The 141766-nt window shown below is 47.9% G+C and overlaps 2 protein-coding genes and 1 long non-coding RNA gene across 7 annotated transcripts; 1 reads left to right on the plus strand and 2 right to left on the minus strand.

Annotated features, from left to right (window-relative positions):
- Window positions 1–586: 586 nt before the first annotated feature.
- On the minus strand, window positions 587–26611 carry MLPH (melanophilin). Of its 4 annotated transcripts, XM_068196649.1 has the most exons (17): window positions 26068–26602; window positions 21943–22164; window positions 20710–20846; window positions 19244–19282; window positions 18567–18661; window positions 17744–17872; window positions 15987–16173; window positions 14170–14321; window positions 10705–10788; window positions 8750–8941; window positions 6131–6316; window positions 4143–4298; window positions 3943–4035; window positions 3679–3744; window positions 3487–3544; window positions 1821–1918; window positions 588–1475 (listed from the first exon to the last, which is right to left on the minus strand). In XM_068196649.1, exons 1-17 carry the CDS (start codon window positions 26298–26300, stop codon window positions 1449–1451), a joined length of 2154 nt encoding a protein of 717 aa, XP_068052750.1. In that variant the 5' UTR covers window positions 26301–26602; the 3' UTR covers window positions 588–1448. The 4 variants fall into 4 exon arrangements, with proteins under 4 accessions (XP_068052751.1, XP_068052750.1, XP_068052752.1 ...); XM_068196650.1 differs by lacking the exon at window positions 10705–10788 and having other exon boundaries at window positions 587–1475; window positions 26068–26611; XM_068196651.1 differs by lacking the exon at window positions 6131–6316 and having other exon boundaries at window positions 26068–26588.
- A 13644-nt stretch (window positions 26612–40255) lies between these two features.
- On the plus strand, window positions 40256–98234 carry COL6A3 (collagen type VI alpha 3 chain). Its single transcript, XM_068196653.1, has 46 exons — window positions 40256–40617; window positions 49102–49249; window positions 50116–50733; window positions 54526–55128; window positions 59161–59763; window positions 61982–62581; window positions 63846–64412; window positions 67140–67760; window positions 68885–69484; window positions 70059–70661; window positions 71065–71667; window positions 73342–73688; window positions 74179–74257; window positions 74608–74753; window positions 75966–76058; window positions 76445–76498; window positions 77426–77497; window positions 78418–78444; window positions 78562–78606; window positions 78715–78768; window positions 78934–78996; window positions 79402–79467; window positions 80149–80202; window positions 80939–80974; window positions 81494–81556; window positions 81838–81900; window positions 82587–82649; window positions 83106–83168; window positions 83355–83405; window positions 83528–83563; window positions 83660–83722; window positions 83858–83920; window positions 84556–84588; window positions 84681–84717; window positions 84829–84840; window positions 84997–85490; window positions 86071–86170; window positions 86663–87361; window positions 88444–88552; window positions 89252–89526; window positions 90815–91069; window positions 92654–92728; window positions 94297–94476; window positions 94592–94645; window positions 97485–97655; window positions 97786–98234. Exons 2-46 carry the CDS (start codon window positions 49162–49164, stop codon window positions 97824–97826), a joined length of 9642 nt encoding a protein of 3213 aa, XP_068052754.1. The 5' UTR covers window positions 40256–40617; window positions 49102–49161; the 3' UTR covers window positions 97827–98234.
- A 32446-nt stretch (window positions 98235–130680) lies between these two features.
- On the minus strand, window positions 130681–131525 carry LOC137477480 (uncharacterized). Of its 2 annotated transcripts, none has more exons than XR_011001020.1 (2): window positions 131409–131525; window positions 130681–131210 (listed from the first exon to the last, which is right to left on the minus strand). It is a non-coding gene; the product is annotated as an uncharacterized lncRNA (long non-coding RNA). The 2 variants fall into 2 exon arrangements; XR_011001021.1 differs by having other exon boundaries at window positions 130681–131205; window positions 131409–131524.
- Window positions 131526–141766: the final 10241 nt, after the last annotated feature.

Here is a 141766-nt window from a genome sequence, read left to right on the forward strand (position 1 = left end):
TCCTAGGCAGTTAGCAGCCTCTACTCCTAGCAAAGCCAAATGAGTGTTACTTGCATGAGAACTCGCCCTACTGCTCGTAATTAAAGTGGTTTTAGCTCAGATGCACAGGAATTGCCTAAAATGATCCAGCCTGGGTGGCCATGCAGGGAAGCTCAGCACTGGTCTGACGTCCCTGCTCCAGCTGCCAGCGATCCTCCCCCCTTTGCCCACCAGGGAGGGAAGGAGGGAGGGAGGAGAGTGGGGGCTGTACAGGACAGGAACTGACCAAAAACCCTCTTCCAAAGTGACCTGCAAGGGAAAGCAACTCTCTGCCCATCCTGATGGGTATGGAGCCAGTACTGATCACTGGGATCAGTGGAGGGTTGAATGTTGGAGGAAAACAAACGTCCTGGGGGAGCTGGGGGAGGCTGACACCAGGGGCCCAGGGCTGCTGCAACCCCCGAAGGTCATCACAGCCCTGCCAAAGGATGGGGTGGCCCTAAGAGGTTCCACAATGCCATCACCAGGGACAGGGTGCACTTGGGTGGGTCATGCTCATCCACCCAAGTGCATCTTGGCAGGGGCTGACCACTCTTGTGGAGCACAGGAGCACCTACACTCTGTGTGCTGGGGTTCTGTATCTTGCTGATACAGCCTCACATGCAGTGGAGATGTCTTCAAGAGCTGAAAAAGCAAACCAATATCCCCAACAAGCCCTCCAGCCTTTCCTCCCACTTCTCTTGCCACCGCTCCCCTCAGGCCTCGCCTCACTCCCATCCCCTGATGGCCACAGCTGCTTCAGGCTGGTGGCAGAAGCCTCAGTGGGTGTTTGCACGGCATGGGGCAAAGAGCAAGGGCTCACTGGGAGGGGACCCGCACTGATCTCATCCTCCTTTGCTGCTCAGGGCAGGGAAGCAAAGCTCCACGGGACGTGGCGGGGAATTGGGATCAGCATCGGGATGTGAATCCCTGCACTGGGATGCCTGGGTCCCTCTTCTACCTGGGGTACCCCAAGGGCATTCCACACTCACTGTCAGCTTCTGTCCCTGCTCACAGCAGCCTGCGAGAGAGCAGGGACAGGCACTGACAGCTTCCGCCAAGCGAGGGCTGTCCCTGCCCCGTCCCTGTGCTGAATGTCACACTGACACCCAGCTCCCCCCGAGGTCGCTCCTGCTCTGCACCTCTCTGGTCCCCTTGGCTGACCCAGTACCAAAGAGCTGCCCCAACCCAAGGTCTCATTCCAGCATCCTCCCTTGAGAACCCCTGGCCATGTGCTTTGCTCCTCTTCCCATCAGCTCCCAGCAAAGCCTCCTGCCCATGGCCTCTGGCTTCCTTTCTGTCCAGGGTTTTAGGGAGAGAGGGGCTCAGGAGAAGGAGAAGAAAGTGTTGCAGGGAAGGCTGTGAGAGGCTTCGCTTTGCTGAGGTCTTGTATCTTCACTGAAATGCGGTAGCAGGAAGGTCCCCTCTCCTCAGGACAGGTGGGTCATCACAGGCTTCTGCAGGGCACAAGAAGGAGAAACCTCAGCCCACCACCATGTCCATGCCACCCTAAGCCAACCCAGCATCTCCTTATCCCTTCCTAGCTGCCACTGCATGGAGTGAGTCCCTGCCCCATCCCACGGACCACGCAGGCAGCGGGAATTCAGAGATGTTCATCTTCTCTGGGGCTCGTGGCATCCCCGACCTCGGGGGGTGGTGCCCGGGCGTTCCTGCCCTCACCAGACAGCATGGGGGGACCAACACTGAGAGCTGAGGGCTCCACCAGCTTGAGGAGAAAGTGGGAGAGGACAGGTCCCAGAGGAAGCCAGGCCAGCAGCCCTCCCGTGGGGCTGGGTCCGTACCGCAAAGAGCCGCTCCACCCTCCTGTTCTTGCCGTTGGGGTTCCTCTGCGTCAGCGAGCCGCGGTACACGGAGTTGCGGTCAAAGGAGTCATCAAAACCTGCAGGGAGGGAGGAGAGGTGGGCAGCAGCTCCTCACCCACCTCACCAGAGGGTTCAGCGGCCCACCAAGTCTCTTGGGATTGACTAATCCCCCTCTGGCTGCAGGTTTGGATGCATCCCAGCACTCCCCTCTCCGGGAGGGTGATGGGGAGCGCTTTGGTAACGAGGAGACGAGAGCTGCTGCTGCTCAGCTTTCCAGAGCCCTGCGTGGGCTGGGTCAGCCTGGGTCACCTTTCCACACTCTACTCTGGAAAGCTCTGTGGTACAACAAAACCCCAGCCTGGGAGAAGGTCTCGGCTCTCACTGCCCCAGCCTTGAGACTCTCTTGACCTGTTAATTCATCTCCTCTCCTCTGCCACCAACTTCCACCAGCTGCACCTTTTCAGGCCCAACTTTCCAAGTCACTGCCCGGCCAGGCAGGCAGTCAGGAGACCAAATCACCCCCTGGCCCAGCCCAGGCACGGGGGATTAGGTTTGCCTGGTGACGTCTGTCCCCATTGCACTTCCCTCTATCTCCTCCCAGGGCTGCCTTTATCTGCCTGCCCTGTGCAGGAAGGAGAGCAGATGACTCCTCCTCAGGATGAGGACAAGGGACCTTTCCACCTACCAGCCCCAGCCTGGGGAACAGCACTGTTAATTGTCTGTGTGAATGGGGAAACGCCGCTCTACCTCTGTAATAAATTATCTTTCCCCGCTTCCCTCCCTTCATCTTCCATTATATGGAAGGAGAGCCACTCTTTCTGCCTTTAAGCTTGTGAGGACAGATAAGAGAGAAATAGAAAAGTAATTTCCTAATAGGTCTTGCTGATATTGGTCAGAATGAAGCATTTCCAGTGATTGTCCCCCCACCACACCAGCTGCTGGGCCAAGTTTCAGGTCACCATCTACTTTGAAGCTCTCCCAAGCTGCTGTTTGTCCATAGCTGGGCCCTGGAGGGCTTCTTGCCTCCCAGCAAAGACCAGTGGCTGAGTCAGGTGGGCAGCAGGGTCAAGATTCACAGAGCCATGGAATAGTTTGGGTTGAAAGGAACTTGGAATCCCCTCTTGTTCCACCCCCTGCCATGGGCAGGGACACCTTCCACTAGACCAGGTTGCTCCAAGCCCCATCCAGCCTGGCCTGGCACACTTCCCGGGGTGGGGCATGCCATCCAGGGAAGAATACCTTCCCCAAGATGGCCAAGCAAGGGAGAAATTGCTGTCAGAATAGAGGATGGGCTTAGGCGAGGCTTTGAGACCTAACAGGCCACGGGATGAAGGCACACAGGTGTCTCCCTGGACTGTGGGGTGGCTGCAGAGAAGTCCTGGTTTTGGGAGGACTCAGCCACCTCAGCCTGATCTCTGCTCTCCCATCACTGCCCCAGCCCTGCCAGCTGCTGCCTCCTTTCCCAGTTACCCACCACAGGTGTCCCCTGTGGCTGTCCTAGAGCAGGCTGTGAGCACAGGGAAGGGGAGTCCCCTGCAGACACACAGCTGGATGCAGAGGGGGAGAGAGAGGAGCAGCATCCCCCAAAGCCCAGCCCAGCCACCCACAGGTGCCCATCTCCCACGGGCAGGGCCGTGGTCCTTACTGGTGATTTCCAGGGGACTGTTGAACTTCCTCCTGAACCTCTGCAGTCCGGGCATTGCCTGCAAGAGAAGGGCAGCAGCCTGCTGTGGGGAAGGGATGGGAGGGCAGAGGTCTCCACTGAGGCCACTGCTTTGATGGCAGCCCCCCTTAATGCTGTGCCACAGGCACAGCCTGTGATTAGACACACACTCACTTTAATGTCATCCAAAGACTCCCCAGGACTGCTGCTGGCAGGACCAGGAGAATGGAGGCAGGCAGCCTGTGGACAGAGGAAGGCAGAGGTGTCTCTGGGGGTGCAAGAGGAGGCAGACACCTCAGTCTGCCATGGCAGAGCACCAGGCAGCACGGGGAGAGCTGGGAATGGCTCAGCAAGCCAGGCAACCCTTCCCAGCACCCAGGGGCAGCAGCTACAGCTCAGGGGAGCAGGTACCTCACAGCCACCACCCTCCATGCTCACCTGCACACTCGACTTCTTCTTTGCCTTTTCCACAGACTTCACTGTCAGCCCTGCAGCAGACAGAGCTGCAATTCGGGATTCGATATCTGATATCTTTAGAAGGAGGAGAAAAGACACACAGATGGTGGTTGGAGAATCCATCAGTGGCTTTGTTTGCCATCAGTGGCCAGGCAAAGCATCTGTCAGGGTCAGGCCCTCACCTCACTCTCTGCCTGCTGCACCTGAGCAGCTGCTGAGGCCACTTTGTCTTCCAGCTCTGACAGCTCCGAGTCAGTAGTGCCACTGTGCTGAGCCCCTTCCTCAAGCTCCTTCAGGGACTTCTCAAGCTGGTAGGTCTTTCCAGCAGTCAGGTACACCTGAAATACGGCAAAAGGAAAAATTGCATTGAGGAATTAATCTTCTTGGAGTTCTCCTCTCCTGCTGTGACTGCAGCCCCAGATGCAGCAGCTCCTGCCACTCTGTTTTGACTGCCTTCTTGCCTTGCAGCACAGACAGTACCAGTCAGCTCTGACACAGCTTTTCTTCTCATTTTCTCCCTTCCCTGGGCTTTTTGAGAGCAATTACCAACAGTGTGAAGTGGTAAGAGGCTCGGTGGGAACACAAGGAAGGACCAAAACTCAGTGACCTGCTCGGGAAGGAGCAGCGCTTTGTGCCTGTGCTCAGAGGGAGAGCAGGTACCTGCAAACCAGCTCAGGCTGCTGTGTCCTGTGAGGGCAGAGCTGGGAAGGAGACTCTCCAAACCTGCTCAGTCTGTTTTAAGGGTGTCTGTGTTGCTGGGAGCAGGGTCAGAGTAGGGCAGCCTTTGCTGCCTGGAGAAGAAGGGTAAAAGGATCTATCCCAATAAAACCTCTGGTTTTACTGCCACTTGTGTCCTCCCAGGTAACTACAAGGACGCATGTCCAAGCAAGGCAGCTCAGGAAACATTAACACATCAGTGTTCAGTCCCATCAGATGATCAGATGTGGCCACTGTTCTGCTGAGTGATCCCAAGATCTCCGTACTGCTATGGCAGCTGCTGCTCCTCCAGCCCTCTCAGCTTTCCCTGGGCTGGGCATTGTGCAGAGCTGCCTGGCAGGAGCCCTCTGCGTGCACTGAACTACAGCCCCTCCACCCAAACCACAGCACCACGCTCCCAGGGGTCCCACCCATCCCAGGGCAAATCCGAAGGCCAGGCACCACCCAACCTGAGTCACAGGGATTTGTTGTTGGCCCATCAGACTCTCCCAGTGCCCTCCAAGGTGGGTGACATGCCTTGCAGAGAACAGAGTGGCCAGCCAGCTGTGACTCAGCCAGGATCCCCGAGGGAGTGGCAGGATGACACACACCTCCCAGGGCCATTGTCTACCCACCCCTGACCAGAGCTGACAGCAGCAGCAGCAGCACTAAGCCCCACGTTCACATCCTTCCCAGCTCTAGGCCCTCTCCTGGGAGAGAGGGAACCCCAAAACCTTCATGCATCCAGCCCTCTTCCCCTGGGATACTGCATTTGGCCAGAAAGCATCCAGGTGTTGCAGCTCCCTGCTTTGACTTATAAGCTTTCCCCAGTGAGAGATGAGCCACAGAGTGTGTCCTAAAACCCTGCTCCCAATTGCAGGACATTCCCTACAGCAAAACCCGACCACCCAGATGGAGATCCAACTCGTCTTTGAACTGTTTCTTTGGAGCTTGGTACAGGGCACTGTGGATGCACAACGTTTCCACAGGGAATCAATTCCTATGGGTTTATGGTGGCTAAAAAAGCTGTCAGTGCTCCGGGGTCACACAAACCTTGCAGGGGGATTGAGCTCTGGCTGTGAACTTGTCACCTGCATGAGCCCATCAGCCCCAGGCACAAGCAGCCTTAGTGAAGAGGGGGGTGATGCTCATAAACCCCTTGATGAAACACACAGTGCTGGGGAGGAACTGAAGGGAATGGGACACAAGTTTTGCTGGAGCAGGGACTGCTGAAGTCCAGCAAAGCCATGCTACAGCAAGGTGGGGACCACATTCATCACCCAGGAACCAAGGGAAGGAAAGCCACAAGACACAGCATCTTCTTTTGCTGTTGTACCATCCTCTAAGACCAGACTTTTTAATCCCTCTGCTGACCATCCTTTCAGTGCTGACCTACCCCCTTAACAAGCAAAAATTTGGGGGGATTCCTTTGTGTTCCCACCCCACTCTGCCCAAAAGCTCTGGGGAGCCTTACATTTTCCTCAAGCTCCCGGTACACTTCGGCCACATCTTTCCCATCTGGCAGGCCTGGAAGCTGCCCCGCAGGGAGGGCACAGCCCTGGCTCTGTCCATGCACCGACTCCCACACTGCTGCCTCCGTGGCGTTTATGGCTCTCAGCACTTTGGCCGTGATCTCACTCAAAGCCTGAGCCGACGACCTCTGCGAGAGCCAAAGCACAGGGAGGGAGGGAGGGGAGGGAAAAAATATGGATGTTATTTGAATGTGGTGTATAAAACAGCACAAGCCAGCGGGGAGAGGGGCACCAGACCTCCAGGAGCTGTGGGAAGAGGAAGGAGTGGTAATTAAGGGGCTTACACTGCTCATGAAGGGCTCTCCATCAGATGGATACGGCAGAGCTTTGATCTCAGCCCGTGCTTTCTGCAGGATGGCTGTGACAAAAGAGGTCACCTCCAAAGGCTTGGAAAAGAGGTTATGGAGGGATGCTTCACTCACTGGAAGCACCTGGCCACCTGAGGGCCACTCGGTTATGCAGCAGTTAAGATCTAATTGCAGCATATTGCTTTACACCTCAGCGGGCCTGAACGGGGATGCAAACAACTCCTTGAGTTTGTGGCAAAAGAACAAAAACAACCTGACCCCATAAAATGATTGTATTGCCACACCGCCAGAACTTGGGGCTAATTATGTCCTCTCTTCCCACCCCAAGGAGCACTGATGGCAATCATGTCCCTAAGTGCTGCCCTGGGCTTGATGAGGTGCTAAACACGGGTAAAAATGGGCCCAAGAAACTCAGCACATCTCTCCCAGCTGATAATTCCCTAGAAACCAAGGAGAGGGGGGTGACATATGTGCTGGTTGTGTTTACAGCTGCACATATTTCCGGGCAAGCTGTCCTGCAGAAAACCAGCTAACTCAGTCCAGATGACATTTTTATCATTTTATGGTGCCTTCATGGTACAGCAGAGTTTTTTCACATTTTCCATTAGGTTTGTGTGCTTCCATCACAGTGCTCCCCCAGTCAGAAGGTTTCCCCTTGACTGGAGGAACCTCATATCCAAAATCCCTCATAATCAGGTCCAAAACCTGGACCTGTTGCAAGTATAAGGAAAGTTGCTGTTAAACATCATCCATGCTGACAGCCTTTAACCAAGGCTGGTCCAGCTACTGCAGACATTTCTATCTCAATACACCTGGGGCAAAGAAAGGGCCTGGGGGCAAAGAAAGTGGCAAATCTGGGGGATCCAGGCTTCATTTCATAAGAAACCAGAATCTTACACTGATACCACACCAACAGTCCAGGGTTTGAGCCTCTGTCTGCTGCAGATCAGCAGCTCACACAGAAACTAAGTCACCTTGGCTTGGTGAGTTACCACTAATCTGCACTTACTTAGAAATAGTCATGAAGATGATGCAGATTGTTAATCCAGGAGAAGTTAAGTCTGGCTGCAGCAACCATCTGAAAGCAGCTTTCAGGAAAAAGGAGGCAGCAAAGGATGCTGTGGGTAAGGATGCACTGCTGCTCCAGTGGCAGTGAGAGCACAGCAAATGGGGCCCAAACCCACCAGGTTTTGTGTTGTGAGGAACAAATGCTCATTAAAGGGAGACTTCATGGCACCATGAAAGTCACCACAGCCTCGGATGAATGGAGCTTTGGAGGAGAGGAGAGGAGAGGAGAGGAGAGGAGAGGAGAGGAGAGGAGAGGAGAGGAGAGGAGAGGAGAGGAGAGGAGAGGAGAGGAGAGGAGAGGAGAGGAGAGGAGAGGAGAGGAGAGGAGAGGAGAGGAGAGGAGAGGAGAGGAGAGGAGAGGAGAGGAGAGGAGAGGAGAGGAGAGGAGAGGAGAGGAGAGGAGAGGAGAGGAGAGGAGCAGTGTGCTGCCTGCTTCCTTTCTTTGCCAGCATTTTGGAGCAAATGCACACATCCCCCTTCCACAGCCAAGGCAGGAGGGAGGGGATGAGCAAACCAGCCCACGGAGACCCAACAGGGAGTGCTGACCTCTTCATCTGTACTAATGGATTGTCTTGGAACCTCTGCACAACTGGAGACATGCTGCTGTGATCTGTCCTCCTCTCCCTGACCCCTGTCCCCACGGGTCACCCACCATGGAGTAGGGACAGGAGTTAGCAGAGAGGTGGAAATGCAAGAGATGCTGACCTAGCAGAGTGGAAGTGGGATCAGGGATTTAGGGACTCAGGAGCACTGACAGGTGTGGAAAAGACATTTCAGGCTGTAGCAGGTGCCTGACAAAGCTGCTGGTACTAAATCATCACTGAGCTTTTCTCCCACCCCAGGACTCTTCTCCATAGTGACTTCCAGATGCTGGGACAACTCCTTTAAGTAGATGTGGAGGCTGTGTACCTCTCCATGACAGGCAGTAGCCTGCAAGAACTCTCAGAGGCTTTACTTTTGACTCTTGGCTGAGACTGGGAGAGCCTACAAGGAGAAATGTTCAGATCTAACCCCCTGGCACTTCCCTGTCCCTTGACATTGTTAAAGCAGACACAGACACAGCCCTGGTGGAGTTGTGGGACAGAAGAAGAGTCACATTTTCATGGTGTAAAACCACAAACCACTGAGAGCAGGAGGAATCATGGATGCAGCCTGGAATGATGTGGGTGGTAGGGCACAGATTACCTTTCGAACATCCCTGGCCATGGCATCGCTGGAGGAATTCATCTCTGGTTTCTTTGCTCTCTTCTCTTCTTCATGCTCCTCCTCGTCAGAAGAGACTTCTTTATCACTGATGTTGCTGGCTAACTCCTCCAGCTTCCTCTTCAACTCCTCCTCCTCAGCATCGGGATCAGTGTGGGACTCTGGTGCCAGAGACTGGAAGAGCAGAAGAAGGGAAAGGTGTGAGAACCTCCTGTGGTAGACACGGGGCCTGCCCAGGTCCAGACAGGCTCACCAGGCAGAGGAGCTCAAGGAGTGTGACCACAGAGGGGCTTTCAAACCACCCAGGGAACAGCAGAGTGCAGCGAGCTGCGCTCCAGCTCCTCCCTGAGGAACACAAACCCTTGACCTAAAGAACCTGCACTCCCATTTTCCCCACGCACAGAACCTGCTCGGTTTTCTCCGTGGAAAATTGCCTTCCCCCCATCCTTAAAAAGGTGGGCATGAGGGATTTGGGACCAAAAATCACCACATTTTATTTAGGAACCATGGCATGGCTGGTGGTTCTGAGGGCAGAGATCACAGCAACCTAGAAACAAGGTCCACCAGGGAGAGGGAAGCAGCCATGGGAATTGCCACTCCCTGAGGTAACTTTTGGAACCTCTGGATAATCTCATTTGGGATGAGAACCTGCACATCAAATTTCCCTGTAGGATTGAGGGCAAATTGCCACCCACCCCCGTTGTTAGGTGCAATTCATGGTAGCTGGAGAAGAATCCTGTTAAACTCTCAGGCACCGAAAGAGATCTCCAGAAGTGCCTGAACTTGCTGACCCCTGCATTAAGATGGGAATACAATTACCTGCGTCATACCTGGTGGGGTTTTTTCTGAGCTGTTTTTTAACAGCCTCCAACAGCAGCATCTGCAGCAGGCAATCTTTTCCCCAGGCAACCTATTCTGGGGCTCTGCTATCCTTTCTGCTGGAAAGCTTTGCTTTGTAGTTAACCTTAGCTGAGGTTAACTACACAGCTGTTTAGACCCACTGCCTGTGCTCTGATTAGCCCTGGATATGGGAATAAAGTGTGGGAACCTGCCACTGTGAAAACCTCTTACTCCCTTGGTTGGGTTTACTGATGGAAATCCTGAATGATTAAAATTGTGGCCATCTTCCTCTGAGAATTTTAGAAAAAAATGGAGAAATTGCATTGTTTCATCCATGCTTGGGGGCTTTGCCCATAATTATCATCATCCAGTCTACTGAGCCAGAGTGGTGATGGGTTCACATGAAGGAAAAGAGTGCATAGTCTAAAATTAGAAACCCAAAAATCAATGTTAAGCGGTCTAAGTATTCACAGATTCTACACTGTTGCTCAGCTTTAACTTAATTTAGCTGCTTTCTTCCAAGTTTGATGGCTTGGTAAGATCAGGGCAGCTCAGAAGAGATATAGAAATGCTCCTTGACTCAGCTCTCACAGTCACAATAACCTAGTTGAGTGTCCCATGATTTCAAATGAGCTGTCACAGCTCTGCAGATACAGACACCACCTAACAAAACTCCTCAAATTAGCACTTCATGAAGTATCAGCCTGAAACCAAATTTTCTTTGTGCAGAGGGGGCAAGGAAGGCACTTGTTTGCACAGGGTCTAAATGAGTTGAATTTCCTGCAGTTTCTGCCCTGCCATGCAATGTTTTCTAAGGCACTCCATCACCTGGAACTGGAGAACAGCCTCCAAGGCCAACACAGAGGAGTGAACTCAAACAGCCCAGGTCATTGTGGCACTTAGGGACAGGGTTCAGTGAAGGACTTGGCAGTGGGAGGGAAATGCTTGGGCTCAGTGATCTTAGAGGTCTCTTCCAACCTAAATATTTCCATGATTTTGTCTATCCCTGCAGTGCTGGCTGCTTCAGAGAAGCCTCTGCAGTGGCCAGGGAGCAGCAGAGCCCACACTCCATCCCTGCAGGATTCCTGCCCAGTTACCTCGTCAGGGCGCGTCAGGATTTTTTCCTCCAAGCGGTTCAGCACGCGCTCGATTGCGGACATGCGAGTGTTGAGTTCATGGATCTACAGGAAAGGGGAGAGACAGAGAGAGAGGGAAAAGGAGGAGAGAACAGACCAGCCACCACTGCCAGGACAGTGAGGAAACAGTGCAACCAGCAGAGGAAAGCAAGCAGCAGGACACTGCCACTGTGGGCAGAGTTGAAAGACATTAAAAAATAAAATCTTCTAAGCAATGTCTTAAAAATCCCAGTAAGCTCCAGGAGGTGCAGAGCAACCCCAAATCTGGAAAACTCCAAGCAATGCCGAGCTCCCAGCACAAGGCAATTCCCACCAGCTTCCTGGAGCTTTGATGCAGTGAATGTAAAACCCCATCACCAATAAAAGCACCAGCCTGTAATAAAGCCACTCATCTCACCATCATTCCCATGCTGCCCCAAATTGAAGCCAACATCCATTTTCACTTCCTACTAACATGTTTTTCAAGCTGTAACCACCCCATCACACGCCTGCCAACACAGTGGTGGAGAGGAAGGGGGAAGAGGGCATGAAAAAATCCAAGTAGAAAAACCGAACCTGAAAGTTTTCCCCACCGCTTTGAAATTTTCTGACTTCTCTGTGCATTGATTTACCCAGATACTCTCCCCTCTCCTGTCCCTCACTCTTCTGACTAAAATGGGACATGGAGAGAAGGGCAGAGAAATCAAAGTCAGAGAGAATCCTGAAAATCAAAGAGAAGTTACTTCCTGTGCTCAAGAGCCCAGACAAACCTTTGTGGTGGGGGTGGATTTGGTTAGGCATTAGGAAGGAATTCTACCCTGTGAGGGTGGGCAGGCCCTGGCACAGGGTGCCCAGAGCAGCTGTGGCTGCCCCTGGATCCCTGGAAGTGTCCAAGGCCAGGCTGGACAGGGTTTGGAGCAGCCTGGGACAGTGGAATGTATCTCTGCCCATGGCAGGGGGTGGGATGAGATACTTTTCAGATCCATTTAAACCAAAACATCTCTATGATCTATGATCACTGAAAACATTAAAGGAAGTTATTTTTTCCCCTTTAGAAATTGAAGTTTTTCTTTCTTTGAAAAAAACCTAAGTCTCTTTCCTTTGATCCAGACAAATAAAACATAAATGATGATAAATATTGCCTGTTTTATGACACCACCAGTGCATCACTGCTGTTCTGAGTGGCTTCTGCCCATTCAAAGGGGAGCAAGCAGCAAAAGCAGTAAGCAGAAGTGGTAACAAAGAGATGTGAGGGGCAGGCTTTGTTTTTGTAACAATTTCCATCCTCTCACTTAGTCTTTGTGCTTGTCAGCCTTTGATTAATTAGACCCTCACAACAGCTAGGGATGATTGCATCTGCTTAAGGGAAGATGAATATAAAAACCTGGCACCGTGGAGAGCAGAGCTGTCATTACCACCCCGAACTGAAAGCATCTCCAAGCAGCATTAAACCCCCTGGCAGGAAGCACTTCAGTCCATTGCTAAGTGGTTTTTCAGTCCTGTCTAAGGCCTGAGTCTTGCATGGCTCCCAGTGACAATGAGAAGCCTCTGATGAGCCATCAGCCTCAGAGATGGTGACAAACCAGGAGTCACCACTGCCCTACCTCCATAAGGAAGAGGCTGGGAGAGATCAGAGCCTGAAGCACGGGCTGCTGTTGATATTGATGGCTATCTACCAGGACAGGAGCTGAAAAGCTTCATTCTCCTTCCCAGTCAAGGCTGGCTTTAATGCAGGGTGGTCACCCCATTAGGGCACATCTCCATCAGGGACTGGGTCACCCTGCACTTCTCCCAGTGTGACAAAGGCTGGCAAACTGTGCTCTGCATTAAAACATTCAAGGGGAATAAGCTTAAAGCACAGCCCACAACATCAGGTAGGGGAAACTACGCCTTGCTGCTGAGGAGGGAGGACAGGTTACTCTACCCAAGCCCCTGACAGAAGCTTTATGTAAAGAAGAGGAGCCAGAGAGCATCAAAGCTTTGGGAATCCAGAACCACTGAGCTCCCTTGAGGTACAGCAGAATGGCTTCTGGGGAGAAACTTGGTAAATTGGAGCTATTCCTTGTGGCTTGGTCCTGTTGCTACCTGACTTTTAAAAACCTAAAGGCAAAGACCCACACAGGTACCATTTCAGGGCTTCTTTTCGTGTCTAATCAAGTTTAAGTGCTTTTTTAAACAGAGTTTTTCTTTTTTTTAAGTTTTGTTCTTGAACCTTCAGCTCCTGGAGTGACAGGACTAGGGAACAGCCCCTGATTAGTTAGAGTTGGGTGAGGATCAAGCTGGGTGGAAGGATGGTTGCTGGCTGTAAACACATCAGCAGCACAAAGGGCAGGGAGGATGGGGAGCTATTTAAGCTAATTAGCAACGCTGCCACAAGAGCAAATGGGGGTAAAGTGGGAGTGAGAAGATGCCTCGTAACCATTAGGGTGACAAGGGTCCCCACCAGCCTTCCTCCAGGTGTCAGGGAACAAACCACAGCCCGATGTGGGAGCTTTTCCAGCTCCTGGAGGAAGTCGTGGGAGGCGTTGGTAGGAATTTGGGCCCATTTCCCCACTGTAAAGCATGGTGCACATTTCATGCCTAACACAGCGTGGCCTCATTAAGGACACCCAGTCCAGGGTTCTCCCATTTACTGCTGGCTGAGGAAGGAAAAGCATTTGCTAATTAAAACATGTGCCCACAGAAGTAAATGACAAAGAGAAGCTTTGCCTGCCCAGGCACAAGAAGTGTGGTGCCGAGGGATGGTTGTGGTCACAGATCTCACACTGATTACCCAAAGAGGGGTCCAGGACATGCCAAATTACCACCTGTGAGACTGGAAAGTGATTCTGCCCCTGAATCTGTAGCCAAACACCACCCTGCATTTTGCTGCTCATGAGATCTGAGGAACCAGATCAGCTTTACCATCCTCACTGCCCACCACTGGCAAAGGGAGCACCAGGAACAGCAGGTCCTTGCCTGACAATTAAAACACAAGCTTAGATCCTGTTTGACACCTTTCTTTAGACTGTTCCCCCCGTTACCATCACTCAGGAGAGGTATGTGACAGGTCATCCTGACCCAGTCCTACCGAGGCAGGAACACACTGCAGAGGAAGAGAAGGATCTTGGTGCTTATTAAATATCCATCTCCAGACCTCCATCTAGTTATTAAGCACTGGCACATTCAATTTAAGCAAGCCTTTCTGGAGACACAAGAACCCACAAGTAACTCAGATTAATAAGGACAAGCTGGAAAATTAGCAGCAACAAAGGCAGGTTTGTTATTGTGATGGCAGCATGGGCCATAGAAGCACCAAGCAGTGCCTGGTTTTCTTTTTGCTGTGACTGGAAAAGCACACCCCAGCTGGCCATTGCTGCTTCCCTTCTCCTCTGAACCACCCTGCACCTTGGAGGCAACAAGAGGGACGTGGCCACGGGCTGGGTGTCAGCAGAGGCTGTTTGGTACCTGGTTGGAGGAGTGGCTGATGTTCTCCTGGGAGGAGGCTCTGTTCCGGCGTTTGGTGTGGTGGGCTGGGAGCTGGGCTCCCCTCACGTCCTCGTCGGAGGTGTCCATGTCGGCCGAGTACCGGGCCCGGGGCGGCTCGTTCCAGGGGATGCCTTGGGGAGAGAAAGGTACAAGGCATTCACAATGGTGCCTCAGCTTTTAGCTTTTCTATTTTTCAGGTTCTGTGCTGCTTTAGCGTGCACTTCTGAGCTTCATATCAGGGGATGGTGAGCTCTCTTCACAGAGCAGGGAGACAAAACAATTCCTTCTCTGGCTGGGGACCAAGGACAAATGATCCAGATCTCAGGCCCAAGAGCACAAACAATGGCAGAATGAAGAGAGAAAAACAAGCAGGATGGGACTTCATAACCTAAGCTGTAACTGGACAATGAACTCCAATATGCAAATGGAGCAGAACTTACAAAAGTGAGAGCCCTCGTGACCAGTTGTCCATTTTGTGACCATTTTTGGGTTCACATGGGGTGTAGCCCTGGCTGGGCTCTTGTGCTGCCCAAGGTGGATCCATTGAGGCCTTCTAAAAAATCCCTATTTTATTCTTTAACTCTGTCTGGCCTCTGTTCTAGGTCAGCCTTCACAGGGCATCAACAGCCCTGAGCTCCTTCCTGGACATCCATCCTTAAGACAAGCAAATAACGAGGCATTTCCCCAGATCAGACTTCCTACCCTTTGGCAGGAGGTGCTTCTGGAAGCCAGACCAAGTTTCAGGATGGACCAGGCTGCAGCTCCACATGCTGTGCCCACACAGCACCAAACACAGCAGGAGCCCACACAAGGCATGAGGAGCACCATCTTTGCTCTCATGCCCTGAACAGCCTCACCAAAAAACACCACTGCCTTTCCAATTTTGTAGGAGCCCAGGTTTGGACGCTGCCCTTTGCACACTGCCCAGGTGCTGGAAGATGTTTAGGCTCAGGCTAGAGAGGTACCAGCCTAGGATGGAGCATTTAAAAAGAGTGCAAAGTCTCCTGTGTAAAGGATAATTTAAAATGAGACAAAAAAAATGAGAGAAAATAGAATTAACATGCCGGGGGACCTTGCTGCTTTGATGCTCCAGCAGGACTTGGAATGGGAATTTAAACAGCCATGTTAAGGTCTACCCAGCATTCCCAAATGTCCTGAAAATACAATCAGGCCGCTGGAGACACAGAGGACATATTCTACATTTGCATATGCACAAGCCAATATCTATCCCTCCTGGCTCTGCCATCCCTGCAGGGAAAACAGAGGTTGTAAAAGGCAAATTCTGCCTCTTAGAGTATATTTATAGACTCACAAATCCACAGATCATTTAGCCTACCCATGCACCCTGCCCAGCTAAAAGGATGCCACTTAGGAACCTCCAGTTCTTGTCCAAGTCCCCTAAAAAGTCAAAGCTTTCTGTAGTCACAACACCCTTTACTAAGGAATTTAACTCTGCCCACAGCAGGAAACACATCCCATTTTTTCTAGAAGTGTCCATTGGATTGTATCTAGTTTCTGCCCTGGAAATCACCAGAAGGTATGAAAGGGATGGACACCTTAGGAACAACCCCTTTGGCCTTGTTGGGAACAAGATCAGCCCTTTTACAACTAAATAACATCAGCCAGATTATTTCCTAAGAAAAATCCCTTTTGCAGACGGATAACTTGTGTTGACCCTCTTGGTGGCTTTGAGGTTGCTCAGAAAAAAATACCCCAAAGATGTTTTCACTTTGGTCCAACACCTGCAGCCACTTGTCCCAAGAGGATACAAGAGGAACCTGGACAAGAACACTTACCAGGCTTTGGGTTTCTTTCCAGGCTCCTCCTCCGTGCGTTGACGGTGAGCCGAACCTCGGTGCTGAAGTGCTGCTCCGGAGCGCTCACCCCCGGCTCCTGCAGGACATGGTGGAACACCAGGTCTGCATCCGTGATCCTGGAATCCTGGGAGCCATCTTCAGCTGAGTTGGGGAAATCTGGGAAAGACTGACAGTTGAGGATGCTGCTGAGCAGCTGCCCACAGAGATTCCACTTGTGTGACCCCACCTGTAGTGCTGCCTCCAGCTCAGGGGCCCCCAGAGTAGAGAACAATGTGGAGCTGTGGCTGCCCCTGGATCCCTGGAAGTATCCAAGGCCAGGCTGGGCAGGGCTTGGAGCAACCTGGGATAGTGGAAGGAGTTGGAATGAGATGGTCTTTACAGTCCCTCCAACCCAACTTGTTCTAAGATTCTACAACTCCTTGTCTCTCCCGACCTTCACTAAGAGATCCTCTCTTCATTCTCCAATATATGCATGAATTGACCTTTTATAATGCCAATTATATTTATATAAAATATAAAAGTTCCTAATAATCCCATTTAAAGGCTTTGCCTGGCTGCTGAACCCTGAGCAATACTTCCCATCACTGCCAGGGGGCACTGGTAATTTTTACAAGCACAGAGTTCCTTCAGCCAGACTGCAAAACTCTCTGATATTTTAAAATACCATCCCCTTCTACTTATTCAAACAGCCACCTCCTCAAATAATTTGCAATCCATAAATCCAGTTTGACAGAGACCAACCCTCACACTGAATTCTGCTACAAAAAGAGGGGAAAAAGACAAACAAAAAGAGGGATCTAATTCTCTCCCCAACATTCTAATAATTTTGTGTGGAATTGTGCAGATTTATTTATTTAAGTTGTTGTTATGGATCTCAGCACATCCTATTTCTACCCGAGAATAGAGTTTAATTACAGCATTCTTAAAAAGAAGGAGCTGTTTAATGCTTTAAAAGTGCAGTTTCACCAGGAAAGGCAAACAAGAGGGCCCAAAAAGCTGGACCTGAAGCCTCTCAGGCTGGAAGACCGTTTGCCACACCCAGGGTCACCCCATCTTTGTTCCTCCCCAGAGCAGGAAGGTGGGGTTGGTCAACCCCTGGCCCTAGGTGGCATCACAGGGCACAGCTCATGGATCTGCCTGAGTCTTGCTCCTGGCCAGAAGCTCTGGATACTAAGGCACATCTAGTCTCCTATTTAGAAGCAACCAGCATTCCTGCAGTTTTTGTCCTGCCAGCGTTCATCCCTCTGGCTGGCCCTCACTCACCCTGGCTCTGTGGGATTCATCTCAACCTCACAAGGTGTACCTCATGGAGCTGCTGGCCAGCTGTACCCCAGTGCCACCACATGGCAAACCCAGCCCCAAACTGGATGGGAACATGGGAGAAGAACCTGATTTCATTTAACCCCTTGAGCACTGAACCCGCTGGAAACCAGGGTGTGTCCCCTAGCCTTGGGACAGCACAAGAAAATGATTGTCTGCTGAGAGCAAGGAAATCTGCAGGGAGACAGCCAGAGAACCTCTTGCTGTCTCGTCTCAGCACTCATCCTCACTTGGATCAGATGTCCTGCTCCTGACTTGGCCTGAAGCAAAGGACTTCAACTGGAAGAAGAGATTGCAAGCAGCGATGGGAATGGGGATTGGCACTATTGCCTCCCAACACCGGCTGAAGGAGCAGTGATAGCAAGCAAGGAGAAGGAGGAAGAGAGGAAAGGAACCCCCCAGGAGTCTCCCAGTACCTGGAAAGCATCTGGGCTGCTGGCTGCTGGAGAGAGCTGCACAGACTGGCGGCGAGACTGAGCAGAGTAATCCGAGTCCAGTTCGAAATCAAAGGGGTGCACAGACAGCAGCCGCTTTGTCTTGCACATCTTTAGCACAGAAAGTGCAAGAAAGGCAAATTCAGTGTAAGACACAGTTGACCTTGAGGAAAGGGGGAGGGAGGACCTTTCTCTCCTTAGTTTGCTCTGCTTTTTGCAGAGAGAATTTGGGCCTGACGCTGTCCTGCTTGAAGGGAGCCAGGTACAGTGTGTGCTTGTGCTAAAGGCAAGGAAAAGTGAGTTCCTAATTTCCACAGCCTCTGGCTCAAGCAGAGCTGCCTTAAGCAGAGTGAGAATCTCTGTCCTGGTTTATAAAGGCACTGTGGGAAAGCTGAGCCAGGTCACAGCTCAGAGAGAGATCCAGGTGACTCTTTTGAGCCCTGAAGCATGTCCCCATCCTCAGAGGAAGGATGTTGCACACAGATCTCTCTGAATATTTGGAAGGTCATTAGCAAAAAAGCCCAAAGCAGGTGGGTTCTTATTATACAGGTAGCAGCTGGGATGTTTATATTAATTGGTGATGTCCATAGTGTTAGGAGTGGGTCTTTTTTCCAGACCACAAGTATTTATGATGTTTCTGACATGGTTGTTTTTACACAAACTGGGAGAGGAGCTTTTCTCAGAGAAGAAAATCAGAGGGAAAGGTCCAGTTTTGAAAGTGGCACAGAAAGCCACCACCAGCATCACCTAGAGCAGGCTAGGGGCACAGAGTGAGTCAGTGGCAGCTCCAGAACCCAATACTTACTCTGCTGTAGCGCTCTGCTTCAGCCCCACGAAGGGCGTTGTTTTCCTCATCGCTGTCATCCCCGGCGTCACAGCTGCTGAGCAGCTGGCACTCTCCTGGAGGGGACACAGGCAGCAGGTCAGTCCCCACCCTGGTGGTCACACCAGTGTTCCTGCAGGCGAGGCCATGCTTCTTACATGGGGTGGAAAAGCCCAGATTAGAAATAACTTCTGAATTTTTTTTTTTTTTTTCTGCTGGCCTCTCATTGCTTCCCCTGCCAGATGTGCACCATCACAGATGTGGAAGTGAAGGGGCACCTGCACCAGAAAGCACCCCGAGGTCCACCTGGGTGACTCCAGTGCTTGAAGGTCAGGAGCTATTCCTGATTCCCATCAGCCAGCTCTTCTGTTTGTCAACGACCCATTGCTCTGAGATAACGAGTGCTCGCAAACTTCAAGTTTGGCATGTAACTAAAAGTCCTGTTGTATCCAAATCTACCCTTAGAGACCTCAGATGTACCACAATGCAGGGGTTGAGCACTAGAGTCCATCTCCATTGCAGTGTAGGAATGTCTTCCCCGGTCTGACCACTCCAAATCATCCCAGAAGTGCCCACAGCTGGGGGGTGTGAAGACATAAAGATTTTGGAAACCTTGCTTGAACTGCAAGCCCCCTACTGTAATCCCCTTTTTTACTTACTGTTAATGTCTGGCAGGCTATAAACTCTGTCATGAAGACCTAAACAAAAAGAAAAAATGGTGGGAAAAATGAATAATCACATTTTCTTCCTGTTCCTTGAGCAGAGAGCAAGCCTCAGAGCCATGGCTAACTGGAATTCTCATTCTCTAGCCCTCACAAGACAAAATGGTTAAAAAGGCTCTTTGGAGAGAACAAAACAGGCGCTTGGAGACAGGACTTGACTTTTAAAAGTCAAAGAGCTGCTCACCACTGCTTCCCCAGGCTGATGCAACATGCCTGGGAGCTGCAGGGGGAGGCACAGCAAACTGCAGATGGCTGGAGATACATCCCAGGAGAAGATTTTTGCTTGCTTGAGGGTCAAACCAATTCACTGGTGTTAATGAAGTAATAAACAACAAAAACATTTCCCTTTGAAAAAGGCATCAGAATCTCAATTTAAAGCAGCCCAAGGCGCTGTTACCCTCATGCTTGGTTGGGTTTTGTGTGCTCTGATGCATTTTTGGTCCAAACAATGCATGGATTGTCTCTCAGTCCATTAATTCTTTTTGCTGCTATTTCTGCCATGAGTGACCTGGCTAAAAGAGTGATTGGAGCAGTTGAATCAGGTCATGTCAATGGTATGCGTGCAAACTTTTCTGTGGCTCCTCAAGATGGGAATAAACTCCACCTTGGCTTCCAAAGGAAACAGGCCAAGGAGTAGGAGCTCTGTAACAACGAGGAGCTGGTTAGTAATAATGCTATATTAATATAAACACATATTTAGGCACTCTTGGACCAAAATCAGAAATATGGAGGGTCCATGAAGCTCTGAAGAAAACAGTTATGGTGACAGGTAGCTTACCAATTTTGGCACAGTTTTGTCAGTGCCGGGGATAATCAGGTTGGCTGTAAAAATCATCGGGTCTTGGATAAAAAAATGAGGGCTGGCTTTATCCTGCAGGTTAAACTAGGGTTAATTCCACAAGCTCTGTGATGAAAAGACCAAAAATAAAGGAAAAAAACAAAAAGAGCTGCAAATATATGTACTTACAAACTGCAGGACGTGGGACTTTGAAAATTAAACATAAGGCATAAGGGAATTTTTTTTTTCATTGAAAGGGTGGTCAAGGAAGTGGTGGAACCACTATCCTTGGAAGTGTTAAAAAAAAACACATGGATCTGGCACCTGGGGATGTAGTTAATGGTGGTCTTGGTAGTGCTGGGTTGGACTGGATGATCTAGAGGTGTTTTCCAACTATAATTATCTTACATTCTCCAGTCTGTGGTAAAAACTTAAGACTTAACAGTAGAAAAGCCATCAAAAACACCCGCTCTGTGATTGAACGAAGAACCCTGAACCTCTGCTTCCTCCCTGAGATGTTTTGAGCAGTTTTGGTTCCCCACGACACTCAGAGCAGCATCAACACTGCTGCACCCCGAGGTGGTGCAGCACAGATTCCCCACGAGCTGCAGTGGCCATTCCTCACCCAGAAAGGCAGAGTTGAGCCCCTGGCCTGGCTGCAGCCTGCCATAGAGGGACTGCAGCACTTTGGCACTTCCAAACCTCTTGAAGCGGGACCGCACGTGCTCGTAGTACCACTCCAGGGAGCCGATCTTCACGATCCTGCCCAAAGAGAGGAGGCACACCCAGGTGAGCAGACCCACACCCAAAAAGCTGTACCTTAACAAAAACACAGCATGCTTTCATCTAAAAGGATGCAGAGTTTGGGCAAGTCTTGTTGAGCCTCATCACCTTGTGCCTCAGAGCAGAGGAGTGAGGAGTGGTGTTCCCAGGGGCTGATATGGGAACTGGAATTCTTTAACATATATGCTGGTGACATGGGCAATGGGATTGAGTGTTCCCTCAGTTCACTGGCACACCAAGCTGTGTGGTGCTGTCACATGCAGGGAAGGAATGACACTCAGAGGGACTGTGACAGCCTTGAGAGGTGGGGCCCTGAGAAACTCATGTGGTTCGACAAGGCCAAGTGCAAGGTCCTGCCCCTGGGTTGGAGCAATCCCAAGTGAATACACAGGCTGGGTGGGGAATGGATTGGGAACAGCTCTGGGGAGGAGGACTTGGGGGTGCTGGAGGGTGAGAATGTTGTCAAGAGTCAGAAATGTGCACTGGCACCCAGAAACCCCCTCGTGTGCTGGGCTGATCCCCCAGCATGGGCAGCAGGAGAGAGGGGAATTCTGCCCCTCTGCCCCAGTCAGTTAAGACCCCACCTGCAGAGCTGCCTCCAGCTCTGGGGCCCCCAAAAAAAGGACATGGAGGTGGTGGAACAAGACCAGAGGAGGCCACAAAGGTGCTCTGAGGACTGGAGCCCCTCTGCTCTGGATACAGGCTGGGAGAGCTGGAGGTGTTCACCTGGAGAAGAGAAAGCCTTGGGGAGACCTCAGAGCCCCTTCCTGTGCCTAAAAGGGCTCCAGGAGAGCTGGAGAGGGACTTGAGGCAAGGGCTTGGAGTGACAGGACAAGAGGAATGGCTTCCCACTGCCAGAGGGCAGAGTTAGATGGGATATAGGGAAGGAATTCTTCCCTGTGAGGATGGGGAGACCCTGGCACAGGGTGCCCAGAGCAGCTGTGGCTGCCCCATCCCTGGAAGTGTTCCAGGCCAGGTTAGACTGAGCTCTTCTGGAAGGGCAGGGGGTGGAAGGAGATGGACTTTAAGGTGCCTTCCAGCCCAAACCATCCTGTGATTCCCTGAGGAGCAGCACCTGGAGAGGCGGCAGGGATCACAGACCCAGCCCTGCTCCTTCTTGTTGTAGCGGCTGCAGTTCTTGCAGGTGTAGAAGTGGCAGTCCAGGCACTGCCGCTTGCTGTTCAGCAGGAACTTGAAGGGCTGCAGGCAGTGCACACAGTGAGTTTCGTTGAGGTGGGACTGATTGGTCAGGAACTCTCTCTTGCTGCTCTCCTGGTCGATCTTGCATTTCAGCTCCCTGTAGAAAACACCCCCAAAAACTTGAGTTTGTTATCATCTCACTGCAAACACTCACATGGCAAAGCCCATCATGCCGCAATCATTTCAGGAACGATTTTCCAGGGAACATTGCAAGTCTGCAGCTTGTGGAAACAGCTGTAGGGCAAATCTAATAAATAACATATCACGAGTTAAATAAGCTAACAACAAAGTGGGCTCCAGTTTCAGGATGGGTAACTGGAGTTTAATATTAGATTTAATTTAATATTAGAATCACAGAATATTCTGAGTTGGACAGGACCCACAAGGATCATTTAAAAAAAAGTGATTGTGGCAAAACCTGTCCCGTTTGTTTCACAGGGTGTTTATCATTAATGCCAGGAACATCGGGAGAGCAGCTCTTCTCAAACCCTGTGGCTGTATCCCAACATGACATAATCTTCAAGCCTGGAGTCCTGCAGGGAATTTAAATCTTTCTGGAATTCTTAGTTTTAAAAAGGGGAAAAAAAAGAAAAAAAAATCTGGGATTATAAAGGATTAAAAGGGGTTTTAATATAGTCCTACAGTACTAAAAATTCAGCAGAAAACTTAATAAAGTTATGTGCAACAAGGTTCTGGCTGTTCAGAGGATGCAGCAGGAGGAGGTGCTTGTGACAATCCCATGAAAGGGAAGCGCTTTCCAAGAGCACCTTCACCTGGCAGTGCTTCCCTGCAGGCTTCCTTCACTATCCAGAGCTGGCTGCCAGAGCAGGTCCCCACTGGAAAGACTGTCTGCATGAGGCTGAGGCCCCAGCACCAGCTGGGGACAGCCGAGATACCTGCCAGGCTGGTGGGGCACCCTGCACTGCCCAAAAGCTCTCTGTTTGCTGCCCGTGCCACGCACCACCTCAGGCATGTTTGCCTTTGGGGCCATGGCTGAGAGGAAGATGTTTGACTTGTAGGGAAGGTCCTAGAAAGTTGTTTTCTGTCTCTAGATAGGGTTAGGAAGCTGTGTTTTCCAGAGCAGAAGTCAGCTTGGGTTAAAACCCTCAAGCAATCAGGTCTGGAGGCTGCTTCAGGATCACAGTGTGGACCACGAGGCACTGGTGATGCTCCCCGTCCCGCACTGACGCCGGTGTGACCACAACAGGAGCCTGGCTGGCCCTGGGAGCAGTGGTGTGGCTGGCAGTGGGAAGGGCAGGCATGTCAAGCAAGCCAATCTCTGTTTAATCAGTTTGCACATTAGGGCTCAGCTTTTGATTTTTTTTTTTTTCCAAGGAAGAATTTTCTGGCCAGCTGGCAGCCAGCACACCGCAAGACACATTTTTTGGTGTCACTCCTCTCTTTGTGGTCACGCAGGAGCGACACAAACTTGCATTTGCATCTGGGAAATGTAAAAACCAGCATAAAGACAGAAAACTGGGCACCTGGTTTGTATAATCCACCCTTCACTATCCTAGCAGTGATTTGGACAAACTGGTGCAAATGTCCCAGCAGTAAATTTAAGTGACTTCTGAAAAGAAACCCTCAAATAGAAAACCCTTGGGTTGGACTCTGTACTCCTTTTCCACTCCCGTGCTAAGGCTGTTGCCAGCAGGATCCAATCTTTTTTACTAGAACTGCTTTTTCTGGTTCCCAGAGACCGGTTGGATCTCTTCACCTCTCCGCCCTCACCCACCAGACCTGCCAAAGGAAGGAAGAGTCTCAGCCAAACCAGTTTAAAACCCGCAGGAACCGCATGCCTCTTGTCTCCTCTTGCTAGCAGGAGCACCAGCCAGCCCCTTCCCTGCTCTGCTCACGGCAGGATGAACAAATCTGTGGTGTCAGGATGCCAGCTGCAGCAGGACTGGACCTACAGAGCTCCAGGAGAGATGCAGGGAGCCATCCCCCAAAAATGGGGTTGTGGGCATGGATGTTTCAGGAAAGAATCAGGAAGAGGCCCCTCAAAATGGCCATTATTTAATTTTTTGGGCAAAGCATTGCCTTCACATGCCTGTGCAGTCTGTGGCCAGCTGGAGCCTTTGTCCCTTGTTGGTGAATAGCTTCTGCCAAAAACAAAATACAGAGAAGCAGCAAAAAGGGAAGAAAAGGGCCAAGATGAGGAGGGGGTGGACAGGATATTTCTTCAAGGCTGGCAGGTTGAGACAAGCCCGGTGAATAGAAAAGTAAATGAATAGAAAAGTAAATGAATAGAAAAGTAAATGGGACTGGTCAGAGCACAGAGTGAATGGCTGCAAGGTCTCCCGTAATGTCACATCATGTCCCAGCTTGTTACAGGCAGAAAATTCTCGTGTAGCTCCATGTCCAGCACTCAGGAATGTGGCATACTTTCCCAGGCTGGTGGTCTGGTCTGTTGCAGAAATTATTCAGAAAGTACAGAAACTTCTGTAGTTCAGAATGCTTAATGCCAGCACTCTGTAGGGCATTAAAGAAGATTAAAGAAGAAAATATAAATGAGAAACCAGGGAAAATGGTCCTTAGGAGGAGAGATAGCAGCTGGGAAGGAGCATCCCAAGACCTTCCCTCATCCTGCATCTCCCAGAACATGGTATTCAATTTGGAAGCTTCCTAGGCATCAGAGAGGACCCAGATAAGCCAGTCTGGCGCCAAGGTCGAGTAAGGAAGGAATTCACCTCGCCCAATTCTTTGCTTCAGGGCACAGCAAAGTAGGTCTCCACCTCCTCCCTCCAGGCTGAGCTTAGATGCATCACAAGGGAGACATTCACTCTTTGCAGGGTGATAATTTTTTAAATACCCCTGTCTGATCTCCTTCCTGCTCTTCAGAGCTACCAGCAGAGGAAGGCAGTAGATGATGATATTGAATTATCTCTGCCTCCCACTCAGGCTGGTTTTTCTTAGGCAAAAAAAAAAAAGTAATCAGGGCGATGAAAAATACACAACTGAGAGTTTCTTGGAGCCATTGGTGTAAATGGAGAGGGTCCCATGATTGAAAGGTTTTGGGGGATGCAGATATACCAAACTGAGGATGGCTATCACTCCTGACCCCTCCTTTTGAATATGATAGAGGAACTAATGAGCTCCTGGTCTCCAGGCATTGGTATCAACACCAGCTCTGGTGCATAAAATTCAGACCTGGGAGGGTCTGAGGGCACAGAGGGAGTGCAGCACAGCCCAAATCCAGTCTGAGGGCATGGACCATCCCTCTGGGATAATGATAACTTGGACAGACCCTGAAGACGGTCACTGCAGCTTCTTGAAATATGTTAAGGCATTATTAAGTTCAGCATCTGATGAAGTTCATGAACAAAACCTGAACCCCTGTGATTAATCAAGCTCAAAATTTTATCTGATCTGACAGAACATTTTTTAAACAGCACTTTCATCCAACACCCTGTTTATAAGGATTTAGTAGTTCATAGAATTTGCTGCTCCAGTGACTTTTCAGTCTTTTCCCAATCTGTGGGCCCCTAAAATCTTTCCAGGACAGCACAGCCCCTGGTATTGCGTATTTAAGGCTACTAAAATAGGTTTACTAGTAGGTTTACTACTCCTCTCAGCTATTTTTTCAGGATTCCCAGGACCCACTGAACAACTCCTGCCGAAAAAAAACACGAGACCCATCACATGAAGCAAAACCAAGGGAGCCAAATCCCATCCTCTGCTCCCGGGTGAAGCCTGCCCTTGAGAGCCACACCAGCCTCAAGCCTGGTATTTCCTGGTACTCGTCCCCATAAAGTGCGGCGGTGTCACCGATCCGCATCGCTGCCGGTGGCACGGCGCCAGTTTGCACCTTTGCTGCCCAAATGCGTCACCTTGCCGCTGATAACGTAATCTATTAACCGTGTTTGACTTCCACAGCCCGGTCTCCTGCCGCCCCTCCTCGCCCACAGCCTCAGCAGGTTGTTTTATCCCTACAGCCCACGGGGACCCCAGGTTCTGGCTGGCTTGCCCCCACCTCAGGGACCGGAGAGCAGATACTCACTCCAGCCGCTCCTCCTCTTTTTTCCGCAGATCAAAGTCCCGTTGAACGACTTCCCAAACATGCTTGGCTTCTTCGTCGGTGAGCTTGGAGAGGTCCAGCTTCCTGCCCATCTCGTCGCGGCGAGACTTCAAGCCGATCCCGTTACTCGCTCCCCACGAGCGCTCGCTGTCCCGTACCCTGGGATGCTGCTGACGAAGGGGGAAGAGCTCAGCCCCACCTCCGCGGCTGCCCATATAACCGGGCAGGGGCAGAGCTGCGGGCAGGCCAGCCGGCTCCTGCCAGCACCGCAGCCGCTCTGCCGGGCGAGCCTGCCCGCGGAGCCGGCCGCCGAGCAGGGCTGGCACGGTGCCTATCGGCTGCGGGGACTCCTCGCCACCCGGGAGGGCGGCCCTGCCTTCCCCCGGGGTCCTGCCCGCAGCTGCAGCCGCTCCAGACCTCGCCCGCCTGGCTGGGGCTACGGGAGATGTTTACTCTGCCTGCCTGATGCAGGGTGTGCGAATGAAAGGGAGCCTTCAAACGCCTCCCCGGGGAAGGCCCGCCACGGGCTTTGGGAGGGAGCGGAGCATCCCCGGGAGGAGCTGTGCCTGCACGCCCGGGAGGACAGGCTCCATCGCGGTGGCTCCTGCCCCACCAGGATGCTCTGCTCCCCAGCCCGCTCTTCTGTGTCTCATCTCATTACACAGATTTTGCCCCTAGCAGCAGTTTGTGAGGAAAACTTCAGCGCATCTGGCTTTCCCCGCCTCTCCCCCCGACCAGAGACTAGCGTCCTGCATTGCTCTCACAGCAATTTGGGCAGCTGAGCTTTGCTGGTGGCAAACAGCTTAATTAGGACGCAGCACTTCCCTCGTTTGCCGTGAGCAAGAAAAGACGGTTTGACAGGATTTAAGAAAAGTGCTAAATACACCACATAAGCAAAGAGATATAAATTGTAATATATATCCGACTGCCGAGGCTATTGTCTTGCTCAGTAAAACACTCCCTCTGTGTCTAGGGATATTAAAGTAAACCCATTTCTCACCTTCTCCAGAGCAAATACTGATGGTACTCTGTCTTTTTAATTTTTTTTCCTCCTCCCTGACAGGAATGTAAACAGGGAGCAAGACCAAAGAGGAAAACTTCTGCCTGGTGGGACTAAAATCCCTGTTGCCCACCCAGGGGTACAGGGAATTGTCCACCCTGGTAACTCACTTGAAGCAGAGATTAGATTAAACTCCATGAACAGAGCCAGAAAAGCATTTTGAACCCGAATTAGGATGGATTTTGTGCAGGAAAGGTGATGACTACAGATGCGGGGTTTGAGCTTGGATATCGGGAATGCATGATCTTCTCTGGAAGCCAGAAATTGATTTCCAGCTCCTCGTCCAGCAGAGGTCCCGACAAAAGCAATCAGTTTATTGGCAGGAGCCAGATATCAGTCGGGCAGGTCCTTATGTAAGCGTGTTTGAGAGCCCTTGCGCCCCACTGCATCCGAACAGGGAGCGGTCAATAGCTACTAATTAACATCACAACGAGCCCCTGTTCCAGGGCCTCCCGCTCCAAGCACGCCAGCAGCTCTGACCGCCCTAGATCCCAATACATTCTCCTCCAAAAGGAAAAAGGGGTTGCGTTAAATCAGGAAGATGTGGCCTGCTATGCAATGAACACGGGGGGAAAAATGCAGGTGTTCAGCAGTGCCAATACCCCTTAAAAGGGCCGGCTTAGCCAGAAAACCACCTCAAGGGAAATGTCTCGGATGCAGGAATAAATTCAAAGTATTCAATTGGCAAACTATTGCCTGGGAACAGAATCTCTTTAGGAAAACTCTTCTCCCTCAGCTCACTGGTGTGCATAACAGCAAAGATATAATTGTTTTCTTTTTTTTTTTTTTTTTGCCCTTTTCCCTCTTTCAAAGCAGTTTGTTGGATTTTTAGCAGTTCAGACCCAGCAATCACCAGCTTCCAGCAATCCTCTGCCTTAAGGAGGATAATTAAACCTGCCCACCCAGAGCTCCCTCTCCCATCACAGAACCGTGAATAAAGGCTCCCAGATCTCACAAACTCATGCAAAAGAAAAAAAAAAACCAAAAACCAACCAAACAAAAAAACCAACCACCAAACCACACACCCAGAACCACTCAGGCAGACACTGTCACATGGAAGCCTTCAAAAAATATGTGGATGTGGCACTTGGGGACATGGTTAGTGGTGGAACTGGCAGTGTTAGGTTAATGGTTGGAGTCAGTCTTAGAAGTCTTTTCCACCCTTTATGATTCCAAGCTGCAGGGCCAGATGATGTTATATATCTGCCCAAGTGTCCACCAGCCCCTGCAGTGACCACACATGTGTGGGGTGGCAATCAGGAGCAGGGATGTAAAGGAAAAGTTTCGTGTTTCCTGTTAGCTGGAGGCTCAAATGGACCTTGATTCCAGTTGAATTGGGGACCTGGTGGCAAAATGGGAGAGGGAAGTGTCATAAGCTAAGCCTCTCCTGGGAAACCAGGCATAGCTGGATCCCAGGCTCAATTTCTGACTTTAATTATTGCCACATGAGGAAAATAATGGATTTCTGGGGTATCTTTAAGAGAAATGCACTTCTAGCTGCAAGGCCACTCTTAAAAATAAGTCACATGAACTGTTATCTCTGCAGTTCTTGATAATTATTTGTAAGACAACTGTGAACTGATATATGGGACATGTGGCCTGGCCCTCCTCCAGCCATTCATTTCACAATGTTTTAACTGATAACTGGAAATAAATCCATAATCAGAGTTCAACAAAACTGATGAGCGAAGATAATATCCAGTTGCTTCTAAAGACAGCAAACACCACCTCAGTGAAGCCATCCAACACTCCCACATCCTCATTTTCTTCCTGCTGAAGGGGACCCCGTTTGGCCAAACCAAGGGGCAAAACCCCAATAATTTCCAGTACTCAATTTTCCAAACAGCTGCCTTAAGCGCTGCAGAGGGCAGATGTGCATACACAAGGTGCTAAATGGTGATTTACAGTGGAGTCAGCTCCAGCTTTGCTCCTCACTCCATCAACACTGACGGGTGTTTTGGCTCTCCTCAACACAGGGTCATCCCAAACACCTGGCCAAGCTAGAGGAGTTTCCAGAAGCCAGATGGAGTCGAACCAGGAGCAACCACCAGCAGCTCCAGCCCATTTCAAAGCCACAGGCAGAGGTCACAGGACCCTTATTCACAGGAGCATAACAAAAACAGGAGCTCCAACAAGCATGTTGCTGGAGTTTCCTGGGTGCCGCTGCCTCTCCCCCCATCCTTCTACAATCATCTCCAAGTCATGAGATCTCGCTGGGATGGCATTCCTTCTCCCTTCAGTTTCTTGGCAGCTTTACAAAGACACCTTATCAACACCATCATAGTGGAGAAGAGCAAGCAGGACAGGGAAGGAGCACACAATGCCACTGCTATTTCTGTATGTGACTCACGAGGGATTGCCATGGGTTTCATCCATTAATACAGCAATTAAATTATGCTATGGCATGACCACATCTCATTTGGAATGACCCCAACAGCCTCACTTAGAGAAAATAACCATTCAGCTTTAATTATCACGAATAACGCTGCTCTGACATCTGTAGCAATTAGGAAACGATCACTGAGAACATGAAAACAAAGTTTGTGGAGTATCATTTATGGGGTTGAAGATATAAGGACATTTTTCCCAACCAACGTGACCATTAGGGAGCCCTCTCAGTCCCCACAGCCTTCACAGACCTCACAGATCCCATAACCCTCAAAGATCCTCAAAACCCCCATGAGCCTCACAGCACTGTCAGCCCCCCAAAGCCCCCATACCCCACACAGATCTCAGAGCCCACATACCCCAAACAGACCTCAAAGCCCCCACAGCCCTCACATCCCTAACAGACCCTTAACAAACCCCATAGCTGTCACATCCCTCATATAACAGATAGCCCTTACAGACCCTATAGCCTACACTGACCCTACAGACCTTAGAGCTCCCAAAGCCCTTACAGCCCCATAGGACCCCTACCCAAATGATGGGAAAATGGGGGTAATATCCCTCAATTTTAACCTTAAGAATGTGAGGGACGACAGGGATTCCCTCTCAGTTTAAACCTTAAGATGATTAAAATGAGGGGTGGGGTGTTGCCGTCAATTCAAATCCAACACATGACATAAAAATGATCTTTCTTTTCCACTTAAACTGGAAAATGGGGATTCATGGTCAATTAATTGATAACCCCAAAAACACAGAAAAGGCAGGTTTTCGGTCAGTTGATAACCTTTAAATCACAGGTGAAGGGGTCTTAGTTTAAATACAAAAAATAATGGAAAAGGATGGTTTTCCCTCAATTTAAATCCCCTTTCCCCTCAACTCCCTGCCTTTGTTCTGAGGTCAAAAGGATGCACTGGGGAGAAACTGGAGGCACTGAGATGCACTGGTGAGGGATGGAGAAGATGAAATAGAAGGCAGAAAGGAAAAAGATCTTCCCAGGGTCCCCAAATGCTGTCCCACTCATCACCCTCACCAGCCACACCTGGGGCTGCCCCACCCCTCAGCACAAGGGGTGATGGTTTTAAACCGAAAGACAGAGGTCAATATAGATATAAACACTAGGAAAAGTTTTTTACAGTAAGGGTGGGCAGGCCCTGGCACAGGTTTCCCAGAGCAGCTGTGGCTGCCCCTGGGTCCCTGGCAGTGCCCAAGGCCAGGCTAGCTGGAGCTTGGAGCAGCCTGGGACAGTGGAAGGTGTCCCTGCTCATAGCAGGAGTGGAATGAGATGAGCTTTGAAGCCCCTTCCAACGCAATACATTATATAAAAACTCCAGCCTCCCATTGGCGAGGTCTCCGAGAGGAAGAACTGACTCTAAATCTGTTTTTGATCCCTCCCCCGCGGCTGGGCGTGCTCTGGGACCCGGCCGGGATCTGACACCATTGATCCCTTCCCCTTCCAGACCGACGAGTGTCTCCAGCGGCGCGGCCGGGACGAGCGGAGCGGCGGCGGGTGGCAGCCGGCCGGGTGTCCCAGCTCCAGCCCTGCGTGTCCCAGCTCCAGCCCTGCGTGTCCCAGCTCCAGCCCTGCGTGTCCCAGCTCCAGCCCTGCGTGTCCCACCTCCTTCCGCGCCCTCCTGGGAACGCAGGCGGGCACGGCTCCTTCCAGCCGCCCTGGCTTGCTGCATTCCCAAGGTCTGGAGCGACACCAAGCTTCCCTGGAAGGTTCTGCACGGCGGCTCGCCTTTGGGAGCGTTCGTCCTCACCGTGCTGGGGCTGCCGGCTGTTGTTCTTTCCCTTTTCTCCTCATCTTTCTCGCCCTTTTTTCTTTCATTTCCCCACCCTTTTTTTCTTTTCCTTTCCCCCTCAGCGTTTCCGCCATTATTCTCCCCTTTTCCCGCCCTTTCTTCTCTCACATTTCCTGCCCTTTTCCACCTCACATTTCCAGCCCTTTCCCCCTCATTTTAGCTATCTTTTCCTGCCCCTTCCCCATCATTTTCCTCACCCCTTTTTTTTGTCTCCCTTTTCCCCTGACATTTCCCACTCTTTTTCGCTCCCCTTTCCCCTCAGTTTGTATCCTGCCGCCCTGCCCCTCACTGCCTGTCATCACCCTGAGGGGCTGACCCCCTTCTCAATCACTCCTAGTCCCACCTGTCAATCAGCCTGGTAGCCTGTCAATCACCTAGTCCCACCTGTCAATCACTCCTTCTCCTACCTGTAAAGGACCTTGCTGTCGCCATGGCTACCTCAGCCCTCACAGGCCCCATAGCCCTAGCTGGCCTCAAAGGCCCTATAACATTCACGGCCACCATGGATCCCATAGCCCCAAGAGTCCTCACAGCCCCCGTAACCTTCCGAGTCCCTCTGGTCCTCACAGCCCCCAAAACCTCTACAGCCCTTGCAGCTCTAGCCTTCACAGCCCCTGTAGCCCCAACAGCCCCCACAGAGCTCAGAGCACTTATAGCCCCATGCAGCCCCTTCTGGAAGGCTTAAAATCGACATTTCCTCCTCCCTGTTCCTTCTGCTGATAGAGAAGGAAAATCACAGCTGCTATCCCGTGACTGGTGGAGCCTGGCCAGGGCTGGCCTCTAACAGAGGAAAAAAACCCAAATCTCCTCTCTCTCTTTCTCTGGTATTTCTCATCCTAGCTGAATACTAATTTGGCTTTCCCAAAAGTGATGAGTTTCAGGTCATTTGTGTAAAAATAGCTCCTGTTGTTGAATCCCAAAGAAGATTTGATCCCCTTTTGCCATGTATCTGCTCCTGGGCTCCACCAAAGCACAGCTGGGGGAAACCACTGCCTTCAAGGCGTTCCCCAATACAGAACCTCATCTCTCTGTAGCCACACGAATCAGTTTAAAGCCACATAATGTACCCCAGCCCCCTCAAAACATCACAAGAAGTCAGCAGGCCTTGAGAGGTGCTGGACACAGTGATGGTCCTTGAACATCCCTGAGCTTGTTGCCTTCCATGAGGGATTTATCCAGCTGCCAGGATGATGCCATAGGGAAAGCCGCTCCCAGGTACCCTGTTCCACTGTTAAAGCATCAGAGAGTTTAAGTGCCCTGCCAGAGCTCACCTTCTGGTGTGTGCACCCAAACTGGGGAGGAAATGGCAATATGGAAAAGCTGAGGGATTGCCTAGAGCCTCAGTGCTGCAGCCTAGGCTGTACCTTTGCAGGATACAGCCTTTTCCATGATGCACTGAGGTGGATAAAGCTTCCCTAAGAATCAAAAAAAGGATCACATTTACTCATTTACAAATTTACAAATTGCACAAGTGTTTTCTGGCTAGTGATAACCTCACCAGTGGCCGGGCTGGATGCAGGTCCTCCTAATTAAAGGACAATAAACCTGATGGATTGATGAATCAGAGCTGCCATGTCAGATGACAAAACCCCGTATTTCCAAAGAATTAGGTTGCTCTGAAGGCAGAGAGGGAGCCTAATGCAGATTAACTGTGAAAGAAATGCTGGTGTTTGTGAATGACAACTTGCCATCCCTCTTCTTGCTGCTTGGATGACCAGAGACCCCGAGTGTTAGATAAAACAGGAAAAAGCACACACAGATTAAAGCAAGACAATGCAAGCTTTGGGACCAATCCCTACAGAGGAGGAGCAGCTGGTGAGTACACTGCCTCTGTTTTCATGCATCCCACGGAGGTAAAGCTGGGCTTTGAGCTTGAGCATCAGTTATCTTGGATACAGAGCCTTGTCCTGGCCCATGGCTGGGCAGCAGCAGTTTGCCAAAGGGACAGGATGGTGGAGGTTCCATATATTTGGAAGGGGTTGGACTAGGCAGGCTGCAGCTGGACTTGCTCTCAAGAGGATAAAACATTCCCTGTGGAAGTGGATCAGGTTCCATACTCCAAAAACCTGAGCTTCGCAGAACAGGTTCAGATGGAAGGGACACCCTTGGGGGTGACAGTGCGGAGTGCCTCGTCACAGTTTGGGAGCAAGGGATTAGGACAGGCCATCACCCACTGTGAACTCATCCTCTCCATGCACCTCCTCCCTAGGCATGGTGATGTGCCAACCCAGAGGGAAGGGGACAGCATTCCTGGCCATGTTATTTTTGTTCCTCAGGGAGCCAGAAATCTCCGTCAGGCTTTGCTGGCACTCAGGCTCATTCTGCCCGAGCTTTACTCCCATAGATGCTCCGTCCCATAAAGATCATCCCTGTTCCAGCTTGCTTGTAGGTGACAGGTGACCTGCTGCCACACTGGGATTTTTTAGGGACGAGCGCGCTGCTGTTCCACCTTGGGGAAATGATGTGATTTTCACGTGTCCCTGCTGCAGCATGAATGAATGAGCCATTTGACAGAGGATACTTTGTAAGGCTGGCAAGGCCGCTGGCCCCAGGTTTTATATGGAGCACTGAAGGCTGTTTTTCCACTCCTTCTGCCACGAGTGGTTGGAAAGGGTGATAAACAGCAACCGTAACCATGCAAAGCCATCTCCACCTCTTCCTGTCCCAGCACAGGTTGATTTTTCACATCCAGGGACATCCCCAGCCCAGGGGCTGTAGCAGGATCCTGGCACTGTGAGTGCTGCAGGTGCTGGTTGCCCAAAGAGACACCTAAATATGGGGAAAAGTTCATTAGAGGTTTCCCATTAATTTGGAGATGCTTCCCAATAACAATCTCCTCCCCAAAACTGAAGTACAGGACAAAAAGACTCAAATTCTTCTTTGGCTCTGTAAAACCAGGCTGGCCTCCTTAGCAAAAAACAAAACAAAACAAAACAAAACAAAACAAAAAAAACCCAACAAATCCATTTGCCAAGCAAATTAGCAAAACAGCATTATTTTCCCCAGGAAAGTATTTGCTAATGCTTTTCCTTTTTACCCTTTTTACCCCAATTTTAAGCCATCTGATCACTTGTGCCGCTGTACCAGATTAATTTGGTTTGTTTTTCACGATTTGAAAATTACTTCAATACCGAATTAAGGTCTCCCACTTTCTTACTAGTTTGTATTTGACTGCGTGGGAATAACCTGGCAGTGCTGAGGAACTGATGTTTGCTTTAAGAAAAATTCTCCAACAGAGCTGTCATGCAGCAAAATCCATCTCTCTGAAAATTGCCTAGACCACCTTCAAGTGAGCTTCTAAAGGCAAAACCTGTGGCTTTTTAGCTTCCAAAGATTTCCCTCCTTGTTAGAAACTCGGCGTCTCCAGATGTATCAAACATCTCAAGGCAAACAACTCAAGCACAAGTTGTTCCATATGCTCCGTATAAATTGTGGACAAGCCCCTCAGGAATAAATACATACCGACCACATACGTGCTGTTTCCTGGGATGTTTTGGACATGAGCTCCAAACAAAACAGCCACGACATGGAGATGATGTTTATGTAAGCTCCCCCATCAACTGATGGGAAGTTTACAAGGAAGAGAGTGAGATGATGCAGCCTGGATCCCTGTGCCCACCCAAGGGAACTCCCATGGTTTCAGGGAGACCTTAGAGCACCTTCCAGTGTCTACAGTTGCTCCAAGAGAGCTGGAGAAGGACTTTTAAGAGAGGCATGGAATCACAGGGTGGGGGGAAACAGTTTCCCACTGCCAGAGGGCAGGGTTAGATGGGATATTGGGAAGAAATGCTTCCCTGTGGTGGTGAGGGTGGTGAGGCCTTGGCACAGGTTGCCCAGAGTGGTTGCCCCTGGATCCCTGGAAGTGTTCAAGACCAGGTTGGATGGGACTTGGAGCAACTTGGGATAGTGGAAGGTGTCCCTGCCCATGGCAGGGGGTGGAATTGGATGAGCTTTAAGGTCCCTTCCAACACAAACCCTCCTCCTGTGATTCTATGGAAAGAGATGCAGAGTGGATTCAACCCTCCTCAAACCCCTGTGCTCATCTTGAGCAGAATGTAGGTATTTTCCCGCCCCTTAATTCAAGCCAGGAGAGTGGCCCAATTTTCACAGCTGAATTAAGCCCCAGCTTAGCCCCAAAGATTAAAAAGCAGCAGCATTTTGGACAGACCTCCTATCAGAAAATCACTGCCAGGGTTGACTCAGGACCTGGTGCCCCAGGGGAGAAGCAGAAACCCTGGAAGGTTGGGGTATGGGCCATGATCCCCACAGGTCATTTCAGACTCCAGCATTGCTGGTCCTCAACTTCTGTCTCACCCTACTCACAGGCAAGAAAAGCCATAGAATATTCTATCATGTAAAAAAACAGGTAGGCAAGATAAAAAAATGTATTTTCTTATTTCTCTAGTAAGTAACCCTAACAAGAACATCCCCCTGGGGCCTGGGATGTGTGGCACACCAACACAGAGCTCTGCATTTCCTGGGCTCTCCTCTCCCTTTTGCCATAACACATGATTTTTTTTCTCTTCAGCACTGGGGCACAATGACTACAGGTTTCCAAGGAACAGCCTACAGCAAATCCCCAGGTCTATTTTTCCCCTCTGCATCTTCCCAAATAACACAACACTCATTCATGGGTATGAATAATTCTTTACAATTCCTCTTTGAGTACAAATAATTCCCTATAATTCCTCTTCGGCTCGTCTGCCGTTACATCATCCTGTCCGTGTGGGCAGTGAGTATTTCTAGCCTCGCCGTTTTTCTGACTCCAGCTTTTTGCAAGCCACCTCACCTCTCTCTGTAATTAGTAACAGGCTTTTCCATCACAAAAGTTGGAAGTTTCGTTGAACTGTTGAAATCCAGCCCATTTCAAACAGTTTTTTGGGCAGCACAAGTTGCCACAGGACATTGAGGCCAAGACTTGGAAAGATTTTTTCATCCTCTTGTGCAAGGCATCACCTGGAAGGCTCTAAAACAAGAAAACAGGAATAACCCAAAGCAAAGGCTGGCAAGGTCTGTGTTGGCCAAAATGCATTTCATGCTCCCTGAGTTATCTTTTATTTTGAAAAAGAGCTGAGCTATCTTTCCTTGAAGCCAAGCATCACAGTTCACATGAGAGTTTACTGACCTACAGGCTGTGCATTGTGTTAGAGGGGAAAATATCCACATTATTTACATACTTGTTCCCTGTAATGACAGAAGCTGAAAATCCCTTCTAGCAGCAGGGCTTTTTGCAGGATGTGGTTGGTTAGAGCTCCAATTTTCACCTTTTGAATTATGACCTCTTTTGCAGGCTGTGGATTAAGTGTGTGTATACACACTCAGATAATGCACACAGCCTGGTGTGGGCTTGTTTTTGTTGCTGAGATTTTTTATGAGAGGGAGAAAAAAAATATCATAGAATCATAAAATCACAGAATGGTTTGGATTTGGAAAGACTTTAAAATTAATCTTGTTCCAACTACCTGCAATGGACAGGGGCACTTTCCACTGGACCAGGTTGCCCCAAGGCCCATTTAATCCAGCCTTGAACACTTCCAGGGATGGAAGATGGGAGATTTTGCAGAGATGTTTTAAATTCTTGGCCAGTGCTGCAGGATAAGAAGGGCAGATCCAAGTGGCTCTTATCTTTTCTTAATTCCCACTCTGACCTGCCCATCTAGACATGCTCTTGCCCCTTTCCCTGACTGTTCCAAAGTCATTAGATGAGACAAAAATGCATCAAGAAATATTTGCAAGAAGGCAGGCAGACCAACAGAAAGCACAGGAGAAAAGCAGAACCAAGAGAACTTCAGGAAAATATTTCCTGGACCACTTCCTAACCAGGGTGCTGGGGAGGTATTTGGATAAAAGCAATAGCAAATCCTTTGGAACTAATGAAAACCATCTATTGCAAGCAAAATTAAAATGCAATCTGCAGCCCTGCCCTCTGTCCCAGCAGAACTGCTCTTTGCCTTGATTTCCAAGCAGGACAAAGAGTTTGTTCTTCAAAATAGGGCTGTGAGAGGTGGGACCCTGCACCCCTGGACCACTGTGCAGATGCTCAGCTGATGATGGGAAAGTAATGGAGCAAGCCTTGGTTTTGCTAGTACTCCCTAATTTCAGAGCAGGAAGCTTCTCTCTCTTGCAGGAGCAGCTTTTATTTGAGGGAGAAGAGATGACTTTGGGTTTGGCAGAGGCCTGAGGAGTCCCTGGAGGAAAAGCCAGCAGATGGAGCTCAAGGATGGAGCCAAGGTGGGATGTTCCTGGGTGTCACCATGTGGCACCAGGGACCCGCAGCCAGCCACCCTGTGCTTTGCCTGAATCACACACGGGCAAAATCCACAGAGGTTTCCTAAGTCAGGGTAGAAATTGCCCAGGTGAGGCACATCAGAAAAGAACTGCAAAATTTAACCACTCTCTGCCAGTTTCACTGGATTTTTTTTTAAGCTGGGACCCTCATTCCGGCGGTGGGAGAACGTCAAAGTCACCTTTGCATCCTAGAAATGATGTAGCACACAGAGCTTTTAATTTTTTTCATGGGTAGAAAGAGAATTCCTCAAAACCCTCTTCCTGACTCATAGCATTAATCACGTCTAGTTATTAATGCACCAGGGAGGAAATATTGCTAAACTTAGTCCCAGCTGCCTCTAGAAATTACCAGTGTGATGTGATCCAGTCTTTTACTAATTATCAAAGGGTTTGTTTGGTGTCTGGGGGTGGAAAGTAGTCTGTCCCTGCAGATGTCACCCTCTCCCCAGGGGGATCATCCACCCCCAGAATGCCATAGCAGCCACAGCCTGGGTTCCCATGATGGATGGGGATGGCTTTGCTGGGAGTCACCAACACAAATGGAGAGGGAACTGCTTAAAGGAAGGATTGTAAAGGGTCGTGAGTGAAAGGGGGGGAAAAATAACCCCACCCCAAAATGCCCTGAGCATCCTGTCTGGCTGCTCCCCCATTATGTGTCAGTAATAAAACCTCTTTTTGGAAAGGAAAATATTCCAACTTGGTTATTACAGCCACAGAGGCAGTCAGATGGGAATTGAAGAGCTCTTGCAACCTCATTTAATTACTGGAGCACTTGATAAAAGTCACTCCAATATTAAAACCATGTTAAGATAAAGGAAAAGAAAAAAAAAAAAGAAGAAGAAATGCTAACAGCACGAAAAGGAATCAATCTAAGTCCTGAGTTAATCGTGTTCTCAACTGAGCTGTGATAGGCACACAGCACGGCTCACACACATTTCACCAGTGTTGTTACATTATTTATCTGGAATTCTCTGACTTGGCTGTTTTTCACTACTGTTCTGGGGGGTGCGTGGAGCTTTCCTGTGGTTTGTTCTTTTGGTTTTTTTTCAGTCAATTAAAGTGTTTCCCTGCACTCCCTCATTGCCACACAGAAAACTCTGGTTTTCTAGGCAGATCTGAAGAAAAGGCAACACAGATTCCAGCTGCATACTGGTTACTGATGGCAAACTAGAACCACTGGTGGATATAATTCTTTATTACAATAGCAACTGTAGCCTCAAGTTCTTGCTTTATTGAATCTCAGAATAGCCTGGGTTGGGACCCCTGGAAGGGACATTGAAGACCACCTTGTTCTATCCCCCTGCAATGGGCAGGGACATTTTCCACTAGACCTGGTTGCTCCAAGCCCTGTCCAACCTGGCTAGGACTACTTCTAGGGATGGGGCATCCCAGCTGAGCTCTGCCCAACAGCTGAAATCACCTGGAAAGGCCTTTTGTTTGGATGCTTCTGCCCACATAATGCTCCTCCATCACATGTATTTTATCTTTTAGCAGCTGTCCCTCACCCTGGGTGAAAAAAAAAAAAGTAAAATAAAATAAGCTCATTGTCATGGCTTTCCAGCAGTTCCTGTTTCCACCACCCTCCATTCAGTGCCCACTGACACCCAGAGAGGAGCTGCAGCTCCTTTTTGCCAGGCTTATTTATTATTTGGGAACTCCCTGCCTGTAAGCTCCAGCTTGACAGATTTTGGAGGGGTGGCATAACGCCCTGCTTGCCTTTGGGCATGAGGCTGGGGAGTTTCTCCACTGTGTCTTCAGTCTCTGCCAGCACCACGCCAAGCACAATTTCTAAAAGGAGTTATTGCCTCAGTCCAAGGGCTCAGCACTTCCCTGAAGCATTCCAGCTATTTCTTTATGTGGCTGGTCTTTCAAACAGCACAAACTCAAGAGCAAACATCATAAATCCCCCTTTGAAAAGAAAAGAACTTGACTATTTGATTCCAGGGACGCCATCTCCACTGCAGCCTTGTATGGAATCAAGCAAGAGCAAGAGATAGGAGTTAAAGTTTCCATACCAGCGTTTATTGCAAAACACAACCCAGGCCAGCCTGAAATGTTTAACTTTGGCCAGTGGTCTGCTGTCACTCAAGACACAGGAATAAAATTAGCCCCAAATTTATTAGGCTCTGCCTAATGAAAAGTTAAAGTATTCTTTCACTTCACATATGTTTAAAAAAATTTTAGAACTGCCAGTCGGGAACTTGCAGACTGGATTTGCTGCCTTTAAAACTTTTCCTTTTAAACCTATATATCTTTTAAAATAGTTATCCTTATGCTAAGGTGTTAACTTTTAAGTTATGTATAACATAAACCCCTCACTTCTGCCTCCCCTATAAAAACCTGCTGTTGCATTTCAGTGGGAAGGTGCCCAGAGAAGAGACTCTCTCCCCTTGTGCTGGTGTTATACTCCTGCAAACATCCAGGACCAGCCCTTCCCGACCAAAAGACATGGTTTAATCAGCTTCCTCCGATCCCACAGGGCTTTTTTTTTTTTTATCTTTCCTCTCTCTTTTTTTTTTTTTTTTTTTTTAATTTTAATATCTCTTTCTCACCCACAAGGGAGCAGCGCTTTGGACGCGGCGGGGCCAGCGCGGAGAGGGGGAAGCCACAGGGCGCGGAGGCGTCCCCCGAAGCGGAGGGGGGGACTTGGTGTGATGAGCAGCTCTGACCTCAGCCCCAGGAGCGCCAGCACCAACCATCTGGATCCCATTTGCGACGCCGGCTCGCCCGGCCCCCCGGCATTGCCGAGCCAGCTGCCTCCTCCGGCCTCGCTCAGACCCACGGCAGCCGTCGCGCAGGGACCAGCGTCCCACCAGTCCCCTCGTCCCGCTGGTGCCCCGCCATTCCCTCGCCCCAGCAGTGCCTGCACCCCACCGAGCACGGCCGGAGGGGACTGGGAAGGCTGAGCAGACCGCACGCCATGAAGCAAGGGTGAGAGGCGCTTCGGAGCGGAAAATCCTGGAGTAAGCAACTCTTCTGGAGGTTCACTCAGGGGTAAGTGCTGCTTTCCGCGTGGGAGCCCTCAGCCTAAGCCCAGCAGCTGCTAAGGCATGGTTCTTCTCCTTGGAGGGGTGGTAGTATTTGGGTTTTTTTCAGCCATTCCCAGGTTTGCATCACTCTTAGAAAAGTGGAGCGATGCTGCCGGCTTGCTCAGCCCGTTAGCTCCTCCTGGAGATGATGCACCACAGGTGTGTGGGAACACTCCTGTCCCCACCACTGCAGGGGAACCAAACCCATTCAAAAGCACAGACCAGTGTATTTCCCCTGCTGCCTCAGCGTGGATTTTGGACTAGATGCCTCAGAATCACTGCAGAAGCAGTGTGATGAGATGGGAGCAGGATGACACGGGAAGCAGTGCCCCAAGGAGGGCATGTGGTGGTTTGGGAAGACGTATCAGCACAAGGAGGTGGGGACATCAATGAGACCTTGCAAGGAACTTGCTGAGGGGGTATCTCAGTTTCCCTTTCCTGCTCCCAGGGCTGGGGGTTGTTGGATAGCTGCCCTCACCCCTCCTGCCCCAAGGTGAGGTAGGATGACCCCAGCAGAGGTGCTCAGCTGTGCTAATTCAGGTCCTGCTGCCAGACATGTTCCCACTGCTCCGGGGTGGGCCAGCATGTGGCTCCAAGGATAATCCTTATCCTCTTGTGGTCATCCACAGAGAGGGAAATTAGCCAAACAGCAGCTTTTCCCCTAAGGGAAAGGGCTCTCCAGCCATGCATGGAGCCACCGTCCCTCTGCACAGCTCCCTTCTGCTCTCCCTCCTGCCTTCCCCAGCCCTTTTCCCCCACAGCCCCAGTTGCCCTCAGCCTCCTGGGACCTGCTGAGGGGGTGGCTATGACTAATCTGGAGACACCCTGCCATCATCCCGCTGGGCTCAGCAAAGCCCTCCCTTCCCAAGTAGAGCTGGGGCGAGAAATGCTTGTGGCCAAACTGGTTTCCTGACCAAGCAAAAGGGCCAAAACTAGCTGGAATGGGGGTAGCCAAAGCCCCTCTGGTTCCAGTGAGTGCAATGGGAAACTCTCAGCTCGTTTCTGGTTGCTGTGATGATTCATATGTGTGCTCTTGGGGGAGGAATCCTTCCTGCGTTTTTCAAAATTCTGGCTGTGCCCCATTTCTTGCTGCTTTAGGGAAAAAAGAATCAGTATTTGTGGTTGGGTAATTACGGTGCTTATGTAGTGATGCTTCTGGGGCACAAATACCCAGTTTAGGAGGTTTGTAGAGAGATGCTTCCAGACAAAGGCTTTTACAGGGAGCTGGAGAATTCCTCCAAGGTCATGTAAGAATGCAGTGGCAGAGGAGAGACTCAGCTCCACATCTCCCTGGCACCATCCTTTCAGTCAGTGCTCAGGGAAACATGCTTTTAATCCCCAAACTTTCTCTGTCTTTGCAGAGAGGTTGAAACCATGACCAGGGCTGTGACAGTGTTTAAGACAGGAGTGCAGGGCTGCGTGCTTGCTGCCACCACACCATCGTTCATTCATTCCCTCTCCAGTTTCCAGCACCCTCCCCAGTCCCCTTTCTGGTTTTTCAAACATCTCTACGATTTTCCATTCAAACTCAGTAACTTTCCCTGATTCCAGGGTGAGCTAAACCAGCCCCTGCTTTATTCCCACATGTCAAGGAGGGGGAAAAGAATTAAAAAAAAAAAATGTTCCTGTTCTACTTTTGCTACGTGCCTGTCCAGGAACAGGAGGGAACATCTTATTCCTTCCATCAGTACAAGCTGTGGTAACTGCACAGCCTTGCCAGCCTTGGATTGTGTTCCCCACTGGATTTCCAGCAAAGGGGTGAGCCTGGCCTGTGCTGGGCGTGCACGGCGCCGGGTGGCATTGCGTGCCTGCTCCCCGCCGTGAATCACAGCCAGCCTTACCCCTCCACATGCCCATCACTTTTTCCACCTTTTTAAGTGATCTGTGTTCCACATTAAGGAGCCGATTTGTTTGGGTGGAGGGGCTCCGGGAGGCTCTGGTTACTATACATAAAGACTCATTGATCTTTGAGGGAGTTTCCCTTTTTTTTTTTAGCAAATACTCCCTTTCCTCTTATTAATGACTCTATTTTGGTCTCAGTCTTTGGATGGAGAAAACAACTAGATTTGAAGCCAATGGTATGCTTAGAAGGACAGCAATGAATATGTGATTCATATTAAGTTCTAGCACCCAGGGAACTTGCCTGGGTAGGATATGGAAGCACCGTAACTGTTGCTTTGCTGAACACTGGTTTTCAAAAATCAGAGCTCCAGTGGCTTGCAAAAGCGGGGAGATTTTTTCCACCCTTTCAGGCTGCTTCTTTTTTTCTTTTTTTTAATGTTCAAGTCTGCCTTTGTAGTAATAAATTTTTTCAGGGGCAACCCTCAACTCCACAAGCCTCACCTTCCCAGTAACACTTGGCAGCAACATTTACACTTCAAAAGAGCTGAGACAAATCTTAATGTTTCCACCTGGAGCCATGAATAAATCCAGGATCTGTCCTGTTCAGCTCATCCTGAGTTTCTAGAACTAGCTTTGCTTCTCCGAAGGGCTGTGGAACCAAGTGGAATAGTGTACCGTGATGAAGGGGTGGCCAGGCATGGGACACTTCTGTCCCTTGGAAAAGGTGACCAAGTGGGTTTTTTTTTTTTTTTTTTTTGTTTTTTTTCATGGAAAAAATCATGGCATTCAGCCTCAAATTCATGCTGGGAGTGGCTTTTGGCTGTCGTTTTCCCCAGCTCAGGGAAATTTAAGGCGGAATTCATCCAGGCAAGTGAGGAGCATGCCTCACCTCCAGAGGGCAATCTGCAGCTCCCTAGCTCCACATCAGGATTTTGGGAGCTGGTTCTCCCAGCTGCTCACTCCACAGCCGTGACTGCAATCGTATCCCACTGCTGGGGATGCAAGTAGTTGTTCTGGGTGCCTGGTGTCCACTTCCAAGCCGCTGGCAGAGCTTACAACTGCTGTCCCCCACGGCTGTGGATACAGCAGAGAGCAGCCAAGCCAAGGGAATTTGAGGCTGAGCACTTCGGTTGGGAAACAGGGTGATGATGGACAAGGGAAAATCCCCACAAAGCAAATGCAGGTGAAGGCTGTTTGTTTCTTTGTTTTGGCTCTGACATCCCCATGAGAGGCTTCTGGAGGGGCCTAGAGGATGCTCACAGCACCCTGCACCACCTATGGGTTGATGCTTTGCTATCCCTGTTCCCCTTTTCAGAAAAGCTGTTGGGAGCCAGCTGCAAATGCACCTCTTTTTCCTATGAGAAAAGCATGATCCACCCCACATGCACAAGGGCATTTAAGGGCTGCAATTGCTTCTCAGGTTTTTAGTCAATATATTTTTTTGGGATGCTGCATGGCTGGGCAGGAAAACTGGACCAGATATCCTGTGATTAGGGGCAGTGAGGCATCCCAAAGGTCCCTGGGCATGCCAGCTGGGAAAGCTGCACAAGGCCAAACCCAAATCCAAGCTATTTGTCCCCAGAAAATGTTCCATTCGTGGCTCTGCCTACCATGCTTGCCATGCTCTGCTCCTTCCCAGAGGCTGCTCAGCTTTCCAGCAGGAATGTGTCACAGGAACAGGGAGATTATGGGAACAAATGTCATAAATACAATCACAAAATGGTTTCGGTTGGAAGGGACATTAAAAATAATTTTGTTCCAGCCCTCTTGAACACTTCCAGGGATGGTGCAGCCACAGCTTCTCTGGGCACTCTGTATGAGGGCCTCCCCACCCTCACAGGGAAGAATTTCTTCCCATTATGCCATCTCTTCTATTTTAACTACACTTTAGTGAAAAAACCCCACCCCAACACACACAAGCAAACAACTGTTTAGAAAGTGAATTTAAAACATCTACTCAAAGGAAAAAAAAAAAAGTAAAATGCCAAATTTTATGTGCAGAGAAGTATGCAATATATGCAAGAAATAGCTGCTGGGGAAAATATTTAAGGAAATCACTTCATTGTGTTGGAGGTAGAAATGATTGCTTTTTGAGAACAGTATTAGGAACAGATGTATTTCTTCTGATGAAATACTGTAATATTAAGAAGTCGGCACACACTATATAAACTCTAGACAGACATAAAACTTTCAGATTATTGAAGGCTACAGGAGTTAATCTTTTAGCACATGAATCATGAAGAAATTGCCTCCCCAGTCTTTGGTGCTAACTTAATTCAGGAAAACTCTTTCCTTTTCTAAAGGAAAGGAGTCAGGTTTTTCAGCATATTTTTCCAGATTGAAATGGATATAGTAAAAGATTCACCAGAGTTTTCATCCCACAGGCCTGCAAGGAACATTTCATTTAAAAAATGAAATAAATCCACAATTAAATTGCCTTGTTGAAAATACATTATTGAAAACCCAACAATGCCAGAGAATAAAGTTGCGAAACAAATACTTACCATAACCAAGTATTAAAATGATTTCACATCTCTGGTTTTATCATCCATTCCCTGCAAGCTGGTGCCACCTCCAGCTTCTGTGACTGATGGTAATTTGGGACACAAAGCAAGAACATATTGAGCAACGGAAATTACTTCTTGTGCCTCACTGAGGCAAGCCAAGCAATAAAAATCACATTATTCATTGTCTTAAACCCACTTTTCTCACTGAGCCAGAGACTTTGCTCAGTCAAAACAGAGCTGAGCAGAGTTTTGGGTGAACTCCACCATCCAAGGAAAGAAAAAATAAATTACCCCCACCCACCTAACCCCCACTACATTACCTTTACAAAAAAAGTTGCTGTCCTTGCTGCATCTTCTTCTCAAGGGCCATCTCCTACAGGAAAATCATCTCCTTGTCTGTCCATTTCTGCAAGCACTGAACTCTTCCTCATTAGCTAATGAGTGCCATGGAGAGGGGGCTATAAGAGAAAATCCTGCTCAGAAGCAGCTCTTAAAGGCTCTTCTTTTCCTTAAGCTGTCAACCTCCAGGAGACATCCATCACCTCTTCCTGCAAGACTTTGCTGCCTTTTTCCTTCTGATGACTAATCCTGGCTCCTATGAGTTTAGGATGGTTTTGTATGATGCTAAAACTCATCTCTTGTTGATGGACAAGTCCCTCTGCTTGCACAGAACTATAAATACCATGATGGAGGTCACAGAGAAAGCTGGAGATAGATCTGGAGGCCTCCTAAAAGAGAAAATGGGGAATGAGGTGAAATGGGCTGCCCAGGGAGTGGTGGAGTCTCCATCCCTGGAGGTGTCCAAGGAACACCTGGATGTGGCACTCAGTGCTCTGGGCTGGATGATCAAGGTGGACTTGGTCTTGGAGGTCTTTTCCAACCTAAGAAATTCTGTGGAAAATCTCAGCTTCCCACTGCTACGGGAGTTCGTGGGTGATCCTGTGGGCAGGGGAGATTCTAAGCCCCAGGGAGTTTCACTTTTCCCTTCGGCTACATCTTGTGGCTCTAAACAGGCTCTGAGCAGCTGCTCGAAGTTAAAACCAAAAAAGCCCCCAAATATTTGCTTCAGTCCTGTCACTTTTTAGCCAGCAAGACATCAATTTTCTCTGGTTTATCTTGATGCTCTGCTCATCCCCAGCTGTTGTGTCTGAAGAGGGATTGGCTGCCAATAAACAGGATAACATAACTTCCTGCATTTTGGGAAAGAAATATGAGCAGTTTTACAGCACACATTACTTTAGTGGGCTGTTTTCCTTAGCATGCATTTTATTTCCTATTTTTCATTCAGTGCTAGTAGCCTTTTCACTCTGTAGCATCCCAACCTTAAGGGGAAGGGGGCTCCTAAGGTTTGTAGATGCTCATGGTTGAAAGAAAAGACAAAACTGAGAGGGCCTGCGAAAGCTTACAAACTTTATTGACAAATTACACACTTGGCATAGAATTTGGTGTGTTAGAAGCTGATCTCCCTGATCTCTGTATAAGCACGTGGCAGCAGCTTTTGGATAAAGGACAGAGTGAAAGGGAAGAGGGAGAGGATGATGGATTAAAGAGGGAGAGACAGAAAGGAAGGGAGAGAGATCACCATTCCTGACTCCAGCATTGATCCAGCTGATGGGGTATCTAGGGGCACAGATGCACGTGGGCTTCATGGCTGTACCTTTAATAGCAACATTTTCCCCTCCCTGGAGAAAAATTTCTCACATTCTATGCAAATTAGCTAACAAGTGTTTCCTAGACCTTTCTTGAAATGGGTCAAGGGGCTCCAGAGGTCTTCCTGCTTCTCAACATTATCCCTGTGCTGTGCTTATCTCTCCTAGCCAGAATAAGGACATTTGTCCCATAAAATGCTGCCCTACCTCCGTGTGGGCTTTTCCAGAATAAGGACATTTGTCCCATAAAATGTTGCCCTACCTCCGTGTGGGCTTTTCTCCAGCCACATCCTGTTCTTTCCCAGAGTGGGTTACTGCCAACAATCCTTGGTTGTTATCACCAGCGATCCTTGGTTGGCTGCACAGCTACGAGGATTTGAGACATTCACATCTTGAATCAGAGAACCATGGAATATCCTGAGTCGGAAGGAAGCCACAAGGATCATCAAAATCCAACTCCTGGCCCTGCACAGGACACCCCAACAATCCCATCCAATGCCTGAGAGCATTGTCCAGCACTATTGGCTCTTCTAGACTTCTGTACAAGGGACGCTGCAAGCGAATCCCACTCAAAAACTTGCAGCTCTTCCATAAATTTCTTCCCAGAGGGAAGACTCTCCCAGGGGTTGGGTGGGTGGTTGTCATGAGCTTGGTGCTTTTTGCAGAACTCAGCTCTGGGACCTACAGACCTTTCTGTATTTGCGTGCTCAGGGGATAAACCCTCTCCATGCATCCTTTGGGTGAAACTATTTTTTCTGGGAACAAGTTGCCCATCTGAGCAGATGTGCTCCTGCTGGAGGCACTGGAAGGTTTAGCTTGCACTGGAACAGCCAGGGGGATGGATGGATGCCAGCTCACAAAGGTGATGGTTTAGTTTCTTCAGGAATGACGATGATACCTCTGGGGTGGAGCAGCTGCCTCTATAAATTGAGGGGTTGCCAATAAAAGGGAAGACTTTGCCATGTCTTGATTAACATTGTGCTAACTTCTGGCTCTGGCAGCCTGTTCAATGTATCTCCATCTGATACTATTATACTATTATCATCATCATCATCATCATCATCATCATTATTAGTTGGGGGAAAGGCAGAGGAGAGCTTTTCCCAGACTCATGCTATAGGAGATTAATAAATTCAATCTGGAACACAAGAAAAACCAAAAGAGCAAATCTCTTCTCCCAAGAAAGACCAGACCCCAGCCCAGCTTTGACACACAGGGAGCCAGAGGAAGTGTCAGGGACACAGTGGATTTCAGGAAGCCAGGTGGAAGTTGTCCCCTCCTTTCCACAGAACTGCCCTCTGATATCCCTGAGGATTGTCTCTACATCAGAGGTGGAATTAGCTCCTTATGTCCAGATTTTCCTATATTCCTGACTCTTGGTTCTGTTTTCAGCCATGCCAGCAATAACCATCAGTATAATTACTACAGTTTTTCACGAAAATAAGTGTTATTAGCCCTCTTAGGCTCTTGTATTGGTTGTAACTGTGTGGATTGATGGAATTGGCAAGGATGGTAATAAGAAAATTGAATCACCTTTTTTTTTTTTCTTTTATGATGACCTGGTTAACAGTTTGATGTATTGGAGTCACTTCTGGCTGATTTGAGTAATTGATCCCCTTTGGGGAATGAAAGGTATTAAATCACTGTGTCCCGTTTTGGGAGGATATTTTCCCAGTTAAGCAAGCCTTGCTGGTTTCTGCTCTGTAGGCTTGGAAATGAAGATTAAATAATAAATTGGTCGTCTCTATGACAACAGAAACACAGCCTTCGTGGCGGAGACGTTGTTTCAGAAGGCTTGCCAGGTGGATCACAGATAAGAAACTTACTTAAATTATATTTTTGGCTCCAGCAGATAAAATATTATTCTTGGTGCCTTTCCAAAATATGATCAGCTAGCGCAGGCTATTCCACAACCGGGGCTCTGAGCCTGGGGGAGTCCGAGGGCGTTTTGCTGTGCAGCCAGATCATGTGGCTCACTTGGGTCTAGAGTGGCTTAAATTTCCATTTGTATCTTTGGGACAGCTGAAAAGGTGAGCTGAGGCAAGGGGGGATGTTCAGGGCAATTATTGTGGTGTTTGGAAGAAATAAAGTGAGAAAAGGCTGCAACAAGAGGAAGTATGTTGGCAAAGATGTATCAGCTGGTCATCCATGGGTGGGGAGGGCAGGTGGGAGGCCACTGTGTGTTCTGGTAGGGAAACCTAAGCATTTTCCTATATATTACACATTGCCTGGGACAGCACAGGCAAAAAAAAAAAAAATCTAATTCCACAGAGGTGATTAAAGGTTAATTATGTGAATTGTCACTCTGTCCACCAGCAAAGAATTTTTTTTCCTGCCAAAGTGCCACAAAAGCCTTGTAAACCCACATGGTTTGGCTTTTCTACCTTGTGCCTCATCTGTGCCTGGCTAGCACTGCTGCTATTTCTAGCTCTCCCTGTTTTCCTCCCTTAGGTCTCACGTCAGGTGCTTTGAAAAAAAAGAGAATAAAAGGAAAACTCATAGAAGAGCAAAATGAGGAAACATCGACATTTGCCCCTTGTGGCAATGTTTTGCCTCCTGCTCTCAAGCTTTGGCTCGGTTGGTGCTCAGCAGCAAGCAGGTAAGCCCGGGCTGCTTCACCTGACTGTGGCCCTGTACAAGCACTCATTGGCACTGTTTGGTGTTTGACATGCATGTCCATGGGATGTTGTGGATGGATCACCTTCTGCTCCTCAGCTCCCATCTTGCTGAGGGTCCTTGGGACACGGGCCTTGGCCAACACTCACGGTGCCTCCCCAAGCATGACACTCTCAGTGCCATGGTGGATGCTCTGCAGGGCACAGGGTGTGGGACCTGCACTCAGGGTGCTCCTGAGAGGGTCTTCTCCTGGGCAGAGCTGTTCTGCCCTCCCTGCATGTGTGGGAGGGCTTTTAGTAGTGAGAAGAGCACTGCCACTAACATGCAGAAAGGCTGTTTAAAGAGGTGGTGCTGGCACCTTTAGGACTGGAGCTGGTGTCCCCAAGCTGGTGTTAACAGCAGGAAAAATACAGAAAACTCATGCCAGCACCCAGGCTGCTTAAACCAAGCTGTCCTTCCTTCCTTGAGTACTACCATGGAGCCAGCAAAAACCGTGCAAGAGACACAGGCAGCTAGGAGCTGAATGAGCCTGAACTAACAGGTGAAGCTGCTGTCTCTGTCTGGCTCAGGGCTGGTGTCCAAACCCATGGGCGAGGGTGTAGGAGGGCAGGAGCACCTCGGCTCCCCCTCTCCGGGCAGGGCAGGTGGCATGCTGTCCCCCAGCACCTGCGGGGCCAGGGCTCTGGTGGCTGCGTGGTTGTTCTCCATTTTGCTGTGGGCGATAAGGGGAAGCTGAGCTTCACTTTCACCATGCCAAGGAGGTTGTTGGTTGTTTTGGGTGAGGAGGAGGAGGAGGCATGCTTGTGCTGACCGATAAAAAATCCTAAACCCCCATCTGTTTTTTTAAAGCTGTCAAAACCATTGCCGTGGCTGATATAATATTTCTAGTGGATTCCTCCTGGAGCGTTGGGAAGGAACACTTCCAACTCGTTCGAGAGTTTCTGTATGATGTTGTAAAAGCTTTAGATGTGGGAGGAAATGATTTTCGCTTTGCCCTGGTCCAGTTCAGCGGAAACCCCCACACAGAGTTCCAGTTAAATACCTACCCCTCCACCCAGGACGTCCTGTCCCATATTGCCAACATGACTTACGTGGGGGGAGGCGCCGAGCCTGGAAAAGGATTAGAGTACCTAATCGAGAAGCACCTCATTAAAGCTGCTGGAAGCAGAGCCAGTGAAGGCGTGCCCCAGGTTATTGTAGTGCTAACAGACGGACAGCCCCGGGATGATGTGGCTCTGCCCTCATCTCTCCTTAACTCGGCCCGTGTAAACCTGTTTGCGGTCGGCGTTCAGGACGCAGTGGAAGGGGAGTTGCAGGAAGTAGCAAGCGGACCCCTCGATATGCACCGCTTCAACCTAGAGAATTTTACCACTCTCCATGCCATAGTTGGGGACTTAGTGGCAAGTGTCCGCTCCTCCATGACTCCAGAAAAGGCTGGAGCCAAAGGACTGGTTAAAGACATCACAGGTAATGGCTGACTGGTGGTATCTGCTGGCGCTGTGCTGTTTGGCATTGCCACTCTGTAGGGGCAAGACTGAGATGGACGTTCAGAGGTTTAAAAATAAAGGTTTGAAGTGTGTGGCCCTGTGTTTGCAGCTGCCGAGGTGCTGTTTGCAGACTGAGACACGGCTGCCAGGAGTCAGGGCAGGAATCCTTGAATGAGCAGTGGCACCTTGTGGCCATCCTTTGGCACATATGGCATGGAAATTCAAGCGTTGGGAGCTCTGCAGAGTTAGTAAATTGCCCTGTCCTGTTTACTCCCAAGGTGGGGAAACAGGGCATGAGCACACCAGACCTGGTGGTGACCCTGACTGAAAATCCTCTAGAGACGGAGAAGGTCGCTGCTGGTTGCAGGGACACCATGATGGATGTCCCCTTAGAACCAGGTGGGGGGACAGGGAGATGTGCAGTGTGCCATTCCAGAAAGTCACATTCTTGGGCAGTGTGCCATTCCAGAAAGTCACATTCTTGGGCAGTGTGCCATTCCAGAAAGTCAAATTCTTGGCTGAAGACAGCAAAAGAAGCTGGGTGGGGAATTTCTCTGCTGAAAGCCCACCCCTGAGCTGTCCCTGAACCTCTCTCCTCATGCACCTGGAGAAGGTGTGTGGTTGTAAAGTCTTCTCTACAAGCCCATGGCTTCCACCTGCTGGAGCACTGGACCCTTCCCATAACTGAAACCTCCCTGCAAACCACGTTGGCTTCAACAGATCTGCACTGACTGCAACACAGGGCCCAATTTCCCTGAAAAAAAAACCCCCAAACCAGTCTTCCTCCATCCCTTCTCTGTTTTTGAAATTCCAGCATGGCAAGAGCCTTCTGAGCAGCTTTGTTGTTTTTCAAAACAGAAGTCCTGGGGATCAAACCTTTCTTTTTATTCCTGAGACTCCATCTGAAGGTCGAGAGCTTGTGGGGCGACGTAAGGCCACAGCAGTGTGATGAGGCAGTGTGACATTAATCCCCCTGTGTTGTCTTGCCTGATTAACCCTCACGCCAGTCCCACTGGGTGCTCTCCATCACTGCATGACACCGAGCAACACCAAAAGGCCGTGCTCATGTGTGTTTTTTGTCGTACAAAGCGCTTGACAGGGCAAATATCCAGGTCACAGGAAAGCCACAGGGGAGTAGCTGCCCCACAAATACAACAAAAGGCTTGCCAAAGCTAAGGAAATGACACCAATATATGTGGGAAATGAACATTTTGCTGCTGACAGCACTCCCGTGGCTGTTGGGCATCTTAGCCCTGAAGAACCCAGTGCTTCCCTGTTGAAATCAATTGGGAAATTGCTCTCTGGAAGCTGGCTGTCCTCCTCTGGGCCATGCCAGCAGGTAACCCCATTGAATGGAAACATCTGGATTCACAGACATTCCCTTAAAAGCGTTAAAGCCAAAATTCTACTTTGTGTATATCGTGCATCCATTCCCAAGTGTGTTTTCTGTTTAAAGGTATTTTTTGCAAGCATTTCCTTCCCATCCTATAACACGAATTTAAATTAATCCTACTGTTGCAGTGTTGTCCCTGTGTGACTTGCATGGGTGATATACAGCATATTGTAAAACATGGTAAAAGATGTTACAGGTCCGAAACCTTGGGCAATAACAGTGTGCAAAACATGGTACAAATAAGAGTTTAAGAAGTAATTTATTCAGCTGATTACTACATGTGGCATTAAAATGTCTAAAATTGCCACTGATGCTATGTTAGAAATGAGCCCTAATATGGAATGGGAGTGTAAAAAAGCCCCAGTCCTGTAGTGGTTCTAGTAAAGAGAACCAAAACTGTTGGTCTGTGGCAGTCCCTGGAGCTGACTCACGTAAGTATAACAGTCAGCCCCGAGTTTGCCCTGAAGTATTTATTAAATCTGAGCTGTCTGTCTCATCTGACCCTCCTTGCTTAGTTGTGTAACCAGCATGCTTTTATTTGTTCTCCACACCAGCTTGTTCCATAAATGTGCACTGAAGTACAAGGTTTATTTACAGTGATGACAAATTATCCAACGCATCTGTTTCATATCTATTTTGTCTTCCGTGGGAGCAACCCATTAGTGCCTGAAATCTTGTTCCTCCAAAAAGATATCCAGGATATCTAAAGCATCCCTGGGTAAAACCACTGTGAGGTTTCCCTTTCATTTTTACAATGAAGTGAAACGTGTAAGCCCCAACTGAAACTGGCTCAGTAAAACCAACCCTAAGCACCTCTAAATTTTGCCTCGATGGAAAAATAAATCCTGGAGCACCTTGAAATTCTGAACCTTGTTGGCTTCCTCTGACACCAACACTGGCCAATAAGTTGGTCCAGGGGAGCAACAGTGACTTCTCCTTTGTCGCTGGAATTGCAGCATTATTTGAATCTCCTGGTTTATTGAAAACTTGTACTAGAAAAACAACTAAATCAGCAATAAATAAATAATTTACTGGCAGTGCTGGTTAATAGCAAAGATCTCGGGTTTATTCCTGGCCTTGCTAAGCCACATGCCAGCTTTGCTGCTGGTTTCTTCACCTTTGGCTTTCAAAAGTTGAGAGCTGAGAGAGGGATTTCCAAATGTTGCTTATTGTTCATTTGCAAATAGTCTGAAATTTGAGTTGTTAATGTGAGTGGAGAGTAACAGCATGGAAACATCTGAGCATGCTTTGGGGTTTTCCCCCCCCTCCCCCTTCTTTTTTGCATGCATACAGCTCTTGGTGATGTCAATGGTAAAACTAGTTGAGCAAAAGGAGTAAGAGCAGACACCATGGAATTTTGGGTCTGCTTTGGTAAGTCTCACAGCAAAAATACTCCCCCTCAACATCACATTCATGCCATGTACAAGCTTTGTTTGGTGTGTGTATATGCTCAGCAAATGCTTGTGATCATCTGGGTATAGTCATAACAACTAGAGTTGGATAATTGTGTCATGACTGATTTCATCACCCTTTTTTAACCTGATTCTGCATTCCTTGATTGAATATCCAGAATCCATATGAAAAGTACAGACCAGACCCGTCTGACAGTAATCAACCCATCTTTGTGCAAAATATTTAAAGTGACACAATTTTTATGTGGCCTGGGTTGAGAACTGGGTGGGTCAGCCTGCTAGAGACATAACTTCAGGTGGATGCTAGCAGCTGGTCAAAGAGTTACCATCAAAGAAAAATAGCTAAAACCTTTTCAATTGTTTCTTACAAGTGTGTTTTAAATAATACTTATTCATGGTGGGAGAAGCCCATATATTCAGCCTCTGTGTTTAACCAGCAAAAGAGCAGAATTGTGACAGAGAGGCTGAAACTTTCCCTGCATCCAGTAAATGTTGGCTTTTTTCCTCCCAAAAAATGGAAGGCGGCAATGATAAAAACTCCTCACCCTTTACCTTCACCATGAATTGCCAGCAAAGTTCACCTTTTTCTTTTGGCTCTGTCTGAATGTTTGGACAGTACTGCCCACTGACAGAATGTACTAGATTTCCAAAAACTGTACTTTGCTGAAGTTTGTCTTTGCATGCCAATAATGCTGACCCCATGTTACTACAGCCACTGGCTCGTGTTGTGTCCACTCAAGCCCTCCTTTGATGGTTTGTGGATGCTCCTGGGAAGGGCCTGAGAGCTCATATTCAATCAGAATGCAGAACTAAGAGGCAAAAGTCACCTCCTCAGTGATCACGTTGTATTGTTTTCTCATTTTCGTGTTTCTCACTGGTTTTCCAGGAAACATGTCAGAACACTGTTACAACTGCATGTAATCACCCATTTTAATGCTTTCACCTTTTGCATTTCTTTTTTTTAAAGCTCAAGAGTCCGCTGACCTAATTTTCCTTATTGACGGATCAAACAACATCGGAGGTGTCAATTTTCCAGCCATACGCGATTTCCTTGTAAATTTGATTGAAATCCTCAGAGTTGGAGCTCAGCAGATACACATTGGGGTGGTGCAGTATAGTGATCAACCCAGAACCGAGTTCGCTTTGAACAGCTACTCCACAAAAGCGGATGTCCTGGATGCCGTGAAGGCACTCAGATTCCGCGGGGGCGAGGAAGCGAACACCGGTGCGGCACTGGAGTTTGTGGTGGAGAACCTCTTCACCCAGGCGGGAGGCAGCAGGATAGAGGAAGCGGTGCCTCAGATTTTAGTGCTGATAAGTGGTGGAGAGTCTAGTGATGATATCCGAGAGGGCTTGTTAGCGGTGAAGCAAGCTGGTATATTTTCGTTTAGCATTGGGGTCCTGAATGCTGACAGTGCAGAGCTGCAGCAGATTGCTACTGATGGAAGTTTCGCCTATACTGCCCTGGATATCCGTAACCTTGATGCTCTTCAAGAATTATTACTGCCCAACATTGTTGGAGTGGCCCAAAGACTCATTTTGTTAGCGGCCCCAACCATTGTGACTGAAGGTATGTATGCCTTTCTAGACCCTTGCATTTTGGTGAATCGATGAATGATTGAACTTTTGCACGCTTTACGAGCATATTTAAAGCTTTAAGTATTTATTTTATTTTTATTTATTTTTTTTTAAATTTTAAAACTTTTTTTCAGTTAATCTCTCTGGTCTCGTCATGGAGAAGTGATGTTTCTGTGCAGAAACTCATTGGCCCAGTAGGTTATCTCTCAAAAACCATGAGGTCTTGTTGCAGTAACTGGCATGACATATGAGGTGTTTTAAAAGACAGGAGCAGAATATAAAATAAAAAGGGGTATAATAAAAAAACCTCATATAATCCTAATTGAGATATCTAAGCACCCTGGGAGTAAATGTTGCAGCACTGCCAATTGTAAAAGTATTTATGCCATGTAAGCTTACATTATATGTCAGTTGGAAGTGTCATGACCATAAAATGTGGCTGAGGAAGGTAACAGGAATGCTAAATGGATCCCTATGTACCAGAGTTGAAATGATCTGCTTGCTAAAACAGTAAAATTATGCAACTCACTGAAGCTCTGGGCTGCTCTTGGTAAAAGGGTGACATTCCTGTGTTGTTGAACTTAAAAACTGAACAGTCCTTAGCCCTTCTGAAGTGAAATCCCTACTTTTGATCCATCGCTGAGAAAGTTTGTGGCTATCCACGGGGCCATGGGAATTAAAAATGCAGGTGTTAATATTCCACTTCGGTTACTTTGTCACCCATAAGTCCCATTGACATTATTTCTGGACTAGCATCAGTTCAGGCCTGGTAGGATAATGAATATCTGGATTTATGGGGCAAATAGGTGATTTATGAAAGACACAATATGACGTATTGCAGAGGTCCCTGGAAGGGGCCAGCCTGGAGCTGCTGCACTTAATTAACAGGATGCTTAATGCAAACAGCACTTTTGGGATCCTGTGGTCAGTCTGGAGTTCTGTACACACTGTTCCTCATGGTGTATGTTGACTTATAAAACTGCATTCCAGATGTCTTCGCTGATCCATGCCTAAACATGATTGCTATCCTGTGGCTCAAATCAAAGGGAGGAATTTGCCTTAAAGATCATTTTATGACCTTGCCTTGATTATTCAGGAAAGAACATTAAGAACTTTTTCTTGTAGCACCCTACAAGAACCATATTTAGCCAAATAATATGAAGTCATCATGTGTAGCTAAAATGTGTATGCTGGGATCTGTGCAACTCAGTGGAAATTCTCTCTTTCCTTCTGTCTGATTACTAACAGTTTGAATGGCAAGATTAAAAAAAAATTGGTACATTTTGTTTCATCTGCACTTGCGTATTTCTCACTTAAAGTGCCAGCTCATTTGTGGAAGGTGCTATGTCATCCTGTACAGTTACATACAGACAGATGTGCTAACTGGGGAAACAGATTATTTTCAAAGGCTCTTTAGGGAACTTCCTTCCCCTGGAACCCATGGAAATCAATTTTGACTGGTTTGCTCGATTGACATCAACAGCTTGGAAGGCTGAAGTGTAAAGCAGTTTGGGAGACGCTGCAGCTCAAAAGGGATGCCAAACCCTCTGTGGTGCCAAGTGCTCCTATGAAATGCTGAAGTCATCTTGCTTCACTTTAGCTTGCCAGCTGTTCATCCTGGGCTGATGGGGAGCTCTAAAGTGGCTTTCTGCTCCTTCACCCACTGAGGGAGCCCGGATGATGAAGTTAGATGAGGTGCTTCACCAGAGAGCTGACATGGCAATGAGGATGAAACTATGCAGGGCTGGGTTCAGTGCTGACACCCTCCAACATTCCCAAATTTGAGAGTCAAAGATATAATGCTTTGATCCCAAATCCTTTGAAATTCTTGGGAGACTTGCCATCAACTTTACAGCGCTTTGGATTAAACCCTATGAGATGTGCACAGCCCTGCTTAAAGGCTTTTGCATTAATTGTGTCCATGCAAACCATAACCATGGGTTGTTTCTTCCTGTGTGTTTTGGGTTTGGTTCTTGCATTCCTCTGACGAAAAATACTGCAGGATTTGAGAGCTGCAAAAGGAATGAGAAGTGGAGGGAACTCTTCCTTCCTAGCCTCTCTCATGTTTCCAAAGCCCCTTTGATGTTTTCCCCAAAAGTCAAAATTTTCCAGGCTCTCCACTTTTGGGTTTCTAGCTGCTGACAAGCTCAGGATGTGCTTTGGACATTTCTCCTGGGTCATACGAAGCAGCGATGTCAGCCCTTGCTATCCATTTGGAAAGTTTCCCGTTTTCAGCCCTCTCTTCCTTGGAGTAACTGAGGAGGAAGAAAAGCCTGGCTGGAGGGATGAATGCTGAAAATCATGGCTCTGGGAAAGGGATCATTTACATAAACCCTTGTTGTTTTTTGTGTAGCTCTGTTCTGACAGCATGGGCAGCCAATTGCAGACCACTGTCAGCTCACTTGAGGTTGTGGCTTGAGGAGGGCACCACCACGTTTGCTTTGTGCATGTCCTCATCTTTTTACGCCTGACAGCACCGTGGCAGGAAATTTTAAACTTCCATTTTTTTACGATTGGTCCTTAGTGACACTATTTCTAGCACAACTCCATGGAGAGGCGTTTGTAAAGGTTCTGCAAGGCAAGCAGGTCTTTCAGGATCTTTTGGCAGAGGGGCAGCTGAGTCACAAATGTCACCCCCAGCTCCAAGTCACCCCTTGGGGCAGCCCAGTCTCATGACACTCACCCATAGTGAGAAACCTGACGGCACCCAGCCTTTGGGAGCACTGCTATCCTTGGCCAGCTGGTGTCTGGCCAAGGAGGACTGCAGCCAAAGTTTTGTTCTTTGTTGAAATCCAAAGTAAACAGCCTCCACGCAGAGGAGCCCTGATGGGCTGGGGGCTGCTCTTCTCCATCCAGGCAGGGCAAGGCAGCGTTTGCTACCTCTTGCCCTGGGGAATGTGAGATCCCCGCGGGAGCAGGCTGTGCACTGGGGGTGACAGTAAGCCTGGGAGGTGATGGACCTGCCTCCTTGAACCCATCTCAGGAGCTCTTAGATGGGTGGGTGATTTAAGGATACCCCAAGTCCAGCATAATACATTGATTCATAGTACTCCAGCATAACTTGGAAGCAACACAAAGTTTCCTTTCTCAGGTCAATGGCATGAAATCAGGGAGGTGATGATGTGAGAGGATTTGTCTAAAAGATGGTATTAAGGTTAGGCATCATGATAATAATGTGTAATGCTGTTATCACAATCATATTGGTCTTGTTAATATCTGCCTTTAAAAATATATATATTTGCTGTATTAAATATCATGATGATGGAACCATCATGCTTTGGTTCCAATGCCACAAAACAGGGTTTTTTTCCTCCATGACTATCTTTCTTCAAACTTAGCCAGGGCGCTGGAAAGCTAATTGTGCTTTTTATGTGCCCTGTGCCATCATCAATAATAAAGTTTCAGAAGTTAAAAGGCAGGGAACCTGTTTGTTAAAGACATGGCCACCAGAACATAATCCAGCTCATCCATGACTGGGCCAGCTGTGCCAAGAGAAACCATAACTTGTTTTTGTTAGATGAGGAATAAGATTTAGGATGCAAAGACCCAAAAGCCAGGTATGTTGAGTAAGTGGAGACTGCTCTTTCCTTGTGTCATTGCTCTCAGGAACCTAATACTTCTCATACCAAACCACCACCGTTCAGGTGGTTACTCTGCAGATGGAAGGAGCATCACCTGCTTCTTTTACCTCATGTGCCCTCTGAGTGGCACAATTTCCCCTTACTGCCTTTAATTCTTGCTTTGACATGTACATGTATTTTAATATCCAGGTGTGTAAAAAATCACAGTTTTTGCAACTCTTCAACTCTTTGGTGTTTTAGAAAGGGGAAACAGTCAGATTTACTATTAGTCCTCTGCTAGAGCCTAAAATAATAATTCTTTTTGGAAAGCAAGACCTTTTTAAAGGTGTTTAGTGTAACAGTACTCCAAGCAAACAAGAGGTCCTGAACATTGCCGAGCTATTGGCACAGAATTGATGCAGAGTGTTTTGAAGGCTAACATGATGTTCATGTGTTACTTGCAGTTATTGAAGTGAACAAGAAGGATATAGTCTTCCTGATAGATGGCTCAACTGCTTTGGGGGCCGCCCCCTTTAACGCAATTCGTGATTTCGTTGCCAAAATTGTCCAAAGGCTGGAGGTTGGACCCGACCTGATCCAAGTGGCGGTGGCACAGTACGCAGACACTGTGAAGCCAGAGTTTTATTTTAACACCCACCAGACCAGGAAGGATGTGATGGCCAATGTGAGGAAGATGAAGCTCATGGGTGGCACGACACTCAACACTGGCTCGGCACTGGACTTTGTGAGGACCAACTTCTTCACCAGTGCTGCTGGGTGCAGGATGGAGGAAGGGGTGCTCCCCATGCTGGTGCTCATCACTGGGGGTAAGTCCAGGGATGCTGTTGACCAAGCTGCAGCAGAGATGAAGAGGAACAGGATTGTGACCCTTGCCGTTGGGTCAAGAAACGCTGACCTGGCAGAGCTTCAAGAAATTGCTCATGAACGAGATTTTGTGTTCAACCCGAACGACTTCCGCCTTCAGTTCATGCAAGCCATTCTTCCTGAAGTGCTGTCACCTATCCGGACACTCTCTGGAGGACTGATTGTCCCAGAGCCACCCTCAGGTAATTAAAGGCCTTTTTCTAATTAAGGGGGTGTGGTTTATAATTTTGCCAAGTCTTATTCTATGACATGTAAAGATAATGGGGAAAACCATACCAAATGCATGTTCCAGCATGGTTAAATGTGAGTGCATGAACAGGTCAGTGAACTTGGTAGTGTGCTTGTTGTTACAGATTTATGGTTCCTTCCTGGAGATTTTTGTCCCATTCTGATTTTGTCACCAACGTTTAAAGGCCTGGATGTGGAATATGTGCTTTACTAGTTAGGTACCCAAATTGTTCAGTGGAGGGTTTTGCTCTTCTTAGGGTCTGTGTAGCCTGTGAATAGGACACCTGTGATTGTTAAACTCTCTTCCTTAGTTTGGGAATCATCCATGGTGGGTGTTTGCTCAGGAGAGTAGAGGTTTCTTTGGAGTGTAAAGAACATAAGCCAGTTTGTGGAGATGTTCAGAGCTGACATTGTTGGATGGAAACTCACCCTTTAACAACATATTTAGTTTTCTTATGATTTGCTCAGCTCAAGCCCTAAGAGGCATGCAAGGTTATTTCAGTATTTTCATTTAATCTGTTTGGAAGATTATCCAAAGCTCCATGAAGCCAGTGGACTCTTTTTAATTGTCCTTGCCATTGGCATCAGTAGACTTTGGAAGAAACCAACTGATAGGGTCATGGCTTTTGAGGAAGTTCCCCCTGCATTTCAAGAGATGTTCTAGGTGCATGGAGATTTTATACCAAATTTCTCAGGATTTCTTCACAATAGAGATGCTTGAGGTGAAATCCATGTTGTACTAGATCATATTTGAACCTTGTATTTCTGTCTCATGGCATATGAACATTAGAAAACCAGGATTTCTTCCAGCTCCCAGTAAGATCAATAGTAAGGCTCCCACTGGCTTAAGTAGCTGTTGAATTGTGTCCATATTTTTCCTAGTTTCTCACGTAATTTACAATTATAAACCGCAATGGAAAAGAAACAGAATGTTTGGAAAGAATCCTGAAAGAATTAAAGCATGTGTCTGATTTACATGAAAATAAGACATTTTGAAATCAGTTTGCCAATACTTGTCCTTGATGAAGATGAATATCACAGGACTTATCATTTAATAAGCTTTGTTTCAGAGTGTGTTTCCAGCTAATACAGTTTTGCATGGCTATACACCAAAGCTGATGTGCTTATTTTTCAATGTAAATTAAAAATGTTCCTGTGTTTTCTCATTCTTTAAAGATCATTCATGCAGCTTCTCTATTTTCCCAGTCCTTTCTTTGTGCTCACAGCTATTCACACACACAATAACTAAGGGATCATATCCTGCCCCTACAAATTATTATTGGTAGCAACAAAACTGATTTTGACACTGGGCAGTTGCATTTTAACCAGCTATTGTCTCACCCTGGGCCTTGAATGGCACTTTTCTGGGAAAAATTTAAAATACAGAAAGCCAAGACAATCTGTAAAATCTGAGAGCAATCCCTGTATTCCAAAGAGCCCTTTATTTCCTTTTTGTTCTGAATAGCTCAGTTTTTATATATTTTATATACAGGACAGCAAGTTTACAGGGACAAGGCAAGCTAGAAAAGTGATTAATCTAGCCAGAAATAAACAGAAGTATAGTGGGCAGAATTAGCAATGGGCATAAATAAACCCCTGAATAACTCATTTGGAGGAAGACATCTAGGGGGATGTCTTGGATGACATCGGTTCTCTGAGATTCTGCTTAAAAGCTTGGCATTTTGGTCTGTGATCTGGACATGTTTAGAGCAAAAAAAGACCACAGGGTGATGACTCTGTGGTGTCTTGGAGTGTAGACCTATGTCCTGGAGCTCAGATGCTTGTAGATAGCCCAGGAAGGATTTAACCTTAAAAAAAGGAACTAAGAGCTGCCAAAAGTGGGAAATTTCTCCCCCTTCAACAGCCCACAAAATGGATGTCTATAACAAAAGACAGTAAAATACAGAGCTCAAGAAGGCAGGTATCCTCAGGCAGCTCTTGAGCCTGACATTTAAAAGATATGCTAATCCTTCCCTGCCCAATTCAGTAATTTCCAGCAAGGTCCTTGTTACTTCTGTGCTGATCACACCCTTGCTCCTCTCTCTCTCTTTCTCTTCCCCCCAAACACGGTTCACATGTGTGTACAGCGTATGCTGCATGCACACATGATAAAAAATTTTCCATTTTTTGTTTTCTGTGATGTCTCATGTTGTTTTCTGTGCTCTACTGCAGTTCAAGTAACCAAAAGGGATATCATCTTTCTTTTGGATGGATCACTCAACGTTGGAAATGCCAACTTCCCCTTTGTGCGGGACTTTGTTGCCACCCTAGTTAACTACCTTGATGTCGGCAGTGACAAAATGCAAGTTGGCTTAGTGCAATTTAGCGACACTCCCAAAACCGAGTTCTCCCTGTACTCCTACCAAACCAAATCTGACATTATCCAGCGCCTGGGGCAGCTGAGGCCCAAGGGGGGGTCGGTGCTGAACACTGGCTCCGCACTGAACTTTGTGCTCTCAAATCACTTCACGGAGGCCGGTGGGAGCAGAATAAATGAACAAGTGCCCCAGGTCCTAGTCCTGGTGACGGCAGGGAGCTCTGCCGATCCCTTCCTCCAAGTTTCCAATGAATTAGCTCGGGCTGGAGTGCTGACCTTTGCTGTTGGCGTTAGGAATGCGGATAAGGCAGAACTTGAACAGATTGCCTTTAATCCAAGAATGGTGTATTTTATGGATGATTTCAGTGCTCTGGCAGCTTTACCGCAGGAGTTAAATAAGCCTATAACAACATATGTTAGTGGAGGTGTGGAAGAGGTTCCACTCGCCCCAACAGGTAATACTTACCTTCCTGCATGCTGACTGCATGAAGTTAATCTTGTTTAAGTAAATTTCTTGTTTCCACTGTATGCCTTGACATGTGTCCAAGCCCTGAGTCATCAAAGTGGTTATGGCTGTGCTTAACTTGATGATCTTTAAGGTCCCTTCCAAACCAAACCATTCTGTGATTCTATGAACACATGGCTTGACACTGGAAGCTCTTAATTTTGTTCAAGTCATTGCTACCACACCTTAAAAGCACAGTTTTAAGTCTTTTGGTAGGTCAGGACCAAAGGAGGACCTGAGTAAGTCTGTGCCCACCAGTCACTGACTCTGGTGTTCCCTTGCTGCTCCCATAATAGGGCCACAACCTGTAAATGCATCTTGTGCAGTAAATCAGGCAATGTCAGCATGAGATTTTGACCCCAAGAAGTGGTGTGGAAAGGTTAAAATCATACCAAAGAGCACACAGGAGCAGAGGTCTAGCCAGGAACAGGTGGTCAAATCCATCCCCACAGCCACTTGGTCAAAGTGATGTCCTCAGGCTGTCACAGAGGCTGGGTTTGACTCCAGAAATTCAAAGTTACCCTCCAATATTAAACCCAAAGGCTTTTGGCAAGTTTATCCCTTTTAAAACAGGTATTTTGTCATTAATTCCATTATTGTGGCTATGTGTCCAGGAAGACATAGGAACAACTGGGATGAGTTAGTATGGAAAGGAGACAATTTAAGATTAATATGAAGGTACAAGAGGCTTGGGTTTGCCTTGGGTATTCAATGAGATCAAAAGGGCATCAAACTGAAACAGGTGAAAGGCTTTATGGATTTAGATGTTCCTTGTGATGCAAGGAGATAAAATCCAGAAAATGCTTCGTGTACATGTGCATGAACTATTTGTTGTCTACTGAGCCTTTAAATAGGAAAAAAAAACCCAACCAACCCTCCACTGCTGCTTTACTTCATGTCTGTATTGTCAACATATTGCTAGACCTAAAACATCACTGAACCAGCCAATTCATGATGTGATCTGATGTGATACAATATACGATATTTCCGTCTGGTGCCCAAATTTATTGAGTCTCAGGATAGACATATCCTTGCTTCCCCTTCTTCCTCAGGTGCTGTATAGTTCTGCAGACTTTGAATACTTTGGTAAATGAGAATACTGAAGGATTGAAACCCAGCTAACTTGCAGACTCTTTTCCAGGATGACGTATGAGAAGAAAAATGCTTTCATTTCTTTTTCTCCCCCCCTCCTTTCATTTGTGAATTTATTCTAGAAAGCAAGAAAGATGTTTTATTCCTGATTGATGGCTCAGCCAACCTCTTGGGCAGCTTTCCTGCCGTCCGGGATTTTGTACACAAAGTCATTTCTGACCTGAACGTGGGTTCCGATGCCACGCGAGTCGCTGTAGCTCAGTTCAGCGACACCATCCAAGTCGAATTTGACTTTGCCGAATACTCATCCAAGCAAGATATGCTTGCCAGAGTGAAAAGGATGAAGATTAAAACTGGGAAGCAACTGAACATTGGAGCTGCACTTGATGAGGCTATAAGAAGGCTGTTTGTGAAGGAAGCTGGAAGCAGGATTGAAGAAGGGGTTCCTCAGTTTTTGGTCCTCCTTGTTGCTGGGAGATCAACCGACGATGTGGAGGAGCCATCAGATGTTCTGAAGCATGCTGGAGTTGTAACCTTTGGTATCAAAGCCAAAAATGCTGACCCCGTAGAGCTGGAAAGGATTGTTTACGCCCCGCAATTCCTTCTGAATGTCGAATCCCTCCAACGGATTTCAGAGCTTCAGCCAAACATAGTCAACCTGTTGAGAACAGTCCAGCTTCAGCCAACAGGTACAGGGAGCCTTGGGGTTTCCAAGAGGCTGAAAGACATGACTTACATGCCCCACTCAGTTGGTAACTGGAGCGTCTGGGTCCGATGATCTTTAAAATGATTGTGTAGAAACTGCTGTTGTACTTGGAGTTTCCTCTGCTCACACTCTGATCCGGCAAAGCATTAAGTGCCAAACCAAATTTTGATGATAAATGGGGAAAATGCCTTTGTTCAGCAGCAAGAGCTGCTGCTGGTGCTGTTTCCAGTGTGTAAAATATGGGACAAACCTGAAATAACAGGACATTGTTGCCCCAGAGATGTTGCATGAATTGATGTGCAATGCTGGGCAAGGGCTACAAAAAGCAAATACTGGCTTATCTCAATTTCTCTTTCCATATTCCCTTTTCTGGAGGAGTGGATTCCAGCACACTGGATTCACTCTTGCTCTGTTATCTCTTCCAGGATATGATGGCAGTTTCTACATTTTCTACATACTCACAAATAAATCAGATGCTCCTGACTCAGTACCAATTCAAGCTCAGTAAATGAGATGGATTAATTGAAGAATAATTTTAAAAGGTCTTTAAAAGAATTACATGGCCACAGCAACAAATTCACACCGCAGTACTGGAAATTATGCATGTCCAGCTGTGTGATTTCCTGAAGCAGCCCTAACTGGAGCATTAGCTCGTCTCCCAACAGGAGGTGGAAATAAAGAAAAGTTACATCCATCTCTTCTCTCCATAAAGGGGCAGATGGACTTAGAACCATAGAAACATAAAAAAGAAATAGGGCTGGAAGGAATTTCAGAGTGCCATCTGCTACACACCCTTGTTCCCCAGCAGGATCTTTTTGCCCAGAACTAGATGACATTGATTTAATCTCTTCTGGAAACCCTTTGGGGAAGACTTCCCAGATTCCATAGCCAATCTGTGCAGTTGCTTTTATCAGACAACATTTTCCCTTCATGTCACCCTTCTGTCTCCCTAGTCACAATTGAAGTCTTCTGCATCTCCTTCAACCTGAGGAGGACACAGATGTCAGCTTGCTCCCATATTTTCATATTTTCATCTACTTTAGATAGATGAAAAGATTTTAGATATTTCTGCAGCCTTTTCATCTACTTTAGGCTTGACATGTAGGTCTTGTCTCAGTCCTCGTGTCACCAGCTGTGTACCCAGCTCATTCAATCCTTCCTTGTAGGTCTTGTAGGTTTTCTTCTACCTTTTCACCCTTGCCTCCCCAGCATCAGCCTGCTCCAAATGACCAGAGCGTCACAACGACATACCCTGGTCATCTCTTACCCCATCCTTTCCATGCAGATTCATGACCCTTCCCATATTTATGCAGCTTCTGTCTCAACCAAGTCTTGTGCAAGCAATACTCTTGAATTCCATCCTCCCTTTTAAAACCATTTCTGTCTTGTCCAGACCATTTGGAATTCCTCTGACCACCAAGGACTATTAATAATTGTGTTATTTGCTCACGGAGAGTAGCACCCACCCAGTGTCCCTAGTATTCTTGGCTAAAAGACATCAATTACATAGGAGCAACCATATTTTTTTCTTCTTTATCTGCTACACAGGGATTTTTAATAGGACTTTTCTATTGTTCCTGAACTTTAGAGGAAGTATATGAAACTGGGATACACCAGGCAATGTCTGCTCCCTCTTCCCACCTGTATTAATATTCCTCTCCTATGCATTAACCCACCAGGTTTCCAACAATCCTCTTAAGAAATAATTTTATCTGAAGTCTGCATTAAGAATTCAACTGCCCTTGTTTACTCTTTATATGGCTAAGCATTTGTAAGTAGATAATTAATATTTTCTTCAGAGGGGCAGACCATGCTCCTGCTTGTCCCACTTGACCTTGATCTAAACAAGCCAACAGCACTTTTTGGCATGTCATCCAGCAGTTGCTGTGTTTGAGAGGCAGTGATGTTTTCTGCTTGGCCCAGCCAAAGCTTTGCAATTCTCTTGGTCAATAGCATAACAGGTCAAAGTTCTCTGATCTTTGACAATTCATGGTCTTGATTTTGAGATTTGTTTGTTTGTTTCTTTGTGGTTTTTGTTTGATTTTTTTTTTTAAGAATAGTTTGGTCACGATTAGCATGTTTTTTTTCTTCCTGAAGATAGTAGAGAAAAAAACAAAGACCAGTATCTAGCATTTCAGAAGAGCATTTCAGCATTTTTAGCTGGATGTCCTCTCCAGCAATCTCTTAATTTCTTTTCAGAAGTATTTATTTCTAAGTTCAGTAATGCGCCAGAAAAGCTTTTCTCTCCCTCTCTTCACCATCTCCCTGTGAACACTCCCCGTATGCCATTTCATCCAGAAACTCATTGTTTCTTGGGAACAAAAGATCCCAGGCTCCTGTTGCATACTGAAAAGCCACATGCTACCTTCCCATGCCCCTTGGTAGCTGTTGGCTTCTCCCAGCCTCAGGTAGCAGATGGCACCCAGATGTCCCTTGGCACCCTATTTCCTATGGGTCTATGATTCTACGACTCGGTGGGTAAGGCATGGAGTGCACTGCACTCCGGTTTCCACCAGCTTCCACCCATCTGCCCCCTCACCAGGGATTGCATCCAGTGGCAAAGGAACCGAACCACCTTTCCTGACACTTCGCCTTCCCCTCCCCGAGGTTTGTTCTCCTTCGGTTCAGTGTATGAGGAGTATATTAACCACTGCAAAAGGGAATCTCACTTTCTCCCCCCCCCACCCCTTCCCTTACTTGTCTCAAACAGTAGTTGAGAGAGGTGAAAAGAAGGATGTGGTGTTTCTGATCGATGGCTCGGATGGTGTCAGAAGAGGTTTCCCTCTCCTGAAGACGTTTGTCCAAAGAGTTGTCGAGAGCCTGGACATTGGCCGTGACAAGGTGCGTGTGGCTGTCGCACAGTACAGCAACACCATACAGCCCGAGTTCTTGCTGGACACCCACGAGGACAAAGCAGATCTCATCAGTGCCATCCAGCAGCTGAAGCTCATGGGAGGGTCTCCTCTGAACACTGGGGCAGCCCTCGACTATCTCATCAAGAACGTGTTCACGGTGTCAAGTGGCAGCAGGATAGCGGAAGGCGTCCCGCAGTTCCTGATCCTGCTGACTGCTGACAGGTCCCAGGACGATGTCAGGAGGCCCTCAGTGGTCCTGAAGACGAGTGGCACGGTGCCCTTTGGCATTGGGATCGGAAACGCCGACCTCACAGAGCTGCAGACCATTTCCTTCCTCCCAGATTTTGCTATCTCTGTGCCCGACTTCAGCCAGCTGGACTCGGTGCAGCAGGTCATCTCCAACAGAGTCATCCGACTGACCAAGCAAGAGATAGAATCTCTTGCCCCTGACCTGGTTTTTACATCGCCCAGCCCAGGTGAGAAGATGTTTGTGTCTGCACCGAGAGCCAGTGGCAAAATATGATGTTTAGTAACATCATGGCTGCAACACAAACTGAAAAAAGCAAAGACGGTCATGGCTAAGACTCCAAGTCTGTCGTGGTCCCCCTGTTGGTGCACTCAGGGTTGGTAGGAGCTGTGCAATTGAACTGAACCACCTTTAAGCCCAGCCCCTCAAGGTGGTCCATGCTGTATCCACGTGGAAGACCCACAAAGTGAATGCTATTGCCTCAATCTTATTTTAAGTGGATGGATTTTAAGGCCATGCTGTTCCTTCTGGAAAGGAAATTGTGTCATTTAGATGCTACAGGGACACCTTCACACTATAAATCAAGGTCAGCTTTCTGCTAAATATAAGACATGCTGATTTTTCCTACGTTTGCCTCCCTCATTCACTGAGGAAAGGGAAATTGGAAGTGGGCATCAGGAGAAGGATCAGATCTTACATTTCTGGTCTCCCTTGGAATGAAATCCAGCCAGCATATGCCTGGGATGAAGAGTATCCAGCCCGTATCAGTTCCTTAGAAATGCACTGTCCTACTCTGTTCATTTCCTTCTAAGCTAGACCCCTTTCCTCCATCTCCATTTATCAGTGTGATATTCTGTGATAATTCAGGCTCTGAATTACCTGCATTACCACTGCAGAAAACACTTTATTAGGAATCAAAAAATTATCCTGGAAAGGCAGAAGCTGAGACAATAATAGGATAGAATCTTTCCTAGAAGGCAAAGCCAAAGAAAGGGTGGTGGTTCTGAATGTAAAGCAACCTGCCCTGAGTAAAGACTACCACCAGGCTACATTTTTTTGGGTGGAGATCTCACAAGGAATTACTGTTCCAGGTGTCCCGTTGGTCCCTCTGGCTTCCTTTGCTCTAGAATTTGCTGTTCTTGCACCCCCTGGGATGTACCTAGCAGACTGGTTGTGTCTCTGGGTTGAACCAAGAGCTTCCTGCTGGGGCTCCCAGGAGTTACCCCAGGCAGGGAGACAAGGAGTACCATCCCCATGGCCAGAGGCATGGGTCAGTGGTGTAGATTATAAGCTTAGCTGCTCTCCATAAGCAATTCCTGGTGCTTCTTCTGACCAATGCCTTCTCTCCTGCAGCGGGTGTGAAGAGGGACGTCGTGTTCCTGGTTGACGGCTCCCGCTATGCCGCCCAGGAGTTCTACCTTGTCCGTGACCTCATCGGGAGGATCGTGAACAACCTGGACGTGGGCATCGACACCACCAGGATTTCGGTGGTCCAGTTCAGCGAGCATCCCCACGTGGAGTTCCTGCTCAACACCCACTCCACCAAGGACGAGGTGCAGAACGCCGTGAGGCAGCTGCGGTCCAAAGGTGGCCAGCTGGTGAACGTGGGGGAGGCCCTGGAGTTTGTGGCCAAGACCATCTTCACCCGGCCCTCCGGGAGCCGCATAGAGGAGGGCGTCCCACAGTTCTTGGTCATCCTCTCCTCCCGCAAGTCTGATGATGACTTTGAGTATCCATCCCTCCAAGTCAAGCAAGTGGGGGTGGCACCTATGATGATAGCAAAGAACGTGGATACTGAAGAGATGATACAGATTTCCCTTAGTCCTGAATATATATTCCAAGTCTCCAGCTTCCAGGAACTGCCCAGCCTCGAGCAGAAGCTGCTGACTCCAATTGAAACCCTGACTGTGGACCAAATCAGGCGGCTGCTGGGAGATGTGCAACCCCCCATAGGTAAGGCACTGGCTCTCTCTGGGCTGCTACTCAAACAAATGTTGCCCAAAAGATCTCCTCTTTAGGTCAAGATTTTCCTTAGTTAAAAACAAAGTCATAGCACATATACAATTTTAGAAGGAAAGCTTTAGACAGATGGCAATTCTACCCAAGTACCTAAATATATTATAACCTATGATTTTCAAGTGAAGTACCTAAACATGACACCTTTTTGGGTCAATTTCAATTCAGATACACAGTGTATACAATTGCCTATTCCCACTTAGAAGCTCTCTAGGAAACAGGCATAAATCTGGGGCAAAATAAAGCTGGAAACATTGACAAATCCAGAGAAGAGTATTGATGAATGAAACAGATAGGGCTCTGGGTAATGCATGCTTCAAACTCTAGGCAGACACACATTCCCACTTGCACACAGGCCCTTTTGGAGAGGCTCCCTGAAGCACCATGCCTCAAGTTGGCCAAAATATGCCATGTGGTTCTACCTCACATGGCAGCAGATTGCAGAGAAATCCTCCAGCAAAGCTTAAGCAAAGGCTTGGCACACCAATAATTTCTTCTTGCTTCCCCGCAGATGTTTCTGGAGATGAAAAGGACATAGTCTTCCTCATTGACAGCTCTGACAGCGTTCGGCCAGACGGGCTTGCTCATATTCGGGATTTCATCAGCAGAATTGTCCAGCAGCTGGACGTGGGGCCGAACAAAGTGCGGATTGGGGTGGTGCAGTTCAGCAATGGTGTCTTCCCCGAGTTCTACTTGAAGACCCACAAGTCCAAAAATGCCGTCCTGGAAGCCATCCGCCGCTTGAGGCTTAGAGGTGGGTCCCCCCTGAATGCTGGCAAAGCCCTGGACTTCGTGGTGAAGAACTACTTCATCAAGTCTGCAGGGAGCAGGATAGAAGATGGAGTGCCCCAGCACCTGGTCGTCATCCTTGGAGACCGGTCCCAGGATGATGTGGACAGACCTGCCAGAGTGATCACTTCCACAAACATCAAACCTCTGGGTGTCGGAGCCAGGAATGTGGACAGGGACCAGCTGCAGGTCATTACCAATGATCCTGGGCGCGTGCTTGTGGTACAGGACTTCACGGGACTCTCAACCTTAGAAAAAAGGGTGCAGAACATTCTTGATGAGCTCCCAATACCTACAACAGACTCACCTGGACCATTCCCACCTGGTAAGGCTGCTATTCATCCTGGAGACTTTTCTGAACAGAGTATAGATAGTATTTGTATAAAGTGAAAATGATACTCTAATAACACCTTTTGATTCCCACACCTTTAGTTGCATTGATTAAAAGAACTCTTTGAAGTTATTGAGTTAGGAAAGAATATAATTAAATCTGAAAGAAGATGAGGGTGCCTATCAGAAGTAATGCTGTATGAAGTGTTATACAAAAATTTTCTTGTATGGATGTAAAATCCCACCAAGGGTCAATGAAATTAAAATGGTAGAAGGGAGAGAGAAATTTCAAGAAATTTCATTTGCAAAGTGCTACTTCACAAAGCTCTGAGCATCTTAGATGTTATAGATGCTGCAAAAAATTACTAACAACTGTATTTTCTTTGTAATCTTTTCAGGAGGTAAAAAGCAGGCTGACATTGTGTTTTTGCTGGATGGCTCCATCAATCTGGGGAGAGATAACTTCCAAGAAGTTCTCCAGTTTGTCTACTCTGTGGTGGATGCCATTTACAGGGATGGCGACTCTATCCAGGTAGGACTGGCCCAGTACAACTCGGATGTCACTGATGAGTTTTTCCTCAAGGACCACTCCACCAAAGCTCAGATTTTAGATGCTATCAACAAAGTCATCTACAAAGGCGGGCGAGTGGCGAACACCGGTGCAGCCATCAAGCACATCCAGGAAAGACACTTTGTGAAGGAGGCCGGCAGCAGGATTGATCAGAGGGTGCCCCAGATCGCCTTCATCGTCACGGGTGGGAAGTCTACAGATGATGGGCCAAGGGCCTCCTTGGAAATCGCGCAGAAAGGCGTCAAGGTGTTCGCAGTCGGTGTGAAGAACATTGACCTGAAGGAAGTCAGCCTGCTGGCCAGTGAGAGTGCCATGAGTTTCAGGGCATCCACAGCCCAGGAGCTGTCAGAGCTGAATGAGCAGGTCCTGGTCACGCTGGAAGCTGCCATGGAGGAGAGATTGTGTCCAGCACCAACAGATGTGACAAGAGGTAAGGACAATCCCTTCATTATATTCTCAAGTCATTCTCAGGGGTGGCTTTTAATGTCCACTGTGTTTTGATGGATTTGTCTGTCCTACTGTTGTGATTTGCCTATAGACTGAGGTGCAGGATGGGCTCATTTCTCCTCCAGGAATCTGATGGAGGCTGCAAACCTTTGGTACAAGAGTTGCCTGTCTATGGCCTTCAGCCTGTGAATGACTGGAGTAACATCACCACAGAGGTGCCATCGTGGTGGAACTCATTTCAGATGTGACAGCCAGGCACTAAATCATTGGCCTCCTACCACCACATTTGGCCTTTGGACTAAATCTCACTTTGGACTTTCTCACAGGGACATGATACCAGTATTATCTTGACAGACCAACTTGTTTTTTGCCAAAATGTAAAGTGATGGCCCTTGTTTCCCCTCCCTGTGTCTATTACAATATAATTGAAATTTTTGGCCATTCAGGCAGGCATGGTATGCTGGAAATCACAGAATTACAGAATTCTAGTATAGTTTGAGTAGGAGGGCACCCCAAATACCATCTCGTTCCAACTTCCCTGCCATGAAACACCTCCCACTATCCCAGATTGCTTCAAGCCCCATCCAACCTGGCCTTGAACACTTCCAGGGATGGGGCAGCCACAGCTTCTCTGGGCAACCTCTGCTAGGGCCTCACCACCCTCACAGGGAAGAAGTTCTTCCCAATATCCCATCTAACCCTGCCCTCTGGCAGTGGGAAGCCATTGCCCCTGCTGTCACTCCAAGATCTTGTCCAAAGCCTATGTCCCAGCTCTCTAGTAACCCCTTTAGATGATGGAGGGGAAAACCAGAATTTCCCTTGTCAGATCATCCAGGATGCCCACCTGATCTCATGACAGGTATATGAAGAAAGAAACTGAGCACGAGTAGTTGTAGTTTAAGGTAAAATTGCCTTAAGAAGGAATCCCATGATTTGGCTACTTCAGAAGCCAAGCAGGGGAATTGTGGTGAGTAAGTGAGCTGGTATTGCTGTCGGATCAGACTCCCAGCAGCTGGTTTTACTTACTACATTACAGCCAGTCCTACTCCCAGCACGGCTGATCATGCCTCAGCCCTCTGACTTTGAGCAGAGGCATCTCCTAAACCTCTGGAGAAGTGGAAGGAGAGGCACAAAAGCCCTGAGCTGAGCAGCAGCTCCAGCTGAGGAGAAAAACTGAGTGCTAGGAAAAGCAAACCACTGCTGGTGGTATTAACTTATCCCAAGTGTGGATAAGATATTAACCAGGCAGTGTGGCTAATATCAAAGAGAATTCAAACACCTCCCTTTGATTCTCTGAGTGTCACTTCCAGCACAGGCAGAAGGTGCACACTGTACAAGTACTGACAGGTTTCCATGTGCTGGAGAGAGAGAAGCAGTCTTAGCTGCCTGATGAAAATGCAAATTTCTCTTGGACTTGGTTTAGGCAGCTCATCCCAGTGCTAAAATTTAAAAAAGTAAATTAATAAAACACAAGTTTTCCCGGGTTATCACTGCTATGGTGAAAGGAAACACAAGGCACTTGTGCAGCAAGTGGTGTCAGTTCTTGATGCAGTGCCCTCATTAACTACTAAAAGAGTAATTAGAAAAGCCATTACTTGAAAACCAATCATTGCATTGCTCCATGATGTTCTTCTCTCTTTCTTCATTCCCCTCTCAGACTGTGACTTAGACGTGATAATTGGCTTCGATGTCAGTGATGTTGGGCCCGGTCAAAACATCTTCAGTTCCCAGCGAGGCCTGGAGTCGAGAGTGGAGTCGGTGCTGAACAGGATAACGCAGATGCAGAAGATCAGCTGCACTGGCAACCAGGCACCCAACGTCAGGGTTGCCATCATGGCCCAGGCCCAGGGGGGACCTGTGGAGGGGCTGGACTTCTCCGAGTACCGGCCCGAGCTCTTGGAGAGGTTCCTGGACATGCGGACCCGCGGGCCCTATTACCTCAGGGCAGACACACTGAGGTCCTACCTGAGCAAATTCCGATCCTCGCCCGCTGGCAGCACCAAGGTGAGTCAGAGCCAAGGCCTCTGGGGTGGTATTGGCCAGCAAAGCTGACTTCTGATGTCCTTTGGTTGGTAAAGAAACTGTAAATTCATAACAATTAAAAAAAACCCATTAAATTAATTGAATTTATTCACTATAAATTTAGTCACTTAAGCCCTACTTGTTTGCTGCACTCTGCCTGCATTGTCATGGTCCTGTCCTGACAATTGATGAGCATCACTGCAGCCAGTTCCCACAATCACTGCTTAGCTGCAAATTATCACTCTCCAGATATTTCCTGTGTTGTGCTCTAGCAACACCTGCATGATGTACAGAACAGGAACGTACAGGAACCTAGCACAGGAATGCAGAACTTTGTGGCCTGGAAAAGGTGTAGAAGTCCCCTCACCTTCTCTCAGATGAAGCATTGGAAAAAGGCCCTTCAGGTTGCACATTGATTATGTTTCACACCTGAAATATTCTGGGTCCTGACGGAAATTTGTTTCTCTCCCAGGTCATAATCCATTTTACTGATGGTGTAGATGAGCCAATAAATCAGCTGGAGGCTGCTTCGTCTACTTTACACTCAGAAGGTAATTTTTTTGCTCTTCCAGGCAGTGATTATAGTCCATGTTAACATGTAGCCCATTTTACCACCGTTTCTCCTAAATTCATCTCCTTTTGAAAGTACGGGCTAAGGATTTTGTGAGTTCTACATGAACTTGCTGTTCTTCACTGCCTTCCTGTGATGTTTAGCTGCCTGCTGCCACCTAAGCATGTGGGCAACTTACACTGGATGTGTCTGAAGATCCTTGTTCTCTATTGAAAAGGCTCTGTTTGCAATCAAAGATGTGGATAACCATGTGTTATCACAGGGGAGGGTGTGCAGGCCCTCCAGAGCACCTCTCCCCATCACAAATCCCCTTCTGCTTCTCCCTGTCAGGAGTCAATGCTCTCATCTTCGTCGGGCTGGACCGAGTGACCAACTTTGACAGAGTGATGCAGCTGGAGTTTGGCCGTGGGTTCACCTACAACAGACCACTCAGAGTTAATCTGCTGGACTTGGATTTTGAGCTGGCAGAGCAGCTCGTAAGTAACTTGGCACAGGCAGTGCTGCCTTGTAATGCTGGAGGAAAGCCCACGGCTGGATCTCCTGCGGGGCTGAGCCGTGGCTGGATTACACCCTCTTGGCTCTGCTCCTCTCCCCTCCCTGCCTCACGTCAGCTCTTTTAGCAGATGCCACAGCAAACAAAGTTCAGAGCAGATCACGGTCTCTTCCCACTCCTGAAGAAACCCTACTCCAGCCGAGGCTTTAGGTCAAATGGGATGGGATAAGATGCCATCGAAAGCTGCAGTGCCAAAAACCCACCCTCTGCCTGTGTTTACACTGTTGGTTTTTTAACCTTGCGGTAATGCCCTGTCGTGCCTGGTCAGTGCTAAACCTCTTGTAGAAGCGTTGCTTTCGAGGTTTCTTTCCCTGATCACATGCACTGCCTGTGTTTTAGACATGCTTTAACAAATGAAGGAGTTACCCTTTAAGTCCCTTCCAACCTAACCCATTCCATGATTCTTTCTTCTTCATAGATTTACTTCATTCCCAATGCATAGTCCCTCTCGAGTGTTGAGTTAATTTGCTGTCAACCTCTGTATGTCCAGTTCCTCCCAACTTCTCAGCTGCTACCAGCATGATTGAGCTCCTTTTCCAATAGATTTAATAAGATTGGGTTTAACCACTGGTCCCTGTGGTAACTTTGCCGGGCCCTTCCCCACAAATCAAAGTGCAGCCATTTGTGAGTGAGCATTGGGTTTTGGGATAAGAGTTGGTCCTCATCCCCTCCCCAAGTAATTCAGCCTAGGAAAATCCTTCCAAAATGTGAATGTGCGAAGCTGGCAGGAAATGTTTGCAGCCAGCAATGTTCTTGGCAAAGAAAGCGATTTTCTTCCCTCTTCTTTCTGTTGGATGATGTAAAACCAAGCTGTGGTTTCTCTGAGTCCATATCATTCTTTTTAACGTTTTTTTTCCTCCTTTACTGTGTGCTTGCAAACTGTTCTCAGCCTCTGGGTTGCTGGTGAGCTGTGACTTTCTCGTGGCCTGCTCCACAGACTGGAATTTTTTCCTTTGATGATGAGATTTCTCTCTTCAGTGACAGAAGAGAGCTCTGGGGACTGATGTCCTATTACATGCACTCAATGAATTCTGCTGCACGCAGTTTCCGTTTAAACCCTTCCCTTTGGTGTCCAAAATCAGGTGTTGGGGCTCTGGCAGGTTTCTAATGCTTTCACTTCCCATTTTTCCTGCAGGACAACATCGCAGAGAGGACGTGCTGCAAGGTCCCCTGCAAGTGCTCAGGACAGAGAGGGGACAGAGGTGTGCCAGGCCCTATAGGACCAAAGGTAGGTCACTTCATCTGGGGATGAAGGGTCCCTGTGCACGGGAGCCTGGTGGTGATGTGCAGGTCATGTAGTTGCAGTGGATGATGTTAATAGGGAGATCAGCTTCATTTACTCCCCCCATTTAAGAACTGACCCTGGTACATGCAGAGCAATTGAGGGCTGCTCTTCTTCCATTTGCCCACAGCCTCAATGCTGCAAAACATCCAAGAGGTCAGGGATAAGACAGGGTGAAACGTCCTGTGAAACAATTTAGGGACATCAAAAGGAGATTGTATCTCTCATTAACACATATGACCAAGCAGCTGCTTTGTGCTTACCTAAGAAAACCTTCAAAATCAGTCACAGAACTATGAAGAAAATTCACAATTTTGTTTGCTTTCTTCTAGGGTGTCACAGGAGATCTTGGCTACGGAGGCTACCCTGGTGATGAAGGAGGACCGGTGAGTGACTGCCCCTGTTCAAATAGGGACCTGACCATAGTCAAGTGTTTGGAGGTGTTTCCACTAAATGAAAAGCCTCCAATTTTTTTCTGCTGGGAATATGGATGCGGGTTAGAAGAGACAGCAGAACTCTGAGTTTCCCACACCTGACATACTGAGTTGCTGGTCCCAGCCTCTCTCGAGAGAAAGTCAGTATGGAGCTTCTGGAGAGCTGGAGAAGGATGATGGGGGAATAACTCCCATTATTTAATGTCACTCATCTCTGTGCTATTCCCTAAGGCAAATAAAATCCTCAGCTTCATCAAATCTGCAGCCTATGCCAAAGTTATCCATACCACCTGCAGCTGAAAGATTTGAGTTAGTCCAAAAGTGGAACTAAGAGTGATGATCCTATCCCTCACACGGCTGACAGTGTGAATCCCGTGAATTCTTACTAACACTATTCATCCAAACTCTGCATGAACCCCACGTCAGCCCTGGAATAAACATCCCTCCATGCATCACTCCCAAGGGCTGAAGCCGAGGCCAAGGGGCTGACGGTGCTCGTGGCTTTTCCAACAGCACAGGCAGGGGCCAAAGGCTGCTGTGAGACATTGCATGCCAGGCAATGTTTTCCTGGGGCTTGAAGGTCAGGATGGGATTAGACATCTGTGCAGAACTCTAAGGGCTTCATCTTGTCATTTTAGTTTTGAAAGAGAAGTTTCACAAAGCTCTTTCACAGCTGAGGGACTGGGAAGGATGTTTCTCTCTCAATGATGAAGACTTGCAGTTGGTCTCTACGTGAGGAAGGTTGTGGGCAAGAGATGGTGGGGTTGCCAGGCAAAACCTGCTGCTCCTGTTCCTCCAAGCCACCTCCTGTGACAGACAGCCACAGAAAAAGGCTTAGCAGGCAACTCCTGACTGTTGTTTTTCCCCTCTATGCACTAGGGTGAGCGTGGACCACCGGGTGTGAATGGGACACAAGGTTTCCAGGGATGCCCTGGGCACAGAGGAACAAAGGTACGTGTGGGACAAGCCTGCACAGAGCAGACCCAGAGTCCAGTGGGTGGGAGTCCCCCAGGGGTAATTCCTGCTGCTTCTGGAGCTTACACAACCTCTGCCACATGCCCTTGAGTGATTGTGTCCACCTGGCCAGGCACTAGGGCTTTCAGAGGCTGTTGTGGCTTTGGTGTTGCTGGGAAGAGCAAAAAGGCAGCCCAGACACCCAGGCTCAATCCACAGACAAGGATGATCTATCTTCTGCAGTCTGGCTCTGGGGGAAAGATTTGGGAAGAGATGGATGTGCGTGTCTTGGCACAGGGCTGGGACAGTGAGTGGGTGGAACTCTGCTGCTGGGGAAGAGGGAGACAAGTGAGCCATGGCTGAGGCTTTAAAGAGGAACCTTGAGCTAATGGTCCAGGACAGCAGCTGCACCCCAAGCCAGAAAAGGTGGTGAAACACATAATGTTTATGAGAAGTAGTGAAATTAAGGGGATGTTTCCTACCATTTGCTCTCACCACATGATGCTCTGGCAGGGAGAAGAGGAATGCATGAACCAAGCCCATTAGCTGAGATACTCAGTCTTGTTAAAAATCTGTTCAGCCTTGGACAAAGGCACTAGGACCGGCTCTGGATTAACATAAAAATGGGTGCAGGGAGAAACTAAAGTCAGTTTGTCAGTCAGTCAGAAGGAAGAGTTGTGTCAAGGAGTGAGATATATTATTGGATCAGCTGGATTAACCCCCATGCCCCACATATTTTATCTTGGCACAAGTGCTGGGGAGGCAGCTGAAGACAAACATTGACATAAGAGAAATTAGGGAGAGTCCTGTCCTCGTTGTGGTTCTGAGTCTGCCACCAAGCCCGGCCCTCCTTCTCCACTGCTTCCTATGGCAGTGAGCTGGACAAAATGGAGTAACTCTCTTTTCTATCTCCTTAGGGTTCTCGGGGATTCCCAGGAGAGAAGGTAGGGAGCTATTTCCTCATGCCACAGCAGTGAGCGTGAGTGTGTGGCACATCAATATCCCCCTCCTCATTCCCCCTTCCTCTCAGTGAGCATTTGCCCCTTGCCTCCCTTCCACAGGGTGAACTGGGAGAAATGGGTCTGGATGGCATTGATGGAGAAGAGGTCAGTAATTTTAATAGTTTTTCTCTTATTGACTTGATGCTTCAGTGAAGTATCTAAAAAGCACCTTGGAAGTGGCAAATATTCTAAAATATTTTTCTTTTTTTTTAGGGAGACAAGGGCTTGCCTGGATCCTCTGGAGAGAAGGGATATTCTGGCAGGAGGGTAGGCTTTAATCTCTTTTACAGTGGGGCAAAATGATGCTGCAGAGGTGGATTTGAGCCCAGGGAGGGTGGAAAGCCATCGTGCTCCCCTCAGGGCTGAGGGCTGGGCAGAGATGCTTTCAAGAAGCAAGAGCTGCTCTTCCTAACTCTCCATCTCTTCCCTCAGGGAGATAAGGGAATTAAGGGCGAACGAGGGGAACGAGGTGATCGTGGGCTCCGTGGAGATCCAGTAAGTACTGCTAAGGCATCTTCTTGATTTTCCAACCACTTTCCACTCATCCTGGGGTCATCAGAGAGGGTGGCTCTGGCTTATTAAATGCTGTTTCACAGTGGCAGGTCCCATAACAGAGCAAGGACTCAGAAGTGACACATGGATACCATGTTATACCAATCCATCAATCACTGCTTCACCGTATTAAATTCCCCTTCCTCATCTTCTCTTCTTCAGTATTACTTCTCAGTTGAAAAGCTGTGTCTGTCTGAAAACAGCAGCAATACTTCATCTATTTCAGTCAAAAATGGAAAAAAAGAGAAAAGTTGTTTCTCAGCTCTAGCAGAGAACTCTCTCAGTTTATGAGATTTGATTTTCATGTCCCACTTACACAGGTGTTTCTCATTGCTCTGTTGCTTTCAGGGAGATTCAGGAGCTGATAATACTCAACGGGGCCCCAGAGGACAAAAGGGCGAAATTGGACCAATGGTAAAATTTCTTTGTTGTCTTGTGTTGGTTTTTGGTTTTTACAACAGAATGGGCCAGAGAAAGGAAGAAAAAAGTATGCTGCCAGAAAGATGCAAGTTCCTTAAACTCATCGTGCCTTGTCAGATGGAATATTTTTTTCCACTAGAAAATGTTGTTGGTTTGCAACCAAAACTTTCTCTGGGAAGATGTCAGTTTAGAAGATGTTTTGTGTAAAATGCACCTTAAAAAAAATACTATTATTTTACAATGCATTTTTGGGATAGTGCCTCTGAAAGGAACTTTGTACTTGGAAATTACCTTCATATGTTCTTATGGGTCATATACAAAAGCAGAGAACTGATTAGATTACACCAAATCTAAACCTCCTGATTCACCTTTGCAAGGAAAAAAACCGCACAAGCTCCTTAGAAAATTTCAAAACCCATCTGCTTTCACATCAGTTCACAATAAAATATGTGTCTTAAATTGTCAGAAGGCATTTCCCAAAAAATAGGAACGTCAACCTCTGCTGGCTCAGAAACATGATGGAAAGTCTCTGTGAGTTGTTAGAAGGATTCCCACCAAAGGCAGAACTATTGACTTGTGTTAAAGCATGAAAGGAGCCATTTTTTGAGAACTGAATGTGTTTTCCCAATGCCTGCTCATCTCAGGGCTCTCACTTGAGTTTTGTTTTTCCTTTAGGGAGAGCCTGGACCGGCAGGGCTGGAGGGCCAAGACGGTGAAGTGGGGAGGAGGGTGAGTTGCCAGACCTCCAGTCAGCAAGGCCCAAACTTAGATTGACCATAATTTTTCCCCTCCTTCTTTTCCATGTATTTTGTTTCACAGACATCAGGAATTCAACTTCAAAACCTAATAAGCCACCCCGAAAAAAAGACAAAAATCTCAAAAGGAAGATTCCTCATGCCTTCCTGGCTTGTTGTAGAGACTTTAAAAATCAAATTTATTCCCATGCAAATAACTCAGTGCTCAGATTAGTGGAGTTACACATGATTTATATGTAAGGCCAGGTTGGATGGTGCTTGGAACAACCAGGTCTAGTGGAAGGTGTCCTTGCCCATGGCAGGAGGTTGGAATTAGATGGTCTTGAAGGTCCCTTCCAATCCAAACCAATCTGTGATTCCATGATATGCATCTGCATTTGGCTGCTGGTTTTGGAAAGGCAAAAATGGAGCTTGAGCTGGGATGTGTTCCCTGCTGCATGTCCCTCCTGTCCCAGGGATAGTGACACACTCCTGACATGCATGAGGGAGCAGCTCACCTACGTGGGGGATGTGAGGAGGGAAAAAACATGCCCAAGTCTGATTTAAGAGATCTGACCATGTGGATTTCCCTTTCCCCCAAGCAGTTTAAAACAGCCAAATGTAATTTTTGGACTATAAGAAGCACTGATAAGAAGCATTTATCTAAAAGCAATAGGGAAAGGTGTAGTTACGTATTAGATCAACAAACCTCATTGTTCCTTCATTTGCAGGGCATGGCAGGACGAAGGGGGCCTATAGGAGTAAAGGTAGGTGGTGATGGGACAACACCTGGGGCTCCTGCCATACCATGGACCAGGCAGCCTCAGCACCAAGAGGGATTTGCCAAGAGAAGGCACATGCAGGCTTTGCTTGTTCCCCTCTGCCTCCTCTCTCCTCCAAATTTCCCAACTCCTCCTGCTCCTCCTCAGGCTCATCTCCCTGTGTGCTCCTTGCTGGATTTTGTGCAGAACCAGCTGTCCACGTGCCTGCCTGTCTCCCACAGCATTCCCTGGTTGGATGTTTTGTCCCCATGTGCTGCTGGAGCAGTGTAACAGGGCCAAGGCATGATGGTTGATGGCTATCGATTGCAGGAGGCAAATTGCTCTCTGCAATGGGGCAATCACTGTGCTTATTTTCTGCTATCAGTGTAAGAAAAAGCCCAACTGAAAATCCATTCTTCCTTGCTCCTTGTGCAGCTGTGGATACCCTGATCTCCCTTTTCCCTTCCCATGGTGCTGACCACATCCTCCCATGCTAACCTGCACTGTGCTGTTTTATACTTCCAGGGCACCAAGGGCTCGCCTGGTCAACCAGGGCCAGCTGGAGAACAAGGCATGCGAGGGCCACAGGTCAGTGAGCTCGCAGCAGAGGAAAGGCCTTGCCTCATGATGGTGTGGTGCTACTTCATCACAGCCACTTCCCCAAAGAATCTCACCCACAAAGACTGTTGGGATTTGGGTATTTTTGGGTGTGCTGTGACCTGTCTGTCCCGACTGCCACTGTGTTCACACCAGCCAAGGTGTGACGTGTGTGCAAAGTATCCCTCGGACACTGCAGCATTTGCTTCCCCTTGGATCTTGGTGTGTTTCTGCCCATGTGTGCTGACAGCCTCTCTTTTCTTCCCACACAGGGTCCCCCTGGCCAGGTTGGCACACCAGGCATCAGAGGAGAGCAGGGTGTCCCTGGACCCAGGGTAAGTCTGCTGCTTCCCAGACATTGGCCCAACTATACTGTTGTTGAACTAATAAGATCCCAATGTATCTTCACATTCCCCTCTCCTAGGGCTCCAGCTCTGCTCCACTCTCTTTTAACACTCTCTTCCAGCATGATTCTCCTCTCAGCTTATGCTTAAGGCTTCTTGATCAAGAGTTACAGAAGAGACAGAGCTAAAAGCAACCACAGAGGGGTCAGGCCTTCAGTGTTTGGCCCATTTTTGCAATTTTAGTTAAAGAGGATCCTTGAGTGACTGGTGGGGCATCTCTGTGATGTTTCATCCTCTGAGGCCAGAGCTTGACCATCTCACATGCCTGCAGGGGCCACCCCATGTATTTATTTCTCCCTCCTGCTGCATTCCTCAGCCACACCTATTGACACAAAGCCATATTGCATTTCCCCACCCCCAGTATGGGTTTCCCCCTCCTGCTTTCCTGTGGGTCTTCTCTTAGGGACAATATAAATTGCTGCTGACATTTGCATTGAACTGAGCTGGACCTCCAGCTCTTCCCAAACATGAAGAAGACTTCTGAATTTCCTGAGGTGTTTTGAGAGACACCAGCCCAAACAGTCAATACATGATTTCTATGGTCATCCACTTCCCTAGTTCCTGGCCCCTGAGTTTTCTTGAACGTGCCAACATGCCTCTCCCCATTTCCATTCCAGGCTGGGAGTGGACCCCCAGGACCCCCAGGAGAACGTGGCAGGATTGGTCCCCTGGGAAGAAAGGTATGTCTTCAGGAGCACTGGGCAGCAGCAGCAATTAAAGCTTCATGGAAAAGCTGCTGGATTTTGCATGGGCTTGAAGAAATACATGAGATGAACCTCTTGGGCTTTCACAGTGTGGAGAGAAGCAACTCTGTGCTCATTGTCTCATTAGACTCCCATTTCATTGAACAGAAAGGCAAAAGTAACTGAGCAACTGAGATCCCCAGTCAATGTTCCTGAGCAGATTCTTAGAAAATGCCCATGTGGGAAGGTTTTATCTTTCCCGAAATCACCAAAGATCCCACAAAAGAGCATGCATGTGGCAGTATTTCGGGCTGTGTAGGTCCACTCATGCCTTTCTGCCACGTGGAGGGTTGCAGATTGCTCTGTGAGAAGAAACCAGTGTTGATGGGGTGGGGAAGGCTCAGAGCAGCCTGGAGTTCCAGCACATGCTTTAACAGATGCTCCTTCTTTTAGGGTGAGCCTGGAAACCCTGGACCCAAAGGGCCGAACGGACAGCCGGGCCCACGAGGAGAGATGGTGAGTGTGGTCATCCTCTGACACCTCTAAGGACACTTAAAGGACTTCAAGGAACATTTAAGAGTTTCACAAAGGCCTGTGGCTTCAGTGGGTTCTTTCTATTGGTGCTGCTGGACCTGTGGGGTTTAACTTGTTTACATATCACATATCATTTACATATTAATGACTCTGACTTTCCAATTTTAGGGTGATGATGGACGAGATGGAATTGGTGGCCCGGGCCCTAAAGGCAGGAAGGTAGGTGTATGCTCAGCATTCCCACCTCCTCAACAAGGACAAGGAAGCAGCCAAGATGTCCAGCGCAGATGGATGAGGGCATTTTCCAAAACATATCCAAATTAACCTTTCTGTTTTTTCAGGGAGAACGCGGCTTAATAGGTTACGCCGGGCCAAAGGTAGGTGCAGCCCATGAACTGTGCATTTATTTTCCAAGCAATTTTCCATGGGCCTGTGCAGGTTTAGAGCTGCTGTTTGTGGTTTTCCTCTCCTAGGGTGGACCTGGTGACCGTGGTGTCGCTGGAGGCCCCGGCCCCAAAGGAAACAGAGGCCGCAGAGTAAGTTGGACCATGGTACAAATTTTCCCTTCTGCATGAATGCCCTGAAAGATGGACACACCTTTTCCTCCAAGTGCTCCTGGGAGTCCTCCTGCAGGTATTCATGAAGAGGACTTTTCTGCTCTCTCTTTCTAGGGAAATGCAGGAGTACCTGGGACACCCGGTCAGAAAGGAGAGATTGGATACCCTGGGCCATCTGTAAGTGTTCATTGCATTGCTGATTGGCGTCATGTAATGGTGCCTGTGGGGGCCAGGCGTTGAAAATAAGTCCATCACTGTCTCCTGCTGATTTCAAGTTGGGGAAATCCCTCTTTATTTGTCTTGGATGTGTCTCTATATATTTTTAAGCAGCTGTTTATTGCTGACAAATATTTAACCTTCCTCAAACCAAAGGAAAAAGTCAAGAGACATGCTTTTACCAGGCATTAGGAATTCCCCATGGCAATATGTCCCTTAAAATTCCTTCTGAGAGATTCTCATCTCTTTATCATTCACCACCCCACACAGGATATGGGCCATGACCAAATCTGTCTGCAACAAGGCTCCCTAGAAAGGCCAAGGTGAACCTGGAGCATCATAACTCATAGAATGGTCTGGGTTGGAAGGGACCTTAAAGACCATCCAGTTCCAACCTCCCTTTTGGGTTTGGCCTCAGCTAGGTTTACTCCTCACACAGAAGAGCTCTGCACTCTGTTGCTGGAAACACAGCTGAAAACAGACAGATTTTCCCTTGGCTCCTGCATGACCCATGGTGTAGTAGTTATTCTGACAGGGTTCATAAGGCACCCTGGAGATACACTTTGCACTCAACTTCTCTTCATTCTTTGAAACAGGGCCTTAAAGGCGAGAAAGGAGAATCCAGAGATGTAAGTGTGGCATAATTTCTCTCTTGTCTTGGAACACCCTTGGGTTGGCTGTGTGACATCTCTCTTTCCCCCCCTTTCTTTACTTCCTAAAGCAATGCGCGCTGGTGCGGAACATCAAAGACAAATGCCGTGAGTACCTCCTCAGTGCTTTGCTAAGCCCCTCTCTCTACCCTTATTTGCCCATCATGTTACAAGAATGGCACTGACCAAGCTGTTTTTTTCTCTTCATCTTTTCCACAGCTTGCTGCTATGGTAAGTCTCATTCGGTCCTTTAAACCCCCAGGGTGGCTGCATGTCACAGTTGTTGCTCTCCCCACATATGAATGATTTACCCCTGCTGAGGACACTGTCCTTGAATCCTGACAGCTGTTTGAGGCATGACTTGTTCCCGATGCACATTCCCAACAGGTCCCAAGGAGTGCCCTGTCTTCCCAACCGAGCTGGCCTTTGCTATTGACACCTCCTCGGGCGTTGTGAAGGAGGTTTTCAACAGGATGAAGCAAACCGTGCTCAGAGTGGTCAACAACCTAACCATTGCTGAGAGCAACTGTCCGCGGGGGGCACGGGTGGCTCTGGTCACCTACAACAACGAGGTCACCACCGAGATCCGCTTTGCTGACGCCAGAAAGAAATCCAGCCTCCTCCAGCAGATCCAAAACTTCCAGGCAACCCTGACCACGAAACCACGCAGTCTGGAGACCGCCATGTCCTTTGTGGCCAGGAATACCTTCAAGCGTGCCCGCAGTGGCTTCCTGATGAGGAAGGTGGCTGTCTTCTTCAGCAACGGGGACACGAGGGCATCCCCGCAGCTCAATGATGCTGTGCTGAAGCTCTACGATGCCGGGGTTGTGCCAGTGTTCCTCACCAGCAGGCAGGATGCTGTTCTTGCCAGAGCTCTGGAGGTTAGGGTCCTTCACCTTTTCTTTATTTTCTGCTCATGCCCTCGGTCTGATTTCATGGTGTTGGATGCCACAAGCAATGCTTGGCATTCATAGGCCTCTCAAATGTGGAAGACAGTTTGCTGGCCAAATGCATCCATCCATTAGGAGAGAAACCCAAATTCCGTAATCACCGCAGCACGTGCTGGGAAATGCTAGTGAGACTCTCAGGAGTCACTCTTTTCCTAGGCCATGGCTCCAGGGTGCCAAGTGTGGGATGAAACAGAAGGAAAAGTCTGACAGAAAGGGAAGATGGGAGTACATTAGCTTTGTTGGCAGAGGGAGAGTGGACAGGCAGAGATTGAAAGCCACGAAAAAGCCCCAGATAAACTCACTGAGCACTGGTTCAAGTGGTCCCTTTTCTTGGAGTTTATTACTCTAAAGTGACATCGGGGACACTAGGCTCCTCCAAAAGGGATCCACTGAGAGCATTATGCTGAGCAGAAAATCCCTCAGAGTTGTGGGTTTCCCTGCCCTCCTCTGAGCTGAGAGCAACAGAAGGCAGCGTTACTGACTCCGTGTGTTTCTGTTTCCATCTCACCAGATCAACAACACAGCGGTTGGTCACGCCATTGTTCTTCCAACCAGCGGCGGTCAGCTGAATCAAACCATTCAGAGGCTTTTGACTTGTCACATTTGTTTGGGTAAAGCATCCAATTTCTCCTCTAGACAGTTCCAAATCCTTCTGGCCACACAGCAGTTGGTTGTAAGAAGGGAAGCCCAACTTGGGAGTCAGCCCTTTTGTTGATGGATACAAGGGATTCTTGGGTTGAGCAGAAAACATTGGCATTGTGGATGAGGTTCTCTGGGCGTTCTCTGCTTTGTAAAGAGAAGCTCCTTTTTTGTCTGGTTGCCACTTTTGTAGCCCAAATACTGAAGGCTAAGTGCTGTAAAAGATGGCCTTCTGCCACATATGACAGAGTGCTTCAGGGATCCCCTTGGACAAAGGAGCACATAAAAAAATACTGAACACATAACTGAATGTGTTGTGGGATGAAATGACTTTGGTATCGAGCAATGGACCTGTGAATGTCCAGGGCTTGATGGTATTTCATGTGACACAAGACATGTTTACAGTAATAAGGGAGAGTTGTGTTTGGGTCCTGCAGGTGAAACCCCCTGTATTTTTTCCCCAGATGTGTGTGATCCCCATCCCAGCTGTGTTGGAACTGGCCAGAGACCTGCATTCCGAGACAGAAGGGCAGCCCCCACGGATGTGGACACGGACATAGCCTTCATCCTGGACAGCTCCGAGTCCACCACCCCTCTGCAGTTCAACGAGATGAGGAAGTACATTTCCCACATTGTAACTAACCTGGAAATCAGCTCAGAGCCAAAAGTATCCCAGCACCATGCCAGAGTGGCCGTTCTCCAGCAAGCTCCTTATGAACATGAAACCAACTCAAGCTTTCCACCAGTAAAAACTGAGTTCTCACTAACTGATTATGCATCCAAAGAGAAGATCATTAATTACCTCCACAACCAAATGACCCAGCTTCATGGCACGACGGCTCTGGGAAGTGCAATTGAACACACAATTGCTCATGTCTTTGAAAGTGCGCCGAGCCCTCGGGACCTAAAAGTCATAGTTCTGATGATGACTGGAAAAGTGAGCAAAAAAGAACTTGAGCACCTGCAGAGGGTTGTCATCAATGCAAAATGCAAAGGGTACTTCTTTGTTGTCTTGGGCATCGGCAGGAAGGTGAATGCCAAGAACATCTACAGCCTTGCCAGCGAGCCAAATGACGTGTTCTTCAAGCTGGTTGATAAACCAGGAGAGCTCCATGAAGAGCCTTTGCTGCGTTTTGGGACACTGCTGCCATCCTTTATCAGAAGTAAGTGTAACATCCTGCAGCCCAAGTGTCATGGAAGAGGCAACATGTGGCCTCTGAAAGGTTTTGAGCAGCAGGACCCGCTGAAGTTAGTCTCTTTTTTATGGTTTGTACTGTTTGGTGCAATTTGGGCTGCTCATAATTTACGTAGTTGAGTATGTCTGGGTTTTGTTCACTTTGGCCTCCCCATCACCTTCCATTTTGATCCACCAAGTAGAGTTTGCACTTCAGTGTGCTTTGCCTTGGTCTCCATGGGCTCACCTGTGGATTCTGATCTCATCCCACCTGGCCTACCTCTCCCATAGGTCTTGCTGAGGCCCTTTGCAGCACTTCCTTGGAGCTCCTTGAACACCCAGCAGATCTTTCTTCCTGACTTCTGCATAAACATCATGCCCAGCAGGCCCTTGGCTGGCTCAGACTGAGATCTGGAGTTGCTCTATGCAGATTTAAGGACCAGATGTACAGGATTCTTTGCTCAGGGATAAATCAAGCTGCTGTATTTGGGATATGTTGACTGTGCCTCAAAAATCGACATCTCAGCTTAGCTAGAGAACCCAGGCTAGACCTCCAGCTCCCACAGATCCTAAACATACCCATCCAGCAAGGAAAAGATTTAGACCTCTTTTAGGAAATCTAGGTTTTAGCAAAAATTCCTGAAAATCAGATTAGCGGGCTGATATACTACAGGCTCAGGAATGTCTTGCACCAAATAGGAAGCAAACATCTGGAAATAAATGTTTAGGTTATATCAGTTTGCTTTTTCCATTTACTGCTTACAGCAGTCCTGGAAACTTCTACCTCTTGAAAAAATAGCACTACCTGTGTGGTTGGAAGTGCCCTGTTACAAGAAATGTGTTTATAAGTGTTTATAAGACTCAGGCAAACAGCCCTCTTGTAGTTAAGACCCTCATGTTTGTAAACTGGAATAACAAATCTCCCAGCCCAGGATGTTGCAGTACCCAAACATAAAGCAAGAAAAGGAAAGTTATTATTTTTTTTTAATTGAGAAGAAATAAATGTAATGTGTTGGTGGTAGGTATCCACCATCCTCAACTCCAGTATTTAATGTCTCTCTCTGTCTCCAGGTGAATTTGCTTTCTACCTGTCTCCAGAGATAAGGAAACAATGTGAGTGGCTCCAGAATGGTCAGCAAGTTCAGAGCCAGCACCCTGTGCTCATCGGGCAGAAAGCAGTGTGAGTAATGCTTTGGGGAAAAGGAAAGAAAAAGCAACTTCACTTTCAAAAACCAGGATTGTCTTTTAAGTAGTATAATTCTAATAATATTTCAATTAACTTTACTGGTTCCTCCAGTGCTGTGTCAAAAGAGCAGCAGAGATATCTTACAGAGAAGGGTGATGTATAGTTTTAAATTTGGGGTAAATTTATATACGTATAAAGATATAAAGGAAGTATATGCTGACTTTGATTGTGTAGGTCAGAAATTACTATGAATTTGGGGCTTTCTACTCCAAACATTATTTTCAGAGGCTGGGCTGCCCTGGGTTATCTGATACACAGCACCCATGCTAATATTTTCTGAAGAGAAGTGAAAGCTTGTGTCACCCAGACTCACTGGTGGCACACAGCTGTCCTGGCTTTAGAAGGCCAAGCTCCGGGAAGTCAAGCACGATACAGATCCGTCTGCTGAGTTCACCCTTATCAGAGAATCACAGAACAGTTTGGGTTGGAAGGAACCTTAAAGAATATCTTCTTCCAACCCCTTGCCACGGGCAGGGACACCTTCCACTAGGGGCACTTTTCACTGCTTGGATCTAAGCACTTTTCACTCTTCACTGTGGGCAAATCTAAAGCTGGCAAAGACTCTTGACCTCAGGTGGGTTCTTGCCAATGGTTTCTACGTCAACTCATCTCCACTTCCAAAATTCTGCTCAGGTTCGTGGCTCCCAACGCGACCGCCAGCCAGACCTTCACTGCCAGCACCACGGTCAGCGCAACCATCAGGCCGGTGGCGAGTGCCCATGCCAGAACCACTCCTGCCAGCACCACGGCTCAGTCCAGAGCCACCGAGACCATCCCGGCCAGCTCCGTGGCCCAGGGCAATGCCACTGCCCAGGGAGCAGCCAGTGCCACCACCCACGCCAAAGCCAGCGGCCGGGCCACCAGCAACGCCACAGCCACCGTGGCCGGCGGCAGGAGGAGACACAGTGGTATGTGAACAGCTCTCCCTGTGTGGGCAGTGCCTCCCTCTAGGCTGAACCACAGCAGGCTGTAGCTCTTCTTGCCCCCTGAGAGGATTATTCCCGTGGGAAATGTCACCCAGAGGCCAAATTTCGGTTTTAGGTGTAAATCAGGAAGCCTGTGCTGGGGCATTGTCAGCTTGCGTTAAGAATTTGTGCAAAAATGGGTGCCCCTAGGCAAAACACAAGAAGGAACAATCCATCCCTCTATAGAGAGCTTCTCTTTCTAGTGTGGCTCATTTATTTCCATTATTTCCTTGTAGCATCACCCCTTGGTCAAGTTTTGCTATTTATGGTGGTTCATATAATGGCATTGTTTGAACTCTCAGCTAATAGGAATAGTTCATTCATCAATGGATCAGCGTGGAGATCTATTTGGGAATGCCAAGCCTCTTTCATGTGAGCACAGTTCATACCAAGGGGGTTTCCCAGGTATTTTTGCAAGGGGGTACAGGCAGGTCTGCACTAGCTGAGCAAGGACCAAAGAATGTGTCCAAGCATAGGGCAGCTCATCCAGTCACTGATGGCAAGTCCCTGCATAAATAATAAAAAGCAATAAATAAAAGCAATCAGCTTTTGCAAGGCTAATGCTTTTATCAGGCTGAGGGGAATAAACTTTTCTGGTGTTACTTGCCCTACCAGTGCTTCAAGCAGTGTTTATAAAGGTCTCATCCACGCAGAGCAGGAAAACCTTTCCATAACAACTTCTTTGACTTGTTAAGGTTAGCATCCCTGGAAGTGTTCAAGACCAGGTTGGACAGGGCTTGGAGCAACCCTGGACTAGTGGAAGGTGTCCCTGCCCATGGCATGGGGGTTGGAATGAGATGGTCTTGAAGGTCCTTTCCAACCCAAACCAGACTTTGATTTTATGTTCACTCTTAGGCAGGCTTGGTTTGAAGGTCTTCAGCAGCTCAGTGAATCCATTGCACCCTAGAGAAGGAAGGATCTGTCTGGGCACATTTACAGTTGTTGGGAAAGTGCTGGGAATTTCAAGCTGTGAGAATCTTGGAGAGGGAAAAAAAAAAAAGACTTTGATTTGCTAGATTGCAACAGATTATTAAAGATAAATAAACAACTTAGTGAATCATCTGAGCTATGGAAAACCAAGCCTCCCCTGCAGTGGCATTTGATACAGCCAAGTACCAGCCTGGCTTGCACTTGCCATGGAAAGAAGATTCTGCAGCACTGAGGAACTTTTTCCTTGAGATCTTTCCCTCTTCATTCACTGCTTGGTGTCCCTTCTGATTCTGCCCTGCAGCAAAGACCCACGACATCCAGATCACAGATGTCACCGAGAGCAGCGCCAGGCTGCGCTGGGCCAGCCCCGAGCCGCACAACACCTTTGATGTCACTGTCACCTTGGCACACGACCACTCCCTCGTGCAGAGACAAAACCTGACTGGCACCGAGCACGTGATCCGAGGGCTCAGGAGCGGGCAGAAATACGTCGTCGTCGTCACTGGCTACCAAAAATCCCAGCCCAAAGTAACCTACACAGGGTCATTCAGCACGAGTAAGTGACTCTTCAAAACATGTGGGCATTTATTTTTTTCATTAAGTGGACACAAAAAGTGGGAGGGGAAAAAAAAAAGAGATCGGGAATCATTTGGTACCAACAATCCCAGCCCTGGCTGTGCTAAGTCGTGTCACCTCCTGTGTGCCATCATCAGCAGCGTATGAGACGTGGCAAATGTGTTTCTCTGAAAAATGGGAGTTTACACTTCAGTGGGGTTAAATCAGCACAGAATGTGGGATAATTAAAGGCAGTCCCAGAGTGGGTTTGTTATGTGCTGGAGGGTTTGTACATCGGTGCAGAAGTTCTTGGTGGGGGCCCAGCCTGCACTACTGCAATTAATAATGAGTCAAACTGGTAAACTCAGTCCAGCCCCATTTCAAAATAAGCAATAAAAGCTCCTTCCCTAATAGCCATTCCCATAGCTACTGATCTGCTTCCCACACTATCCAGAAAAACCCACAAAGAGGAGATGAAAAGGAAGGTTTAGTCCCTTGAGGATCCAAACTCCATGTCTGCAGATCCATCACCAAACTCTCTGGCATGGCCAAAAGTTGCTGTCTAAGACACAGCCAAGTTTTTTTTTTTTAATACAGTTGGCACAGAGGTGACTTGGCTTGGTGGTGTGAAGTTTGTGCTGGTTCTGCCAGTGCCGTGTCTGGCTTCCTCTGGCACTTCCAAGACAATTCCAGTGCCCACAGAAAGCCTTTCCTCTGGCTTCAGTGGGTTTGGACCAGTCCCTTACCTTTGCAAGCAATAAAGATGCCTACAAAAATATTGAGAAAAGACATCAGTGGGTAGAAGTAACATTTGCATGTGCTGAACTGGAGCTCCCAATGCCCAGGGAAGCTGCTTTTCCCACAGAATAAATCTTGAATGGGAATAAACTGAGTAGGCAGTGGTGGCAAACTGACCTGGACACTGAATAGGATTCTCCCCCTTAGCCACACCCAAACCATATAGTAAAGAAAAGCAAATCCAGCCCTTCCTGTGGCTGCAGACCCCTCTATGGAATATTTTTTACCTGTGACAATCCTCACCATAGGTCCTAGAGGGATGTGAAGCCTGATGGGAGGAGTGTGGTCCAAAAGAGCCCTTGAGGGAACAAGAGGGTACCGATCCATCATGGATTGGCTCCCCTGGGGGATGCCATTTTTACTCTGCCATCTCCAAGGCCAGGAGACCAAAGCTAAAGTGGCTCCAGAGAGGCCACATCCAGCTCCTGAACCCCTGCCCTGTCGATGCTGTGGGGTGAGTGGGGCCATCCAGAGCAGTCACATGGGGCCCTGAGGATGCTCCTCTGTGGTGACCCCCGAGGATGAGCCCAAGCAGAGCCACTGGCTGGGGACAGGCGGCGATCCCATCCTGGCGCGGCCGGGCAGCTGGGGATTGCTCATCCCATCAGCTGCCTCCAATAAACATTTCTCATGTGTGTGTGCTGGGCTAAACAGATCCAGACCTGGCCCCTGTGCTGGAGCTGGGGCCAGGGAGTGAGTTTGAGACTGCACTGAGGGTGCTGCTGAGTGAGTTTGGGACTGCACTGATGCCCTCCCCCTTGACTGACCCTCTCCCTCTCCTCCACAGAGACCCCGGCGCAGGCCCAGGTGTCCCTGGCCAACATGATGCTCAACACTGAGCCACTGGAAGGGCCTGAGAGTGGTGAGTGTGGGCCACGGGAGGATTGCTGGGCTGGGGGCTCTCACAGTCCCACTAACACCAAGGGATCTGCAAGTCCTTGCTTTGCAGAGCCAGCTGATCATGGCCTTGTGACACCCTTGGCAGTACGGGTCAGAGCCCTGCAGTGGGGTCTCTGCCTCATTTCATGGCTTTGGGTGACATCAAGCTCATCACATCGGTGCTGTCACACTCAGTGGTACCATCAGTGTCACAACCCCTCCTCCAAGGACTGGAAGGGCTCTCAGCCTTCATGAAGCAGCACAGCCACTGCAGGCACACCAACAATGGATCTGTCATCCAAAACTCATCCCTGAATCATCGCTCCCATGTTTTCCTTCGAACATTTTGCTTGCGCTGTGGCTCATTTTCTTCACAAAGTGGTCTGAGAGCACGGGGAAATGCTGCTGCTCAGTGTGTTCAGCCAGGAGTTGTGGAGCTGCTCTTGAGCTCTGGCTGCTGGCGTTGAGTGGGATGAGCATGGATCTCATTCATGCCTGGCTGGTGGCACCACTGGAGCTTTGTGCAGCCGAGGGGCCAAGGGCTCGTGCAGGACCAACTCATTTCTCCTTCCTGCATGACCCTTGATCATTCCCTTCCCATGTGCTCCTGCTCATTTGGCCCCTCTCCCTGGCACTGACATCCCCCTCATCCCCCCTTGTTCCCACCAGGTGACAAGCACCCCCGGCTTTGTTTAACCCCTTGTTTAACCTCTTGGCACCAGCCCACGGGAAAATGTGGGCTTCTCCTGCCCCAGGGAAAAGGGATGTGCTGTGTGCTTGCTCTGCACTTCCACACAGACCTCTCCATCTCAGCTCCATTCGCTGGCCCACATGCAGCAAATGCCTCTGCCTGAGGATTTATGGCAGCCAGCAATCTGGGGGGAGCATTCCCCAAGGATGCTAATCCAAAGGTTTTCAACAAGATAAAGACTCTAAAGAGGGCAGGGAATTGGGGATGGGTTTAGCTGAGCCTCCTCTAGTTCATGGGAGACACCCATGTGTAAGTCTTTCAAGAGACCTTTGAGGAAAGCCCACACTCTGCCCTCCTTATATAGGTAAAATAGCATGGATGGCCCAGCACAGCTAATAAAAACTCTGGGATTTGGACCTAAATTATCATTTTTGGGACAGGAAAGGAACATATATTTAAGCCTTCATTGAGCCTTCACATATACCAGGTGCAACTTGCTTTTAGAGATAAACACACTTAAGGACTAGTAGTTACTGCCAAGACAAAGAGCTTTGAAAGGAGAGCGGGGGGATTTGCGTGAGGGCTCAGTCCTGAGTGCACCAGTGGGGAGTAAGGGGTTCCCACTGTGTTACTCCAAGGATCTGGGGTTTGGATCTGTGACAAAACCAAGAGCAAGAAGAGGTAAAGTGGAGGCTTAAGAAGGTTTGCATACAGCAAGGCAAGACAAAACACACAAGAGGGAAATGCCACCAGTCCCAAACCAGACTTTATTTTCCCTTTTTTTCTCTTTTCAATCTCTTTGCTTTTTCAGCTTTTAACCCTCTCAAAATCACTTAACCTTTGCACCTTTTGCCATGCAGATTGGCCAGATCCTTGCTTGCTGGACTTTGACATGGGCATGCAGTGCAAGGACTATCAGATTGTGTGGTTCTTTGACTCCAAACACAAGTTCTGCAGCCAGGGTTGGTATGGTGGCTGTGGAGGTAATGCCAATAGATTTGAGACCGAAGCTGAGTGCAATAACAAATGCTTAAAGTCATGTAAGTACCCCATGAGGATTCACCCTTTTGCATTTTGTCCTATTGTCAAATGATGTTTGGATCAGAGAGAAAGCACCATTTAAAATCCAAACCCGTGCACTTTTTCCTCCTCCAGCAGCAGATGAGAAAGCCATGCAGCAGCCACCCCTTGAGAAAAGATTGTCATCAGGTAACACACCCCCCAAAAAATTAATCATCACAAACAAAGCAAACCCATTCTTTCACCTTGACCATTTCACAGCATGCATCCAAGCCTGTCCAACCCCAGATCAAAAGTAGCACAGACTTAGTTTTCACTTTCTCCTTCACACAACCATGCCCTTCCATCTGCTTTGCATGAGCCAGTCACTTTGCATGTGTGTTGTCCCACTAGGACGTGCTGTGTTGGCACAGCCTGAGTGGCAAAGCTCAGTGGATTTCATGAAGGACCTGGGGTTGCTGAACTGGAGCACAGCACGGTCCCAAACCAGTTTGTGTTATCTCTGTGTGACCAAGAAGTGCCACCCCTCTGCTGGAAAGCAGAGAATTCCCAACATTTCGCTGCCTGTAACCAAAGCACCTGATGGAAAGTGACTCCATGGGGCTCAGGCATTGCATGGAGACGTTTTCCTTCATCACCAAAAGAGAAAAGTCAAGGTTGAGGGAGGAGCCCGCAGGACAACGGCGACGCCCTCCTCTCCTCAAGGAGTTTCTGAGGTTAAGGGGTTATGTTTGCAAACCTCTTCAAGACCTGGGAAGGGAGAAGAAGCTTGAAATCACCTGTGTTAGTTCAGCAAGGGGTTGGGATGGGAACAGAGCCCAGAAAATCCTTATCAGAGCAGCCTCCCCCTCCCAGAGGTGTTTTAGGGCCCTTTGTGGAGCTGGGAGGGAAACCAAGGAGTGAAGACAGCTCTGGTACCTAAAGGCAGGGCTTTAGTCCTTGCAGCGGCATGACGGGGTTTGAAAAGGCAAATTACAGACCCTTCCACATCATTTGACTTTCTTAGGTTCATTTTAGGATCCTTAAATCACGTTTGGGAATTTTTGTCACTGGCAGACCTGCAGAGATGTGGAGGCAAGAAGGAGGCAGCCACCACCAGCCACAGAAATGTCTGGGGTGGCAAAAGGGGATTTCAAGGTGCTTTGGGGATGCAAATGGGCATCATGGATCCTCTGGCTGTAGTTTGAGCACTTTGTTGCCAGAGGAAGCAGCACACAGCTTCACTCCAGAGCAGGATTCCACCCTGGGAGAGCAGGGAAGCCTCCCTGATGAGGTTTTCTATGGAGGGCGTGTGTTCCTGCTAGCCCTGTCCCACGGGCCAGCCTCTTCTGATCACTGTCACATGCTTTGATGATGTTTCCAGCAACTGCTTCTGAGGCTAAAAGTGATATTTCATCAACTTGGCACTGCTCTGCCCTGGGCACAGAGTCAAGAAAAGCAGCCAAGGGGCCCTGGAGGGATGTTCAGGTCTCTGCCTGCTGTGCTTTGCTCACTTTATTCCCTTTCCATTTTCTGCAAAGCCGGAGCTTGAATCCACATGGAAGATGAACACAGGAGTTCAGTGCAGCTCAGCTTTCAAGGTGCTGGGTGATGGCTCAGGCTCTGGGTTCAGCCATCAGCAGGTGCAACAGTGAGAAATGAGTTGAGCTCCCAAACCTTAAGGCACTTTGGGTGCAAAAACATGCACCAGACCCACTTCTCTTTGGAAGCCTTTTAAATGCTGTGATTCCCTTTAATTATGGACTTTTTAGATACGATTTTTCATGTGTAGATGTGGAACATGAGGCATGGTTTAGTGGTGGGCTTGGCAGTGCTGGGGTAATGGTTGGGCTCAAGGGTCTTAGAGGACTTTTCCAACATTAATGATTCTGTGGTTTTATTTTTTTATTGTTACTAACTTTTTACCATGACAAAAGTAATTCTTAAGTGTAACGGAGGAGCCCAGGCACATTTTCTCCATGGGATGACTTAAAACCCTGTCTCTTCCCATCTTTTCAACCTGCTACAGCTTAAAACACATTTTAATTCCCTAGTTCTTGCTCTCCATCAGTTCTTGGAAATTTTTGGGTTAACTTTTGTTTAATTTCAGATTGAAATATGGGGAAATTAGGTTATAGATGCAAAAGAAATTCTTCTGTTTTGATTAGTGTTTGGATTTCATTCTTGTGCAGGGTTTGGGGTAGAGTCATTCCTGTGTTCACATCTGATGGATTTCAGTGTTTTGGAAGGTGGGAAGAAGGGAGATGGGCTTTGGAAAAAGAAAATCTGAATATAAAAAAGGCTAAGAGCCTGCCTAAGGCCTGGGGAAGCTTTTGGCTGTAGGAGCCCAGAAGCAAAGCTGAACTGTAAGGTCAATACTGATTTCTGACTCCCCCTTATCTGTGGTGTTTATGCTGTGCTGAGCAGAGGTGGCACAAGCTCCTTCTGCTTTCCTGTGTGGAGGGAGGTGTATGACCTGATGGCAAATCAGTGGCTGATACCAGGTATTTTTTTTAAATTTTATTTTAAAAAAATTATTTGGCAATTTCATTTTGCCGCAATCCAAGGGCTCTGCTGTTAATTCCCCTCTCACCCAGTGAGGGATGCAAGATGCCATGGGCAGCGTGTGGTGGACCCAGGAGCATCTTCCCATGGAAAATTTCTCTTTTAAACGAAGTCAGTCATTTTAGTGGTGCCAGTAGTTCTTGCCTTGCAGCTCAGCCAGTCCTCTCCCAGTTCTGAGACCCGCCAACACATTTCCTACAGATCCGAGGGATTTGAGACAACCACTGCCATGCAACACTCTTCCTTCATCGCTCCTGGATGCATGGCAGCAACACAGGAGATACCGGGGTTGGTGGCCCTCAGGGAAAGAGGTTCTCTTTGCAAAGATGGAGATGGGATTTAGTCCCAGGAGATGTGCACAGTCTGAGCTGGGGATGCCCTTTCTCAGCTTGCATTCCAGCCCTGCCCTGCAGACACACTCAGAAAAGGCTGTGCTTCACCCAGGAGTGCTACTGACCACTGTTGCTCCTGCTCTTCTCCACAGTCATGGATATCTGCCGGCTGCAGAAGGACGAGGGCACCTGCAGGAACTTTGTGCTGAAGTGGTACTACGACCCCGAGACCAAGAGCTGCGCCCGCTTCTGGTACGGCGGCTGCGGCGGCAACGAGAACAGGTTCAACACGCAGAAAGAATGTGAAAAACTCTGCACCCCTGGTAAGAGGGACCAGCCAAATCCCTGGCACTCCCCCTCTGCTGCCTGGGGTTGGGCTCCAGGCAGTTACCTCGTTTATCTTCCCTCAGTATCCTGCATCAAAACCTTATTCATTCTTTCTTTCCCCACCAGGTACCATCAACCCCGGCGCGGTGACGACGATGGGGACATAGAGCCGGGGGCTGGCCAACACTTACCTCTGAGACAGCATCACCTTTGCCACCTTGCCCCTATAGAAGCTAAGGGTATAGACAACCTTGCACTGTAATATTTCATGCTTTTAACTCCCAAGCAAACCTTGAGGAGAGGGTTTTGCTGCATGACCTATCAATATGGTGCTAAACTGTTTGTGGACTGAGTGCTACACGTGCCCGGGTTATATTGTATAGCTTCAACATTGCCAAATATTTACCTAAGTGCAGATTGTTATTGTCTCTCAACATGTCTCTAAATTAGCCTTTTTTCCCCCCAGTTCTGGCTGTCTGCCTATCTAAGGCACCATAAAAATGAGTAAAAAAAAAAAAAAAATCATAATAATTTCACTGCAACTCGTTACCTGCTTGCTTTTATCCTTCTCATAACTGAGCGTAACTTTACAGGGGAAGCCTTTGTGTAAGAGAGTGGCTGATTCTGATAAACAAGTGGTTCCATTTTCACTCTTCCACTTTTTAAATTTTTTTTTCTCCTTTTGCTGGATTTGATCTCAAACTAGATCTCTTGTATGCATTTGTACCACATGTGGCCAACCGAACTAGCAAGGAAAAGGAAGCAAAGTTTCCAAATGCAAATGCACTGCTGGGACCAAGGCCTCAGTTAACAAATCTTTAAATTGTGGTGTAGGATGCCTCTGGCATTCTTCTGATGTTGTATGTTTTATAAAGTACAAAGCAAAGCAGTCTGGGGAGGGGGAGCAGTGGGAGGGAGGGGGGGTTTATTTTTATTGTGGATACTGTGTCAGGAAGTCTATACAAAGAACTTTTAAATAAAGTCTAATGGAGGTTTTGAGAAACTCGTGGGTTTGTCTTGTTAAAGCCAGTGTGGGTATCAATGGAATAAATTTTCAGTGTCTGGAAAGCAATTATTGGGGGAGGGGGGGAGGGGAGAAATCCCACTGTGCCTCAAAAGGAGGATAGATGTAGTTTAGATTCAGGGGGACAGCACTGAGAGGCTGCTGGCAACATGGAGATTTCCAGCTGGGAAAAAAAGGTGGAAACAGAGATGTCTTGGTTGTGAAATCTCCATCCTGAAGGAATCTAAACTCAGCTGGACATGGCATTTAGCAACTTGGCCTGAGCCAGTCCTGGGTGTCCCTGTGTGATTCAATGACCCCATAAGTATTTTTATCTGTCTCCTTTGCTTTCCACAGCCATGATTTTTACCCTTCCTCTCCTTCTCTGAGTTCACCCAAGGAAGATAAAATTCCCAGAAACAATTCACATTGCCCTGCCCCTTCAAAAACCCCCCCGAAAGCAGAGAGCAGATGAAAGTGGCCACCCCAGGGCACAGGGCAGCTCTGGGCTGTGGGGCTGACGTCCTCAGTTTCCCTGAGCCTCTGTTGCTGTCCCCAGGCAGGGCTTGATAATGCTTCCCATGGCCTGCTGGAGGTGCCCAGAAGGAGAAATGGAGCCTTGCAGGCACATGCCATGGAGTATAGTAAAATGTTGTGCCCGACAGGGAAAATGATGTGTAGAACTCTATAATATCAGAAGGTTAATTAATTATTTTGTTCAACTATATTATACTATAATTATATTACACTGTATTATATTAATAAGAACTATATCACTACTAAGAAAAAACCTGTGACTCTTTGCCAGAGTCCCAACACAGCCGTGACTTAATTGGTTAATTAATCTAAAATACTATCACTAGAATCTAATCAAGTAATTACCTTGGGTAAACAATCTCTATAACACATTTTACATCTGTACAACAACGAGTAGTAGCAAGTGAGATAAGAATTGTTTTGGTCATTCTTTTCTCTGCTTTTCTCACAGCTTCTCTCAGGAAAAATCCTGAGAAAGCTAAGGTTTTTTCTGTTTAGAGGAAATGTGAATACTACAATCAGAGAGGGCAGCTGGAACACAAAAACCAGGGCATTAGTGAGGGAGAGCTGGGAGAGGGCGCTGACTTTTGGAAAACTGGGTCGGATTGGTTGAATCTTGGAAAGGAGACCCTTTCCATTCAGGGCTTATCCAGGTGCTCTTCCACGGGTCAGGGTGGGACTGTCACGAGGAGGAGACCACCTGGTGCTGTCCTGCTGCTTTCTGAAGCACTTCAGGCAGGTGCCCCTGGGCCACGACAGGAGATGTTCCACGTGCGGTGCACACACAACAAGGACAGCCCTGGAGGCATCTCCCAGGGGGATTTGCCCATCACCACACCGTTTGCCAGACTGACTTACTGAGCTACACATGATCCACGGGGCTCCGAGGGTGCAAGAAGAGCCCACAGGGCTGCTCCGGGCTTTGTCCTCGTGGGGATTTACGGTTCAGGCATCCCGTTCTTGGCACGAGGAGCAGCCCAGACCCGAAAACTTCCCGTCAGCACCGAGCCACTTGCGTGGGGACAGGGGACAGCTCGGCTGGGGATGAGCCAAGCCGTGGCAGCTGAGCTGGGGAAGCTGCGCTGTTTATTTGGCACCTTCACCCAGCACACCACAAGGGCTTCATTAGAAAAAGAGGGGAATGGGTAAATTTTATTTATTTATTATTGTAACTGGCTCTTGCAATGGCTCCGAGGGATTCGGGAGCCTGCCCTGCACGCACCGGGCATGACCAAGCCCCCCTGCCTTTCTGCTCTGACGGGGTTTAAAAGCTGCACTTAGGTTAAAAGTGACCCTTCCCTCCGTCCTCCCAGCCCTCTGCAGCACGGGAGAGGTTTTCCCTCTGCCTGCGCCGCCTCCGTCTCCCGGGGAAGCGGCTTTCCATGGCCCGTGCAGCCCTGCAGGATGCCAGGGCGCGGCCCGGGGATGCACAGGGAAGCTCGGGAAGGGGCCCCTCATCCCCTCCCTTCCCCGGGGCGTTGCAGGCGCCTCCCGAGCCTTTTAAGGAAGCCGGGCCCCCGGCCAGCGGCCACGAGGGGCTGCACATGGAAGTCATCTGCAGCTGGGAGCGCATCTGCCAGCGTGGCTGCGGGACCAGACCGGCAGTAAAAATAGCCCGGCCTGGCCCGAGCCACGCGCGCCGCTCCCGGCTGCCGCTGGGGAGCCCCCACATCCACGCCCTGCTGCTTTTGGGGTGGCCTCAGACCCCCTTAGAGAAGGATTTCTTATGTAGACCTCACGTCCTGCATTAAAAAAGCCCCTGGACTTGCTTCAAAAGGTCAGTCTTACACCCCTGCCCAGGGTGGGGACAGCCATGCCATAAAAGCCAGACCCGGGCTAGAACTTCTCCTCAAGCGGAGGGCACGTGGTGAGATGGAAGTGTCACTGGAACTGCTCTAAATCTCTGGACCTTTCCAGGATTGGGTCAGGGAAACCTTCACAGGGCTGGTGTAGGTTGAGGTGACCCTGCCTCGGGGACCTGCATAAAGTCCAGGTTAGCCTTGAATGTAATGCTGTGTCTTCAAATCTGAGCGCTAATTCTGTGCCAAGGAAAGAACCACAGAATGGGCTGGGTTGGGAGGGACCTTAACGCTCATCTTGTTCCACCCCCTGCCATGGGCAGGGACACCTTCCACTAGCCCGGGTTGCCCCAAGCCCCGTCCATCCTGGCCTTGGACACTTCCAGGGATGCAGGGGCAGCCACAGCTTCTCTGGGCAACCTGTGCCAGGGCATCACTGCCCTCAGAGGGAAGAATTCCTTCCCAATATCCCATCTAAACCCTCAGTTTGAATTCATTCCCCCTTGTCCTGTCACATCTTTCTTGTATTGTCCCTTCAGGTCCTGAAGGGAGATGGGTGAGGTACAATCAGCAGAGCCACCAGCCCTTATTTTACCAGGGAATTTCCTCATGGACCATTTCACAGTCAGGCTGCCCAGAAGGAGCCACAAAATCCTACACTCCCTCTTACACCCACACTTCGTCCTTAAAGAGTGATAGTGGACAGTCCTTGGGACAAACTATAACAAAAAGTCGCTGTCAAATCTCACTTTTTCCAGTTGAAATCAGAAGGGGTTTGGATGACTCTGCTGCCCTTGGAGACCAGAAAGCAATGAGCCTGCTGGTGACAACTCCAGGGTTCAGCCGTGGAGCACAGACATAACCACTAGTGGTACCAGTGCTGTCATAAAAATGAAGAGCAGGATGTGGTCCTAGGGTTCAACATTGAAGCCAGACCCTTAAATTTAGGACAGCATCAGCATTTAATGCTTGGTTAGGTTCCCTCAATGCTGCAGCTTTGCATTTAATCACAACTTTCTAGGCAGGCCTTTACAAGGAGAGGCAAAGTGGCTCTGACACATTTTATTAGCCAGTATTAAATTTATTACATCACTAAAAGAAGCCAGTCCAGAAGTCTACAGATGCTCAGATGTACCTGCCCAGATCCTTCCTGGGTTTTCCAGCAATGCCCTACACGGCCAGTGTTGACATTGCAAGGTCAGGAGTTCAGGGGAAACGATGTCTTCCATGCTGGGCATTCCTGGAAATTAGGACTGTATCCAAGTGCTTGAGCAGAGATGCAGATAAACCTGGAGCCTGCAGCAAAGGATCTTTGGGAAATGGGGACAGAAGTGTGGGCATTTCCTTGGCCTGGGGTCTGCTGCTTTTGGGGTGGAAATACTGCAACTCCCAACCCCAAAACCATTGCAGTAAGATGGATGTGATCAGGTAAAGGAAGGGGATTTGGAAGATCCTAGATTTTCTAGGTGCTCCGTTGCTTTCTGCCTATGTTTTGCAGCCCCATAAATGTTTTGGGGCAGAATAGCTGCTCCTGGGGAGCAGCACCTGGCAGAGAGCTCACTGCAAGCAAGTGCCATTCCCCTGAGCTGAGCTGAGCATCCCGGGTGGTTCTAAATCCCCAAACTTTAATCCACCATAACTTTAAACTTCTCAGACCTTGCTCAGAGGCCGGGGATCACTCAAAATGGCAGCAGGCAGCTCTCGGGAAGCGCAGCCTTCCCAAAAGCAAACCCCATGGCTCAGTGGGATGTGGTGGGATAAACAGCCCCAGCGAGAGCCGGGAGTGCGCTCCAGCTGCGGGATGATTTATGGCACAGCAGGAGCACAGCTTTTTTTTCGGTGTTTTTTTTTGGTTTTTTTTTTTTTTTTTGGTTAAACAGATCTGAACCAGATGTGTAACCTTTATCTCCATCACTGCGGAGAGAGATGGGGGAGCAGACAGGGGAGAGGGAAAGACGTTTGAGTTTCCATGAGCAGCCGCTCTGCAGCCTCCCAAAGCCAGCTCATGAAGAAAAATGAGCCCCAGCAGCCAGGAAACTTCGCTGCGCTCAACCCCATGTTTTGTTTCACCCTCCGTTGCTGCGGCGACCGCGCCGAAATAAAAGCGGTGAGCTCACCGTGCTGTGCCATAAAAACTGATAATATAAAGATATAACCCTGATATTGTAAAGATATAACCCTGATATTATAAAGATATAACCCTGATATTGTAAAGATATAATCCTGATATTATAAAGATATAACCCTGATATTGTAAAGATATAATCCTGATATTATAAAGATATAACCCTGATATTGTAAAGATATAATTCTGATATTATAAAGATATAACCCTGATATTGTAAAGATATAACCCTGATATTATAAAGATATAACCCTGATATTGTAAAGATATAACCCTGATATTATAAAGAAATAACCCTGATATTGTAAAGATATAATCCTGATATTATAAAGATATAACCCTGATATTGTAAAGATATAATTCTGATATTATAAAGATATAACCCTGATATTGTAAAGATATAACCCTGATATTATAAAGATATAACCCTGATATTGTAAAGATATAATCCTGATATTATAAAGATATAAAACCCTGATATTATAAAGATATAACCCTGATATTGTAAAGATATAACCCTGATATTATAAAGGTATTACCCTGATATTGTAAAGATATTATCCTGATACTATAAAGATATAACCCTGATAATATAAAGATATAACCCTGATATTATAAAGATATAAAACCCTGATATTGTAAAGATATAATCCTGATACTATAAAGATATAACCCTGATAATATAAAGATATAACCCTGATATTGTAAAGATATAACCCTGATATTGTAAAGATATAATCCTGGTATTATGCAGATATAACCCTGATATTATAAAGATATAATCCTGATATTATGCAGCTATAACCCTGATATTATAAAGTTATAACCCTGATATTATGAAGATATAACCCTGATATTATGAAGATATAACCCTGATATTATGAAGATATAATCCGGGCAGGGGCTTGAGGATGAACCTTGTGCTCTGCTCCCCGGGGCTGGGAAGGGCAGGAGGTTCAGACACCCAACTTTTGGGGTTTTTCTCCCCCAGGCAGCAAGATGCAAGGGGGAGGGATGTGGGAGAGTGATGGGTGCTGCCTGGGGATCCCAGGGCCACCTGAGAGGAAAAGGCTCTGCTGAGGGAAAACCACAAAATGGGGAGCTGGGTGTGGAGCTCTGGGGTCCCCAGGACAGGAGGGACATGGAGCAGTCCAGAGGAGGGCTATGGAGATGAGCAGAGGGACAGAGCAGCTCTGCTGTGAGGAAAGGCTGAAAGAATTGGGATTGTTCAGCCTGGAGAAGGCTCTGAGGCAACCAAATTGTGGCCATCCAGTACCTGAAGGGAGCCTACAGGAAACACAGAGAGAAACTTTTTATAAGGGCCTGGCGTGACAGGGCAAGGGGGAATGGCTTCAAACTACCAAAACTTCCAAATGAGTTCAAACTGAAAGAGATTAGATTTACATTAGATATTGGGAAGGAATTCTTCCCTGTGAGGTGGTGATGCCCTGGCACAGGTTGTCCAGAGAGGCTGTGGCTGCCCCTGGATCCCTGGAAGTGTCCAAGGCCAGGCTGGACAGGGCTTGGAGCAACCTGGGCTAGTGAAAGGTGTCCCTGCCCGTGGCAGGGTGGAACCAAGATGATCTTTAAAGTCCCTTCCAACCTGAACCATTCCATGTTTTCCAAACTCAGCTCCATGCCTTGCAGCCAGGGAAGCACTCTAGAAATAACATCCAACTCTCACTCACCAAAAATTAGCTTCCAAACCTGGGATGAAAGCACCCCAATGTACTGCTGGGGATCTCCTCTGAGATGGGAGTGTGCTAATGGGCAAAGGCCAAATAAGCCACTGCTCTTAAAAAAAGACAGAAATCATTTAAGTGTGTGAGAGTTAATATATATATTTTATATTTATGCCTTACAAATGGGCTCTGCAAGAGCATGGTCAATGAACTGGAGAGGAACTGAAAGGCCTGAAAAAAAAAAAAAGAAAAAAAAAGAGGTTGTTAGGGACAGTATCAGTAGTTTGTTATTTCTAAAATACTCCTCTGGCTTTCCAGCAGTGATTAATTCGGCAGATGGGGAGGTTGCGTTGGAGGCTAATGAAAAAAAAAAAAGAGCATTGCATTAGATTGACTGGAATATTGCAGAGGCCATGACACAGCCTTTGGAAATAAGTGGAGCACTGTGACTGCTTCTCTGTAGTGTTTGGATTCCAGGCTCCCCTGCTGCTTCCCTGCTCCAGCCCTTAGAACATCCCTCCTTTTGCTGATGGTAAATCTGGGGTGACAGCATTACCACTCACTGTCCAGCAGCTGAAAGCTTAAACTAGTGCCATTTGGAAAGGCAAGTCAATATGCTCACTCACTGCTCACATATTTATCCCTGGAATTCTGGTGATTTTTGGGGCAAGAATGGTTTTCTGAGTAAAAAGTGTTAAAAGAGGAGTTTTGCAGTAGGAGTGTTACATACAGTGAGCTAAACCTTTCCCACAGCTCCACAGATCTCGTGGCATTGCATTTTGCCCCAGTTATTTTTTTTAAGTTGCTAGAAATGAGAAATTATTTTGGAAAAGCCAAAATCCTGCCCTGGGTACTGGGGTCCCTGCACGGCTTGCTGGGTGAAACATCCATGTCCTTGGACTCCCAGTGTCTGGAGTTATGAAGGGGTGGATTTTGCATTAAACACCTGACACACAGCAAAAAGTTGGAGATCCAGAAGCTTTTTCCAAAATAATCACTAAAAATCCCCACCTGCACCATAATTCTCCTTCTTTTCTCTGTGCTTTCTCACCTTCCATCCTTTTTCCTTGGGCTTATTAAGCAGCTCAGCTCTGCAATGGATGCAGGTGGCCCCAGAATGTCAGGGGCATTATATTTAATGCTATTTCTCCCTCAGGATGGATTATGGAATGCCGTTTCTCCCCCAGGATGGAAAGAGCCGTGGGAGAAAGACAGAAGGGCACTGGAAGCTGCACCCCCTCTTCCTACCTTCAAAGCCTGCAGGTTGTAGGTGTCAGTCTGGGATCAAACCTACAAGGAAATGTTACCCTACAAAACCACAATGGACAAGCCCCTGGGTGTCTGAGAACAGCCACAGCTCGTCACACAGGGGTAAGACACAGACTAAGCAAGGAGAATTAGAATTCTCTTCCCATTGTGGGACTATTTCTTGAAGTTGGCCAAGTCAGAGCATCCTCCCAACGCAGCCCAGAGCCCCTTTTTGCCCCCTTCCCAGCAGGACAGGGCAGGTGAGCCAGGTTTAACAGCCAAGTGCAAAGGCCTTGTTAAGTGCTAGAAAAAGACAGGCAGAGCTTGATGAGATCTGAAGTGTTTGGGATTAAAGCCAGCTCCATCCTGGAGGTGGGAGCTGAGGAAGGAAGCCAGGAGTGCTGGCTGTGCAGGGCATGGGCCAGCAGGGATGGGGTTAATCTCAGATTAAACAGCCTGATGAGGAGATTGAGGTCAGACCTCACTGAGGGCTGCAGCTCCTCCCGAGGGACAGCTCCAATCTCTGCTCCTTCTGCTCCAATCTCTGCTCCCTGTGACAGGGACAGGACCCAGGGAATGGCTGGAGCTGTGTCAGGGGAGGGTCAGGCTGGAGATCAGGGAAAGGCTCTTCCCCCAGAGGGTGCTGGGCACTGCCCAGGCTCCCCAGGGAATGGGCACAGCCCCAGGCTGCCAGAGCCCAAGGAGGGTTTGGACAGCGCTGCCAGGGATGCCCAGGGTGGGACTGTTGGGGTGTTGGACTCTATGACCCTTGTGGGTCCTTTCAGCTCTGGATATTCTGTGATTTGATGATTCTGACTTGAGGGTTACCTCCCAATCTTAGCATTTCCCCCCCTAATCTGACCAAAGTCACATCTGCCCCATTTTCCTGCCCCAGCTGCCTTGGGAAGGGGTGTGGACATAGGGAAAGGGCTGGCAACTCTTCCTAACCTGGGCTTGCAGCTCCCCGTCTCTTTGGGAACCAGCAACCATCACCTGCACTTAACACTCTAGAAGGTCTTTTTCTGCTTTTCCATAGCTTTTTTTTACCCCTCCATTTGACCCCTCTCCATTCAAAGCCCCCACTTTGAGCCCCCAGTCCTGCCCCAGGAGTTTGGGCATTGCTGGGTTGGGAAGACTGAAAACTGCTCATCCTCTCCTGCTGCTGCAACAGGCAGCAGCTGGAACGCTGCCTCCCTTTTATAATCTTATTTTTGGGAATAAAAAGGCAGCTTTGCTTGCAGTCTGGAGCCAAGCTCCTTGCAAAAGAGGAGGCTGTACTCTGGTCAGCCCCGTGCATTGTCCCTACAGCTGTGTCGCATCCTGGGAACATCTGATGCTGGTGGTCACGTAAGGATGGGGAGGAGAACATCCCCCTTGCACATTTCCTTTGGCAGCCTGTGGCAGGGAATGCTTTTCCGAGAGGGCTGTGCTGATCCCTGGATGCCCACGAGGCAGTATGGGCTCAAATCTTTTCCCATATGGGTCATCCTGACTCACAGGATCACGGGAGGCTTTGGGTTGGAAGGGACCTTAAAAATCATCTAATTCCATTCTGATTTCCCCTGCTACACACCCCACAACTGTACATCCCACCAAACTCCTCCAGGCATGCCAGAGGCGGATGTGATGAGTTTTCCCAGCCTCAGCAGCAGCATGGGAGAAGCCCGCTGCCAAAATCCACCACCTCCCCAGGAGTTTTCATCACGCCTTTGCTCTCCTGGTATTTCCAGCAGGCAGGGAGAGCTCCAAGCCACATTTCCAAGCTCTCAACCTGCCAGAGGCACAACGTAGCTACAAAAAGGTGGCGCAGCAGTGAATGCTTGAGCCTTCCCTCAGTTCTGGGGTACCACAGGGTGAAAAACCCTTTGGCAGGTGCAGAGTACAGAGGGTGAGCAGAAAGGATTCGTTTCTGTGGAAAATGCACCTCCTAAATGGCTGCCTCCTCCTTCCCTACGTGTCCATCCACAGCAGAAATCTCAGGAATTTCCATGGCAGCGCTCTCAGGAAATCTCCGCATTTCTCCCAGACGTGTCTACGATGGGACATGGATTGCACAAGAAGGTCTGAGAGCTGGGGAAGGTTGAGTCTAGAAAAAAAGGAGAGACAAAAATCCTGAACAACAACGCTGCTTGGAAAAAGCAGTCAGAAGTTTGAAGCACATCCAGACCACTGCTCTGGAAATCAGGCTGAAAAGTCTTGTGACATCAGGCTCTCTCAGGAGGTCGCTGCTATTTCCCAGCTGTAAAGGCCTGGGAATGTTGCTAGCAGCCCATGTTTGACTTTGGAAGAGCTGGAAAAGACAATGCTGCAGTGGCCAAGCAGCAAATCACAGAATCACTAAGGCTGGAAAAAGTCATTAAGGTTGGAAAAGAACTCCAAGATCATCGAGTCCAGCCTTGACTCCCACCTTGTCACCCAGCCCAGAGCACTGAGTACCATGTCTAGGTGTTCCTTGGACACCTCCAGGGATATGGGATCCACCATCTCCCTGGGACCCCCTTTCCAATGCCTGACTGTCCTTTCCATGAAGAAATTCTTCCTGATGTCCAAACTGAACCTCCCCTGGCACAGCTTGAGGCCCTCTCCTCTCGTCTTGTTCCTGGGAGAAGAGGCCAATCCTCCCATGGCTCCACCGTGCTGCCGGGGGTTTGCAGGCTGCCAATGAGCTTCCCATGGATTGGCAAGCTCAGAACTGGGAAGCACAAACCACAGATATTCTCCCCAGGTCCTGGATTTGCCCTGAAGGTCCAACAGGCCCCTCCACTGCAGTTTCACCCCCTCTGGCCTCATCAGAGAGCCCCAGGGGGAACTTTTGTTCTCAAACACAACTGACACCTCTGAGTTTCAAGCAGGGCATGTTTGAGGAGATAAATATTTGCATTTTTGAAACGGGCACACAATTACTCCGAGGAGCATCGCTGGAAGTTTATATGTTGGATAAGTTGGATATGTTGGATATTTTGGGAAGCCACTTGTAAGTGGATTGGGATGGTTATCCCAAACGAGACAGTACAATCCCTTTGCTTCTCCCTTGCACTCCTCCATCCAGAAGCTGGGTCTGACCCCAAGCTCAGACTGGAGCTGGCTTTTGCCATCCCTTCTCAGAGCCACAAAGAGCACTTGGATGTCGGGATCAGCCCCCACAGATCCCAAATGTGGCCAGCCCTGGGCTGAGCAGCGTCTCCCTGCCTCCCACGCAGATCCGGGATCCAGCCGGGAGCTGCATGAGCTCATGGCTGGGGTGTCGCCAGCCCGGCCCCGCAGGGAAGGGACAGAGAGGGAAGGGAGGGCAGCACGAGAACAAGGAGGATTAGAGAGAAAAAAATGAAGGGAGGAAAAAAAAGGGAGAAAAGGGAAAAGGAAAATGTATGTGTATTTAAATAAAGTGTATAAAAGGGAAAGGGGAAAGGGGAAAGGGAAAGAGGAAACAAAAAAAGGGAAATGGGAAATGTATGTGGGTATCAAAATAAAAGGGAAAAGAGAAGGGAAGAAGGGAGAAGGAAAAAGAGAAAGGGAAAAGGGAGAAGGAAAAAGACAAATAAGAAAGGGGAAAGGGGGAAAGGGAAAATGAAAAAAAAAGGAAAAAGAGAAAAAAAAAAAACAAAAAAAAGAAAGATGGAAGAGTGGGGAAAAAAAAGGAAAAGACAACAGGAAAAAAGGAGCAAGATAAAATAGAAGAAAAATTTAAAAGAAAAAAGAGAAAAAGAAAGAAATACCTTGAGACCAAGTCCACACGGCTCAACAGCAACTCCCAGAGGGGACAAGGAGAGGGATGGGGACCGGGGCAGGGCAACAGCAGCCTGTTCTCTGCTGAAAACTGTTTTCAGTTGGCAACCCCACAAACTGGGGGAAAAATCGTCTTAACTCCATGTCTTTTGAGCCCCTATGAATGCTTTGAGCCCTGTGTGTATTGAACACATGGATGAGCAGGGAAATGCCCGTGCAAGGGGCAGGAAGGGGACTTGTTGGATTTTAGGGACCTCTCTGCTCACTGGTGGAGGGCAACAACAGCAGCACCGGCTCAGACAATGAGGGATGCAAGGAAATAACCCATCAGTGGAGAGCCAAGTGTTTTTAGAGACCCTGCATGGCTGGGCTTCCCTCTGGGCTGGTTAAGACAAGGGGATGATTTGTGGCCGTGAATCCCTGCGTGAGAGCTGGAAGAGGTCCCTCGTTGACGCTACGGCTGCTGTCCCTGCTGTGGTGGAAAAAAAAAAGGAGACTTTAGTCAACAGCCCCAACAAGTTTAATGCTCCTGAGATCACCATCGTCTGCTCTGGTTCCTGCACACTTGGGATGGCATCATGAAGCAGGATCCCACGGGAAAGCTGACGGGGCACTCATCCTCTACCTCTCCACGTCACAGCCAGGCCATCCAGGGAAAAACACCATTACATTTTCCAGAAAAATCCTCCAAATTTGCAGAAATGTAATTTTTATGAGCTCAACTACCAAAACCCCACCTACCCTACCTTGGTACTCCAGCAGTCCTCACCCTACCTTAGGATAAACCTCAAACATCCTCTGGGAATTGGGAAAACACCTGCAAGACATGGTTTTATCTGTACTGTCCCTGTGGGAGCCAACTCAGAGGACACCCATGGAGGGGGAGTGGATACCCAGAGCCAGAAAACAAAGCTGGTGATGCCAACACAGGGGGACTGAGAAGAACCCACCCCTTGTGTAGCTACAGCCCAGCTGCACTGTGATTTTTCTGGAATGATTTTATTAGTGAGGCAAGGTGGAAAAGGAGACCTTTGTCCCAAAACCCAGCCCTGCTACTATCTTGAAAAATGTGTGAGGAGTGAGGCTGAAGCATGTTTGGAGCCATCTGCCATGAGAGTGGGAATCAGAGATGTGCTGTGGGGAGCTTGGGGTGGAGTAGGGGGCTGTTTCTCCATTCATCCCCTGCAGGCTTGTGATCCTACCCTAAAGTGGGAGACTGGCACCAGGATGGGGCTTTCCCATCCTTCTTCCCTTGACTCTGCAGCTTTCTCCCCATGCCTTTTTAACTCACAGTGTTCCCACACTATCCCAGTCCTTAACCAGTCTACTAAATGAGCTTTGATTCCCTTGCAAGCCTACCAACGTGGCTAATCCTCAGGAAACAAGCCAGTAACTCCTCCAGCACTCTGAGCCCTTGGCTCTGCTGTTTTCCAGAAATGCAGGGGTTGGTACTGGCTGATCCAAGGCAGAAATTCGAGTAATTTCCTCCAATTAGTATCTTTTTCCTTTACTTCAGTGACACAATTTTCTGCAGAGAGCTTTTCTGCAGCATGTGGTGACTCGTGTTTTACGGGAACAGCCAAACACCTTCTTGAAACAGCCCAAGCTGGGCTTAAAGAAACTCAGCACTTTCTAGTAATACTTAATCTAATAATACCTTAATATGGGAAAAACCTCAGGCTTTAATTTAACTTTGCACCTCTGATTCCCTGGGGTCTTTACCACAGGAGAAACCCTTCTCCATGTCCCAGCGGCACAGGGCTGGCTCAAAGCGTGTCCTCAAAAGCTTTGCTCTTTGGCTGCTTTCCCTGTCATTTTTTCAGATGAAACAATATTTTGCAGCAAATCAAAGCCAGGCGTGAGAGCCCGACTTTCCTGGCAGCCACTTGGGGCGTGAAGCTGGCAGGTAACTGCACACTCTGCTGGGCTGTGCTGGATGAAACACCCCTGTCCCACTTCTGATCCCACCCAGAGCTGAAAGCTGGGATCAGCCCTCCCCTAGCAGACAGGAAAAAAACAAGTTTTTCCCTGAAACAGCTTTAAAGCAAGCAAATCAGTGGAAGTCTGACTGCCACGCTTCTCACGGGGGCAGGAAGATTCCCAAACCATGAGGAGACAGGGGAGATGCCGAGCTGGCAGCAAGATTTCCCAGTTCCTTCCCCATCATGGCCATGGATAAGAATCAGGCAATCCTCAGGGATGTGTTGCCAAGGCCAGACTGATGGGTGAAGGAGCCAAACATGCTGCACTGGGGGATGGCATGGCTTGGAAACTGTCCCTGTAAGTCTAAATGTCACTCTGACACAGACCTCTCTTCCCACCCATGCAAAAGATCCTGTTTCACACCACTGCAAAACTGAGTTTGCATTCTCTGGTGGCTGGAACAGACTGATTGAGGTCAGCTTTAATGTTGCCAGGTGTGTAACAGCACAACAGTCCTGCAAAGGTCATTAAAATGCAATAATTTAAATTTCATTAATTTATAACTCATTAAAATCCTGCTCCTGCTTGGAGCCATGTGGGTGCTGCTCAGTTCCACATTTGCTGGGCACCAACTAAAGCTGAGCTGACAAGTGTTGCTGAAAAACACCAGCTTTGCCCCAAAAGCCTGTGTGAGAGCCAAAGTCTCTCTCCTGACTCCTTATCATCCTGCTTTCCCATAAATCCAGCAGCTGCCCCTTCACTTCCACTATCATCAAACAGCAGCAAGGATCAGAAGGGATTTGTTTCCATGGGAGCCTGATCCTATTCTGGCAATCACTGGGTAAAAAAGAAAGACCCCAGGGAGGGGTGATGATCACCCAGTGACTAAAGGTGCTCCACCATCCAGTGCAGAGCAGCAAGGCCACATCCTTGCTTTAGAGCACCACTTCCTTCTGTGAAAGCTGCTTTTATAGCACTTGATGGCCCAACTGCTTTTCTCACTTATTTTTCTGCTGAGATTATGTTATTGAGTGGTTTATTTGCCTGGCACAAAATGCTCATACAAAGAAAAAAAAAAACCAAAAACAACAATGCAGGCCAAAACTGATTTTTCTATTTCTGTATTTACTCTTTGGCCACTTGCTTCCAAAATAACAGCTTTGGACACCTTGGGTGGGGACTGTTTGCTGTTACAGGTTCGTGCAGCCCCGAGTGCACACAGGGACATCCTGCCCCATGGCTGGCAGGGCCACAGGACCAACAAATCTCTGCCATCAAGGAGGAGAAGATGGCACAGCTTGATCATGGTGAGGGACACAACACCCTCAGATGAGGAGCAGCTGGGTGGATTCCAAAAGGGATTCCCAAAGGGAAACCCAGGGGGTGGGAGATGGATGGTGAGAGGCATGGATGGTGCTGCTGATGGGGCAGTGACCATCTAAGCATGGCAAGAAACCTTCCCCCAGTTCAGCCTCCTTGTCTAGGGGATTGGCAGCAGGCAGAAATCTGGCCAGGGAGTGGGGTGACATGAATTTTCTGGGTCCTCATTTGGGACCACATTACTAAACTAAGAGGAGGTGATGCTTGGCCTTGTTCTGGCTGGTTTTGCCTTTTCTTTCAGCACATTCCAGAGCTTTCTGCAGTGTTTGCTATGGCCTGACCTGAGTGCAGCTGGAGCCCAGCCACTGGAAGATGCAGAGGTGGGACTTGGTTTAACATAGACGTGCCAGGGTGGTGTTTTTAGAAGCCTTCCATTGGTTTTTAGGAAAACGTGGACAAAAGGCAGGTCCTGGGACAGTGTCAAGGGATACTGGCACATTCCTCCAGCCACTCCCAAAGGTCTCTGGAAGAGCTCAGGGGAACTCAGCCCCAGGAAGGCCAGCGTCTTACAAGCAAGGTCATGTTTGTCTCTATGCCTTGGCATTCCCCAGTATCACCAGGGAGAAGGGACAGAGAGATATTTCTAATAAGCACTGACTGCAGGATTTTAGAGCAGGCACTCTCTAGAGTCACTAAGCAATGCACAAGTGAGGTACCTACTTTGTAATGCCCGTGACTTCACTGTCAATGCCAGCCTTTTCTTTTTTTTTTTTTTCCTTAATTTTCTTCGTTTTCAGGTTGCCGCTGAAGTCTCCCAAGTCTGCACTGTGCCAGATACCCAGCTGGGAGATCCTGGACCAGCAGTTTCCATTGGATCCAGCTTTTTTCCCTTTGCAGTTACCCTTTGCTATTGCTGCTACTTCTGACCAGTACTGGGAAGGGCTGGATGGTTTTTGTCCCCCGAATTTTGCCTGAGGTTGCTCGTTTTCATCCGATGTGCAAAAACCTCTCCTTTTTCATGTGAGAGGCCTCAGCATTTCCTTCAGCCCCTCAGCCTCTCATATGATTGCACTGGCACAGAAACCAGAAAAGTTTAGTCATGGCCTCTGTCCATCCTGTGCCAAGGAGGACAGAAATGAAAACAACCCCATTCAAAGCCTGTTGAGGGACTGAATTCCAGCCCAGGGCTAACAAGCTATGGACACAATTAGCCCAGGAATCCCATTAGCCACACAGCCACCCTTTCAGTTAAATAAAAGGAACCTCCAATTCAAAAAACCCTAAGTTTTAGGCCAGTGATCAAATCAGAAAACCCCACAAGTTGAGGACTTTCAAAAGAAGTTTGTGTTATTGAGTATTTCCCAGTTTTCCCAATTTCCGTGAGCTTTGCCTCAAGGAATTGGCAATGATCCTCCCTCCCTGGAGCAGCTGATGCTGGAGATCTCATCTCCCTCTGGTCTCCTGCTCCAGCCTTGCCACTGCCCCTTGGGAAGCTGTGCTTCCACCTCTGCCTCAGCTCTTACAAAAGAAAATAAGTCAAACCTCAGGAAAATCCTGATGTTGCCTTAAAAATAGGAGTTTTAAAGAAAAATGTATGTCATCTTTGTTCCGCTTATTCCTGTGGGCATTAGGGGTTTCATGCTGAAATTCACCTGTGAATCCTTCCCCAGGAGGGCTGGAAACTCCCCACAAGCTGGTATTTCAGGGCAGATCCCTGAGCTGTGTGTTAAAGCAGGCAGCTCCACAACCAGTGCGTGTGCTTCTGCTCTCATTTTTCTTATTTCTGAAAGAAGAAACAGAGCAAAAGAAAAACCAATTAAATGCTTTCCTTGGTTTTGAAGCAGAAATTCCTACTTTGTCTGTTGACACCACCTGAACCAGTCACTGCTGGAGGAGGGCTGAAATGAAATCTTGCCATGGAGCAAGGGCAGGCAAAATTCAGGTTTCCCAACACCTTCCCCACCCCTCCAGTTCCATGCCCTGGTCATTGGGCTGGAAGGCAAGGCTGCAGATGTCCACTGCATGAACAGCTGTGGGCTGGATGTCATTTCCATAAATTCTGTAAAAAAACCCCTGCTTTTTGAATGCCTTTGAATGTCTTGAGAAGCTCCAGTGAGCCAGGAGTTGTAAGAGGTGGGTGAGAGCTGGGGGGACTGACATGGGTAAAATGCCAAGCTGAGCTAGACTGCAGGGGCAAGCCATGAAACTCTCACAAAAGAGAGGAGTTTTGCTCCAACAAGAGGCTCACAGAGACCATTGAGGATCTTTCAGGAAGAAAATGAGCGAGAGAGGAAATTCTGGAGTGCTAAGTGGGCAAGTCATGATCAGAAAGAACAAATGAATGTGGGGAGAAGTTCACTGCAAAATAAGAGCCTGCATTGGTCAAAATGATGGGGAAACTCATATGGAAGGAGAAACAACCCAAATCCCTAGCCCTTAAATGGATAAAAATGCTGGGATACATTGGAAGCAACATCAGGACAGATGCTGTCCACAAGCTTTGGCAATGCAGAGACCACAGGATTGATGAGCTGTGGGCAAGACACTCTGCTCCTTCAAGGACATCTGGGAGGAACTGGTGTCCACAGCTACTGCTAAACAAACATGCCATCTGGCTAAATAACTCCTCTGGAAAAACCTTCAGGATACAATCCAGCTGTGGCCATTTAAGGGGAAAAAGAAAAAAAAGAGGTAAAAATTGTGGGAACAGAACATGAGCAGCCCCTCAAGTCTCAGGAAGGTCACACTGCCCAAAGCCTTGGGACGGGGCTAAATGGTGAGCATAGTTAAAACTAAAATCAAAATAAACCTGCAACCTTAGAATGCCAGGCAGAGAGAGGCTGCATGCTCCTCTGGATGGAATGGTGGCTCATCCCCAGGGCGAGGAGTCCCATGGTATATTTGGGTTTCCTCCACTGGCACCTACCAGCTGTTTTCCCCACACTGCACAGATGGACCTTGACTGCTCTCCCCTTTCGAAGAACAGTCTTTTGCTGCTCAGCCGTGCAAATAAACCCCAAATATAGGATTTTACAAGTTCCCATTTTGACTTGTTGTGCTAGCAACATGCCTGAAACATTCAGGCCCCAGGGAATCTAACCAGAAGAGGTTGGATCCCAGAGAACAGCAGCTTCTTTTCAAGGAAGATACATTATTTAGGTTTAAAGTGACATCAGGGGGATTTTATAGGGTGCAAAGTGCCCTGGTACTTGTCGGATCTATGGCAAACAGTGCTGTTCTCCTTCCCTTGGGCACTGTGGGGGCAAGGGACACTCTGCAGTCGCTGCCACCCCCTTGCTGCTCTTGCCCCCAGTCCTCAGCCAGGAGCAGCAAATGGGGATATTCCCATGTTAGGAAGGGAGCTGTTGCTTCACTTCTTCTGGCCAGCATTGATTTGTGCAATTTGACACTGATGAGGGACAGAGCCCTTGCACAATACACTCCACTGTCTTCAGCACTTTCAATTTTCAGCAGATCTTCCTGTCCCTTTGTGCTCAGTGATGGTTGCTCAGAGCACTTAGAAAGGCAAGATGCCAGGACTGGTTCTAGTGGAAAGTGTACCTGTTCAGGGCTTGGAACAAGAGGATTTTTAAGGTCCCTTCTAACCCAAACAACTCTGTGATTTTTATAATTTCAGAACCATCCTCTGAAAAAAATATTGTGGAGATGTAAAATACTGCTTTGAAGCACTTCCTGACTGGTAAAGGACCTGGTTTTGATCTGGGCTGTATCACAAACCAACCCTGTGTGACAACAGAGCTGGCAGAGCTTTCCAAACTGGATTCCTCCAGCTTCCTAACACTGCATGAGCTGGGCTGTCCCTAGGCCACCCACCAGCACTTGCCTCCAAAGAGTCACCTCTGAAGAGTGGCAGCAATGGGACATGTGGTGTGGTGGGACCATCAGAGATGTGCTGCTCTCCTTCCCCTCAACACGGAAGGAAAATTGCTTCTGTCACCCGAAATATTCCGGCAGCGGATGCGGCTTCCAGGCCACCGGGACCACGGAGCTTGGCAAGAACTGTCCATCACTTAACAAACTGCCCATCATGAGCTCCAGAGAGCCGGTGCTCAGCCCCATGCGTACCAGGAAGGAGGGATAAGGGGCTGGAAGCTCTGGGATCAGGCTGTTTGGAGGAAGGACATCCACACTTGGCCCCGAGCACGCCCAGGGCAGGCGCTTTGATCTCGCTGTGAACGCATTAATGCGCGGAGCGGAAATGTCTGCTGGTCAGCTGGGACAACATACAGCACAGATGGGGACCCTGGAGGAATCTCAAGCTTTCTGAACTCCTCTGAACACTTCCTTCTTCCCCCCTCCTCCACCATACTCCATTTGCTTTTTTTCCTAAAAAGTGTTTCTTTTCCCAGGGAGAGATATCAAGTTCATGATGTCATAGCTTGTGGTGAGGGCTGTTCTTTAAGTCAGAGAAATATGAAAAACCCTGCAAAAAGTATCTTTAGTAAAATCAGCCTCCTCTCACTCAGCACAAAAAATTGATCTTTAAATCCAAACTCTGCCTTCAGATACATTAACCCCAAATTTGTAAACAACATTGGTATGCACACAGATAATTGTGCCTGGCTTAAAACAAGAAGGTTTTGGATTGGTAACCCTCTATTTACTGCACTACTGAAGAAATTCTTTCCTGTGAGGGTGGGCAGGCCCTGGAACAGGGTGCCCAGAGCAGCTGTGGCTGGCCCTGGATCACTGGAAGTGTCCAAGGCCAGGTTGGACAGGACTTGGAGCAACCTGGGATAGTGGAAGGTGTCCCTGCCCATGGCAGGGGGTGGGATAGATGAGCTTTGGGGTCCCTTCCAGCCCAAACCATCTATAATTTTGTGATTCATTTTATGGTTAAAGCACAAGTCAGCTGCCCAGGAGCTGGGCTGGCCATTACCCACCTGAAAAGAGAAATTAAGATATTACAGAGTCCTGCAAAGACCCTGGAAGTTAAATGACCATCTAAGCTACATATGCAGGACTCTGCAACTGATGGAAAGAGAAAGAAGCAGCCCCACAGGGTGAGTCAGTCTTTCCAAAGATAGGTGGAAGGAATGTATACTTGAGCCAGCCTGCCATTCCCTTGGGAATACAAACCCCACTTTGCAATATTTTACATTTTATCCCAACAATACAGTAATTTCCAGGAACCTTTTGCCTTTTTTTTTTTTTTTTTTTTTTTTGCAACATCTGCAAAGTCTTTGGGAGCCTTCTGGAAGAAAGGGCCTTATATCCATGAGTCATTTGGAGAAAAGGGAAGCCCCTTGGACATGGGGATGTGGCTGGTTCACAGGGCTGCTTGGAAATCTGGAAAAGCCACGGGCAGCTGTGGGCATGGAAATCTGTACAGGGACTGGGAACAGTGACCAGTTAGGTCCTGAGCCAAACCAGAGCAAGATTTTTGCCCAGTGAGTCTGATGAGCCAAAGGGGGAATTTGACAGGAATGTCACCAGAACGACAGCCATGGAAATTGCTGGCAAAAGGCACAGAGCCAAAGGAGTGGAAAGAAGGGAGAAAGTCCCCACAGAGTCTATCCCACGTACTCCCTTCCCATCAGCAAGTGGATATTTAATAGGCTCGGGCTTTTCCAACCTACTCCTTTTCATCTCTTGAAGAATACCACAGGCTTCCCTTAATTCAAGCTTTCCTGACAGAAATCATAGGTTCAGGTTACATGGGAACATTGGGACTGAGGTTTCAGGGCACCCAGAATCTTGCAAACAATACAGATTTTGCCAGGCTGAGGACCCACAGTGCCTGTGCCAAGGTATTTCAGTTACACACAAGATTTGGGAGAGAAAGCCAGATATTTTTGGCTCAAGTTCTTGCATTTCTGGAGGCCTGAAAAACCTGCAAATGGCCTCTACAAGGTCACTTCTGGACACTGGGAGAAGGAAGTGGCAGGGAGCAGTGACTGCCCTGGGTTTGTGGCTACACGAAAATGATATTTTCCAAGAGGTGAACACATCTCTCCATCACTGCTGGTGGTCCCCACCCTGACAAGCAGCTCAAGGCTATTGAATGACAAGAGGTGGAGACACAAACCACAGGGCTGGGTGGGCCATCTGAAATGAGATTTTCAGCCATCCTTACCTCTGGTTCCTCTTCCTGGGGAAAACAAGAGTATGACAGCATCAGGAAAGGCTTCCCATGCCCGGGGATCTGTGTGTGAGTCCCATATAAAGTGTCTGGGGCATGAATTTTCTGCAAGATGTGGTGTTTTGCATGCTGGCAGCATCTCAGTGATGTGCAGAGGAGGGTGGAAAGTCAGCTAAAAGCACTGGGCCATGTGCAAAAGAAAGCAGTAGCACAGATTTCTCTCTGGGGAGAAAGAAAACCCCAACAAAACCCTGCAGATCTCAGAAACAGAGGTAAAGACAGCTGTGGCCAGCTGCTATCCTGTGCAAATCCCTACCTCCTCCTCAAACGAAATACCTCTGGCTCAAATCAGAAATTATGTCTGGACCTAAGAAACACCAAAAAATTCTAGGACTTAGGGTTTGGGGTTTCATTCTTTTGATGGAAAAGTATATTTATAAAAATAAAATCGTTGTCCCCGGGTATATCTGGGAATGCTGGAAAGATGTGTATAAGGGTCTTTATGCAATCCACTAGCATGAATTAGATCTTTGTGGCTCAAAGAGCAATCTCCAAAGTTAAAACTGGTGTTTTTGTCAGGATAATTTCCTCTTGGCTTTGAATGGGAGCTCCAAAGAGAAGGAGAAGTCTATTTACTCAAGTCACTTGACCTCCTGTTTCTCCAGAGTTTTGTTAACAGAACCCTGCTCCGACGGATTTGCTTTGAACAGCAAAATCAAAAGTGCTCTTAGCGGAGCAGTTAGAACTATATTTGGTTGCAGAGAAAGCTGTTTTTCCTAGAAAGCTCAGGGAATGGTGAAAAAAAAAAAAAACAAACCCCAAACAACACAAAGAATGGAACTAGCTTGGCCCAAACCTTTGGAGGGTAACACTTGAAGGAAGCTGCTGAATGTTATCACGTTATCTTAAACCAGATTATTCTAAGCCTGGGTAGCTGCAATATGGGCAAAAGCTGGAGAATGGACTGCATTTCTCAATGCATGGAAAGGGCAAGCCCCTTCCTAAGATCTTTCACTTTAGGATCTGCTTTACATGTAGCATCTAAAGGCCCTGAAAAAGGCAAGACATCACAAAACACAAAGGCCAGTCTGAAATGTCCCCAGACTCCTGGATTTCCATGGGGCTGGGGAAGCTTGGGGAGGGTCTCCTTGGATAAAGGAACAGCTGTTTAATAGGTATTATTAATATTTTATTATTATTATTATTATTATTATTTAATTCCAGCACCTTGAAAGCTGCAAACCTAAACAAACGTGCTGCAGGGTTGACTGTCTCCAATTCCCCCCTGTAAATCTGTCCTAAAGCACTGGGTAACTCCCTCTAATTCCTTACAGGGGTCTGCAGGATTTCTCCAGGGCAGGCAGGGCTTGCAGTCTCCACTTCAAGCCAGACTCCACTGCACCAGATTCCTGCTTGGGCATTCCACAGATATTCCAACCCCTACCCTCCTGTTGCAATCTGGCTGCCCAGTCCTTGCCATTCCATCCAGTTTCACCCAGATGGAGTCAAAACTCTGCTGGCAGTGAAATCAGGCTCTCCTCTGGATAAACTGGGGTAGAGGCCATGCATGTGCTGCAAACATGCACTTCTTCACCTGAACAGGACCAAAATAAACTGTTTTAAGCCCTTTACTACATCCAAGCTGGGCTTTAAAGTTTGGAACAATCTTGGTAAGCTGCTAACTGTGAGCAAATTCAAAAATATGCATGTACTGTCCATCTGTCTCATCTTCAGAGAGTAAGAATTTTGGATGGGGTGAAGCTGTTGAGAAAACAGATTTATGCAGGATCATGTCAATTAAATTCCTGTGATGCTACAGCTGAAGAGAGCACAAGTTTCAAGAGAGGGAGGAAAAATTCTGTTTCCTCAAGGACAGAGCAAAGTTTTAAACAGTACAGAGTGGATGCTCCTGAAAGAGATTTACAAGGCCTCTCTCTACAGAAGGCTGGGATCTGGGAAAAACATTGGCAAGACAAAATGGAAAACACAGGTAGCACCTGCTGGGCCTGCTGGGGGTCCTGATGCTGTGTGGGAGTTCTGGCACCAGTGTTCATGGTTTCACCTCCCTTTGATTCCCTGCACCACCTCTGGAAAATAATTACTGCCTCAATTCCCAAATTCCCCACGTTATAATAGGAGGATTAACAATATCCCCCTGGCTGTGTAGGGCATCCAGCCTCAGGGTCAGTGAAACCCCCCTGGGTGAAGTCAGGTACGTGTAATAACACATATAAAATCAGGAGCATTAAATTACTGCAGGTTCTTATTGCCAGACCACTTGGATCATGAAATAGGTTTATAAAGGGACTCCCTCACCAGTGAAATAAATACATCCTTACAAAAGGATGCAAAAAATGCATCCTGCAAAAAGAACCACACTCATGTGGGCTAGGAGATATAATTTTTGGTCTCTGGAAAGCCCCAGTATTTTTCTGTAAGCTCCTAGAAAGGCAAATAAAATGAAAAGTGCAGAAATTATTCAGTGAATTGCTAAAAAAACACCCAGAAATATCAGTATAGTTTGCTTTAGTAAAGCTGATTTTTTTTTCTGATAGCATAAAACCTCTTCTTCTCAAAGATGTAGAAATAGTTTGGTACACTAATAGCTAAGCAATAGAGCAGACTATTAATATACTATAAAAATCACACAGTCTATAGCATACTGAAGTTAGATTTTGATAAAAGCATCTCTATCAAAAAGGAAAAAAAAAAAGAAAAAAGAAATGTTTTGACAGTGTCAAAACAAAAACTGTTCTGTCAAAGTCTAAGAAACCCACGCCAGCCTAGAAAAACTCAGCTCCCTTTCCTGGCTGCAAATGAAACATCCAGACATTTTATCACAATGCCTCCCACTTGATCCAGGTTCCTGATAGCTGATCCATGAATATTCATCCTGAGACAGATGTTGATGAGCAGTTACAAAACTACACAAGCACATCCCAGCTCTCCTCCAAGCACCCTCAGCTCCCTCTAGACCACGAAGGATTTGTGCACAAGTGACAGCAGCACCAAGTGGCCTTGCCCCGTTAAAGAGCTTCATCAAGGTTTCAGGGGGTGATTAAATCCAGGAGACCCTGGTGCTCCTGGTAGGATTTGCTTCCTGCTTGGAGACTCTTCCTAACCTCTGAAACAGCCCTCCAAGGGATAGCATGAGTATCCCAAAGCAGAGTCATTCCACTGGCCACGGCTCAGCTTTGCAGAGAGCAAATGAAATCCAAAGCAAACCCTTGAGCGTTTCATGGAAAGATTCCCAGCTGGCTCCAGCAGGCTTTCACTTGGATTTTTGGGCTCCAGCCCAAAACACCCGAGGTCCCCAGGTGGGTTTGAGGGCTAACACCTCGGAGATCTTTGGCTGCAGGTGGAAGCAGTCCCAGCAAGGAGCTGGAGGGGAGCCCTGCTTGGCACACAGAGAAAAAGGTGACTTAGACAACGGCATTGTTTTTGCCTTTGTCATGCAAATAGAACTCATCTCCCCGAGAGCTCGGAACAGCTGTGCATCTTCCTTTAGGCAGAAACCGCTGGAAGCCACTCCACTGGAATGTTTCACAAACCCCTACACCCTGCTCTGTGCTCCTGCCTGTGTGAGCATAGTATCTGCTCGACCTACACGTCGTCGTAGGCTGCACAAGTATTTTCTATTTCCTGGCGATCCTGGAAACCATTAATGACCTCAGAGCATCACAGATGGCCTTGCCCTGACTGAGAAAAAAACCACAAAAAGAAAATTTGCAACACCTGCTCAGAGCCCGCGGGCCAGCCCTGCTTGTGAGAGCCCAGCAGTCCAGAGGGACCCAGCTGCTCTGGGGACACTGTGGGCTGGGACAAAACCTTCAGGGAGCTCCCTCTCTGAGCAGAGACTGTCCTGTGGATTTTTGTAAATGTGCCTGGCTAATCCGTGCTGGGGTCTGGCAATTCAGAGGCAAATCCTGGCTCCTTGTCCCTGGTGCTGGTCCTGAGCAGAGAGAGGAGGAGGCTCATTCCCTCATTAAAAGGGATGTCATGGCAGCAGCTGCAGCCAGGAGCCAGCATGCTGGGAGATGGAACTGCCTCTGTTTTAGACAGCTGACAATCCAAACAGCTAAAGAGAAAAGTACCACCCCATTTAATTGCTGGAAAATTGAGGCAGAGAGGAGTTTAAAAGGTAGGCTTAAGGTTGCACGGAAAAACCTCTGGCAAGCCATGGTCTGAACTTGCTGTCCTGAAAGAAACCCACATCCCATCCTATCTCTCTGACCCCCAGCATGACTCCTGCACCAGATCTGTCCTCCTCAGGGTGCCAGCAATCCTGGGGAAAAAGGATTTCTGGAGAAGAACTAAAGGGTGGGGTGAGATGAGACTGACTACGAGGGAATTGGGGATTATTATTATCAACATTGTGGTACTTCAGACTTTTTCTTGGTCTCTCTCCATTTTCAGCTTTGCAGATGGAGGAGAAACTATGGCTATCAGCACTGAAACTTCTCCCTGGCACTTTGACTGCTGCCCTGGCTCTGACCCCTCTTGGAAGCAGAGTTGGGAAGGGAGGAATCAGCAGCTGTGAGCAGCACAGCCATGCAGCTTCCTGAGCCTCTCTTCCTCTCTACAATTGACACAGGATTTACAAGGATACAGCCATTCTTGGTCCTAACTTCTGGAGCAGCTGAGCTCCTTTTCACCTCATTAAAACTCTTCTTAGGCAGTAAGCTCATCCAAGGAGGCACCTAAAAGCAGCCAGAGGAGCTGTTAGCCCCCACCTCTGACCAACCCTCCTGTTTTCTTGTTTCAAATTTGCAACAGCAGTTTCTGTTTCTCATTTCTCTTGCAAGCAGTTTCTTGGGGGCAACAACCCATCCCTTTGGCCTCTCCCACATAACCCTGGGGCAGTGGGTGCTACCACTGCCCAAATAGCTCCAGGAAATTCACAGCAGAGCTCTCCCAGACTCAGTCTTGCCAGTCAGGATTCTTGGTTCTTGGGATTGCTGTAACATTTTAAGGCCTCACCACAGAGCTCTTTTACCTCAGGGATGTCACATGGATTCAATCATCTCCCAGTAGCCACCCCCAGTTCTCCCAACATCTGCACAAAGAGGAAAATACCCGCAGCCATGAGTCAAACAGTAACAGTTCAAAGCTCCCAAACTCTAATTTTCCCTGTCATTTGGGGCTTTTTTTCCCAAGTCTGCTGACTGCCTGGGACTCTTCCCACTGATCTAAAAGGTCAGGGATTGGCTAAATGCAATTAGGCAGGGACTGCATCCCCACTAACTGCTGAAAAGCATCTGTCTGCAAGGTGAACATCCTGCTCACCACACACCACAGGATTAATTCCTGCTCTCCCTTCTCCTCCCCACCTTTCAGACCACACTGCATGACAAAGTCCTCCACCAGAGCATTAAACTTCTTTGGGAGCTTGGGTTAAAAAACCCTCAGGGAAGGGTTTTTGGTCATAGCTTGGGATTTTTGTTTGGTTTTGTTTGTTCTTTTCTACTTGGAAAACCCCTCTGACAGGAATTCACCGTGATGCTTATGGTCCACTCGGAAAGCAGCCTGAGGGCCAAGGAGCAAAAAAGATAAAAGGGAGAAGCTGGAACCAAATGTCAGGTCCTGTGGAGCCTGGGATCTTGCACAGGGAGCCATGGGAAGGTCAGCTCTGCCTCTGGCAGTGATGGTAAAGAGCATCCTCAGGAGAGGTGATTTCAGCTCCTGGCTCCAACAACAGCCTCCTGCCTGACTTGGCCAACTCCATCCTTTCTCCAGCATTTCTTTTGCTGTGCCTTGTCACTGTGTGCCACAAGTTTTATGGAGGAAGGGTAAAGTTAGGCATGTGCTTTCTGGGCGTTGTTGGAGCATGGCTGTGATCCCCAAGAGCTGCTGGGTATGGTCCCAATGTCTGCCTTGCTGGAAAACTGCAAATGCCCCTTCAGCCCAAAGAGGATCCTGGCTCTGCTTAGGTTTTTAAAAAAATGATTAATTATTAAAGACATGCCTCAGCTATTAGCGTATCATTAATCAACATAGCACAAATAACGAAGCTTTTTTTGCTATTTTGGGGTCCTCTCCAATAAATTATTCTAATTGTTGATGACTACTTGGCCTATATTCTTATGATGTGCTTTCTTGCTGTGTGTTTATGAATGCAGTTTTCCCCCACTACCCTCGTGAAAAATCTTGTTTTGTCAGAAAAATTAAATGTGTTCTTATTAGAAAGGAATTTATCTACATTGGGGAAGAGGTTTTTTTTCAGGTCTGGAGTAAATTTTCTAGTTAGGGGAAAGGGAACACATGCCAGCATGTGCAGTGCTACCTGGGGATCAGCATAAATTTTGTTTTACCCATCCAGTGACACTGAGCAGCACTTTAAAGTCTTTCCAAACCCCACAAAGGGTTGGGGTTGACTCAGATATTGGCTCTAGAGTGCCATTCTCTACCCCCATTTTCATCTGGGAGAAAAACAAGCCCTTTCCAGGAATATTTCTGAGATGACTTCTACTATCATGGTACAGAAAAAAATCTGTTCTGAAAGCAAGACCCCATTTGGTGTTGATTAGCCTGAATATGAACAGTGTGTTCAAGGTACTTTGGTGAGCCAAAGAGTGCACTCAGAGAGCAGCTCTGAGCATTCCTTCAATGGGAGAAATGGCCATAACGCTGGGAACTGGGCAGCTGAAGGGATTAGGGCAGCTCTGGGGAGGAGTTCATCTCTGTCTCCAGAGGAAAGGAGGCTCAGGGAAACCTCCTCGCTCTAAAACAGGAGCCAGGTAGGGATTGGCAACTTTGCCCAGGCAACAAGTGACAGGACGAGAGGAATCGGCCTCAAGCTGTGCCAGGGGAGGTTCAGGAGGAATTTCTTCATGGAAAGGGTGGACAGGCACCAGAATGGGCTGCTCAGGGAGGTGGTGGAGTGCCCATCCCTGGAGGTGTCCAAGGAAGGCCTGGATGTGGCACTCAGTGCTCTGGGCTGGTGACAAGGTGGGGATTGGGCGTAGGTTGGACTTGACGGCCTTGGATGTCTTTTCCAAACTAAATGATTCTGTGATTCCATGATTCTTTAAACTGACAGAGGGCAGGTTAAGGTTATGTATCAGGAAGAAATCCTTCCCTGTGAGGATGGGGAGGCCCTGGCACAGGGTGCCCAGAGAAACTGTGGCTGCCCCTGGATCCCTGGAAGTGTTCAAGGCCAGGCTGTACAGGGCTTGGAGCAGCCTGGGATAGTGGAAGGTGTCCCTGCCCATGGCAGGGCACGGAGCAAGATGGGCATTGAGGTCCCTCCCATCAAAAACCATTCTGGGATTCTTTCTGGGATTCTCTGGCTGCTGCTGTGGTTTCCCAGAGTCAGCCTGGCCACAGCAGCTGCAGTGGAAGCAGTGGAAGGTGTATTTGGGAGGCCTGTTTCACTCACAGCCACCTGCCTGTTGCATCTCCCCTTAATGCTACATTTCAGGTGGGATGCCTGGAGCCCTGGCTTTCCTTATCCCAGCTGAGGGAAAGAAAGACAAAGATTTTGTAGATAGTGTGACCTTACACCAAGTAAATCCTTCATCTTCCTTGTTCAAAAGGGACATTTGGCTCACCAGTTTTCAAGCAGTTCCTCTTCCTGTTGTTTCATCCTTCTCTTCCACTTCAGTGTTAAATACCTCATGGTTAATTCCAGCTGTGACCTAAAAAAAAGAAACAGAACTATGTTCACTTTTATGAATTTCTTTCCCTGCTCCTGAGCCAGCAGGCAAAGCTTTTTGAGCTGATGTTTTCCCTCCCATCTCCCATGTGCCCTGAGTTTGCAAGAAGTATTTGCTTCAGGATTTCACACACTCAGCCCACGAGAGGTGCTTGGTCTCTCCCACTGTGCAGATGATGCTGTCCAGGTCTGTACACTTTTCCCTAGAAAAGTGGAGCCAGGAATTGCATCTCAGCTGCTGATAGGAAACCAGTTCCCATCACTTTTCCAGTGCTCATCCCCAGGGAGCAATTCAGGGTTTCAAAACTGATGCCAAAAAGCAACAGACAGGAAGCAGAAGAGTTTCTATTTAACAAAGAGAATGCTCCTGAGGCAGGCTGGGGCGAAGAGGAGGAGGGAAAGACCTTTCCAAGACTCTACCACGGAAAGGGAAGAGCCCTTGGTGTTAACACAGCAGCTTTTTGTCTCCTTCCTTTATAATTTCTGCAGGTTCTTTGAATAGAGATGAACGTAGAGAGCTGAAGGCTCCCTGGCAACACTGCTGCCTTCATATTTCTGTTTCCATCACCACAATCCCAAGAAAATCCAGATTTTCACCTTCTCAGCCATGTATACATTATTAACAGGGCCCTGGGGATGCACAGCTTCTGCCATAAAAGCAAACGTCTGCTAAGAACAGTTAATTCTATTGACTAGGAGGGAGTAACAGCACTTATTTTTGTTAGCTGGCAATATCTAACCCTTTAAATGATATCAGATGGGCATGAGTCAACAGCCTTGCCTCTCCAGTAACAGGCCACTCAGACAGCCTAAAAATAGATTTTACTTTCCCTCTTTCACATACAGCTACACACAGCCAAGGGGTCTGCTGGGGACAGGCACACACTCCTGCCTGGAACAAGGGGGTATTGAAGTAGCTGCAATTCCCTCTCATCCCTTCCTGCCAGATGGGCCACTAAAAATACAGGAGCCACTGAGTTGCTTTAGCTCTCAGTGTGGCTGGGTGGTGCAGGAGCAGTCTCCTCAGTCTCAGCTGAAAAAAAATAGCTCCAAAGCTGATGATAATTAAGCCCTTAATATTTCCACTTAGATTTCAAACACGGCTATTTTTACCATGCTGACATGCAGAGCCAGGAGCTGCACAGACTGGGAGGAGGCAGCTCTGTGCTGCTGCTGACACAGCTGGAGCCTTCACATCTGTGACAGGGAGAACTTCAACAAAAGTTGGCTTTTCACTCAGATTTCAGTGGGTTTTGCCAAGCCAGGTGATATTGAGGACACTGCTTTATTTTAATCAGCTACAGGAAAAAGCTGTTTGAGAGGACGCAACATTTTCTAGTTGGGACTCAAGAAGAGGCCCCTGGAGGAGTGGAATTGAAGTTCAGCCTTCCTCCAAGAAATGGGCTCAGTCACACATGGCTTGTGGCCCCCTGGGCTAGCCAGCAGCAAGGAAGTGAAACAGCACTCCTCAAACCAATGGAGAACACAACCTTAGGCAGATGAATCAACCTGGGCTGAATTCTGGTGGAAATTCTAATCAAGTAACCACTTGGAGACTTAGTGCTCAACCAACTGTATCATTTTATGATCCCCTCCCTCAGCATCATCTTGATCTATTTACATTACAAATATTTCAGACAGGAGCCACTCACTTCCTTTATCTGCAAGTCTCAGTCTCACATTGGGTCATTGATCAGAGGCTGAAATTCCCAATCTCTTGATTAAAATAAGTAAGGGAAATATAACTTACCCAATTTTGGGGTTTCTTTTTTTTTGTTTGGGTTTTTTGTTGTTGTTGGGGTTTTTTGTTTTGTTTTCTGGTGGGTTTTTGGTTGGTTGGTTTGGTTTTGTTGGTTTTTTTTTTTTTTTCCTTTGGTTGGTTTGGGTTTTTTTTTCCCCATTCTTTCAACTCTACAGCCTAGTGACATGGATTTCAGCATCAGGAAAAGAAGGAATTCTTTCCTGTAAGGGTAGGAAGGTCTAGACAGTCTAGACACAGGCTGGCCACAGAAGCTGTGGCTGCTCAATCCCTGGAAGTGCCCAAGGCCAGGTTGGACAGGGCTTGGAGCACCCTGGGCTAGTGGAAGGTGTCCCTGCCCATGGCAAGGGGTGGCATGAGATGGGTTTTAAGGTCCCTTTCAGTATGATTGTTATTGTGACAATTTTGGGAGAAACCTGTTCCCTCTAAGAACAATGTCACTGTATTCACTCTAGAGCAAAGGTGATTCATAAAAGGTCCCGGTACTTCAAGACCAAGCTCATTTAACTCAAGATCACACAGGGATATATCTGAAAAAGCCCAGATTCTGTTTGTTCAGATTCCATCTTCTGCACAACAAACAGAGGTAGGAGCATTCAGGCAAGTTCACAAGAGGTCTCTGCTCCCACACTGTGTGCTGAAATGAGCAGGGAAAATGTTATGTTCCTTTGGGGTCTCCTGTTGGGATTTCCCTTCTTGTCCTTAAAGAGAAATCAGGATGGTGAGTGCTCAAATCTTGGCTTGATCTGTGGGATTCTACAAAAATCCTATTGTTGCTCTGACTCTGGTTCCACAAAAATTGAGACTGCTCACCAGTTATTTCCACAGAAGGGCAGTTCACAGGGTGAGTGCTTTGGGAAAATCCCATCCTCCATCTCACAGCTGCTAAAGGGTTAGGAAAATCTTGTTCCCTGCTGCAGGCCATAAGAGATGAGCTCATAAGAGATGAGATGTCAGAAGAAATGTCCCACAGAACCTGGGAATGATGATAAGGAGGAGACTGAGATGATGGAATTAGGTCAGGAACTTCCTATTCCTCATCATATGTTGAGGGTAATGAAGGTCCAGCTTGTACCACGAGGCTTCTGGGGGGTTAAGAGTACAGGATTTTGCAACATGCCACAGAAAAGTTCCCAGTGAGCAAGCCAAGAAGAATCAATCCTTGTGTCACATACTGTATGTACTGGGGCAGGGTGACCAACTCAGCTGGGAGTTGAGTCATCCCAACCTGTTGAATGGGATCCAAAGGTTTCCCCACTTGGGTTGACAGAAATAGACACATTTTTAACAACTCTCTGATTGCAAGGCAAATTTCCTTCTGTTGCAGCTCAGGGCAGGGTCATGTTGCACCACAGAATATAAATCAGCCACAGCTTAGAGCCTGTCAGATAAGGTCGTATTTCTCTCCATTTGTGCTTTTTCCCTGCCCACAGGGTGAGTTTGAAAAACAATTAAAATTTTCTGCATTAGTCAGAGATTTCATCAAGTGTCTGAGAGACCTGCACAATGAGGACTGGGAAATCCAGCTCTCAGAGAGCTGTGCACACATTGCTTGTACATCCAGAGCAGACATGGGCCTTCCATGCAAGAAGCAGATTAATTTCTGCCTGAACGTGCTGGGAAATCCCAGTAGCCACCCCAAAAAGGGGAAGCCCCATGTTGCTGCAGATCATCTGCTCCAGCATGTAAGGAATTACAGAGCCAAGAAATCCTCAGGGAGGTGTGGTTGGCACGCAATTCCTCACTACTGTCAGCCCTTAGAGCTGAAATGAATGAGCAGAATCCACTCCTGCAATGCTCTTATGTAACATTATGCATGGAATGACAGTGCTCTGAGACACTGTGCTCCCACCTGAAGCAGATTATCCCACCGTGCAGTAGGATATTGTCTCTCCTGGGATTCAGCACTGTCCCCCACACTCAGCCCTGACACTGGGCTCTGCTTGGCCCTCTGCTATAAATTCAGAGACTAAGGCCAGAAAGAAGCATCACATGACCACAATCAGATATTGGTTTTAATCCAGTTATCCTCCATTATGCCTTCTCCTTCCCTCCTATTCTATAGTCCACAAGGGGTGAGGAAAAACACATGGTGAAACATAAAATGCAATGCACAGTCCAAAGTGAAATGCAATACAAAAGTCAGTAGAAATGTCATCTTGTTTTACTCCCAAGCTAAAATCTTTTTCCTCCCAGAATATTATAAACACATGATTACCTTGGAAGGTGTGGACTGACTCTGAGATCTACCAGACCATCACAGACCTATATAAAGGAAAGGAAACAAATACTTAAGGAGAAATGCTGAAGGAAGGAGCAGGAGACACCCTCAGGACGAGGGAGACAGTCAGACCTCTTGGGACACAGGCTGCTCAAGAGAGCTGGAGGCTTTTTGACAAGGAAGCTGTTTGTTTCTTTTGAGGTCATAGCAACAGAACATCACAGACATGTCGTGTGAGGAAATCATGAGTTTTCCAAGGAATACCTCCCTCCAAATAATATAATCAATTTCTCATCTTAATGGAAAAAAAAGCCCCAAACCTATGCAAACCTGCCAGGCCAGAGAGACAACACTATCTTCCTCCAGCACATCTTCTGTTTTTCCAAAAGCATTTCCCAGCTGTAATTCCAAGGCGGTGAGTCCTCTCATCGCGAGAGTTGAGCAGCCTATTCTTGAGAAATACAAATCACAGATAAGGAGGTGACCCAGACAGTTCTCAGAAACAGTAAAAACCCAGTGTTTGTTTGCTTTCAGCTGCTTCCTGCAGGCCATCCCCATGGCTGCTGCTGGGACCTGATCCAACAGTTTCCAGCTCAAATAAAAGCCATTATCCCACAACAGCTTCGCAGGTAGCTCTGGTCACCCTTACATGTTACAGTCCAGCAATCCCCCAAGCCTGGACTAGGAAGAGAGAATTCCAAGGGAATGGGAACTCTCTTCCAGTCCTTGGCTGGCTTCAGTTTCACAGAATCCCGGGATGGGTCAGGTTGGAAGGGACCATAGTGGGTCAATGGTCCAACCTCCCTGCTCCAGCAGGGTCATCCCAGGGCACAGGATTGTGTCCAGATGGCTCTGGAATATCCCCAGTGAAGTGTCACCAGCTATCCTGGTGGGCTAGTGGCAGAAAATGTTCTGACATGAGGAGCAACGCTCCTGAATACCTGTTTGCATTCCTCCTTTCTTTTCCAGCTCCTTTTGGCCTGGCAAACAGGAAGGAATAAATGTTATAGCTATCCCATTCTCTTTTCATGGAATCATTTCAAGTGACTTCTTGAATCACTTCAGGGACTTCTTTTGGAAATAGCTACAGAGGGGTAAATCCCATTGCAGAAAAAGCTGCTGTGACCCTGCTATGTAGGAAAAGTGAAAGCCACATTAATCAGCAGCTTAATTAACCTGTGGGGAGGTACATGATAATTAGGACAGGTCATTGATACCACATGCTGAATTATTCTGTCTGCTGGGGTTTAGCAGCAATAGGGACACACAGAAAGAGAATCAGGGAGAATCTTTTCCTCCTGGGACAACACATCCCAAGTGGTGCCTCAGGTATTATTCTTTATTATTATTTATTATTTATTCCCATTTGGTAATTAAGGAACTGATGCCAAATAAGCCAAGCAGGAGTGATGCACTGCCGTGTCAGGCCCATGCACACAGTTTACTTTGTTTCTTTGCTACCTGATACTTCAGAAAGCAAAAGGTAGAATCAACACAATGTTGATTCAACGTTGCACATTGAACAGCTACTGCTCTGCAGCTGATTTGTTTGATGCTCATGATGGCTGTGAATCAGTAACATATTGAAAAGTGCATACAATTAACGTTCACACTTAGGGATACTTCCCTAAGGCTATGCAGTCTTAAATGACATTCCACAATATCAGTTTGATTCTTGCCTCATCTTCCATCCAAAACCAATAAACACACAGTTTAGTGGAGTAAGCCTGGAGGATTACATTAAAATGTAATAATTTCAAAAAGTTTTTGGTTGAGGATTTCCATACTGTATCCAGATGCTTCCATTTCCATGACTTCATAAATATGACAGAACTCATCCAGCCTCATCTCTGAATGGCCTGTTCTTAACAACATTAAAAATATGAAGAAAGCAGCATCCGAATTGAAATCTTGATTGTTCTTGGAATATAAATGGAAGCTTTTTTTTTTTCTTTAAGTTTCAAAACCTCACATTCTGAAAAAGAAAACCAGAATAGGCATTTCTTGGTAGATAAAAAAGTATTTTTTCTAACTAAATATACTGAAAAGAATGTGTTCAGAAAAGCCAAACATATGCAGAAAGACTTTTTAATGGCTGCAGTTACTTTGGGAAACTAATTCCTTTGAGCCCATTTGTTTATCAACACAACAATTTGTCACAAACTCTCCATCCTCACTCTTGTACTCCAATGATTTGGGAAACAAAACCCTGTGTGCTATCCACAGTAATGTGTCTTTTACTGTTTAGGTATGAGAGGGAAAAAAATGACAACTTGAGTTTGCAAAAATAATTGCTGCAAGCACAAACATTCCAAGAACAGGTTGAAATGACTGACTACATTGCTGTCCAAGATGAAATATTTTGAAAGGGGAAGCCAGGGTTCATTCGTAAAGAACTTCAGAAGTCCAAAATAAAAACTATCTCTGGGTGGGGAAGAACTCAATTAGGAACTCGTTTTTTAAATCTTATCTCAGGCTGACTCCAGTCAGATGATCAGATTTATGTCTGATCTTACTGTCGGGGGGGGGGGGGGCGAGGTGGAGGGGGTGTGGTAATCTCTTCTCTGCCCTGAGGCATGTACTTAAATGCCTTGTTAAACTCAAAGGAAAGCTTCCCAATGGGAAGCTGACCGTTCCAGAGCACCCATGGTTCACCATGGCCATGTGAAAGCTCAGCATTAACTTTGGACAACACCTACTGACTGCAGGCACCTTCTTTTAATTTTTTTTTTTTTTTTTTTTTTTTTTTGGCTCGGGACCCAGCCTTATTATTTATCCCACTCTTACTCAGCATCCCCACTGTTTTTCAAGGCCAGGAAGGAGCCTGTTGGCTCTTCCTGCAGTGCTACCCAGAGGGTGGTTGGTGCCTGAGTCAGGGCTGCTTTGGGACAACGGTCCGGTCCGTGTGTGATTACCCACTGGAATTTGGTGGGAGACTTATTTAATTACACCCTTCCCTCCAGAGAAACAGGGAGCCAGAGAAACCCTCAGAAGCACTACAGAGCTTTACAAACTCTTTTACAACTGCATAAGTGTAGCCAGCAAAGAGACAGACAAATCAGCCCCAAAAAATAAAGGATAGACGGAAGCAGGAGGGCTGTAGTGCCCTGATCTCCAGAAAGCAGTTTTGCTAAAAATAGTTAAGGGTCTTGTAGCAAACTCAACCAATGCCAAAACTCTGCTTTCCTCCAGCACTGTCACCAGCTTCTCCCAACTCATTCCAAGCTAAACAGATGAGGATTATTGTCTGTTCCTGATCCAGTTTTCCCACATGAAAGAGGAGGATAACTGTCTATAACTTTTTGCTCCACAGGGGCCATGGAAGACATAGATATTATGTTCAGAGATGCTCAGACTGACCCTCATCCAAGAGTTACCACAGTCAAAGGAGGATTTTCAGAGGATTTTATGCTTTTAGTCTAAAAACACGGGAAAAAGAAATTGGCATCAGCAGAGACACATCTATGTAGCTTGATGTCACAGAAGAGACATGTCCCAGTGATGAAACTTGTTCAATATTCTAAACAAATCTGAAATGTGTTTAGTCTGGAAGTGATTATTTTGCTTATTCTGGTGCATTTGATGTTTAACCACACACTGCAAATATGGCTAGGTGGCCCAGGTCCAACGCAGGAAGAGAGATCACAGCACCACAACCAAAAGTGCATTACACAGGACTGAATAATACAGATACACCATCATTAGAATACCACAATTTAAACTGCGGAGCTGATGTTTTATGGTGGCTGGGACAAGCATGATACATGTTCTCCATTTTCAAATCCTGCAGTGTTTCAGGATACATGGGAAAGCAGATGTTTTTAATAGCCTGAACCCTAAATAAGCTTATTCTTCCAAAGCAACTGCATGCAGCCAGGGGAGAGACACTGCTGCACGAATGGGCAAAGTGTTCCATCTGTCCTGGCTCCAGTGGAAAATCTGTGTTCTGACCAAAACGGAGATTTTCACATTAAGACTAATTTTTCCCCAAAGTTTTCACAGCCAGGTTGGGCAGAGCTTGGAGCAACCTGGTCTAGTGAAAGGTGACCCTGCCCATGGCAGGGAGTGGGTTGAGATGAGCTTTAAGGCCCCTTCCAACCCAGATGATTCTGGGATTCTGTGATATTGCTGTCCTTACACAGAGTAAATCCATGGATACTGACTGGCCATGCATCCACTGTGGTGTCACCTGAGGTGGCAGAACCAGGCCCAGATGCAAGGGGAACCCACAGACCTTCTGTGCTGCACTGATTTGAAGATGTTTGAGGGACATCAGAGGGTGTTCAGAAAGCAGGGGCAGAGAGCAAATCTAGAAGCAAACCAGCAGAGTACCAGCCCACAAGGAAATCAGGAAGCTCTCAGGAAGCACCATTTTACAGGCAGGACCACAAGCACCCGACACAGGAAAGCTTTTGGAAGAAATGTGGCGTGGGCTTAGACCAGAAACTGTAAAGCACAGCTGCCTTGATCATCTTACACTGTTAAGAAAGGAGAGATGTTTCTTGGGAATGCTGCTCCTTCCCACTGCCCAGAGGATGCAGGCTGCAGGGATGCTCCTCCCCTCCTACTCAGCCCACAAGGCAGCAATCTCTCCAGTTAAGCCAACAGAGTCTTCCCAAGAGCAAGCAACCAGGAAAGCATTCCCAAATGTTACTCAGGTATTGTCAGCTACTCACAGATCTCTGTGTCCACATCTTGCTCTGTGTCAAACTCCTGGTACACCTGTCCCCTGCTCCCTGTGCCAGTCAAAGCTTCATGAAGTGAAGATCATAATGTCATGGACTGGTTTGGGTTGGGAGGGACCTTAAAGCCCACCTTCTTCTGCCTCAGTTGCATCCAAATCCTTTAACACTGGCCTCCTTGCCTAGGAGCAGCCTTCCAGCTCCGCCAGGTGCAGGAGTTACAAGAGCATGGAAATTTCTACTTCTGAGGTGAGGCAGCTCCTGAACAGGAGGACTTGATGGAGATGTCAGTTTTGTATTCTGTCACCGCTGGCTGCTCACTGGGGAGCACTGGGAACACTGTGCTCCTGTGAATGCCAACTCCTCCACACTTGGAGGTGTATTTTCCAGGGATCTGAGGGAGCTGCACCTCTCAGGTGTCACAGAATGCTCAGAAGTGCTGAGAGGATTGTGCATTGTCACAGGTTACAGAGATGGCAGGAAGAGAGTGGTGAGCACTAACAGAGAGCAAATCCCGTTTATTCCCTTTCCCGGGCTCCCACTGAGCTGTCCAGTGCCACACATGAGATAGGTGCTTCATTCAGCAGAGCAGCAGCTCAGCTCCTTGATTTCCTTAGGCCAGAGGATTTTAACTGCAGCTGGATTGCAAAGGCTGAGAGCAAGGGGAATGTGGCCCTCGGGGACAATCCACATCAGATGCAAGCAAGAGAGACACCAACAAGACCTCTGCCTCCCAAACCTCAGGAAAGATGCACTTGCATCATGTGAAATCCCTTTAAAGACATTCCCAACTTTCCTTCACAGTGACAGCAAGGAGGGAGGAACTGGCAGAGTCCCCTCTCCCAGCTGCACACAACTAATCCAGCTGAAGTTTTTTTCCATCCTGATTCATGGAAACATTTGCCGTGGAAGAAGCCAAGCCTTTTACTGCTTCCAGCTCCAAAGATGCTTCTTCTGCATCATCCATTTTCTCCAGCTGTCTGAGCTCATGGCCCAAGTCAGACCAGAGCTGCAGGAGCAAGCCTGGTCCCCTCCAGAGATGGAGCACAGGCTGCCTCCTCCATCCCAGGCACTGTGGCCTTGCCCTCCCTCTTCTTCACACTGATCAATCCCTGCCTTTCTCTTGTGGGTACTTCCATCCACAAACATCTGCCAAACTGCTTTGAGCTTCCCAGAAAAGCCCTAGTTTCCCTGAAGAGCCTGTATCCAGCTCAGAAATGCACTTCCCTCACACAGCATTATGAGGGAGCATCATCTCATACCAGCTCATCTCACCCCCTGCCATGGGCAAGGACACCTTCCACCAGACCTGGCTGCTCCAAGCCCTGTCCACCCTGACTTTGGACACTTCCAGGGAAGAAGCACCACAACCTGTGCTAGGGCCTTATAGGGAAGAATTTCTTCCATACATCAACTTTCTCTGCTAAACAGCCCCAACTTCCTCAGCCTGTCTCCATAGGGGAGTTGCTCCAGTTCTCTTATCAACTCTGTTGTCTCCTGGACTTGCTGCAACAGTCCCATGTCCTTCATGCATTGGAGGCACCAGCACTGGTCACTGTATTCCAGGTGGTGTGTCAGGAGAGCAGAGCAGAGCAGGAGATTCTCCTTCCTGAGCCTGCTGCCCACTCTGCTGGGGGTGCAGACATCCGGTGACTTAAGAGAGCTGTCCTCCCACCTCTTTCCAAGGAAAGGTGGCACAGAAGAGACAGCATCTGCTCCTCTGGCACTGATATATCCAGCCTAACCTATGGAGAGTCTGCTCTGGCACAGCCCAGGTGTTCCCAACCTGCTGATGTCACACTCACCAGAAAACAGCACTACTTACTTTGGAGTAGGAGCTGGAGCTGCTGGGAGGGACACAGTGCCAGGAATCAGTGACCTCCCAGCAGCAAAGCAAAGCAAGTAACCTCTGCTGTCACCTTGTCAGGTCAGTGCCCAGTACAGCAACACCTTCACACCTACCCCAACATGACAGGCAAACCCTTACCTACATGATCCAAAACCCAGGAAAACACACCAGTTCCCTTGAATCCCAGCTCTTCGCCCCGTTTGCCACAGGAAACCTTAAGTGCCAAGTCATATTTTCCAGCCCTACAACCTTACCTTTTCCCCTTAACTAACCAAAACCAAGTAATAACAGCATGAATTATTTTTCCCTTCCCTCCTCCTCCCCACCCCTGAATTCCCACTCACAGCCCCTCATTAGGCCTGGTGTTAATTAGAACAGGCTGTGTTCACTACATCTGTGCAAAAGAGCAGGGGTGGACAGACACATGACATGAGCTCTTGCGAAACCAGGTCCCAGAAAAATGACCCATATGATGGTGACAGCTTCTTCAAACATTTCTTTTAGTATTTAGCTTCCTAAAAAGCTTGGTAAAAAGAAAAATAAAGAGGAGGCTGCAAAAAAATAACCTCAGGCCTTTGGAGGGAGAGGGAGATATTTTGTTGGAAGGCCTTTCATTAATAATCCCCTTAATAACAACTTTTATTAGTTTGTAAATGTTCCCTTTTGCTCAGCCATTTGATGGCATCCTTGGCAGCGACAGCCCATAATTCTTCATTGCATGTGTGTCTGTCTGCTGTTTAAAATTTAAATTAAATCAAGGCTTGTGGTTGAGGCTCTAGAGCACAAAAAGGAGAGGAAGGCATCAGCCTTTAAAGTAACAGTGTTGCTATAAAGCATGTCAGCCTAAAACACAGAAAAATCCTGAAAAATTTTATCACCCTCCCGAGATCGGGATTCAAACTCTGGCCCAGTCCAGCCTGGCCTGGAGCACTTGCAGGGATGGGGCAGTCACAGCTTCTCTGGGCAACCTGTGCCAGGGCCTTATCACGCTCACAGGGAAGGATTTTTTCCCCCCCAATATCTGATCTAAACCCACTCTTTTTCAGTTTGATGCACTGAAATTCATGAACTGCATCTTACACACTGCTCAGTTTGGTGGTGTGACCCTCTCTGTTCTTCCAAAGCCACCTCATGGTGCAAACAAGGATGAAAGCTGTAGGACTTTGGCTCTTCTCCTGCTCTCCTTCCTGCTCTCTCTTGGTTGGGTTATATGGAGGCTTCTGGAGAAGAAGCCTGGATTAATATTCTCAAGATAAAAATGAGTAGGAGGCCTGGCAAGCAAGTTTTCCCTCTCCCCATGATTCATGAGGAAGTCAGACAAGGAATGTCTCCATCAGGAGACAAATGGGCTAGGTTTAACAGCAACTTTCATGGTGACAGATTTCTTTAGGAACTGCCAGTTAGTTACTGGAACAGCCTCAGTACAGAACAAGAGTGACTTCTAGTGCAGTCCAGGGATATGGCAAGAGTTACTGCTTGGCATTATCCCTGCATGTGTTCGAGCTCATCAGCCCGTGCTGCCTGATGCAAATTAGACTTGGTCTGAGCTGCAAAGTGCCTGTAAAAGTGATCGGGATGTGGCTGCCCTGGTGGAAGCAAAAGCCTTGTCACGCTCCATCTTACAGACACGGAAAGCCAGGGCATCCAAGGTGAATCCATGAGGAGACAGCACACACATGGCTGCTCGTGGCAGCAAACTGGGCTTCCTAACTCAAGAGCTCATTCAGTCTCTGCAGAGTTTTCAATTCCAGTGATAGACACAGTTAGCTCAGTGACCAGTGTAAGAGCTGGGAGAAGTCAGACAGCTGACAGCAGCCTGGTTGGTCTAAGACTTTAACAACCACAGTCCCACTATTTCCATCTCTCCCTTTCAGAGTCTCTTTCTCTCTGCCTGCGTTTTTATAGCTTTACACTATCCTCAACCTATGGCAAGTAAAAACAAGCCCCCTCCTCACTTCTATCCAAGTGTTTTAGATAAAATATTAGGCAGGAACAGAAAAGGATAAAATAGGAGTATCAGAGGGGGCAAAAAACTAAACGGTTAATACAGTTCATACTTGGTGCAGCCTTCGTGCAAACATGTCAGCTGGAAAGTGCTGGCAAGCAAAATCAAGAGGGATGTATGTCAGCTGAGCAGCATCTATTCCCTGGGAAAGGGAACACGGAATGGCCTGTAACTGCACGTGGCTGTCCTGTTTGTACAGGATCAAATTCTTCCCTGTGCACGTAGCAGCTGTCCAGGAATTGCAGCCCACGGTGTCACGCAGGAGGCACAGTGCCAAATGTGCTCCTCGTGGCTATGCTTCCAACAGACAGAGGCACCAAGACAACTGCATGGACTCAACAGCTCATGTGCAGCCACTGCAGGTGAAGCCCTGGGTGCATGGGGGTCACAGAATCCCAGAGTGGTTTGGGTTGGAAGTGACCTCAAAGCCCATCTCGTTCCCATCCCATCCCATCCCATGGGCAGGGACACCTTCCACTAGCCCAGGTTGCTCCAAGCCCTGTCCAACCTGGCCTTGGACACTTCCAGGGATGGGGCAGCCACAGCTTCTCTGGGAAACCTGTGCCAGGACCTCCCCACCCTCACAGGGAAGAATTTCTTTCCAATATCTGATCTAAATATTCTCTTTTTGAGTTTTAAACCATTCCCTCTTTTTCTATCACTCTGTGCCTTTCAAAAATTCTCTATCTTCCATCACGGCCCAGCTGATCAGAATGACTGTAAGTATCTGTGACCTCCAGGCTGTCCCTATCGCAAATACACCTTGATACAGCTTCTCCCTTCATAGAAAAGGTTCTTTGAACAACTGTTCAAAGTTGGTTTGCATGCAGGGAAGAGATTCTTTTTTACAGGCATACATTATTTAGGAATATTTCACTAGAGCACTGGAGCAAATAGAGACTTCGTTGAAAATGAAAATATTCATAGGAAAGAGTGACTCCATATGAGTTTTAAGTTTCAAATTTCACAAAATGTTTCACTGTAACATTTTTCAAGGGAAACGTTCCAAGTTTAGAACTAGAAGTGGTTTTATTTAAAACAATGTTTCTTTCTTCTACTAATTTTCTTTTCCAAGCTCAGCTGTTGAAGCTGAACTGAAATACAAGACATTTTTTGTATCCTTAACAGGTTCAATAAAATTCTTCTCTCTTTTTTTTTTTTTAGAGGTGTGATTTTTTTACCTCCTAGGATTCCAAACAGAAAAAGTTACAGCTCATCTTCTTTTCATTCTTGTCAAAAAAACCTCTTCTCCACCCTAATACAGTGAAGAGAAAAAAAGAAATAAATGTGTGGCTCCTTCTCCCAGATATAAAAAAAAACCAAAGAACAACAGAGTGCCTAAGGTTTTCTAATTCAAGTGTATGACTTTTCCTGGAGCAGTGGAGCACATTCAGCTTGGGGAGTAGAGCTTTAAGGCTAATAAGCAGCTGGTTTGGTTTACAGAAATGCTGCAGCATTCCCCCATGGCACCCATTCCCCATTTCCCAGGAAAACTCCAAGAATCATTGGAAGACAGTCTCAAAGATTTCCCTGCAATGGCCATAAAAAGAAGCTTTAATCCCACACCCAACATAAAAACTTGGTGTATGTTCCAGGCTGCTGCCAAGGCCCGGACTCTTCTTCCTGCATCTTTAGTTCCTGGGCAAAGCTACATTTCTAATCCGTACATAATGTTCAGCTTCTTCTCTTGCAGTCTATGGGCTTGAACACAAAGGCAATTCTCACTGCCACTGGAAGGAATCCCTTCCCCTCATTCCCTGGAAAAGGAAAAGCAGTGTCTGCCAAGGCAGACACTCCAGCCTAACCTTCATTTCATATAACACAAGGAAAAAGCACCTCTAACTCCCTTGCAGTGGTGAGATCAAGTCTTTGGAGACATGGGGTTTATTTCTAGCTCTGACACAGATACCTAGTGTGAACCTGCAGATGCTTGAAGACCTACCTCTGGCTGAACCAGCTCTTTGAAATCTTATCACATTAGACAAAGCTGTGAGGAAAGCAAAATGCTTAAGAAGAAGTCAGAACCACATCCTGAAATTCTCTGCAGCTCAGTTGTGAACAAAATAAGCATCTTGACTCTTTGCTGTCTAATGCCAAATTTCTTTCCAAACCAAATGCTCCCAACCCTGAGTGCCAGCCTAAGTGGAGAGTGGTTTATCTGGGGAGAACCTGCCTCCCACCACGGCCAAGATTCAGCCCAGCTGATGGGAGTCACTGAGCTCCACTCCCAGTCTGCCCAAGGTGGTTAATGAAGACAGACAATGTTGTAAGGCAGCTCAGATGTTGACAGAGCTGAGTCACCCCCTCTCTGTAACCTGGACACCCCAGACATGACTATAAAGACAGTAATAATCACCATTTTGGGGGACCAGGCCAACTTTTCATCCATCAGTCACTACCCAGACTGTGACCTCACTGGGGGTTTAGTCCCTGCTGTGTTTTTTTAAAGACCTGAACAGCACAAATGAAAG

The sequence above is a fragment of the Anomalospiza imberbis genome, chromosome 7 (assembly GCF_031753505.1).
Source record: "Anomalospiza imberbis isolate Cuckoo-Finch-1a 21T00152 chromosome 7, ASM3175350v1, whole genome shotgun sequence".
Classification (NCBI taxonomy): domain Eukaryota; kingdom Metazoa; phylum Chordata; class Aves; order Passeriformes; family Viduidae; genus Anomalospiza; species Anomalospiza imberbis.

Bases quoted from the DNA above. Each gene is read 5' to 3' on its own strand.
- MLPH (XM_068196649.1), bottom strand. From the start codon at position 26,300: ATGGGCAGCCGCGGAGGTGGGGCTGAGCTCTTCCCCCTTCGTCAGCAG. The intron at 22,165-26,067 runs GTGAGTATCTGC...TGTTTTCTACAG, and splicing joins AAAGAGGAGGAGCGGCTGGA to GGAGCTGAAATGCAAGATCG. The intron at 4,036-4,142 runs GTGAGGGCCTGA...CTCCTTCTAAAG, and splicing joins TGCAGCAGGCAGAGAGTGAG to ATATCAGATATCGAATCCCG.
- COL6A3 (XM_068196653.1), top strand. From the start codon at position 49,162: ATGAGGAAACATCGACATTTGCCCCTTGTGGCAATGTTTTGCCTCCTG. The intron at 64,413-67,139 runs GTACAGGGAGCC...TGTCTCAAACAG, and splicing joins AGTCCAGCTTCAGCCAACAG to TAGTTGAGAGAGGTGAAAAG. The intron at 83,406-83,527 runs GTAGGTGTATGC...CTGTTTTTTCAG, and splicing joins CGGGCCCTAAAGGCAGGAAG to GGAGAACGCGGCTTAATAGG.